Genomic DNA, 144179 nt, shown 5'->3' with positions numbered 1-144179 from the left:
GAAATTTGTCTTTGGGCTCTTAAAAAATCTTGAAAATGTACACTGTTTTCTTTCCATGTAAACCAGGTATGCAAATGATTAACAGACAGAATTGTTGGTAGTTTTTTAAGACTCTCAAATCCATAAGGAATATGTAGCTGATTTAAGCTTCATTGTATTAAATTGTAGAATACACCATAAGATACTGATAGCACAACTTGCATCAAACAAGTAAACATTTGTTATGGGGACAGTAAAATTTACTTTTCACAAAAGGAGCCTACAGTAATAATGCATTCAATTCTATTTCCCAGAATGCTTCTTAAGTATGTTAATAAAGTCTTTATTGTGTCTGCTTATAAAAGTCGCCACCATTTCCCATTAGAAAGTCTCTGTTTATTCATCAAACATTTACTGACAGTGACTGCTGGGAGCAGCCTCAGATTTCCACTCCATTACACATTTGTGGCATAAAGCACATTAATTATAGATATATTACAATATTCAACTCATTGAGGAAAAATTAGATGATCAAGGCTCATTTTCCTTGACAATAAGCAAGTTAATGAAAATACTAATTACCTGATGATGAAGTGGAGCCTTCAGGATTGAATGCTTAGCATCTGTAAAAGAGTTCTGTGAATCTAGCACAGAATATTAAAGCCAGAAGCAATGGGAGCCTATGAGATGGCCCTTGCAATTGTCCAGTGCCCTTTAATCAGAGGGAAAATGGTATTCAGAGGTGAGGCAGAGTTTTGTAAACCATTTGGAGGAAGTCATTGAAAAGCTTCACTCTTTATCTAAAATTTTTAAAGTTTCATTTTTTACCTAAAATTATTAATTAATATTATCTGGAACACAAATCAACTTCATTTTAAATAATTATACAAAGAATAGACTCTTGTCAGTAAGGACATTGCCATCTACTATTCATTTTTTAATGATACCATTATTAAAATATTTTTAGCCATTTTAAAATTGTAAGAGAGAAAACACTCATTTAAAAATTATCTTCTTTGAATTTCTAGAAGTTTAGACTGAATAAACTCCCAGCGTAGAAAGTGAATTCATACCAGATAAGAGTGTTATGGATTATTTAAAATAGGCCCTTTCCAAATGAGCATATGAAAAGATCCTTACTATCATATGTTACTAGGGAAATGTGAATTAAAACAATAATGTGATGCCACCACATAACTTTTAGAATGGCAAACTTTTTTTCTAAACTGACAATACCAATTACTGGCTAGAATGTGATACAACAAGAACTTTCATTCATTACTGATGGGGATCTGAAATGGCACAGTCACTTTGGAAGATAATCTGGCAGCTTCTTATAACATTAAACATAGCCTTAACATATAATCCAGCAATCATGCTCCTAGGTAAATACCCAACTGATTTGAAAACTTTTGTTTACATAGAAACCTACACACAAATGTTTATATTAGCTTTTTTATAATCACTCAAAACTGAAAGCAACAAGATGTCTTTCAATAGATGAATAAGTTAAAAAAAAACACCTGTGGTATATCCATATAATGGAATACTATTTGGCAAAAATAAAGTAATAAGCTATCAAACCACATAAAGGTATAGATGAATATTAAATGCATGTTACTAAGAAAACAAGCTAGTCTGAAAGAGCTACACACTATTTGGTTCCAATTATATGACATTCTAAAAAGGCAAAACTAAAGAGATAGCAAAGTCATCAGTGGTTGCCAGTGAATGGGAGACAGTGAGGATTGAATAGGTTAAGCTATTGAGCCAGCAAGGCAGTAAACGATTCTGTATGGTATTATAATGATTAATTCATAAGACTACGCATTTGTCAAAACCCACAGAACTTTTCAGCAGTAAGAGTGCCTTAATTGTGCAACTCTAAAAAGTCATTTAGGAGACTGGGGACTGGGGATGCCAGGATAAAATGCAGAATGTGATCAAAGAATCTAATTGTATACCAATGTATGAAATAACTGAGCTGAAGGTAATGGTAGACAGAAGCTACCAACTTAGTAACTTTGAAAATGATTAGTGTCCATAAGACTAAAGGCAAAAAACGCTATACATGACTACAGTACTCTGGTTAATAAAGTTGCTCCCCAAAAGAGGTAAATGATGGACAGTGGGAGCCAAATTCTCACTGTTGGAAGTTTACAGATAAGCAAGAAGAAGCTGAAATGATCCATATGGTAATGAATTAGAGTAGGTACATCAATTTAGAGTAGGTACATATGTTTAGCTTAAATATCAATACATATAGTTCCATATATATATACATATATAGAGAATACAAAATTATGTATATATATTACATATTTATAAAACCAAAACCACAATGATGAGGCTATGTGAAAGAGATCCAGGAGCCAATTGAAAGAGCTCCCAATGACCAAAAAGCTGGAACAATTTGAGCAAAATTAAGGTAGTATTAATTATAACCCAGAGTGTAAAATAATGATTTATGAGTCCACAATAAATACATAAACAAATAACCAATCTCCTAAGCAGAGATGTGGTGCTCAGTATTGCACCACTGTACTCCAACTTGGGCAACAGAGTGAGACATTGTCTCAAAAAAAAAAAAAAAAAAGAAGAAGAAGAAGAACAAAGCAAAACAAAAATCTCAAATAGCATATGGAGCTGCAGCTGCTCCACCCTCAAGGAAATGGCCTATAACTGCATGTAAAGATTTCTTTCTGAAGAGTATAGTGTAGAAAGAAGACCAAAGAGTAACTTTGCATTAAAGGAATCTGACAAATATTCCCTCAGCCAGATGACCCAGGTTAACATCAGTAGTAATAAGTCATACTGATAATATGAACCCTTGATCTATGATGACAGAGCTTCACCTCGAGCCTTCCTCTCTGTCACTTTACCTCTGTGGTCTTCATTCCAAAACCACATGACTGCAGTCTAATCATGAAAAATCCCAATTCAGGGACATTCTACCAAATATATGTCCAGTGGTCCTCAAAACTGTCAAGGTCATCAGAAACAAGGAAAATCTGAAAAACTTCCACACCAAAGAGGAGCCTAAGGAGAAATGACAAATAAATTTAATGTGGTATTCTGGAGGGAATCCTGGATCAGACAAATAACATTAGGTAAACACTAAGGAAATCAGAATAAAATGAGGACATTAGTTAATAATAATGTATCAATATTGGCTTATTGATTGCAACAAATGTACCATAATAATGTAGACTGTTGATAATGGGGGAGATGAGTGTGGGGTATAAGGTAACTCTATGTAGCATAGCTGCAATTTTTCTGTAGATCTAAAAGTGTTCTAAAATAAAAAACTTTTAAATATAAGCCCTTTCCATGTATGTCTAAATTATTTCTCCCATTTCTCAAACTAGCAGTCTAAATTAGAAAAAGCAAACTGCTGAGCATATCTTCTGATTTCATTCCAGCATCAATTTGTATTTCCCATGCTCTTTTGAATTCAACTAATAGCTCTGCAGAGCCTCTCCCTTTTCCTGTGCATTATCCATTGAATGAATTCCAAATCACTCTGCTGTGGAGTGGCCAATGACCCTATTTGATGGATGGTCATTTTACACACCTGTTTTGGGGTCTTTGATTAATGTGCTGGCATACATCTAATATAACTTCTCCTAATAGGGAAGTGAGGAAAACATACATTTGTACAAGCTGCAATCCAGTGTGCTCCTCATCCAAAAGGCTTAATTTAGAAATAGTTACTTAATAATTCAACATGGACAATTCCTTGATTCTCGTTGACTTTCAATTCAATCAGTAAAGCTGCCTCTTGAATTTTCCATTATTATGAAGACTGATGTATTTTATAAGAGCAAACAGCTGCTCTGGCAGATTAATGTTTCTTCTTGTCACCCTGCAGTGAAAGCTTACTCAGAATTCTTCTCTTGTGAAAAGCAGTTTGGATCCAAAGACTTTAATCGGCTGACCACCAATGATGTTAACACAGTCCTCTGCCCCTGGGTTGGTTTGTATAACTCTTGCCTAGCAAAGTGCAACAAGATCTCCAGGTAGATGGTTCTCCTGAATTAAAGACCACATACAGTGAGATGCCCAAGCACTTGGAATTGAGAGAACTGGGCTCTCTCATTTCAGAATTCTCATTTACTCTGGACTTGTCCAGAGTAAATGAGAACTGCAGAAAATTAACCTATGCAAGCTTCATTTTCTCTCCATTAAATGGGAACAATAACATTTGCCTGGATTTTCTCAAAGACATAAGCAAGGATCGTGGGTTTATTCAATAAATATTTCTGGAGTGCCTACTATGTTGAGGTCACTGTGGAAAACCCTGAGGATGTGATAGGCAAAGAAAAAAATTATCGATCTTGTGGAAGTTGCATCTAGTAGAAACAGACAGAGAGTAAAAAGTAAAATATATGGTACTTTGATGGTTATAAGTACAATTAAAAAATAGGTACAGAGATGGAACTCTTCAGGAGGAGGTAAGTCATTTTAAATATGGTGGTCAAAATAGGCATCACCGAGAAGTGACATTTGAGCAAAGGCCTGAAGGAGATGAGGGAGCCAGCCATGAGGCTGTCTGAAGAAAGGATATTTTGAGAAAATGAAACAGCAAGTGAAAAGGCCCTAGCACAGGAGTAGGCTCGGATGTTCAAGCAATGGCAAGAAGGCCTGTGTGACTGGAACAGAGGGAGCTGTGGGAAGAACAGGAAGAGATGAGGTTAGATAGACAATGGAGAAGACAGTCCAGTCATGTAGAGCCTTGTTCACCATTGTCAGGACTCTTGGATTTCTACCTGGGGTAAGATGGGGAGCCATTAAAGATGGGGAGCCATTTTGAGCAAGGCAGTGACATGATCAGTTTTATGCTTTAACAAGATCCCTGTAGGTGGGAAATAGATGAGGGGCAAAAGTAGAGAGAGGCGACCAGTGAGCTTGAAAAGCATCTAGATTCTAGCTATATTTGGAGGTATAGTCAATCAAATTTTCTGAGAGATTAGATGTAAGATATGAGAGAAAAAGATGCATCTCTTTCCAAAATTTTTGTTTTGAACAATTGAAAAGACAAAATTGCCTTAACTGGCACAGGTAATACAGTGTGAGAAATAATTCTTGGGGACAGGGAAGAGCAGATGCTCAGTTTGGGAAATACTATGGTTAATGTGCCTGTTACATATCCAGATGAAGATAAGCAGATAACTAAACATATGGGTCTAGAGTTTGAAGGAAAAGTCTAAATGGAAGAAATGTGTAAGTCATCAGTTGATAGATTTAAAGCAATGGGATGTATTGGTCACCAAGTGAGCCAGGATCATAAGAAAACAGAAGAGCTGCTCCAAGTATTCAGCTCTGAGAGATTCCAATGTTAAAAAGTCAAAAGAGGCCAGGTGCAGTGGCTCACGCCTGTAATCCCAGCATTTGGGGAGGCTGAGGCACGAGGATCACCTGAGGTCAGAAGTTCAAGACCAGCCTGGTCAACTTGGTGAAACCCTGTCTGTACTAAAAATACAAAAATTAGCTGGTCATGGTGGCATGGGCCTCTAGTCCTAGCTGCTCAGGAGGCTGAGGTAGGAGAATCGCTTGAACCAGGAGGCGGAGGTTGCAGTGAGCTGAGATTACACCACTGTACTCCAGCCTGGGCAACAGAGTGAGACTCCGTCTTAAAAAGAAGAAAGAAAAAAAAGTCAAAAGATAGAGAGGAACCAGCAGAGAACACTGATAAGTGGCAAGGGTTGAAAACAGAGCCAAAGGAAAGTGTGGTGGTAGCAACTCAGAATCCAAGAGAAGTGTTGTAAGGAGGAGGGAGTTATCAACCATATGAAAAGCTGTTGGTAGGTCTAAGGGCTGAGAACTGACCTTTGGATTTAGTATGTGGAGAAACTGTGACCTTGTTTGGAGGCAAGAAAGAATATAATTGCAATCGGTTCGAGAGTAAACGGAAGTTCAAGGTTTTGATGATTGTGCTACAGGTATGTAAAATTTTAACATTAAGGAAGTAGTAAGTAAAGGGTATATGGAAATTCTCTGTATATTTTACAACTTTTCTGTAAACCTCACATTGTTCTGGAATGAAAACGTACATAGGAAGAAAGCAGTTGCAGACAGTGCCGTAGGCAGCTTTTTTATGAAGTTTTCTTAAAGAGGTAAGAAAAAATGGATGGTAGCTTGAGAAACGGATCAAAAAAGGTTTTTATTTGTATATGGCTTAGTCTGTTTTCTTTGTCTTAAAGTAAGGACAACAGCATGTTTGTGTGCCAGTTGGAACCATCCAGTGGAAAGATAAAAACTGATGATGGGAAAAAAAGAGACAAATATCACTGAAGCAAGGTCCTTGAAGAGAGAGATATTACCTGGTGCCAGAGGGCAGATGGAAGAGAACAGATGCCAGATGCAAGTAGAGGTGCAAAGCCTGTCTGCTTGTCTCATGTTTCTCTCACAGATGAGAGCAGGGATGGCGGCAGAAATGCCAGAGAGTTCAAGTTTTAAAGAGAGGAAAAGAAGTAAAATAGTCACCTCTAGTGAATGGGAGAATTGGTGACAGCATTTGAGATACTAGAAGGTGATTAGCATGCATTTAGGAAAGAAACACTGGGACCTGGATGAGCAGGGGTGACCTGGTTGATGTTCCACTCTCCCCTTTTCTGATCATCCTCAATAGCAGTAATTTGAATTAAGAGACAGGCCATGCCAAGGAAAGTTCTTGAGGCAATGGCAAAGCCAACCTTGAAACATTATAAAAATCTTCACACACCTGATACTCAACAAGTGTCCTCTCAGCTAGGAGACAGAATTAAGATAATATTACATATTCCTCTGTTGGAACTGACCAAGTTACACCTCACAGACACTTGCATTTAATGATACACAATTTTAATTACATGGGTTTTTAAAGCAGTGACTTGATTCATAAATAGAAAATCCAAAAAGAGAGTCCAAAAAGAAATTACACAAATTCTATTTTCAACAAACCAAGTGCTGCCCTGTGATATTAAGTGTCCCTGCTAATTTCAGAGGAAAAATATGTTTCCCCAACTACCAGGCTTTATCTCAGAAGTAGGGTTGGAAAAGAGAAGCATCCCAGGAGAATTGTCTCTCTCTGCTCGGCAGTCCAGGGCAAGACTCCTAATTGAGTGACATTTCAACCAAGAGTCAGGGGAGATTGTTACCGCCTACCTAATAAAGCTCCTTGTTCTGCAAGCTGGTTCCCTGATCCTTGGGGGACAGAGGAGAAATATTTGTCTTAAGTTCCCTGAGCTAGTGGTTACATTTGTCTCCACAGAAGAGAACAGATAAATAATGAAGACTAAAACCTCACAAGATGAGACGGAGAACCTAAACAACTATTTTTGCAGGACATGGTGGCTCACATCTGTAATCTCAGCACTTCGGGAGGCCAAATCAAGAGGACTACTTGAGAATAGGACTTTGAGACCAATCTCAGCAACATAGCAAGACCCCATCTTTATAAAAAACTTAAAAATTAGCTGGGGCTTGTGGCAGGTACTGGAAGTCCCAGTTACTTGTGAGACGGGCAGGAGAATCCCTTGAGACCAGTAGCTCAAGGCGACAGTGAGCTGTGGTCCCACTGCTGCATTATAGCCTGGGTGACATAAAGAAACCATGTCTCTTTAAAAAAGTTATTTCATGTAGTTTGAAGTAAACACACCTATTTGTAGAGGAAAAAGGAAGTCTGAAGTTTTATGGAGTTCTCAGAGAAAATCAAATTTCCAGATAATCGCAAATTGTTCCTGTTGATGCCACTGAAGTAACACTTTTTCCTGAGAAATCCAGATCAAACTGGGTGAAGTTTCTACCCCAGAGATTCCACTATCTCCCATCCCCACTGACACATAACAGCCTCTGGGAGCTTAGGTTCTTTCTGTAGACAATGCAACATAAGTGTATTTCTCACAAGTGTAATTGTAATAAGGGAACCTTTTTTTCTGGTTGTTTAACTTCTAATTCCTATCAAATTCTATCAGGGCTGGCGGCTGGCCCTAGATATTTGTTAATGCCCTGGTTTTGATCTGAGCATTTTTCTGTAATTTTATCCCTTAAGCATGGCACATTGTGGTTAAGTTGAAAAAAAAAAATAATAATAAAGACCTTGGAACTATTAGAAAGATATGACAGAGTTGTAATCTCAAGTACCATCCCAACTGTTACAGGGAGCTATCTGGCCAGGAAGCCCTAATGCCCCCATTAATAAAGCTATTAATTTTGAAAAGCTTTGACAGCTATAACATCTTTTTTAAGAAAGTAAAAACACTTTTCCTTTATCTTCGAAATGCCTTCTTCTTTGTATGGAGCAGCTGCCTCAAGCCCCCTTCCACTGCCTGTTTTAATTTGTCTTTAATATCAGATGTGCCTTATCGATTTCTTCTGTATATATTTTCATTCTGAATAATTCAGAGGCAAGATTTTTTTTTCCCATTATGGTCAATAGCAGGAGCAAATTTTGAAGATAATCAATGGAGCCCTGACTGATGATTCCTGCTGTTGGTAACCCCAGAAGTGAGGAAGGGGGAACAGCAGGGGATAATACGATCCAACAGTCAATCACAGCTATCAGCAAAGGAGCCAACACGGGTTTGTGTGAGGAGTAGAGATCCATACTGCAGGCCCAAAAGGCTTGCTAATAGTGTGCTCTTTTTGCTTTTCAACATACGGCACTCCAGCTGTGCTGGGGAGACTTATGGTCCATTCTCATATACGTTTGTCTTTCTACTAATATTGTTTAAAAACCATGTTTTAAAGGGGTCATCTTTTATGTGAATATGTACATCTTCAATGCATCAATTCTTAATGATTTGTTCACATTTTAGCCAATCCCTTTTCAAAGTAGGGTAGAAAATTTGGAAAACTTCCAGGAAATCAGTACAGGGAATAAATAATTGTCACTTTTAAATTCGGATAATGTGGTTGAAATTAATTATCACAGGGCTGAGAGATATAATTCAGGTTTGCCTAGTTGCCTCTCACCTGCAGTAAGAACACATTTTCTCTGTCTGTTTTGACACTGGCCTTTGTCCAAGTCTTTGACACACTCAATTTACTACAAAATTGGCAACCGTCTGTCTGATAAAGGAATCCAAATGTAACAATAAATATTGGTCTCCATACACAATATGATTAATATAAGTCAGAGTAGATTTAATCAGTATCAAAGTATTTGGCTTCAACAATTTTACTGTTTTATATTTTTCATTTCTTTCTTAAGATATTTTTATAAAATTTTGATTTAACAAGATGTGCTAGAGGCAGCCGGGTTTTTGCATTCTCTTAGGGATGTGGGGATCAGACCCAAGCGAGGAAAAGAGAGGCTCGGGTTAACACAAGCAGTTCAATTTCAATTATGTGGAGTAAATGGTCTTTTTCAGGTCTGATGAGTTTTGAAAACTATTCAAAGGTCTGCTCTGATTTACATGCAGTTTGCCTTGATCTGTTAAAAGAGGGGCTTTCATACTACTCAATTCAAGTATTTGAATGTAATTATGAAATGTCTTATCATCATAAACAGATATTCTTAAGGTGATATTTAACAACCAACCCAGCAATCCCTGAAGAATTGTTGGACATAAAATAAAGGCTATAGAATTAATATCTTCTACAAAAGATACTTGGTTTTGCTTATCTCTAGAGGAGATCCATAAAATTGCAAAAACAACTGTAGTTAACTTCTAAATAGCTTATAGTTAAATAATAGCACAATGCATACAAAGCAAAAGAGGAAATTAGAAGTCCCAGTTTAGTTTACCATAGATAACTTATTTATAAATCTCTGTAATTTATTATTAATATCCTTATACAATAATCACTCATGCATATAAACACAGTTAACCTTAAAATTTTTTTCTGATTCCTGTTTCTTTACAAAAAAAGGTATTTTGGCTGTAGAACTCATTAGTTTTAAAGGTTTTTGAAGACATTTTAAAAGTATGCTGCCATTTAGTTTACGGGGAAAAAATAGTGATTCTTTGTTCATGACCTTGTTTTATTCATCAATAAATTTCATGGAGGAAAAAATTACTCGTATTAAAAAGCATTTTTTTGGTATTAATTTTGGAGTTAAAGCTGATGTCTCAGAAAGAGTAAAGAATACATTATTTGTAAAGTTAGGGTTTATTTTGTAAATATCACCTGTGCTTTCATACTGCAAATTATAGTATCAGTACTCATATGCTCTAATTGCTGTCTTTGAAACAGTTCATCTAACTTTTTCCTGGTCTTAAAAGGTAAAATATAATTTGGGGTGACAAACTCTTAGAGAATTAGGTGGCGGATCAAGCTGACATGTTGCCTTAAAATGAAGAATAGCATGAACAAAACTGATTTTTTTTTTTTTTTTTTTGGTAAATGGTTAGTAACAAATATAGCAACAAGAATTCGCCAGCATTGATTATTGGCTAAATGCTGATGTTAAGCTTAAACATGTCATCAATATAAAATTGGCAAGCAACCTTTTATAAAGCAACAACTAGAGATATTTAACAAAGCCAAAATTAGTAATATAATGCTTTCAGCTAGTTTTTCCTGGTCAGCCATAAATGTTTTACAGGCTAATATTAAAAGTTGATATCAATGTTGATATCAAACATATAGATCGGCCTTTTATGTTAAAAGGAAAAAGAATTGGTCTGAGTAAGATCTGGGTTCTAGTGCCATAGTAGGAGTGCTGCAAACTCATTGTATAATTTTAGTTGGGCTAATACATAATAACAACAATAATAGGATTCTTGTTTAAACTAGAGATCATCTCATTTAATCCTCACAAGAACGCTATGAAGTAGGTATCACTGTTATTTCCATTTTGCAGATGAGTAACTCAGGGCATATGGAGGTAAATAATTTTCCTGAAATCACACATTTAGTAAGTGGTAGAGTCGAGGGCACCAAAACTCAGATCTCACCAACTTAATGACCATGAACAGGCATTGTCTCTGCAAATATTGAAGGGGAAACCAAGTGGTCACTCTTTACTTTTAAAATCTCTCATTTCTCCATTTTTATATGTACTCTCAAGCAAAGGATTCCCTGAATTTTTTTTCCTTTCCTTTTTTTTTTTTTGAGAAAGAGACTTATGGTTTTACAAATGCTTCCTGTCAGTATGAGGAAGGAAAGAGTGAAGATCCTTCTTAAGAAAGTCACTGAAAGAAACGAGGAAGGGGCACCATGACCAGCTCACTGCTCTCCCCTCAAGAATCTCGGCAAAACAAGAAAATGAGCCTTGGCAGCAGCTGATGATAATGACCTTGCCTTAGCTCAAACATCCTACCCACTTTAAATGACCTTGCTAAGGAGATGCAGGGCTGTGACAAGAAAAGACAGCATAGGGCAAATGAATAGCTGGAGGACAGGCTTTCTTTTCTAGCATTGCCCTTGGGTCAAGCTAGCTCATAGCCCAGGCAGGCTTTTGGCATTGTGGGGCTCAATAAATGATAATACCCTACATAACACATTTCTGTTCAAAGCAACTTCACTTCAAGAGTTAACAAGGAATGCTCAAGAGACTTGATAACTTGATCTCAGGCAGAAATGTAAGGTCAGGAAATATATTTGGAGGGACAAGCATGGGTTTAGGTCAAACTTTTTTTTTTTTTTGCTACATCCTATATAGTCTTAGGTAATTTATGTAAGTTCTTTGAGCTCTGGTTTTCTCATCTAGAAATGAACAAAAAAATTTGCCTCATGGGTGCATCATTAAATGTATATCGACATGGGGTGGTCATGAGAAATCAGCAAAACAATGAGTATACAGTCCCTGTTACAAAGCAGGAGTTCAATCAGTTATCACTCTTTATAACTCATGATCAAAGGAAGATACCACCTTGAAAATTCACTCCAATGTTGAACATCCCTTACAGAGTGGGCAGCTAGTACCAAAGATCATGGATTGAGAAATGCCAGGAAAAGGGAAAGATGAGATCAAGATTCACATCAGATGCCTTAATTTTCTATCCATTTGTCCAAGCTAGTCCTGGAAGCTCAATCTAAACTGCACTAAAGGAGCATATGGTGGCATGGTCATGGGCCCTGTGTCCCTGTCTTAGGGGGCCCCATGGACCTATCTCTATATGCCCGATAGGATACATTTGTATCTGTATACTTCAGTTTGTAATCCTTTGGTAGCCTAGAAATATATTGAAGCATCATGGATAAAATTTCAACAAAGTAAATGACAGATTTTTATATGGGCATTCAAGAAAGAAAAATGTTTCTCTCATGCAGGCAGTAATTGTAGAACTTATGCTAATGGAAATCATTGTAACACTTTATTCATAAGGGTCATTTATAAATGATGTATGAATGTCCATAAATGTCTCTCTTATTTGCTATTAATAGTTAGGAATGCTATTATTTTTACATAAGCCAAGTGTGATTCCTTTCAAATGGAAACAACAATAGGTATAATGTGTTGGAATGAGTCTACAAATAAAATAAGCATATTTTTGCCTGGTTATTAACTACAATAAAGTATTTCCACATGGGTTATTTAAGGTTTTATTTAGATTTCATCTTTAATTTGGGAAAACCTCAGGGTGCTGTTTTCAATGAAATGTATCAATCATAACACTTGGAACCCAATTATTACACTTCAGCTGAATTACTTACTGTGATCTTACCAGTTAAAGTACACTTCAAAACCACAAGTGAGTTGTCATAAAAGGATTTTCTTTTTCTCAGACTCTCTTTTATTATTACTAATAATATTCATTAATCAAATTTGTTTAAGGGGAAGGCACCATCTCATGTTGACATTACCCAGCACAGTGAGGAGAATATAAAACCCACAGTTACTGGTCTTTTGGTTTGCCCTTTCCAGAGAAAGGTCAAACAGGAAAGCATCAAATCCTAACTTGCCCTTCTTCCCAACATAGAGGAAGGAAGGGCTGAGAGTAGAAGTGGATGTTCTTAAAAGATCTATTGGAAGTTGGCATATCTTGTAAAATGCTCAATTGATAGAATGTCACAAAATGGTTTGTTTCTGTTTAAAAATAAAAGGTAAACACTCTCCAGGGTGATTTATCTAAACATTGTTCAGTCAGTATTTTGCACAAAGAGTCATTCAGAGGTAACATGAGAGGCATTTATTTTGCTCTTCTAATTTAGTGTACCCAAAAAATGTGGAAGTGCAGGCTTGAGAGGGTCAGGGGCTACAGCAACCTGTCTTTGGAAATTGGTGGATGAGTCTCAAAGAGAGGGAAGAACACCTAAATCCTAGCCCAGGACTAAACTGTGCCATGCCACATGAAATGGGAGAATGGAGTGAAAGAAAAGGAGAAAGAGCATGCCTTTTTCTACTTGTCCTAGCTTCTTTGACAATTTATCCTGTCCTGTCCCTCTGTTCAAAAGGCTGGACCTCAAGTGGGTCCAGAGTAGAGGCTTCCCTGCCCTGAAGATCATCACTAAGCTGAAATTTCCTTAAGACTTTAATGTCTATTTTTTTTTATTGTACTTTAGGTTCTGGGGTACATGTGCAGGTCATGCAGTTGTTGCATAGGTGCATACATAACCCGGTGGTTCACTGCCTCCATTCCCTCTTCATCTATATCCAGCATTTCTCCCCACATTATCCCTCTCCTTCCCCCACTGTCCCTCCCCTAGCCAACCCCAACTGATCCCAGAGTGCGATGCTCCTCTCCCTAAGTCCACATGTTCTTATTGTTCAACACCTGACTATAAGTGAGAACATGCAGTGTTTGGTTTTCGGTTCTTGTATCAGTTTGCTGAGAATAATAATTTCCAGATTCATCCAAGTCCCTGAAGAGGATACAAACTCATTGTTTTTTATGGTTCTGTAGTATTCCGTGGTGTATATGTGCCACATTTTCTTTGTCCAGTCTATCATTGGTGGGCATTTGGGTTGATTCCAGGTCTTTGCTATTGTACACAGTGCCACAATGAACATACGTGTGTACGTGCATGTATCTTCGAAATAGAATGATTTATAATCATTTGTGTATATACCCAGTAATGGAACTGCTGGGTCAGGTGGAATTTCTATTTCTAGATCCTTGAAGAATCACCACACTGTCTTCCACAATGGTTGAACTAGTTTACACTCCCACCAACAGTGTAAAACTATTTCTATTTCTCCACATCCTCTCCGGCATCTGTTGTCTCCAGATTTTTAATGATCACCATTCGAACTGGCATGAGATTACACCTCAATGTGGTTTTGATTTGCATTTCTCTAATGACCAGTGATGATGAGCATTTTTTCACGTTTCTTGGCCTCATATACGTCTTCTTTTGAGAAGTGTCTGTAAATGTACAATGCCACATAAAAAGACACAGATGTTTATAGCGGCTTTATTCATAATCGCCAAAACATGTATGCAAACAGCCTTCAGTAGCTGAATGAATAAACTGTAGTACACCCAGGCAATGGAATATTATTCAGCAATAAAAAGAAATGAGCTATCAAACTATGAAGACATAGAGAAACTTTAAATGCATATTGCCAAGCGACAGAAACCAACCTGAAAAGGCTACACACTGTATGATTCCAACTACATCACATTGTGGAAAAGGCAAAACTGTAGAGATAGGAAAAAGATCAGTTATTGCCAAGGTTTAGGAAGGAGGAAGGCATAAATAGGTTGAGGCCAGAGGATTTTTAGAGCAGCAAAACTACCCTGTATAATAGCATAACGATAGGTGCATGTCATTACATGTTTGTCCAAACCCATAGAACGTACACCACCAAGAGAAAACCCTAGTGTAAACTATGGATTCCGGGTGATGATGATGTCAATACAGATTCATCACTTCTAACAAATGGACCACTCTGGTGAAGGATGTTGGTAATGGGAGAAGCTATGCATACGGAGGAAGGAGTATACTCAAAATCTCTGTACATTCCTCTCAATTTTGTTGTGCACCTAAAAATGCTGTTAAAAAAAAAAAAACAAAGTCTAAAACAGCTAGAAGAGAAGATTTTGAATGCTCCTTACACAATGAAATGATAAGTATGTGAGGTGATGGATATGCCAATAACCCAGATTGATCATTATACATTGTATGCTTATATCAAAATATCACATGAACCCCATAGATATAAATAAATAAATAATAAAGTCTATTTCAAAAAGTGTATAGTGCCTAAGAGGAAAAGCATGTTACTTTCTCCTGGGCAGCATACAGGATGGCAAGCAGCACTTTGTGAGAGCTCAGGGGGTGAATGGACACTGCTGTAGGAGGAAAAATCCCAGGCCCAGAGGCCGGCAGGTAGAAGACAATCTCAGTCAAATTCATATTTTTGCCCTGGGCCAGATGTGTCTAAAAGCTTCATGCTTTTGCACCACTCCTCCCCCAGGAGTAGCAACTGACAGAGGGATCACGTACTTGTTCCCCAGTCTCACCCCCTGGGTAAATGTCAGAAGATCCGCTGATGGACCTTTCAATTTCACTTCCGTCCTTTGCCTCCTGTGAATGATGGTTTGCAGGGAGGGAGGAATTTTAAAAACACATGAAACTTTCAATTCCTGTGAATAAAACAGGGAAGGCTTGTCAGCTCTGCCCAGGGCTGTCAGAGACATGGGGCAGAGAAGAAGAGCAAGATTCTGGTTTGAACTTTTTACCTTATTCCTGGATCAGAGGCTTCATTTCTCTGGCTATACCTTTGGAGTTTAATTACAGTAATACAAGGCCAGGGGAAAGGAAACTGTGCTGCCTACATGTCATTTTCTACCTTAAGGCACTATACACAGTGCCTGGCACATAGTGGGTTCACAGAAATACTGACTGATAGAGGATGGATGAATGAATGGATAAATGCATAGATGGGTGGATGAACTCAATGTATCTAGGCATTGTTTTATTTAATTCTCACAATCCTATAAGGCAAGTGCTATTGCAGCCATGTTTCCTCCCTGCCTTCAAGCCATCATGCACACAAGGCAAAGGATAAGAGAAAAAAAAAGATGAGAAAGTAGAAACTAATATGTATGAGTTAATATACATACCCAGTATTTTTACTTCAAAATCCATTTTTGTGAATGTGATGCCTACTGCACTGCTATTTCTCATACATGTCAGAAAACTCAGGAAACTGGAGTGAGTAAACCCTAATGGACCAGACTGTGAGCCTAGTAATATTGTAGATTGTGAAGATAGAAGGTAAGACAATGGTTTCACTCTCTGATCACCAAGAAGCCATACAGAACTCCCAGCAATAGAAAGAGTGGAGCATCTTGGCCAGTCCTCCACTCTGTGTCCTGGCTTTGATGTATGTGGTGTAACTAAGAACAGATTAAGGGAATATGATCCTTGTGTTGTGGATCATATGTTCAACATCTTTGGTTTGTTTTCCTTGTTCATGATGAAGTCTGTCATAAACTTACCCTCATTCAAGTCACTGTTTGTGGACAGTACACAATTCTCCCTTACCATAGAAGTTACTCAGATATTTAGAATTCTAGTATCTTTAGCTGGAGAGAAAACCTGTGGGAGGGAAGAGCTGACGGGAAATTAGAAATAGAATTGCTGAGAAGTTGGATAACTTAATCTGGAGAAAAAAATCTGAAAGTGAAAAACATAGCATATGGATCCTGTAGATTGAATTATAAGAAAGATATCGCCAAACATTTTCTCCATTTTTCTATCAGAATAAGAGCATGAAAGTAAACTGTAGTGAGAGGAATGCATGTAATTCCATACCTGTACCCTTTTGCCACCTGGAAAACTACTTTTGTGCCAAGTTCCTGGTTACTAGAATGATTTAAATCAAGCTGGTCTCTCCAATCAATATTTTTTCTAGAGGAAGTGTGGGATACAGTGGCAGGAACTCTGAAGTTCACCTGGGTCTGACACAGAGAAGAGGAATGCTAGCTAGCTGGCAGCCTTTAGCAGGATAAGAGCCAATGTTCAGAAAAGAAGGAAACACAACAGGGACGAACAAAGTCCACTGATACACAGTCATTGAGCAGAATGATAATAATGGATGTCATTTTATACACAGAAATCAGCTAAGGCCTCTAATTCCATTACCTCACTTAGTCTTTACAAGACTATTATTGGTAGGTACCATTTTTTATCTCCATTTTAACAATAGATAAAAGAAGTCTCAATCATGTTGAGCCTCATCTTTTTTCTTTCCTCCTCAATATCCAATAAAAAGTAAATTTTAAAAAAGTAGGCTCCAAAGGGTTAAGCAACTTACTCAAGCTTATACAGTAGGTGGCAAAGCTGTCATACAAACCCATACCATTATGATTCTAATCTCTAAACTTGGTTACTAATATATAAATCCAAGTAACTGACAACTCCATCACCTTATTTTCTCCTGATCTCCATTTATATTGAAAAGAGAAAAGCAAAGAATAAGGTAACAGAGATCTAACTGTAAAGCAAATTGAAACACATCTACATTATGCTCTCAGAGCAGTACCAAGTCAGCTGTACTATTACCTCTATTTCTCATTCATTCATTCATTCAGTCAATTATTCCGTAGAAATTTATTACAAATTTATGTTCAGGCTGAACAAAGATCTGAACAGACAAGCCTATTATGTCTGTTATATTATATGCAATATATGTACTATATGTGCCTATTTTACATTAATTATAAATGGGGAAATTATACAAAATATTTTGAAGACAATGGAAAACAACCAGAAATATATTTTGAGGAGTGGGGGAGTTCTGCTTTTTTCACAGGTTAAATCAATTAACCACTCCCTTAACATTACAGCTTGTTAAGGTTTTGCTGTAGTGTTTTATGCATACTTATATGATCTGCTAATAACAACTAAGGAAATGCCCAGCTAGTTATCAGGGAGCTCAACTACTTCTAAGCCTGTAATTATTAGAATTCAATAATAAACAAATCGATACCAAGATAGAAAAAAGAAAGGAAGGTCCAGAATGTTTCACCAGAAGACAGCTTTTCTTAGAATGATGGACAACCAGCTTTTATTTACTTTGTAGCTAATTTAATAAACACTTTTGAGGGTTGACGTTTGAGGAAATAGAATGGGCTACTAACCAACTACAATACTGCTTCCCCAAAGGGTCCACCCATCAGGCTAGAATACCGGAGCTCCTAAGAGGAGTCCAGGGAGGAATTACTGGAAATGGCAAAGTATATCAGACCTAACATTATCCCACAACATAACATGATGTATTAATATTCTGCCTGAATTCAAGATGTTTATTGAATTCTTAAATCTTAACTAGGTTACATTTGCATTATATAGCACAAAATAACCATTTTAAGTTATTTCTGTTCACATCTCAGACTATTTTGCCTGAAATATTTCTTCCCTGCCTGAGCTTATAGAGTGAACTGAGATGATACAAGTAACCAAAGTTAATCATAAAATATTTATGTGCATTAAATACTGCATCTATTCATAGTCAGATGCCAAAATAATTTTTTAAATGGGAGCATGTCTGACAATAATATCAAATTGAGATAAATTTGTGAATGATAGTTTGATTGTGTGGAATTTAATAACTAAGATTAGGTCCAGTGTTATATAAAAGAAACAAGAAAAACGTTCTGCCCCAAAAAATTTTTTAAGTGAGATTGACAATTTAAGTAAGTGTATACTAATTTCCTGCACCATAATACTTGCTCAGAGATCATATATACTGCAAGCTCAACTATCCAGAAAGATAGGACTAGGAAAGACTGCTGTACCATCAAATAAACATCAAAATTTTATCAAGTTAGGCAGACCTGGGCTCATATCCAGGTACCACCACATCAGAGCTATATTTCACATAAGTCACTTCACTCTCTTGAGTATGTTTTCAGCTGTACCTAATTTATAGGGCTTCTGTTCAGAATTAGTGTTAATAGAAGTGCCTTGAAAGTGCTGACACATAATAGCCTCTCCACGGAAAGTAATTAGCATAGTGTTATGAGCTAAATTGTGTTGCCCCAAAATTCCTATGTTGAAGACCTAACCCCCAGGACCTAAGAATGTAACTGTATTTGGAGATTGGGCCTTTAAAAAGGTAATTAAGTTATTAGATTATATGGGTGGGATCTAATTTAGTATGACTCATGTCATTATAGGAAGAGGAAATTCGGACATACATTTAGACACCACAGGGATACATATACAGAGGGACCACCCTGAAAAGAAGCAGCAAGAGGAAAACTATCTGCAAACCAAGGAGAGAGACTTCAATAGAAACCAAATCTGTGACACCTTGATCTTGACTTCTAGCCTCCATAGCTGTGAGAAAATAAATATTTGTTGTTTACGCCACCCGGACTAATGGTGTTTTGTTATGGCAGCCCTAGCAAACTAATATGTATAGTCATTGCCATCTTCTTCAAAGTAGCTTCGTGTGAGGGAAGGAAGTCTAGCAGTTGAGTGACACTTTGATTGAAGCAAATTTCTAGACTTTAAAGTTTTTGTGCATTTGACATTTATCCTCAAATCTAGTACAGGAGGCCTGGCACATAGTATACTCTCATTAAGTATTTGTTGAACATATTAATGAGTGAACACATGAATGAATAAATGAATATTAATTAGAGGATAAGACTTTAGTGCCAGGTATGCTGCCACAGACAGCTGACAGATTCACAGAACAATGGCTAAGTGCTTATTATATGCCAAGCACCATGCAGTAAACACGTAAAAACCTAATTCAAAAACATAACTCCTTAGGAATTTGAAGGTATTTTGAATAAGGAAAAATGGTCCATGTGACCCCTTCATTATCTTTGCAAACATGCTGTGTAATCACTGGTCTAGAGAGGCAGTGCTGTGTATGAGAAGGAGTACTAGGCTTAAAGCCAGAACACTTGCTTGCTTTCCTGTTCTCCCACATACCAGAGGTCATTTAGCCATGCTGAGCCTCAGTTTCCCCTTTCGTAAAACAGGACTATTGATGCCTGTCTCATCTCTGGCATAAAGCTGTGGCAAAGATAAACCAGAGGTATGTGTGTAAAAATGATCACAGAGTATTATGTAAATTAAAGACATCAAGTTTATAATGGTAGCCCTGAATCATTAAGTAAACACTAGATTATACTCTGCACATTAAGTTTTAATATGAAAGGAGGCACATAAAAGATTTTTAAAGTATCCCATTTAAATAGGTGATCTGCTTAAAAAGTTTGGACCAGTTAAAAGTTTTTCTGGAAAATGCACTTATCTGGAAGGGTTCATTCTGGATGATTCTGGATAAATGTGGTCACTCTTCCTTTTTTTAAGACGGTATTTATGGATGATAATTATTTGAAACCTTTTTGCTTTGGGCAGGTTTGACCCTCAGATTTATGATTTTTTTTTTTTTTTTTAAGTAGAGACAGGGTTTCACCATGTTGACCGGGATGGTCTCGATCTCTTGACCTCGTGATCCACCCGCCTCGGCCTCCCAAAGTGCTGGGATTACAGGCGTGAGCCACCGCACCCAGCCAGATTTGTGATTTTTTAATAAGTATTGTAGTAGTACCAAAGAACATGTTTCAGTGAAAATTAATATTTATTCTATTGGATGATAGTGATGTATGAATAAAGACATCAGTGCAAATAGCAATGTGTTTTTATTTGTCATAGCTGTTTATTTTTAATGTGTTTATATTTCACTTATCAATTATAAAAGTTGAATACAGAAAACATAAAACTTTATTCCATAGACATATCCACAATACATTTAGTTCTGAATTACACACAACCAATAAAAAGAAAAAGAAAGAATCAAGAAGGGGTGGGGGGGGAAGAAACAGTACAATATAGAGAAATAAACTTAATATGTATTAAACTCCTGATGTGTAACATAGAATTCAATTTTTTTAAATATTGGAAACCTTTAATTTTGTAATAATTTTTTAAAAATATTTAATAAATGTTTAGATTTCTAGTTAAATATTTACAACACAAATATTTTCAATATCTCCTTTTCTTTGTTTTCAGTAGAGAGAATACCTAGTTTCATGGTGTAAATATATAGTTTATCACATTTTTTAAAGAGATAATACCTTAATGTTAATACACTGATAGCATAATCACATGGTCTTTTATGAAACCATAAAAAATAACTTTAAAATCTAAGCTCCCTTTTCACAATCGAGGGCATAAGCAGTTTTCAAATATCTTAATAATAATACAGAGAATTAGATTACTTTTTCCAGGGTATTTTTGTCAAGTAAACCTGAAGTAAAATTTTACCCCATTAACTCAAATTGAGCTGGGAGTAATAACTGGTTTTGGTTCTAAACTTGTAATCCATGTATCATCACAGACTAAGCTTCTTCACTGATAAATGGAGGCAAAAATCCTTGACTTTTTTGCCTCCTAAAATTAATGTGTGAACACAGTCAGATGATTGGATATAATTGGTGGAGATACCTACATAAGAGTCATTGCATTCCGATTAAGGAAATAAAAAATAATTTACAAATGCAATGTACTATTAATATGATGTTTCTAAGTTGGCCCCAAAGCCCCAAAGCATCATTACATAGACCTGTCTTCAGACCAAGAAGATGACACACCATTTTGTAAATCTAATAAAATTTTGACCCAGCAAGAAAAGAAAACCTTATATGTATTTTCTAGGTGTCAAAAGTCTTCAGACTGTTTTATTCTATGAGAATTTTATTTCCTTTTGGAATAAGCTTTGTTCCTGTCCTTCTCAACATCAACATATTAGTGACATATTTCCTATGCCATTATAGAGACATTATAAATACAATTGCTATCTTACCAAAAGCTTATATTTTTCATGTTTATTATTTGAGTATCTTACATTATTTCCTGTTTAAATTTTTTCTAACTTATAAAAACATCCAATAACTTGAAACGCAATAACTTGAAAAAGATAATACAATGAACACATATACACCTTTTATTTAGATTCAATAATTGTTAATATTTTTCCATGTTTACGTTAGTTTTCTTTGTATATATATGTATAAATGCATTCTCAAATATACCACAATATTATACCCAATAAAATTGAAAAATTATGTAATTTTTATGAAAAAAAAATCCATAAATATAGAATATCCCACATTCTAGATCTAAGTACTTGTTTTCTCACTTTAACTTATACCTCCATCTTCTGTATTTTTCTAAACTGGAATTTAGGTTAGAGGTTTGATTAAACATACATTAAATTTTTGGCCAGAATACTTCATAAAAGTGATACTGGGTACTTCAAATATTATTATATCACAGCAAATAATGTCAGGCTGTTCATCTGGGTGCTATGCTAAGATTGACCATGTAGAAAAGGTGATGACCACCTGGCCTCTCCATTGTAAACATAAAATTTTCCAATTTCTGTTAGGCCATGAATATCCTGCTCCTCAACACTCTTTTACCCAATGGCTTAGTATCCACTGATCATATGCACCTGAATCAATTATTACATTAGGATCTTCAAAGTGAGAATTTTCTAACATTATCATTCTTCCTACATTTATGAGTTAACATTTTTCTCTAAAGAATTCTTTTTCTTAGCTTTTTTCCTCTTCTATAATTCAATATTCTTTTTATATTTTATTTTTTGTCTTGATACTTTGCCTAATGTAAATATTATTCCTATTTTGTAAATGTAGAAACTGAGCCACAAGGAAGTCCAGCAACTTACTCAGCGTAACGAGTAAGTGGCAGATATGAACATGGAACTTAGATCTCTGACTCTTATTCCTATACAGTGGCAAATGTATCACAGTTACCTCCATTGATATGCGGCCTCTCTTCAACCCCTCAATAACCAAACATTTTTTTCCTGAAGTACCTCAGCTGTGGAACTGTGAATAGACCTTTCCTTAGAAAATTCCAAGAACAGACACGTAAATGTCCCCAATATAGGCTATAGGGTTTGGGTTATTACAAATGAAAACTTAAAAATGGGAGAGATTCCAGACAAGAATTGGGATGATACTCACCACTTCACATTTCTGTAATGAAAAGTCACACTGAACCCCAAGGCACATAATTCTCAGATTCACCAGGGTTGAAATGAAGGAGAAAATGCTAAGGGCAACCAGAGAGAAAGGTCGGGTCACCCACAAAGGGAAGCCCATCAGACTCACAGCAGATCTCTTAGCAGAAACCCTACAAGCCAAAAGAGAGTGGGGGCCAATATTCAACATCCTTAAAGAAAAGAACTTTCAACCCAGAATTTCATATCCAACCAAACTGAGCTTCAGAAGTGAAGGAAAAATAAAATCCTTTGCGAACAAGCAAGTACTCAGAGATTTTGTCACCACCAGTCCTGCTTTACAAGAGCTCCTGAAAGAGGCACTACACATAGAAAGAAACAACCAGTACCAGCCATTCCAAAAACATACCGAATGCTAAAGATCATCAACAAAATGAAGAATCTGCATCAACTAACAGGCAAAATAGCCAGCTAGCATCAAAATGGCAGTATCAAATTCAAACATGACAATATGAACCCTAAATGTAAATGGGCTAAATGCATCAATCAAAAGACACAGACTGGCAAATTGGATAAAAAGCCAAAACCCATCAGTGTGCTGTATCCAGGAAACCCATCTCACATGCAAAGATACACAAAGGCTCAAAATAAAAGGATGGAGGAAGATTTATCAAGCAAATAGAGAGCAAAAAAAAAAGCAGGAGTTGCAATTCTCATCTCTGATAAAACAGACTTTAAAGCAACAAAGATCAAAAGAGACAAAGAAGGACATTACATAATGGTAAAAGGATCGATACAACAAGAAGAGCTAACGATTCTAAATATATATGGACCCAATACAGGAGCACCCAGATATATAAGGCAAGTTCTTAATGACTTACAAAGAGACTTAGACTCCCCCACAATAATAGTGGGAGACTTTAACACTCCACTGTCAATATTAGACAGACCAACCAGACAGAAAATTAACAAGGATATCCAGGACTTGAACTCAGACCTGAAACAAGAAAACCTCATAGACATTTACAGAACTCTCCACCCCAAATCCACAGAATATACATTCTTCTCAGCACCACATCACACCTACTCTAAAACTGACCACATAATTGGAAGTAAATCACTCCTCAGCAAATGCAAAACAACTGAAATCATAACAACCAGCCTGTCAGACCATAGTGCCATCAAGTTACAACTCAGAATTCAGAAACTAACTCAGAACCACACAGCTTCATGGAAACTGAACAACTGGCTCTTGAATGTTGACTGGATAAACAATGAAATAAAGACAGAAATAAGGAAGTTCTTCAAAACCAATGAGAACGAAGACACAACATACCAGAATCTCTGGGACACATTTAAAGCAGTCTCTAGAGGAAAATATATAGCAATAAGTGCCCACATGAGAAGAGTGGAGAGATCCAAAATTGACACCCTATTGTCAAAATTGAAAGAGCTAGAGGAGCAAGATCAAAAAAACTCAAAACCTAGCAGAAGACAAGAAATAACTAAGATCAGAGCAGAACTGAAGGACATAGAGACATAAAAAACCCTTCAAAAAATCAATAAATCCAAGAGCTGGTTTTTTGAAAAGATCAACAAAATAGACCACTAGCCAGATGATAAAAAAGAAAAGAGGGAATAACCAAATAGACACAATAAAAAACAATAAAGGGGAAATTACCACAGATTCCACAGAAATTCAAACCATCATCAGAGAATATTACAAACAACTCTATGCACATAAACTAGTAAACCTGGAAGAAATGGATAAATTCCTAGACATTTGTGTCCTCCCAAGCCTAAACCAGAAAGAAGCCGAAACTATGAATAGACCAATAACAAGGTCTGAAGTTAAGGCAGCAATTAAGAGCCTACCACGCAAAAAAAGCCCAGGTCCCGATGGGTTCACAGCCGAATTCTACCAGACACACAAAAAGGAATTGTTACCAATCCTTCCGAAACTATTCCAAATAATTCAAAAAGAGGGAATCCTTTCCAAATCATTTTATGAGACCAACTTCATCCTGATACCAAAACCTGGCAGAGACTCAAGAGGAAAAGAAAACTTCAGGCCAATATCCATGATGAACATAGACGCAAAAATCTTCAATAAAATATTGGCAAGCCGATTGCAACAGCACATTAAAAAGCTTATCCACCATTATCAAGTAGGATTTATCCCAGAGATGCAAGGCTGGTTCAATATACGCAAGTCTATAAACGTAATTCACCACATAAACAGAACCAAAAATAAACACCACATGATTATCTCAATTGACGCAGAGAAGGCCTTTGACAAAATTTAACAGCCCTTTATGCTAAAAACCCTCAATAAACTCGGTATTAATGGAATGTAGCTCAAAATAATAAAAGCTATTTATGACAAACCAACAGCCAATATACTGAATGGGCAAAAACTGGAAGCATTCCCTTTGAAATCTGGCACTAGACAAGGATGCCCTCTTTCACCACTCCTATTCAATATAGTACTGGAAGTTCTAGCCAGAGCAATCAGGCAAGAAAAAGAAATAAAGGGTTCAAATAGGAAAGGAGGAAGTCAAATTGTATCTATTTGCAGACGACATGATTGTTATCTATAAGACCCCATCATCTCAGCCCAAAAACTCCTGAAACTGATAAGCAACTTCAGCAAAGTCTCAGGATACAAAATCAATGTACAAAGATCACAAGCATTCCCATATACCAATAACAGGCTTAAAGAGAGCCAAGTCAAGAATTAACTGTCATTCACAATTGCTACAGAGAGAATAAAATACCTAGGAATACAACTAACAAGGAACATAAAGGACCTCTTCAAGGAGAACTAAAAACCAGTGCTCAACGAAATCAGAGAGGACACAAACAGATGGAGAAACATTCCATGTTCATGGTTAGGAAGAATCAATATCATGAAAATGGCCATACTGCCCAAAGTTATTTACAGACTCCACACTACCCCATCAAGCTACCAATGACCTTCTTCGCAGAACTGGAAAGAACCACCTTAAACTTCATATGGGAGCCCGCATAGCCAAGTCAATTCTAAGCAAAAAGAACACAGCAGGAGGCATCACACTACCGGACTTCAAACTATACTACAAGGCTACGGTAATCAAAACAGCATGGTGCTGGTACCAAAATAGAGATATAGACCAATGGAACAGAACAGAGGCATTGGAGGCAACACAGCATATCTACAACCATACAATCTTTGATAAACCTGACAAAAACAAGCAATGGGGAAAGGATTCTCTGTTTAATAAATGGTGTTGGGAAAACTGGCTAGCCATGTGCAGAAAGCAGAAACTGGACCCCTTCCTGACACCTTACACTAAAATTAACTCCAGATGGATTAAAGACTTAAACATAAGACCTAGCAACATAAAAACCCTAGAAGAAAATCTAGGCAAAACCATCCAGGACATAGGAGTAGGCAAGGACTTCATGACCAAAACACCAAAAGCATTGGCAACAAAAGCATAAATAGAGAAATGGGACCTAATCACACTCCACAGCTTCTGCATGCTGATAGGGTGAATCGGCAACCAACAGAATGGGAAAAAATTGCTGCAGTTTATGCATCTGACAAAGGGCTGATATCCAGAATTTATAAAGAACTAAAACAGATTTACAAGAAAAAAACAAACAAGCCCATTCAAAAATGGGCAAAGGATATGAACAGACACTTTACAAAAGAAGACATACATGAGGCCAACAAACATATGAAAAAATGCTCATCATCACTGGTCATTAGAGAAATGCAAATCTAAACTACATTGAGATACCATCTCAAGCCAGTTAGAATGGCGATCATTAAAAAATCTGGAGGCAACAGATGCTGGAGAGGATGTGGAGAAATAGGAACAGTTTTACACTGCTGGTGGAAGTGAAAATTAGTTCAACCATTGTGGAAGACAGTGTGGCGATTCCTCAAGGACCTAGACATAGAAATTCCATTAGACAGCACACACACACAAAAAGAAAAGTCACACTCAACATCTTGGAAACTTTTAGAGGAGGAAGAAATGGAATATAAACTTATCCAGTATTTGGACCAAACGCTTGAAAGCAGCAATTACACAATTTCCAGGTAATTCCATTATTGGCCTTCTCATTTTTTGACAGGGGAGAGGTGGCTTTTTTCAGCATGAAGCTAATTTTGTTCTATTATAATAAAATCTACAAACATTGGACATTTTACCACCTGGACAACCAGTACAGTCTCCATCTATATATTTTCCTTTGCTCCTATTTTTGCCTCTTTTTATTTCTTTATCTACAAAAGAGTTACTAATAACAGTATATGAGGTTATGTAAGACAAATAGCAAGTTTCCAAATAGCAGGCTTTTCCTACTCTTTACTTCATTTTTTTTTCCTTTTTTCTCCTTTTCCCTTTCTCACTCTACTTTGATATTCCTTCCTGAAAGGAAGAAAAATATTTGGCCACTTACTTAAAAAACTTATTTTTTATTAACAAGCATTTACTACTAAGTGCCTACAATTAGAGAGATATGGTACAAAGTCTTAGAAATACAAATAGTAGTGAAAAATTTTTTTAGAAAGTGGCAGAGAAAGTATCTGTTATAATGTCATGTTATGAAGGCAAAAATAAAAGTCCATGCACAGTGATTTGGGGAGCTCAGAGAAAGACCTATCCTCAGCAACGTGACTCAAAGGGTTTTCGAAGGTCTGTGCCTCCCATAAGGGATGAGCAGTTGCTTCATTTCATTCATTGTAACAGGAGGGAAAATAAGGCTCTCTGTTTATTTTAATTAAATAAGAATCTAAAGGAGAGACTATTATGAACATGAGCTAATCTCCAAGAGTGGGCCTGTAGGAAAAAAATGTTTCCTTGGTGATTTGTTGGAAAATGAGAGCAAAGACCTTGAGACCCTGAAAATAATATTCCTGCACAGAATTTGCAAAATCACAGCCCAGCACAGGCCACACACTCCTAGAATTATTCTTTCAGCTGTCAGCACCACAGTTACCTCCCATCCTTCAGGAGCAGAGACGTTTCAGCTTATTTTATTAGATGATCTCAGATCCATATCAAGCCATAATTAAACAACAGAGCCCAGGATGAGTGAGCTCCCCTTAGGAAAGAACCCCTCAAGACCCTAAGTCCAGCTGTAGAAAGCCATGTTCTAAAGTTCAGTTGAAGCTGCCTCCTGAGTGAACTTGCTGTGCAAACTTGAGCAAGTCACTTAACATCCCCATGTCTCAGTTTCCTCATTTGTACAATGGGGACCAGGCTGCTGACCTTCCTCGAAGGCCCACTTTGAGCAACAGTTCATTAGCAATTATAAAGTACTTTGAAAATGTAAATGCTGAATTATAATTTTAATCAACAAATCAACCTTGGTGCTTTCCACTCAATCACTCCCTCTTGGGTAAACGATCAAAACCAGTGGCTGACTCAGGAACTCTGAGCCTAGCATTCACCCCTTGCACAAAACATGGCTCCTCCAGAGACCCACTGGGAGCACATTACTTCCCCTGTCAGCACGCAGCAACTGCTTTTCAACCACTGATGGGAAACCTGGAACCCCTAATGTGAAGGGTATTCAAGCTCATACTTAAGTTATCTCAACCAGCCCAAGGAAATTCTGATGAAGAAAATAACAGGTTAATGCCCAGGGATCTGGGAACCACATTTCCTCAGGATTTATGAAAGTCTTCAGTTGGAAAATTATGTATATATTAATTGATTTTCTAACAAATATTTGCTGAACACCTAAAAAGTGCACACTGGAATAAAACTTTTTACAGCGCAGCCAGTAGGAATAATACTACAGCAGTAAGACCAAGGTTCTGTGGCCCAGTGATCCCTGCAAGAAGATTTAAACCACAGTTTCAAAGCTAGGCAGTCATGATACAGGCCATCCAATGCCTAACAAGGACTAGGTGGTAGAGAGGAGGGGCCACACAGACACAAAAGCACATAAGTCTTCGGTGGGTTACCCAGCTTTGCCTGGCCCTCAGATCTCTCAAAGCAGTTAATGTCAAACATATCTTTGTTAAAATGACTCTAAAACAGATAAAGCTGCCAATCAAAGCCTGGATTAGATTTTAATTGGACACTCCCCAGTTTAGAATAGTAAGTGTGCCAATTCCTTTAATACTAAAGACACTTAGAGCTGAAACCAAAGGTGCTTCCCTTATCACTTGTTAAGTTAGTTGGGTAATAAACCTAAGTGCAAAGAAAATATCACTAAAATTAATTAATAGTTTCAGACAGAGTAAAACATAGACTCTTAAAATGGTTGTATTTTCTTTCACACTTAATGTGAGCCATTTAAGAGCTAATACCCCTATCTTAGTGGTTAGACATTTCAACACCTATTACTCATAAATTTGGTATGATTGCACCTGTCAGAAACTTTCAAAATAAATTGACATGTGGAATAGGCACTGGGCTAGTAGTTGGTAGATTCAGAACTCTATTCAGTAGATAGAGTTAGAAAGCAAACCACTTTCTAACTCTATGATTTTGGGGGTGACTTAAATTCTTTTAGCTTGCATTTCTTCTTCTACAAAGTAATAATAGTAATAAATGTCCTTCTTACATCCAGGGTCATTGTGAAGCATTGATGGGATAATGTGTGTGAAAACATTCTGTGAGCAATAAAGCACTCTCAAAGGTTCAGGAATAATGGTGAAAATGACTTCTATCAAATCTTCATGGAATAGGTTAATTTGAAAGCTCCTCACTGAATGAATTTTTTAAAAAGGTATACAGATAGTAGTACAGTGCCTGTGGGTAGTAACAAATATGCATTGATTATCATGAAGAGAAAGATATGAGAAAGTATTTTCTTTAGATTCTGTTTTTGATTAAAAAGATATAACTGGCTTTAGTATGCTTTCACAGCTATCACATTTATGATCTTTGCAATTAACTTCTAAAATATTCATATTTAAATGGCAGGCTATAAAAATAATGGATTCAGAAAATTACCATATGTAGCAAGAGTAAATGAAAAAACAAAACATTCTCTCCATCTCCAAAATTTTCAGAAGTTACAGAATCATAGTTAATAAAATTCAGTGTTCTCTCAGACAGTATATATTCATGAATAGAATATTATTTTGAAGCTAATTTAACTCCCTCATATCACAAAAGCCTAATGAATACTGCTACTTAGTATTATTATACGCATGACAAAATATAATAAACTGATGTACAGGCAGGTGAAATGCAATATCGATTGCCAAAACAGTTGTGAAATAAGTGCAAATGTTAGCAATATTTTTGCAAGTATTAGTATAAACAAATTAATATAAAAACATTAAAACAACATTTGAATGAATTATAGATAAATTTTATAACATTGTAAGTTTAGTCCACATTGTACTTTCTCTGTAAAAAAGCTTTTTTCACACTTTTCTAAATACCTTTGAATATATTCACCTGCCACTTATTATTTATTTAGAATATAACAAATTTTTTTCTGTGCAAAGAGAAGAATTAGGATAATTTTTTATATTATTCTCTATAACCAGCCTTCATATATTTGAAGACAAGTTTGGAAGAAAATATGCACTCAAACCAGCTGTCCAAGACTGCTAATTTAGAAGACAGGGAAGATAAAAAGTCACCAATGAAGTGAAGGGAAAGACAGAATCAATATTCCTCTCTCTCTGTCTCCTGCCCCCTCCTTCTCCTTCTTCTCCTTTCCTCCTCTTCTTTCGTCCTCTTCTTGCCCTACCCATGCTCTGTCACCCATGCTCTATCTATCTTCAGGAGCTCATGCAAGAGAGAACCACTAAGGAGTCCACAGTCTTTTATCCTAATCTCAAAAACAGCATGCCATAACTCTTGCTGTAGTCTACTCATAAAAGCAAGGCACTAGGTCTTGCCCATACTCAAAGGGAGAATATTGCACAGGGTAAGAACACTAGGAGGCAGGAATCATTAGGGACCCTTTAGAGCCTGCCTACCATGAATAGCATTGCATATCAGACTTAGATTACTCAGGAAATGGAAAGCAATGCTAGGTATATTTGTGATTGGAATGAAACAAGATTAATATGACCAGCATTACTGACTCACTCATAAAATGCCTTTAATGAATCTTTTTTTTTAAATAATCCAATTTAGCCATTTTCAAAATTGTTTTGCATCAAACCCCCTAAACACTAGAGAGTACCTAAGATGTGCCAGGCACTGGGCCCAGTGCTGACAGAACAAAAAGAAACAGCCTCTGCCTTCAAGGGGCTTTTAGTTTTGAACTTTGCAAATTCCTTTTAAATTTTGTAGTTATTTGGGCTTTGCTTTGTTTAAACAAGGAACAGTTGCTCTATTAAATAAATATGGACTTAAATGTGACCTTAGAAAGAACTGCAAGGCACTCAATTATCAATGCTTCATGAAACATTAGACTTCCAAGATAAATAGATGAAGGCTGATTTCGGTTATACTAATAAGTAAAATAATTAGACTGCCTGTCCTAAGCCACAAGGTAATTATATATATATATATATATATATATATATATATATATATATATATATACACACACACATAAATGTATTTATTCATATATATAAGAATATACATATATATTCTATACATGTATATATAGAATATACATATAAAAATATTCACATATATGTAAGAATATGCATATTCTCATATATATAAGAATATTCTTATATATATTTGTATATATGAATACATATTCTTATATATATATTTGTATATATGAATACATATTCTTATATATATGTTTGTATATATGAATACATGTTCTTATATATATTTGTATGTATGAATATATATGAATAAATATTCTTTTATATATTTGTATATATGAATATATTATATAAATATTTGTATATATATGAATAAATATATATATGAAGAAAACAATCCATTGTACCTGAGTAAAATGTTTCCTAATCACTAGGTATTACCACATCTCTCTGAGTTTAACAAGCTAGCCAGTTTAGGATTATCATTAATTTTACAAATATGCTTATATGGTTCATTTTATCTCTTGATCTTCTTTATCCCTTACTACAAATTGCAAAAGTCTTCACACTCTACAACTCTGTTAACATTAACTCATTCAGCTTTTCTCTGCCCTTGTTGTTGCCTTAAAGCATTTAACTGTGACACCACATAATTGTTTTACACCTCCTTTTTGTCATTTCATAGGACCATGTTTTACCATAAATCTTTGAAACCAATTTCAAAAAGCCACATCAGATGTATTTTTGCTCTTTGGAATTCCTGTTATTTAACGGGCTTGCAATAAGTTCAGTTCAGCTTTGATTAATTTTCTCTTAGTTGACAACAACCTAAAGGACTATGTTTCCATTCTAAAGGACTTTGATCTTCATCTCATGCACCAAACAGAATCATGCCTATTCTTTTTTTTTTTTTTTTTTCTTTTGAGACGGAGTTTAGCTCTTGTTACCCAGGCTGGAGTGCAATGGCGCGATCTCGGCTCACTGCAACCTCCGCCTCCTGGGTTCAGGCAATACTCCTGCCTCAGCCTCCTGAGTAGCTGGGATTACAAGCATGCGCCACCATGCCCAGCTAATTTTTTGTATTTTTAGTAGAGACGGCGTTTCATTGTGTTGACCAGGATGGTCTCGATTTCTCGACCTCGTGATCCACCCGTCTCGGCCTCCCAAAGTGCTGGGATTACAGGCTTGAGCCACTGCGCCCGGCCGAATCATGGCTATTCTAATAGTTCACATTAGAATTTCTAATATCTCCAGTTTCTTTCATTTTCTAAAATCAGATAAAGGGATAGTCGGCAGATGACTAATAGTTAGGCAAAATACCTGAGTCCTAATGTAGAACTGATTCTTTACCTAAAGTAATTTCAGGAGAATTATTACATAATAATATGATATTCTGTAGTCTATTTACATGAAAGTGAATTCAGTTATGTTTCCCATAGTTTAGTATGACAAGCTGAAGATTATAACAAATAGTTAAAGAATACTAACCTATTCATACTGCTGTTGATTCAACTTTTCCGTATGCATTTGCCTTCCGTATGCAGATGCCATGCAGAATGCATTTATGGTGTCTGACACCACATCTGCTTAAGCCTTTGACACTGCAACTCTAATTCATATCAATAAGAAGGCACAATGAGCAATATGACTATCAGGGATCTGTAACTCTGAAAAACTTAGAGAAAAACATTTCTGAAGAAGGGATCATAAAATATAGTTACTCACACAATTGAGTTACATAAACATCACTGGATCTATGAGTTGATACCATAAAATCGAAATGTATGTAACGGTGAATGGTCATGGGAACATAAATTGCTGTCACTGACAATTAGGCAATCTGGGACCTGTAAGGAAACTAAATGTGTTCATGGCTTCTACTGCGGTTAGTAACACACAAGAAAGAGCAAAACAGAGCCTCCAGAGGGATTTTGCAAAAGGCTGTAGACAGACGTTCTGAACCTTGAAGTCCAACGAAAGTGTATTTAGGTCAAGTAAAAAGATTGAACAAGGAAAGAAAAAGCAGAAACAGAATTTGTTGTGTGTCCTCTAAAAGCAGTTTCCATAGGAAAGGGTCTTGACTCATACTTTGTGGAAAAAAATGAAATTAGCTCTGAACGTTAGTTAAGCTGATATCAGAAATCTGTATCTAATTGGAGTTACATAAGAAATATTGTAGTATTTGAGGGTTCTATAAATAGTCCATAGAAAATTGATTGTTTTTAAAATAGGATTCAAAGCAGTGTTATTTTCTTAAACAAAGCTTGTTTCATATCAGTCATTCAGTTGAAAAACTTTATAGAAAAGCCATTTGAATTATTTTACATAGTCTTCCTCTTGCTGACATACATATAAAGATATAGAAATAAATGTACTTAATAGAAACACAAGTCACATTGAAGTTATTGGAATTTACATATATATGGATAAATATATATAATCAAAATTATCTTTGATTCTTCAATGAAAATAAAAAAGACAAGAGAATACTCCTGTGTAAACTCAGCCTATATCTTAGAGGTAATCTTGCTAGTCCTGTATATATAGAAGGAAACCATTTGTAGTATAGCTGTCTTCAGATAGCAGACTTATTTAAATGATTCTGCTTACAGAGAATTTACCAATTTTCATCTCCTTACCCTTTATTCCAACTTATCACTCTCTTACTTCATCACTTTCCTAACCCCTGCCCTCCCCCCCACACACACACAGACACACACAGACAGACACACACACACAACACTTATTCTAGACTAGATTAATGTCATAGGCTATGCGTGGCTTCTAAAAATCCTTCAAGAACTACAGGATGATTGTATATCTAGAGTCTGCCTTACCGCCAACTCTCTCCACCTCTGTCATGAAGAGAATGAGAACATTACATCAGTTATCCTGACATAGGAAAGGATCCATGCAACTCCTCAGTAATAGACAAGAAGAGTCAACTCCTAACTGCCTCCTTTAAGAGATGGACCCAGCAAAGAGTGGTTTGCTTTTTGTTAGGTATTAACTCCATGAGATTGGACCTCCTACAAAAGGAAATCCACATACTAGTTTCAGATCTGAAAAGCACACCACCAAAGAGAAGCATCAGAATATCAAAAGGCCACTACTGTAGTACAAGTGGCCTATTGTGAGAATAATAAAAATGTTTACACATGTAAACTATATATCTACTGCCATGTTTTGAACCATAGAATTTAGGATGGCAAGGAATTATATACCATATCTTTAAAATATACAAATAATATAAAAATAATAATCAAGAAAGACTGTACATACCTCTTTGTTATGATGAGGATATCAACTTGATTTTCATTTGAAATTTTTTAAAAAGAGTGGCAACCAAAAATACATCATATTATATCAAACATGTTTTTCTTTTTCTTTTTGTTTTTTTCTGAGACAGAGTCTTGTTCTGTTGACCAGGCTGGAGTGCAGTGGTGTGCTCTCAGCTCACTGAAAACTCCACCTCCCAGGTTCAAGCGATTCTTCTGCCTCAGCCTCCCGAGTAACTATGATAACAGGTACATGCCACCATCCCCTGTTAATTTTTCTATTTCTAGTAGAAGATGGGGTTTCACTACTTTGGCCATGCTGGTCTTGAACTCCTGACCTCGTGATCCACCAGTCTGCCTCTCACAGTGTTGGGTTTACAGATGTGAGCTACCACACCCAGCCCAAACATGTTTAAAGCATGAAATTTTTGCAATTGAGACATAAAGCTAAGGACCACAAAACCTCAAACATTTAAAGAAAAATGAAAGGAAAAGAAAATAATGACTTCTACCAAACACCAAACTGAATCTTTTTATCCATTTTACTTTAATCCCCTTTTGTGGTCCTAGTTTACACATTCTGTCAACCTCCTTTACAAGTTACTTTCTTTCCTTTGATAATAAGAAGAAAGCCCAAAGACAAATCCAGAGGCAACTGGCTGCTGCATTGCCCGTCTAATGGCAGTAGTGTGAGCTAAGGATAAAAGATCTAAGTCTCCAGGACAAAGAGTTGTGCAGCTGCTCATTTTCCTGTTGACTTCTGTCTAAGATGTGAGATATTTATAAGATCGGGACCCACCTACAGAGGTATCAGATTCCTCTTGGTCTAACTGAGTCTTGAACAGACATTCATGGTGAATTTCTCCTGTCACTTAGCATATTAAAGAGATATTTTACTATAATTTTCACAATTGATCCATAAGCAAGTGGTTAAAGTTCTCTTAGTTAAAGGTACTTAGTTCTCTCAGCACTGTCAGGGATGGCTAAAGAGAATAAGTATGGCCTCTGCTTTCCATTTTTCATCATAGGACTGAACTAAAATATAAAAAACACAAGTTATGACAAACACATAATGCTTCCTTTAGGCAAGCATTGCAGCTTGGCATTGCACTAAGTGTTTCAATATTAATCTATTAAATTCTTCCACCATTCAGCAATAGAGAGTATATCACAGAGCGAAGCATGGAGGATTTTAGAATTGTTCAAAGGTACACAGCTAATAAATGTGGAGCCAGGGTTCAAACCTAGACATTCTGATTCCCTTGTCTATGCTCTTAAGCAGAATGTTATGCCGATGTTCAAAACAGTTGAGGGTTATATTAATTTACAACAAAAAGATAAATCAGGGCTGGAGAGGTTGCAATAAGCTCCATGGAGAAAGTCAAATGGTCTTGGAACTTGGCAATTGAAGAGACCATGGCCAGATAAATGGCAAGAAATTCTGGCAAGAAGAACAATAAGCATGGAGTGTCCGCAGCAAAGCAAGGAAGCCAATCCCACTACAGTGGACAGGAATGAGGAGAAATTAAATGAGCTCATTAGAATGGAGAAGATTGTGGAAATCCAGACAATTCATAGTGAAAATTGAATTTCTAAGAAGGTAAAGTTAAAATTGGGTTAATAGACACTACCTCAAAAATGTAATCTGTTACATTCCAACAGAAACAAAGTTTCTCATGACATGCAGAGATCTGTAAATGACTGTTTGACTTGTGGCAAAATTGAAAAGAGAATAATAGTGACTGCAGGGTCAAGATTAATGCATGTTTATTTTTAGGCAACGTGGGAGAATGACATCGGAAGAGCCAGAGTCTCACTACAGGCCACCAACAGTCCCTTTTAATGTGTATTCAGTCTATGTGACCTCTGTCCACTAGAGATATATCAAACTTGGATTTAAACTGAAATGTGATTAGAGCCGTGAAGCCTGCCTGGAGGAAAAGCAGGTTGGGAAACATTTTCTCAATGACACTTTCTCTTTGCAAAGTTTTTCTTAAAGGAAAAGGAATTGTGTCCTACTGGCAACAAGCAGAAAGAGAAGTGGGGAGGAAAAATGGAAAGACATCTAAATCATCTCTGGGGAAAAGGTGACACTAAACATGAACTGGCCATCAACATAGTGTAGCTGAAGAAGGCAAAGGATATCTAAATGTATTATCAGAAAAGTTAAGAAAGAGGGCCAAGTAGGCTAGCTTAAGAACATCCACAGAATATTGGAAGAACAGGGAGCAATTTCATAACCTCTTAATAGTTTCCAACTTCTTACAGTGCTCCAGAAAAGAAAAAATGTCCTTGATAAGAATGATCTATTGAGCAATTATCTCTTTCCATCCTTAGCTCTCTGAAACTGGACAACCGACAGGTCTGGTGAATTATAATTATGGAGTTCTCCAGGAGAGTTTCCTCTCAAGGATGTACAGTTTTCCAGTTAGTCACAAGGAAGCATCACAAGCAAAACGGGCTCTCTATCTAATAAGGCCTACCCTCTACACAGTTTCTGCAATTTTCACTTCTTATCTGTATCTTCCTTTGCCCTTTAATATGTGCGGCTCATGTAGGATTGTTTGCCCCACAGTCATACACAATACAATTATCATGCTAACCCCCTTCCCACAAACTCCCTGCTCCCTTTACACCTCTCCCATTGCTCTTCCACACTGGCCCTACGCTGGCCTGTTTGCTCCTTGAGTAAATCAGGTCCCTGCACACGCTGCTCATCCTCCCTCCCTCCTTCTTCCGCCATGCTCTCTTCCTGTCCACATCTGCCTCTTAGTAAACGCCCTGTGGAAGAGAGCTTTTTCCAGGCTCTCCTCCCCTGGTAGGTCTCTTTGTACCTCATATCCTGAGTTTCCTCTGACTCTTGTTTCACTTTACTTCTTGTGACTGCTCTGGTTACAGCTGACAAGCATGGAAGGAAGGATCTGAGGGAAAGTTGGGCTTTTGGTTCACAAAATCTTTAGATTTGATTTGGGTAGTCAGAAAATGCTAAAAGGTTTGTTTTGTTGGAACATCCTACAATCCCAAATGGGGTAAACTTGTCTTGTTTTTCATCTGCTGTCATGGTTAACTGGCAACTTCAAGGTACTGGGTGACTGTCTGGCATCTCAGGTGCACACATGAAGGCAATTTCAGAAAGAATGCCTGCAGATTACAGACCATTCAGCTGAGTTTTATCTTGGGCGTTCTAGCAGGGAATATGTACCAGCATCTTAGATCAATTCTAGCGCATTATTTTAAAAGTTTTGTTCCTGAGTTCCTTGGCAACTGATCATTCCAGTAGTTTCTGCCTTAGACAGTCACAGGAAAAACAGGTTTGGAGCTGAGTATTTTCAATCACCAGTGACTTGGTGACAGATACTAAATTCATTTCACTTAGGATAATAGGTTGAAATCAAATTGGGATCCCTGAAGAGAAAGACCAGTCCTTTATACAGTACGTTAAGGAAAACATTTCTTATTTCCATTACACAACCAGAAAAGGAGAGGCAGTGCAACAGCTGGAAGAGCACTGCAAATATCAGGGTTACCAAGAGTCACCCAGAAACCTTTAAAATAATTTCAAGTGGTGATAGAGCTAGTAACACACTGCACTTCTATTAATAGAGTAATCCTTAACCCTTGAACCTAACTTGTACTTGCACTAAGAAGTCAGAAGAACTGTTTTTACTTGATCTACCAAGGCAATTTCCTATAGTTCTATTGGAAATAGTGCTGATGATTTTCTCATTTAAGTTATCTACAAAGCACTAAAAAAGAAAACAAAATTGTGACTCTACTGGAAAAATTTTAGAAATTACTTACAGCTAAGAAATGGTTCAAGGTAACACTGCTCTGTGAGATTTAAATCTATCAAAGGTAAGTGAGGATACCAGAGCTACAATTTTTTCAACTCTCTGTAAGGTAACCAAAGCAATTCCAAGAAGTCTTATTTTATTAGAACTCTAATTTCTTAAGTATGACCTATCTAAGATCATAGTGAGCAGACAACTACCTTGGAAGTGGCGATAAGAGAAGATAAAATTCAAAAGTTTGAAAGTAAGTAAAGGATAAGCAAGATTCTTTGAATCATTAGCAGCACTCCACAGGCACAGAGAGATACAAAAACAGCTAAAAAGGCAAGGGCAAAATTAAACAGTAATGATGATTTATAGTAAGATACTCTGAGACATGATAGAAGTCTCAGTACACCAAAAGGAAAATCTTGTTTGCTCAAATTATTTGTTTCTTCTGTCTAATGAATGTAATTCTAATATACAAGTGATAACACTGGCATTTCTTTGAAATGTTGATTCAGTTTAATTATGAAAATCACCAAGGTATTTTCTAGCTGCTGCATCACTCCCTGTACTAAGATTAATCACATCAACATCATTCATTTAATCTTCAAAGAGGAAGCAGTTGTCCACAAAAGCCTTCAAATAGCTTCATTAGTGCAATTTTTCAGTCTCAAACACTTAGCTGGCAGCATATGATTGAGAGTAAGGTCATTATATTCATCTATTTCCTAATCTAATTTTTTTAATGTTTCTACATTTAATGTAGGAATGTGTAAGTGTGGAGTTTTTGCCTTCCCTTTGTTTGTAAAACAGCTCAAATCATGAAGACAATAATGATTTTGATTTTAAAAATATTTGGTCACTATGGCTTTAAGTCATGAAATATAATGTACAGGCCCATGGGCAGTTCATTTTTTCTTTTTCTTTTTTCAATGTGAAAAGGATTGGGTGTAGAAATGCTCTGTTTTCTTGTGTCTTGTAGACAAAGAAAAACTTATAGCATGAACGACGTCTCTGACTTAAGGAACTGGAATTACAACAGTCATTGCAAATAAAATTTCTTTGGTGTTTTAGAAGGCAAGATGAATTTTATGTTTAAAAACAGAAGCCTCACTGATGTTTCTCTACTAAGACCCATTCTTAGCATCCTTTTCTTTTTTAAGAGCACTGATATTCCCTTTCCTTATTGCAAACCAACAGGTATCAGAGTCCTACAAATAACACTGTATTTTTCATGCACCAATCAAATCATGGTTTTAATCATTAAATATTACTCTGTTGCAATTAGAAACATTCTCAGAGAGAGCAGAGCCTGGCACCAACAGGGTATGGTGATATAGTCATTTGTAATTACTGTACCTACTCTGAAGGGTTATAAAATGTGTCAGAAAGTAAAATTTGCTGAGCCCCATTACCAAGAAGCAAAACTTGCTAACTGGTGCTTTAAACTTTGCATCTTATAAAGGAATGATTTATTTGACTTTTGACTGGTCCACTTGCAGAAATCATTACATTGCAATATTCAGTGACTGTGCAAAGGGGAAAGAAAGGATAAATCATACAGAGACATTCTCAAGTTAATATCTGGCAAGCATATAATGCCATATTTGTAAGGCAAGATCTGCCTACGATGGCATAAATAATGGAGTGTATCTGTAGTTTAGGCAAAGGGATAAGGGCTTTTGATCATAAAAATAGTTCATAACCAATTGCAACAAGAAATGTGATTATACAAACTTTGTTTCTACAAATTAGATAAAGATAATTACGACATTTATACTATTAACCCCTTTTAAATTGTTTTAAAATAAAACTGTAATGGCTTTTTGTAAAGCCAAATTCTAATTGACCCAATCTAATTTTAAGATAAAATATAAAGGCAAGAATAACCCCAGCTTGAAAATACCAGTTTGCCATTTGTCCACCTACATGCAAAGTCACCAGGATAAAATGGAATTATATTAAAGAGGAGCAATAAACTGCATTATTTACATGTATTCAACATGATAATCAGAGAAAAAAGTGTGTTTTTTAATATTTGTACACATAAAGTTTTATTATCTAGTTTGCATAATACTGTGTTAGACACACTGGGAAATGCAAAGATAGAAAAGATAAACTATCTTCTCTTGAGAAGCCTTTACTATGGCAGAAAAGATAGGAGCACATGTCATTACAATAAGAGGAAATGTGAGATGAGTACTATATATATTTTTTGCCTTTAAAATATCATAAGTCTTATCTAAGAATTCACAAGTAGATTCTTTCTAGCCAGAACACCATGGAAGATTTCCTAGCATGATGACATCTGAGCTTCAAGGAATGGGTATTCTGTTCAAAGGTAAAGACTGGGGAGAGAAGATTAAATTTTATAGTTTAAAATATTTTATTTACCTTTCCCAACATTTATGCATTTGTATCTTCTGCAGGGAATGATAATATTTATTTTGTTTTCAGAAGTGTCAAGATCACTTTTTATTAAAATAAACAAATAAATCTAAACAAATAAATTCGAGAAAAATCAGTACTCATTCCAGTTGGCATTTTTGAAAATAAGTCTGAAATACTCATTTTAATGGTTAATGCGAAACATCAAATCCATATAATCCCTGAGCAAGTGTATTTAATCATATTCTAAAAAAGATATGTCTCCTTTTCAAATAACAAAACAAGTTTATTTCTATTTATGTAAATCTGGTTGGAAACAAAAATGATCATAATTTAGAGAAAATGTTTAAAACTCTGAAGCATGCAGTTTTGTGGTGCTTTTATTGTTTCTCTCTCTTTCTCTCTCTCTCTCTCTCTCTCTCTCTTTCTCTCTCTCTCTCTCTCTCTCTCTCTTTCTCTCTGTCTCTTTCCCTTTCTTTATATATATATTTCTTCCTTCAATATCTGCCTTGGGTTAGGGGTAGAAATTTGGGGGTAAAGGTGAATCCCATCAAAACATCCATAGTAATACAAGAATTCAAATATTATTTGTTAAAAGTAGAAAATTAAACAGTTATTAGAGCTTGCTGAATTCATCTAAGTCATATGCACTTCTAATATGCTTATGATAATTTCAATTATCATCTTAAAAGAACCCGTCTTGCAGTACCAGATAATATTGGGAAATCAACAAACGAAAATAGTCTTAGAAACAATGAATGTATATTCCTGTTTGCACGCATCATATAAAGAATAAATATAAGTACCTTGACAAAACATGATTTCAGGAAACAGAAATGATCTTATACAAACTAATGCCTAATCTTGGTCCTATTCTGAGCCTCTCAAATGTGTCTTGCTAATATAAGAATATGAAGTGGCTCTTTTAACTCTCTGAGTAACTGAGAAGCCTCCTTCACAGAACTCTAAGGAGCTTAGAATCACCTTTCTGACCATCTTTCCTGTCTTCTATATATCCTCATAAAATATTTACCGTTCTTCTGAATGACCACTCTGATTATCCTTAGACTCCTTTCAGATTCCCTGATGATGTCATGGAAATGTTAAACCCATTATGCTAAGTTAGGACCTCCATCTGCAGTGACCTCTTGGCACCTGCTTCGAGGACAGCATGATATTTTTACATAAAAGTTAGTCTTCATTCAAATCCTCAAGGTCTGATCCTGAAAAAACACTGACAGCTCAATCAACCCTAATAAATACTTAACTAGATCTATGAAAAATAATAATAATGCAGTTTCCAAAAAAATCCATTACACATTTACAATTGAGTCATAAAAATGTCTATTAAATGTACAATTATTTTACCACAGTTTTATTGGAAAATAACATTTATCCTAATTTACAGGTTTAACCCAAAGGTGGTACACGACATTCCTCTTCATTAAGCTATTAGGGGAGTGACAAGTGATGGTGACCAGCTCTAATTATCTTTAATGTAGTGTTTCAAATTGATCATGCATAATGCAATTACAAATCATAATTAAATTAATGTATATTGATTTAAGATTTTATAAGTTGTTAATAAGTACAGTACAGCACATCTAGTTCCACAAGCTAACATTAATATTTTTCAAACTGCCAAAGCACTTCCTCCGTTTTGCTCCAATTTTATTCTCAATTAAAAAGTTCACAAACTTGTACCTACTTTATGTGGGTAAGGGCTAACTTCAAAACTCTATAGGTAGTGTTGAGTATTTATAGATGCTTTCTCCAAGAAATGATGTCATACATATTTGTACATTAAGGATCATCTGAATTTAAAAATATGTCTATCTCACAAACACTTTGACCTGCTCCATCTACTAACTATACTGCCTGCTACACCTGCCTTCACAGCTTGCTAGTATTGTCTGTGGACATAATACTAATTTCTCAAGATGTGTTCTGATTAAATGACTGACTCAGGAAAACCAAAGGAAACCAATATTAATGTAAAAGTCCTTTCCTCGACATTACTGATGGTTGCAGAAGAATCTGGACGCCAAGGGGAAGCCCAAGTGAATGTTGTCCAGGCAACAAAGCCCGGAAAGTTGGACCTGTCCAAAGACTTCCCTTCTCTTCTCACCCCAACCACATTCAAGAATAAAATTCCTTCAGATCTCTACATTAGAAGGCAAAGTGGACAATCCACAAAATCCAAGAACATTTCCTTGCTCTTACTTCTCTCTAGAACTAAAAGGGGAAGTGGAAGGGGTGTGGAAAAGGGAACGGGATGGATTGACTCTGAAAGCCCCTTCACTGTTTTTGCAACAGAAACAAATATTAGACGAATGTGTCAATTCACTCTGAAAGGTTTTTTCCACATATTAAATAATTATTCCTTTATCTCCTCATATTTGAACTGTCTATCCAGTTGGATTCATGGCATGACCCACAGAAACATAACCCGGTCCTTCCACTGTCCCCAAGCCTTGGAACTGGGGTTAGGGTCATGTGAATTGTTGCTCTCAGATGGCTGAGCCTAAAATTGAGGATTCGTTTTCTTCCCCCAGTGCCTTTCTCCGAATGTGTTAAATGCTTTAAGGTACTATGAGAGAAAAACGAAAATTTGAAGTTATCAAATTTAGGAGGGCTGGCTTAAAAATGGAAGTGACATATTTATGAGAAAGGTACAGGAATGGTTATTATAGATATAGTTTCCCGAATCCCAGAATCCTCCCTGTAAGGACTGGTCACTAACACCTCCTAAGCTATGGGCGGGCACCCTCTAAGCAAGTTGAGGCAGGAAGTCTGCAAAGCCTCAGTCAGCCTCTGTAGTGCCAAGTGCGCTGCTCACTAGCGACCCCTCTAGGTCTTAGGGGGAAGCGAGCACCTGCAGAAGAGCACTCAGGACAACTGCCCGGGAAGAGAAGCCCTTCAGGCTGACTGTTCTATCAGGGAGCATCAAGAGCTCCGGGTGCAAAAGCTTCCCCGCCGCCAACCAGCCAGCCTTGCCCTGCGTTGATGCGTCTCCAGAGCCCGGCGCGGGGATCGAGCTACAAGTGGCCTAGACGGGAGGCTCAGCGATGCACGGGGAGAACACTCCCCTCGTCACAAGACTGGAAAAAAAAAAAAAAAAAAAAAAAAGCAAGGTGTCGGGGATCCTGAGCGTGAAGTGAATGGGAGAGAAAGGTCTGAGGAAAAACATGAGAACACGGAAACTCAACTGGAACCCGCGCGGGACTTCGAGGGGCAGAAAATCCAGCGCAGAGCTAGGGCGGAAGCTGCGGGGGGTCAGAGACCCTCCCTGTTTATTGATCACTTTTGGAATGAAATTTCTTGTATGTGGGGTCGGACCATCGCGAAGGTGTCAGATACAAACAAGCTACATCACCATTTTCTCCACATATCCCCTAGTTACTGAATAGTACACACACACACACACAAACACACACACAGCCCTGAGCAAGAAGGCGAAAGGGAATCCAACGCTTGAGCAGGTTGCCCCGCCTTTTTCCTCTCTCAGCCAAAATGTGCCCAATCTACACCCCCACCCCGCCACCCCAGCCACGCGGGCGGGACTGCATCCACAAGACGCACCTCTCGGATATTGCAGCCTCCGTCCAGTTGTTCCAGTTGTTCCAGCTCCCCGAGGCCCCAGTCCTCCCAGTCCCATCGCCAACTGGCAAAACCAGTTTTCCAGTCTGCCATTTAAAGACGTCTTTTTTTAAAATCCAAGTACTTTTGTCATAATATGTGGATAATGTCTCACTCTCTCCAATTCTACAATGGACCGGAATTGACTGTTTTGCCTTTCGCCAAAGATTTGGGAAAGATTCTTGAGTTGTGAAGAAGTCTTGGCACTAAAAAGATTCTTGAAGGAGAAGGGGTAGGAGAGAAGCAATTGAATATTTTCAGGCAATTTCCAAACAGGCTGCTAGACTGAAGAAAAAAGTTAATTCAATCAAATATAACACATTATTTTCCTTAACTAATAATACTCGGAGATGGTGATATGGATTTCATTAGACTTGAGTTACAGATTGATAGTGGACTCAACACTGCATGAATTCTGTGTGCACTGTTCCTGGGATTGGGATAATGAAAACTTACCCTCCAGGAATTAGAACATTTTCAGAAGAGTGGAGAATCCATTAATAGAAGAACTATTTAAAAAAAAAAAAAAAACCTCTGATTTTAATAAAGTCCTCCAATTGGGGCTAAAATTTTGGTGTTTGTTTGAGAAAAGTGGGTTTGGTGTATGTGTGTGTGTGTGTGTGTGTGTGTGTGTGTGTGTGTGTGTGTTTTCCTTTTGGCATCGGTATATGTGATTTGCAGTTCAGGTTGTTAAGCTTCCAAGCAGGAACCAGTTAAAAATGCATGGATTCTATTATATGTACAATTTAATCACGAGGTATTTAAAATAGACATTTCCATCTAAAATCCAATCCGAAATCAACACAGTTCCTCCAGGCATTAGATGATCATCTCGATTTTGCATTTGTAAACTGGGAGAAATAAATGTGACTTGTGGATACCAAGAGGTCAAGTACGGCTGCTCAAATATTTTTCTTACAAAATGACGGATTTATTAGACAAATAAGTAGCCCGGCTGATGCAAAACCCCCAGTGATTGAATTTTGACGTTAAGTCAACAACAACTCGAACTACATCAGTGCTTCAAGATTTAGTTATGATGGTAGAGATTACTGAACAAATAAGAGCCAGAAATGAATACAGATTTCTGAGGATCTGCCCCTGGCACCCTCTTCTTGACATTCTCCTCCATATGCTCCCCCTACTCATACTGTATTATAATTAAAGGACTTGGCTATGCCTTGCGATTGGAAGGGAACTTTAAAATAATTAGGCATATTTTCCTGTTTAAAAAAAAAAAAGAGCAGGCTCAGGGAGAAAACCAATTGAGTTTCATACTATATTTCTTCTTGGCCTGAAAGTCACCCACTACTAGAAGGGAGGTAGCATTCAGTGGGTGTTTCTCTTTCTTTCTCTTGCTCTCTCCCTTTTTCAGGTCTTAATTTCATTAAGAATTTTGATAACTTGCTCTTTCTCTACCCCAGCCCCCACCACGCCCACATCCCTCTTCCTCACTTTCCTATAAAACACCACTTTCTAAAATATTTGAGGACTTGGGCTTTAGTATCCCACAGAAGATCAGAATTTACTGCTAAATAATTAAATCGCCGGTAGATTTTAAGGAATATTTAGGTTTCACCACTCCTGGGTCAATGGCTGCCCTCCCGCCCGCTTTCCCCTTGTCCCTCCCAGGAGCTGCCCGCGGTGCTGAAAATCTTGCGAAAATCTTGTGAAAAGGGAGGGCACAACTCATGAAGGATTTGGAGGAATTACTTATCTTTGCTTTTCATGAAAGGAGGCTTAAATAATTAAGACTACATTTAAACATAAAGCAGTTCATTTCTCACCTTTTCATGGAGAAAGGGACTGATCTGCTCCTAGTGTGAAAATCTGCCGTTTATTTATTCTATGTATGACTTACTTATTGTAGTGGAATAGTGACTCAGTTTTCATGAGAGTCTTGTGAAGCCAGCCAAGAATCCATTTCTTACACCTTATTCTCTTATTATGCAATTTTTAGCTATCTTTTGGTTCCATCTAGTTTATGGAACTGCTTATTTTGCAGGGACAAATCTGTATTTGATTTTAAGGATTCATCTCATCAAGGGTTTGAAACAGTTTCTCTTTGTAGATAGAAATTTGTTATGTGGGTATACAGGCAAAAACCGCTAGAGGCAATAAACTGGTGCCAGATTTTTATCCTAAATTTTATTTAAATACGATAATAATTCCATTCTGTAAGATAAGTTGTCCATCCAGGCTTCTCTCCCACGTTGTCATATATCTCTCCCATGTATGCATGTACTGCTAATTAGTACAAATGCTTTACTTGTGCTGGGTTCTAAATCATCTATTGCATTAGTTGTTTTCCTGATAAACAAACCTGGAAATCCAAAATTACTAACCCTGTAATAGTAATAGAATTCACTAAGGAGAACGAAATGTTTCATAGTTATTTTGCCACTCCCCAGGATTAAACAATAAGTTGTGCAAATGAAGCTCTTCTATTAGTGAGAGGGATGTAGTTCTCTTTTCTTCTTCCTTTTAAAATACTGAGTAGTATCTTCAGTCTAACAATACATCTGTTTAGAGTTTTCTGGAACTTGTTTCTGAATTTATATTTCAATATGCTCTTTAGGATGCAAAATTCCTGTCAAATTAAAGAGTGCTCATGCCTTGCCCGCTTCTAGCAAATCACTTGCAGCACCTAATAAATCCAGCTGGGGTTCCTTCCATGGCCTGATGCTGCTGAAATCATTATTGTCCTGCCTTGTTTCATGTCAGAGGCCTCTTCGCCTCATCTGTCATGAAACCAATTTCACTTTATTTACATCCATTTGCTAGTTTAATTACTGTGCTGATGAATAGCCTGAAGGAATTAAGTTACGAGTCTTTGGAAACCCAAAGCGACAGATATATGGGCTACCTTTTAACTACAGGGAAAGAAATGAAGGCTAGTGGCATGCACCAAAATTTAAAGATAATAAGTGTTTCTCCCTACCTGCTACTGTTGAAATTCAGGATAACTCTTTATGCATTCATCGTCTCCTGGATGAAATACAATGCTTTAGAATCTGCATTTACAGATTGACTGCAGTTCTCTATAATACAATTTTCTATTTTTAAAGTGTCTCTTTTTGTTTTTACTAAAAGAATCACATAATTTACTGGCCAAACCAAATAATCTAAAGCAGTGGTGTTTTTAATGAAAAACACCTACCAACATTAGCCTGTCCCTGTAACTGAGCACTTACTTCTATGTAAAGACAGACAGGTGCCCGTATGAAAATAAAGAATATTTAAACCATCCACCTAATGCATAGTACAAAGTACTCCACTTTTATACTGTAAATATTATAATATATCTCACTATAGAATTTTTGTTTTTTATTGAGTACAACTTCACAATTATCTTTATTATGTAACTTGCACTTTCTAACACAATTATCTTCTTTAATGTGTTTTTGAATCATAAATAAAAAAATTCTGCTGTCTGTATTCTTTACATGTCCTGTATAATAGAGCACAATCAGTCTATGTTAATGACACAGTGCTTATGAAGTGGATTAATAATCTGTGTTCTCAATATATATAAGTAGTCAACATTTACACATATATTTTAAACCTAAGATCAATAAACTTTCAATAATTCCATTATCTTATAAATTAACTACTGCAGTGTAAGCCTACTAATTATGACATTATTAAAAAGTCATTTTCAAGGGTATTCTTTCTTAAATGCTATTACTAATTATAGATTTTTTAACTTAAAATTGATAATCCAGAAATTAAGTATTCTTGTGACCCATCATCACTTACTATAATTAAAACAATAAGTGAATATGCTTGAATTGATTTTTTTATTTTATATTTTCTCTATCCTCAGGTAGCATTGCACATCAAAAGAATCTAACTTTTAAATCTAAGTACCTTTAGGCTTTTCTTTCATTGCTCTGTTTCTGATATAGGTCTGATATTTTAAAATCTTTGTTTCCATTTGATTTCCCTAAAAAGAATTAGATTAAGACCCATGACAAATATGGTCATTATTTCAAGAAAGAATTTAAATATTTTTCTTACACACTTAGTATACTTATTTATGCCCTCTTCATGCTGAGTATATAATTACTTCCAAGATTGTGCAAACTTTCTAAACTAATTATTTAACTGAAAACTATTTTAAACATTCAAAGGCAAGATATATTACTAAACAATAAAGCAATGAAAAAAATGAACTTTTAAACGTTTTCTCATTTCCTCTCCTTTTAAAAGAATTAAGTTCTATTTGCTATCCTTTATATTTTGCAGTTTCATTTCTCATAAAGCCAGCTTAAAGGAAGAAACAAAAAGGTTAACGCATTACATTTACTCTCAGAAGAACTAAAAAAAGTGAAAACTCTACTGTCCGTGCAGATATATATTAATAAATTATATATTCATTACAAATCCCCCAGGCACCTCCCTCCATGACCTCCTTACATCCCCTAAACACACAATTTCCCTATTCTCCTCCCACTACTTTTAATAAAGCACATCTACAAAACAATGTGCATAACAAAAACAACTTTTGTGCCAACAGAGTCTTGCCTATAAAAGTTTTGCAATAAAGCAAACCCAAATGAGATCTTTCAGGTAAAATATTCATCTATTTCAGTAGAACCAAATGCTATGCTAATTATTTGGTAGACATTTATGAATACCCTTTAACTTGACAGAAAAGACAACTTTGTTGATGGACCCTTCTTTAGATATTTTTATTCATTTTTTATAAAAAGTGACAACATGGGCTGTTTAAACGCTTTTTCTTTCCCCTCCTCCTTCCCCATTTCTCTCATTCTTCCCCCTTCCCAAGACCCTCTCCTTCCTCTCCAGCTCTTTTTGATTAATAGATCCATGTGGCTAACGGCCTGACATATGGTGTGCGAAGCAGCTTGAGATAGTACCTTAGGCATCCCCTACGGCCATTAACATATTAGGGGCTTATGTGCAGTCAGACAGTCAGACTTCATCGAGAGCCAGCATTTTCAGAAAGGCTGCACCCCAGAGCTGTTTGATAGAGAGTTTCAATAATGCACCACTCTTCAATTTTAAGGGAGTTGCTTCTGGTGCTGAAACACTGGGACTGAACCAGAATGAAGTTTAGAAATAAGACTCAGTTACATTCAACAGCAACAGTAAAAAATGTGCTTACATCTGTTTGCATATGGATATGCATGTGGAGGCACAGCTTCAAGCTCACAAACACACACCAGCTCATGAGTATTATCAGTAAACAGGCAACGTCAGCTGCCTGGATTTATTTTGTTTAAAGATTTATTTTGCGTAAGTCTTCTTTATACCCAGAATACTAGCATTACAGTAACAGTTCAGTTACTGATAGAGAATATTTTAAAAACAAAAACAAAACACAGCATCATATTTATGAAAGACACTGCTCTGAATCAGGTAGTTTGATTTTTTTCTGTACTGGAAGAAATTAAGTGCATTTTTACATCTGTAGCCTCAAAGCAAGAAAAACAGGAAGAAAATAATGAAAATTTAACTTTAAAGAGTGTGATCTTGTTTTAAATGCATTTACAGATCAGATTCCTGAAGAGGTAACCGGTCTTACCCTACGAAATCTGAAAATTTACAAACAAAAGTCTTGACAACTCTGAAAGGTGGGAAAAACCTCTAGGAGAGGTGTGTGTGTGTGTGTGTGTGTGTGTGTGTATATATATAATTTGTATATATATATATATATATATATATATATATATACATATATAAATTTGGGGCAAGGGAAATGATATTCAAAATCAAAGCATATATCACACTCGAAGTTTATTTAATTCACTTTAAGCTGCAACTGAAGTTTGAAATTCGCTTTGCCCATGTTCTTCTCCTTCCAGCCTCCTGCTGATAAACCACTGCACCCCTTTTGAACTGTACTCTAGCTGTTTGCTTGGCAAATAAATGCTGTTCCACCCTATTAAACCTTTAAGGTAGTCTCGTCTTCAGATTTCCCAAATACAGAGCTAATAAGGACGTCCTTTGATGCTGTTTTACTTTCAAACTATGGCCCCGAGGCGTTAAAACGCGCAAAAGGTAACTGGAAAAGTAAATTGCCACGAGCAAGGCACACCCTCCCTTTCAAAACTGCTCCAACCCTCTGAGTGCACTTTGTGGAAGCCGAAAATCTCCCTGTTGCCGTGCATAACCACGTCCCATTGGCAGCTCCTGGGGTTCTGAACCCGTGCCACGTTACCAGGGGAGTGAGGGGAAAGGAGGCACTTTTAAGTTTAAAAGCTTCGGAATCCCTTGGGAGAAGGGAAAAACATAGGTAGGGATCGAAAAGCTTTATAAAAGTTGATTCTAGGCAAACCAATATCCGGTGAAGATTAGGAACGGGCAACTTGCTTAAGCAGCCAATAATAAAACTTTTGCATAAGGCATGGCAGTGTTGCGCGAGGGAGCCCGCTCCTAGGCGCTAAGGCTGCCGCTTTCAAGCCTCGGGTTCAGATTACACTTTGGAAAGAAGCCCCCGGCGTGCACCCCGGCGTCAAATACAATGGACTCCCTCTCCCCACAGCCAACACACACACACACACACACACACACACACACACACACACACGCGATACTTTAGTATAAGCAAAAGAAACAATGAAAACATATCTGTTTTATTTAAAACTGGGATGAAAGCGTCAGCGGCTCAAAGGCGTCACAGTCCGTCACATTTAGATAAATTTTCAGAAGAAACGCAAGCCCTCGGGAAATATCTCTGCCCAGAATCAAATGGATCCTACCTGCTTTGTTAAATGCCTGCATTTCCACTGCTAACTCATACAAGGCATTTTAAGATTGCGCAAAGCGCAGGACAGTTAAGCCCCCATGTCAGCCTCAGAGCTCCTTGTCACATTCAGCTTCCTTTTCTTTCTCTTTCTTTCAATACAACGCTTTGGTGAAGTCACATAAGTGATCAAAATTAACATAAATCATTATTAGTTATTAGGATTTGCTCTAAATTACACTGTGAATATCGCACCAGCCCCATCTGCCGCCCCTGCTCTCCCAGCAATAGATTGCAGATAAAATAAATGTCCTTACCCCATTAGAAGGTTCCTGTCTCTGTAGCCAAAAGCCAAACAAAAGCAATAAATACCGGGCTTTTTCTCTCCACTATTCAGCTGTGACTCTTTACATCAGCTCTTCTTCTAGAAAAGCTCAATAGCTGCCTGAAAATATTGCATTTTATATCACCAAAGGGCGATTAATATTGCATTAACTGTATTTAACATTTTTTAAGCGCGAGTAATCTACAATGAGTTAGTTTTCTATTAGTAAGTACAGGGGGCATCAGAACTACTGCAGACCACTTAAGATATGTACGAATGTATTATTTGTCTCACATGTAGTAGTTTATATATACACGTATATATAATGTTAGAGTGTGCCGCGATGTTTGAAGTGGAAGAGGTCGTGCTAATGGTCTACTTAAAGTATTCTGACACTGTCTGGAGACAACCAGGTCTCTGCCTTCATTAAATGTTTATTGTCAACACTTGGTGGGGGCGGGGAAAGGGAGAAACTGGTGTAAGTGAATTTCCACGGCTGGAAATTGTCAACACTTTGTTTTATCCTAATCTATGTCTACAAAAGTTTATATATATTTTACTGTACTGAGGCCAGGCGTCAGAGTTATCAAACAAACTTTTGTTTGTGATTCCTTTTACCTAACCAGTGCGAGGAGTCTCTTCCTCCACCACTCCTTTTGCCAACTTTCCTTCCACGTCTTTTTTCCCCCTCAATCAGAAAGCAGCTACCTTTCACTGAGGAGGCTTGGGGAGGGGACTGGGACGCGGGCGCTTCTCCCCAGCCCTTGGTTTGCGGGAGAAGGATGCTGGTCTCAAAACTAGGGCTATGCCGCCTACTCACCGATCCGAGATTTTCAGCTTCAACTTTGCGATTCAGGATTCCCCTGAACGAAAGCCTAGCAGCAAGCCTGCATTTCGCCTATAAAGGTATAAATCCTTGCCTAATAAATTCAAATCTGTAGCAGGGTTTTGGTAATATGCACCTTAGTAACAAAGCAAACGCCAAGCTCCTATTCCTCTGAATTCTTTTCGAAACGTGTACGGCAGTTGTTGAAAGTTTTGTGATGCTTAAGGAGATTGTTGACTTAGGCGGGGATAGGGCTTTTTAAACCGCTTTGAGACATTGGTCCATTCCCTTTTCTCTCTGAACGTCCTCAAGGGCAAATAAGAGTTGGAGAGGCTCTCCGGGAGCGCCTAATTTTGAGCCCAGTAACTTCAACCCAACTCTCCGAGGGGACTGCGCGCGCGCCAACACGCGCATGTGCGGCCTCTGCGCGCTCCCGGCGCGCTCCCGGAGCGCCCCATTCCTTCTCTTCTCCCCAACGTGCGCACCTGCTGGCCACCCTTGCGCACGCGCGCCGGATGTCCTGGCCTAGGGCAGTTAACCTTCTGGGGTTCCTCCCGGGACTAGCCGAATCCCGGCCAGGGCTCGCAGGCCGGGTACTGTCTTGCACTCCGAGCGGAGCTGCGACCTCTTGCAGTCCGAGCGGAGCTGCGACCTCTTGCAGTCCGAGAGGAGCTGCGACCTGGAAGCTTGTGGGCGGCTGCTTCTCCAGGCGGGCGGCGGAGGGGTGCAGACAGGATGCGCGGCAGTCCCCTCGCCGCCGCCCCAGGAGCCGCAGCTTGTGCTCTTGAAGGCGCTGGGACGCCTGGGTGGGTGGGTGGATGAACCAGAACCCTGCGTGAGTTGGGGGAGGGCGGGTCCCCTCCTGTATTCAAATTCAACTGAATCAGCTCTGCCTGTGGTTTGAAACTGCACACGCCGACCCACCGGCCCTGAAGTCTGAAAGTTACGCCCGGGAGACCTGCGAGCTGCACCTTGCAGCAGGAGAGGGAGCAGCCCCGCCAGGCGGCCTCCGAAATAACTCCCTGAGTCGGAGCAGCGCTGAGCGGCCGAAGTTTGCAGCCTCCGGATCCGTGCCCCGCCCTGCACATCCACTGTATTTCGGGGAGGGAATCGGGGGCTGCCGGTCCTCCTACAAAGCTGACATGACAACAATTACTAAAGTTTTTAATTAGCTTCTTGTTATCATTCATTTTATTAATTTCCAGAACTCTCCGGCCATAAATTATTCAAAGGGTAAGCCAACCGGAGTGGGGCGGCAGCGCGCCTTCCCCTCGCGCCAGGCTGGCTCTAGCAGCTCCGCGCACTCGGTGCTCTGTGAGCCAGCCCCGCGCCCAAAGCCGCTGTGGCACGAAGGTTTGATCAAACATTAAATAGCGTAATGTATGCGACAAGGCTTATCTGGCAAGTGGAAAAGAGGACCTCGTGAGAATTAGAATTCGGCTGCTATTTTTAAAATAATCAGTTAAGCTTGCAGTCTTTTCTGAACAGCCCGAAGGGATTGCGTGGCTGTCATCCTGGCGCTGAGGTGGCAATAACAGCGATGGCAGAACTCTACCAGTATTAATTGTCATCACCCGCTGGCCACAAAGGCCGTTCGAATGGGGTGGGAAACGCTAGTTTTAGCCAGGATCAGAAGCTCCAGTTCCAACTTCACGGACGAAAAACTGCGAAAGCCTATCAACGTGAAAGATGAGTAGGTGCCAGGCGTGATCAGGAGAGGCCGGGGCGGCGGGGTAGGGGCGGAGGGCAGGGCTCGCTGAGTTGAGTCCTGCGGGCTAGGGGCGCCGGGTTCTCTCACGTGCGCGGCCACGTGTAGGAACCAGACCGAAATAGTCTCAGTATCACAAGAAAGCAAAAATCAATACAAGCACGGCAGTGGGTGCCTAGTTTATTTATGAAAGTGTAATCGAAGTTGAGAGCAATTTCAGAACACGTATTAAACGAAAATTATTCAGAAGTTAGTTGATGGGTCTTGAGGACACCATTTTTTTTTTTTTTTTTTTTTTTTTAGACCTACAGAAGAAACAGGACCTGGAGCTAGAAATGGAAAAAAGGAAATTTGAGACAAACGAATGGTATAAATGTGGCAGATGGATTTAATGCTTACTTGTCTTTTGCTTTTTCTATTCCACCGCCGCCTGGATTTCCTGAGAAGCTGATACTCAAACGGAGCCCAATTTTCCCACTCTCTCAAATTTATTTTGAGATTATTCTTTAAAAGAATCCGAGACACACATTTTATCATTTCCACCCCAAAACTGGCGGAGAATCCGCTTAGAGTGAACTTCTGCTCTTCAGAACCAGAAAACTCTGAAAGGCCAAACCATCACTGCTTGACAAAGGATGCACCCTCTTCAATGATAGTTTGACTTCTTCAGGAAGTCATTTTTTGTTAGATTTTTTTTTTTTTCCCATGGATTGACAGTTGAAGGTGCCTTAGAACACTCTTATTACTTCTTCAGGCTACAGAAGTAGTGAATGTATATTCACTCACCAGAAAGCAAAGCATTTTTTCTTTTGCACAGTTTCCTACTACATAAAATAGAAAATTCATTTTCATGACCTGTTTTATTAACAATAATAGTCTCATTTTTACTTGGTAAAGGTTTTACTTAATTTAAAGCAAATCCTTGAATTCTTAATACCGACATTGATCGTTTTATTATATAATACTCATGTATTTGCCTGCAACATTTCTGCTTGAGGCAGGCTTAAAAAACAAAAACACCCTTTGTAAATCTTTTCATGTTCACTCCTGGTTTTCCAACAATGAAATCCAGTCATACTTTTCTATAAAATAACTGTTTTTTTTTTAACAAAAGCATTTTATTTAAAACTGATTATATTTTAAGTCAATAACAACAAAAACAAATCAACTTTTTATGGAAGAGTTTTTTAAAAAAATACCTCTACTGCTTTTTTTTTTAAACATTAACAACTGTTTAAAATCACAGCTTTTAAAGTGTACTACTCTTTTTTGAACATCAAGTGTTTTGCTTCACAGATGTGCCGGTGACATTAAAAAGATTTGGCTAAAATAAGAGGACTTCAGATAATACACTCCCAGCTCTTAAGAAACTTTGCACATTTGGCATCTGATCTAGTCTCAAGTCACCAAGAAATAGAGACTGGTCACTCTGGAGCAGTAGGTGGCACACTAAATGTTCTAAACGAACAGAAGCATTTGACAAGGTATCCAGACAATCAGTGGATGTTTTCAAAATATATTAACCTCCAAAGAAAAGCCATTTAGTTAACACGTTTCTAGGTGTTTTAGGCTAGAATATCACATCTAAACCTCTGAATGCCTCTGTCCCTGGGCCTAAATTTAAATGTTTTTTGGGTGCCTGGTTATTTGTTTTCACCACTCTGGATCAAGTGCTGTGGTTTAAGAGTCTCTGCAGTTAAAAAAAAAAAAAAAAAAAAAAAGTATAAACACAGGCAACTAATATAGAATTTATTTTATTCAGAGCACCACTTTTCACGAGTTATCTGAAAGTGAATTCTGAATCAGCAAAAAAATACATAATTCTCGATCTTTCCCCTCTTTTCATTCCCCTTCAACACCCTCCCCTCCCCCAAGTGTGTTTTCTTTTTTGTTTGTTTGGTTGGGGTTTTTTGGCTATATTGTCTCATTTGTTGAAAGACTCTACCAGGACCTGGCCCAGTATAAACACAAAAATGCACCCAAATCATAAAATTGCTCTTCTTTCAGTTATGTTTTATTTGTACGTGTACCGGGACACATCCCCCTGTTGTATTTTGGCGCACAGAATTGGTTCTGATAGAAGTACGGGAGGGGAAAGGTGAAAGAGAAAAGACATAATTAAGGAGAAAGCTCAGCAGACAAACATGGACAGGTAGATCAATCTGTGAGACATTTCAGGATGAACACTGGCAGTTTGTAACCACTGTGTGAGTGTGTGCATTAAATAAAATATTTACAATAATCTTCCTTTTTTCCTTTTCCTTTAAATACAAGAATATGACAAAAATGTGTTTTCAGTGGAAACAGGCAGTAGACTGTGAAATCGCACTATCCACAAAACGGTCTACCAGAAAGCTAGCCCAGTTTAGTGCTCAGTTTCAAATGCATAGAATGTTTGCTCTGCAAACAATGATATACAACATAATTAAATAAATAATGCCTAACCAGAGTGAGACCTAATTGTATTTCTTTCCAAGCCTTTCAGATCATGCATGATTTCAGTCTCGGCAGGTTTTTTTCTTTTCTCATTTGTTCTGCTTTCAGTGTTTTAGTTATGATTAAAGGATGGCAACAAACCATCTCCACAAGAGATCCAAAGAATATCTTGTACACAAAGCAGGCATTTTACCTAACCACCTGAAGTATCTTATTTTTTTAAATCCAACAGCAGCTTGTAAGGTACCTGATTATTACTATGAAATACTATAAAGGATTTTCTATTCGGGAGACTGACAGTGCAAATTAAAGTTCTTGCTACCCAACATTTATCCCCAGTAATAAATGACTCTTGAATAAGAACAATTAAAAGGAAACAGTTGTTCTGTTTTCCCCCAACAAGCAGAGAGCTCTTTGAAACAAATGGAGGTGAGGGCACTTTAAATCTCTCTTCCTCTTTTCTGGGATTAGGGTGATTTTTCTCACAAACAAGCCCTGCCCCAACAGAAAGCAGGAACTTCCCAACATTTCATTAATTTCATGGTCTCCAAGAGAGGAAAAAAGGGGACCTAGAAGAACAAAATGAGTCTTGTTCAGTGGAGAAAACAGGAGAAAGTATCTCTCCTAGTAACTTTCACCCCATCAGTCTATTTGAATCCACAGAGGGGAAAAAAGTTTAAACCTCTCTTAAAAAAAAAAAAAAAAAAAAAAAAAAAAAAAAAAAAAAAAATGAAAGGCCAAGTTAAAGTTCTATGCGTGGGAAAAAAACTTATTTTGAAATTGCCTAAAATTAGATCTTCGATATAAGAGGAAAAAAAAAAACCAAACTTGTTCTATGCGTGGGAAAAAACTTATTTTGAAATTGCCTAAAATTAGATCTTCGATATAAGAAAGAGAGAGAGAGAAAAAAAACTTGTTAAAATTGTTTCATTTTCCTAGAATAAGTTATCTTGAAGCCCGGGAATTCTGCTTTTTAGTTAGCTCAAAGACTATGCCCCTCTTTCCAAAGACCTCCACCCCACCAGGACCAGGCCACCAGTGTATTAGGCAGGGCCACGGGAAAACTTGGATTCCACCTAAGCAAGCACCCAGCCTCCCCCTGACACCGTCTTTTCAGCTGTGCTCCCACTCACTTCCCCGCGTTCGAGAGCAGCCATTGGCATCTCATTGGAACTGGAATGAAGGAAACAGAGGATATGGATAGGGTGGAGGTGAGATTTAGAGGAAAAATTAAACACGCAGAGAGAATAACTAGCTTTGCTATCCAGAACTTCAACTTCCGGTTTGTTTGGTTTTCGTTTTTTGACTCAGTTCTTGTGTGTAGGGTTGGGGAGGTGGTAATAACGGTGGTGCTCTTTTTTCTCTTCCATTGGGGGAAATGAAGCTGCACAATATGGCTCCCCGGAGTTAAATTTCTAAAGCATTTTCCTTTGCTTTTGTTCTGTTTTGTTTTAGTTTGCCTTTATTTGTCTAGTTTTTGGTGGTTGGTAGATTTGTTTTGTACATAGTTCCTTGGTCCCCAGGAGATTTAGGTAAGTGTCTCTGGTCAAAAACAGTCCATTTTCCTACCCTTCCCGCATCTCCCCCCACCCAAACCCCAGAACCATCCTGCTCCTTAAAAACCCTGCTCAGGTCTCCGCTTTCCTTCCCCCCACTCCCCTCTCTCCCTAATGCTCCCCACTTCTCCCCCACCCTCTATTCCATTCCCTACACCCAGCACCCCAGTCCTTAAGGCTGGGGGAACCCGCGGGCAGAGAAAGCAGAGAGGGGGCAGAGGAAAGAGCGAAAGGAGGGACTCCCCAAACCCAGGCAGGATAACGGACACAAATCCGAGGGGAGGCAGGCAGAGGAAAGCCCCCCAAAAATGCCCCTGGGCTCCCCACTCTGCCCCGCCCGACATCTCCCAGCCCCCTCAGTAAGTGGCAGAGAATTTCATCCGCTTCTGCTTCTGTCTCTGGTTGCAAAACCACACCCGCACCACGTTCTTTTTGAGGTCCAGTTTCTCTGCGATGGCAGCGATCTTCTCGGACGAGGGCCGCGGCTGCACTGCGAAGTAGGCCTCAAGGGAGCGCTTCTCAGGCGCCGCGATGGAAGTCCTCTTGCGCTTCTTCTCGCCGCCGTTGAAGAGCTCAGGCTTGTTCATTTTCTCACGCTGAGCGCCCTCGGCCTCCTCGAGCCACGCCTGCAGGATGGGCTTGAGCGCGATCATGTTGTTGTGCGAGAGCGTGAGCGACTCGAACCTGCAGATGGTGCTCTGGCTGAGCGAGCCCACGCCCGGGATCTTGAGGTTGGCCAGCGCCGAGCCCACGTCGGCCTGCGTCACACCCAGCTTGATGCGCCGCTGCTTGAAGCGCTCTGCGAACGCCTCGAGCTCGCGCGGGTCCGTGTCCGAGTCGCAGATGGACGCCAGGCCCGCCGCGCCCACCACAGCCGCTGCCGCCGACGCCGCCGCCACCTGCCCGGCCGCTGCTGCCGCTGCTGCCGCTGCCGCACCATGGTGTGCAGCCGCTGCCACCAGCCCGGGGTGCGGCAGCCCAGACGGCATGTTCATGGCGGCCGCCGCCGCGGGGTGCGACAGGTGGCCCAGGCCGTGCATATGCGGGTGTGGGTGTGCGGAGCCGCCCAAGAGCCCGCCGCCCGGGCCACCGCCGCCGCCCCCAGGGCCGCCGCCACCGCCACCGCCCCCGGGGCCACCGCCGCCCGGGCCGCCGCCACCGCCCGGGCCGCCACCGCCCCCCGGGCCGTCGTGGGCGCCGCCGCTGCCGCCCGCCGCACCCGCACCGCCCGCGCCGGCCATGAGCGCTAGCGATGGCGAGGAGATGTGGTCCAGCAGGTCGCCAGGCTCGAGCGCCTGGTGGTGGTGGTGGTGGTGGTGGTGGTGCGCCAGCGGCACGGTGGACGTGGACGTGCACGGCACGCTGTTCATCGTGTGGTACGTGGCGTCCGGCTTGAAAGGATGGCTCTTGCCCTGGGACACGGCGATGTCCACTGCCGCCAGCGCCTCGGCCCGCGCCAGCAGTGTCTCGTCCAGGCTGGCGAAGAGGTTGCTCTGCAGCTGCAGGCGACACAAACCAAACCAAAAAAAACCACAAAACCAAAAGAGCAAAACAAAACAACACAAGACACACACAAGCCGGAAAAGCACAACATGCGAAGGGCAAACACAAAGCAACCAAAATAACGACGGGGTTGGGGCAGTGGCGAGCGGGAAAGACAGAGAGGAGGGCACAGTGGCAACCAGGCCGGGGGACAGAAGAGAAGGGACAGGAGAATGGCGAGGGGACAGAAGTACGGAGAAAGGGGGACACGGGAACACATTCCGGGAACGGGCGTGGGAGACGAAAAAGGAGGGGAAAAGAAGAAGAAATGGAAATGTAACTCGCAGCTGGGGACCCGTGTCACACACCCGAACACGCACAGAGACCGCCTTTCCGAGGCGTGAAATTAACAGAGAAAGTGGAGGGAAGTCGAGAGTCCTGGCCCCAGCGCTCCCCACTCTGATCGCAGGCGCCCGACGCGGAGGCAGAGGCTGACAGGAACACGACCGTAAGCGCCGCCAGACAAAACGTGCCTCGCCGCGGGACTGCTCTACACCCCCTGCCCGCAGTTCCCCGCGCCGGGACCCGCACACACCAGCCCCGGACATGCAGCGTCTGGGAGACGGGGAGGGGCGGGCTCGCGGGCCGGGGCCGCGGCGTGGGGCGCTTACCGGCGGCGTGGGCAGGCAGGCCCGCCGGATGGCCTCGGAGCTGGAGTGCAGCGACGGGTACTTGTGCTCAGGGAGGGTGGGATGCATGGCAAAGTGAGGCTGCTTGCTGTTCATGGACATCATCGTGGCGGTTTGGCATGTATATCCACAAACACTCCGAAAGTCCGCGGGAAAGTGCGCACGCCGGCTCCCCCGGCCTCCCTTCGGAGGCTGCAGCCGCGGCGGTCGCTGCGGCTGGCGGCGGCCGCGCCGCGGGCTGCTGCTGCTGCTGCTGCTGCTCCTGCTGCCGCCGGGCGCTCCCTCTGACCGCGCAGAGCGCCGCGCGCCGGCCTCGCAGTCCCGCTTCTCCGAGAGATCTAGCCCCGCGCGCCGACGGGATGCACTCCTCTTACACCTGAGCCCCACTTCTCGCGGCCGTCCCAGGGAGCTCTCGCGAGAGCTCGCGGCCCCGCCGCGCTGACAGGCAGCAGCTGTCTCCGTCTGTCTGGCGCGCGCTCTCCCTTTCGGCGGCGCCGTGCGTCTGCGCGCGCGCGCGCGCTCGTCCGGTCGCTACCGGCGCGTGGGAGCCGCTCTTATAGTGACCACCAGCAAGGACAGCGCAGGTGATGCACCTGTAGCTGCTTGGACATGCGCACTGCGCGCCTCACCTTTCCCACCGAGGTCTGGAAAGATCAGAAGGGCCAGCTATTGTCTAAGGGTGGGCACCTTTTAGAAGAAGAAAGAGGAGATGCGCACTCGCCCCTCTGTTTTTTTTTTTTTTTCTTCCTCCTGATCGCAAGCCCTGAATATATGCGCATTACTTAGGCACTCCTCCTCTCTAGGATGCCTAACAAGCTGTTATATAATGTATACAGCTGGGCATTTGTATGTTAAATTATGCCCGCGCATTCCTCTGTATACAGTATAAATAACAACACAGAAATGCAGAAGGTGCTGTCTTTTGCTGCAAGACCCTGTTTCTTTCAAGGTTTATAAATAGGTTCCTGGAGAATAATCGCGGTGACAGACATTTGTTTGAAGCAGTCAGACGCTATTGATTTCCATATAATTTAATTTCCTCCGCATACTTTTTGTTGTTGTTGTTGTGAATATAACTGTGTCAGGCACCGCCAGTGACAGCCACTTAGGAGCCACAAGGAGCGTGTGCTTTCTACTAGGGAAAAGCTGTTGAAATGAAATTGTGCATTTCTCTTATTGTTTGTCTCCTTCAACCATGTACAAACCCACGTTTCAAACGAGCTCCGGGTGATCTGAGGCTTCTAGTAATCAAAAGGAAAAAATAGTTAACAGGGTGTAGTTGGGATCCTTTCTCCCCTCAGAGAATACACACACACACACACACACACACACACACTTTATGCTGGGAACTCCAGGAAAAGAAAACTGCTTCAGAGAAAAGGGATTAAGATGTTGAAAAGATAACTTTCTTTTCTCTTCCATCGTTTTGGCTTTTTGCCTTTTATCTCTGCTTGCTTATGTATATTATTTTTCAATAGGACACAGATCAAGTTAACTTATAGGAAAACTCGATTCAAGAATATTAATTCAAGCCAATTTGAAAAATGGGTACAAGTTCTGGTCCAACATTAAATTTTTTTAAAAATTATTGTGAAATTAAGATCTAAAAAGAACAAATCAATTAGCCGACCTGTTATATGTCCCTAATGTGGCAGGCGGATCAAGAGCCTCCCAGGGGAGCCACAGTTCAGGTGCCGAAGTCCCCAACGATGCAGCGTTTGCTCGCGGTGATAACCTAACCGCCCAGATGTCATCACATCTGCAGCAAGAGAGCTGGAAAGCAACAAGGGGCTGCTTTTGGAAAACAGAGATCAGATAAAAATCTTTCTGGTCTCTCTCACACCAAGGAGGTCTGTGTTTCCACCAAATAGCAGATCTCATTTCTATAAACCTAAATTTGCGTTCCTGTGGATTTTATCTTTCCTCTGCACAAACGCATGTGTATATAGCATACGCACTCACCTACTGAGATTCCAAGAAGAGCCCACAGGCGTCACCATGGCTTTTTCTTTCTTTCTTTTCATCTTTTCCCCACCCCCTCCCTTCGTTCTAGCTCCAGAGGGAAGTGAGAAGGATGTTCACTTGCTGGTGAGAGAAGGAGCCGGCTCCATCCATTATGCGGTCCTCTGGGAGCGCTAAATGCAACTTTATCTCAACAGGGAGTGGACCGTGAGCAGGACGTCGCTAGAGGGAAAGAGTGAGTCCTACAGTAGTCATCACACCGGGCTTAACCTAACCCTTCCTGACACCCCCGGTGGCCGCTCCCTGCACTCTCCCTTGAGGGGAAAGGAAAGACCCCCAAAGAGAGTGAGAGCCTGAAGCCTGCTCCTCCCTCCTAAAAAAGCATTGATCTTTAGTGACCCTGAAGGGTTCAGGGCTGGCAGAAAGGCACACAGTACAGGTTTGTGGCCGGGTGGGACCTCTGAGCATCAGGTGAGCTCCAGAGTACCCACAAGTCACCTTCGTTCACCCTCCAACCCTGGGAGGCTTCCAATAAACCCAGCAGAGAGATGTCAGCTTAGCCTAAAATTAGGAGTTAGTCCCAGGAAGATTCCCTTCCCTGTTTACCTCTCCTGCAACAGGAATACCCCACCTTGGGGTGTGGCCAGATCTTTGCTCAAGATATTGGGCATTTTGATGGGACCAGAAATATGAGGGCTGTGGGTACAATCAGTCCTCCCGTCCCCTCCCACCATGGATGGGAAGCCCATCTCGGACACATACATTTTCACTATGGCACTTAGCACAGAGTTTGTCACACAGGAAAAGTGCCCCACCAAACAACACATGTGTGTAGGTGGAAGAGGCCAGTTTGGGGTGGTGTGGGGCAGAGGTGGTGGCCCAGGGGTTGTTCAACCAACCAGGGCTGGTTGGAGATGGCAGGAAGATCCCCGGGGGGTGGTCTAAATTCTCCTTTAAAAGGAGGGGTGTGTTTTCCCTAGGCAGAGATGTACACTTTGATTTCAGCCTGATCTTTTTCAGGAGCCAATTATTTCACTCCTCCCTCATTAACTTGCTACCCTATCTTCTTCCCTCAAATGCTTGCTGAGCAGTAGTCTGGCCCAGTACAAGACACTGGAGATAAAATGAGGTATACAATATGAGTATCTACCCTGCAGGAGGTGACAGTGTATGTGTGGGGGGCAGCCACGGATAAAAGGCATCTATGGCACAGGTATAACAGGTGTGATGAGAGGGACTTGTACAGAAATATGGGGTGGGTGATGTTAGGACAGTTATCAAACCTCCTCCCTGTTGCTCTTCAGCCCCAGGCTAAAGAATGGGGTGTGCTGGCACATCTGCAGGCAGTTCCCTGGACCGTATCAAGCCTCTCCCTACTTTCCTCCTGATGGGTAAAAGGAAAGGGTGGCAGGCTTGGGCTCAGCTCACCCATATGTCACTGTTTTGTTTTCCTGGTTTGGCAACTGCTGTAACTAGTTGGCCCCTGCCTGTGCTAATGATACCCACATGGGGTCTGAGTCTTGGCAGAGATTCCTGGGCATTTTTTTTTTCCTTCTTATTTAATGACCAACACAGATCCCCTCCTCCTCCTCCTCATCTCATAGATTTGCATTTTATCAAGAGAGGGATAATGAATGCACAGCTATTGATTTCCAAGGAGTTTCAGCCCCCAGGGACAGGGAGTCTATCATCTGGATCAGAGACACATTTCTTTCCCTCATTAATTAATTTTCTCCTCCTCCTTTGGCAGGCCTCACTTCTCATTTCCTTTGGCAGCGCCCTTTTCCGGAGCTAAGGACCAGACCTTCCTTGGTTGGCGTGAGGACTGGCGGGAGAGGTTTTGTGCGAGAATCCGCAGTGTCTGTGGTGAACACTCCTCACCTTTGACGGGTTCCGCCACTCTGCCACCCTCCAGTTCGGGAGAGCGCGCCTGACAGCTGCTGCCCACCTGGGCGCTGACTTCCTCCTTCCAACCGGGTGCGGAGAAAGTTAGTATATGACTCCACAGCCACTACTCGCCCCCACTTCCTCACTTGCGAGGGTTGAACCCGAGTTGTCTGTCGGGGCTTAGGGACTCAGGATCAGCCCTGAGGGATGTCGACAGAGGTGCGTGGAGGCTGTGGGTACACAGTGGAGGGCTGCATCGGGCCCCTCGTTCCTTCTGGAACCCGGGGTTCTGGCCCCACCTGCAGGCCCGGCCACCTCGGGTCCTGTGGCGGAAGCCTGAGTTGGGTTCCTCGCAGATTCGGGGCTCCTCATTGGTGTAGGCAGCTGCCTAGTCTGAAAGGAGGCACTTTTCACCGCACAACTAGCGCCGTGCATGCAGGAGAAGCCCCCAGGGCCCAGGGTCGGCCGGCTTTAGAAGCCTCTTAAGTTGTTTTAAGCACCGGTGAAGGGGCAGACCCTGGGGAACAGGCTCAGGATAAGGGCTCCTGGTCTCGAAACCGGGGCTTCTCTTGGGCTGTCCCGGTGCCCTTGGCTTTAACACTGAAGGGTGGAAAGGAGGAAGGAATGGAGAAGGGACGGTGGAACTTTTCCTTCCCTTCTGGGCCGCTTTCCCAGGTTCTTGCTGGAGCTGCTTTGATCCCAGTCTCGTATTGCTACTCGGGCATCTTGGTCCCGTACCTCCCGGGCGATGTCTACTGGGCTTCTCGCCGGCCTCACTGAGGGCCATCGGACTTCCTCCCGTCCCCAGGCAGTGGCCCTGCTCTCCGAGGCCAGCGGGACCCAGCCCAACGCTGAGGTCGGAGTTCCCCCGGCCACGCTCCGGGTCGCTTAGGTTCGGAGATTTCCCGGAGGCCGTCGTCCTCCCTTTCTACTCGGCACTGCCGCGGAGCTCCCTCGGCCACTAGCCTCCCCAGGTCCCCGAGGCCGGGGGTGGTTGGCTGTACCGGGGACCGTCGTCATCTCTGTTTCCAAAGCTCCCAGCTGGGCATTCAGACTGGGCTCCAGCTGGGACTGGCAGAGAAGATTCTCAAGGAAACCAGTGGGAAATAAACTGTTTGCTTTCTTCTGGCTAATTTAAATGCAGCTTCCCTTAGGGACAGTTTCCTGAACGTTAACCACCCCACCCTGAGATGTCTGTCCTCATTGACCTAGCGACCCAGATGATGTGTCCCAGGAAAGTTCAGTGCTGACCATTGTCACTCTTGGCGTTACATCTCTAGATACAGACTTATGTATATATCTCCACCCTAATCTCTCCGTGGACATGAAACCCACCTACCTTGTGAAAGTCCTACGGGTAACACATGACTACCACGTCTCTGTCCCAACAGGAGCTGGGCCTCCCCTGCCTGCTAGTTGCCAGAACCAGCTTCGCAGCCCAAGTGAACAATGTCTGATGTCTGAACATGGCCACGCACCCCTGTGATTTAGGTCCCAGGAGGAGAAGAGGCGTCCCTGCCCCGCCTTGGCCCTGGCCCATTCAAAGCTGGAAGGAGGCGCTGCTCAGAGAAGGGGCTTCCAGGTCCTGGGTTAGAACAACAAACAAACGAAACTCCACAACAGACACATCTGCCCATGACCCCACGCAAGGACATAGGAAGTTCTGTCGCCTTCCCGCTCCACGGATAGCCGCCTGCCAGCTGCTGCCACCAGAACCCACGCAAGCCCCGGGTGGAGAGAGCTCAATGGGCAGCAGACTCCCCCCTCCCGCCGCCCCCACAAGCGCGGCTCGGAGGACCGGGAAGCTGGTGCCAGTCGCTCTCCGCAGGCTCCGCTGTGCCTCCAGGAGCAGAATTCCCCAAAGGGTCTGGAAGCCGTAGAGGAAACCGCGGGGACGCGAGTCCAAACCCGAGAGTGCGGAGCTGGGTCCCGTTGCCCGGCTCCAACGCTCGCTGGCGCCGCCGCCAGCCGCCCCTCCTTCCCGCCGCCCGCACAAATCAAAGCCCCTTGCGAGGGACTGGGAAATAGTTGCCTTGTCATGTAACACATTGCCCTGATTTATTATAAAATTTTAACGAAATCATGCATATTTTAACAGCCTTTAATCACTGCATGAAAATTTAATTCATGGACTATAGCGCGTTTAAATAAATGAAGTGTTAATTCATTAGGATTAATTAATTTGTTAAAGGATTGTGTGCAAGGTTAAGGTGGAAAGAAAATTCTTTGTTGGTTTCGCGTCTTAATCGCCAGGTTTCACAAGTAGTAATAAAATGAAAGGGAACCGCAGAGCGAGCGGGCCGTTCGGGTGGGGCTAGGGCCGGACCAGCCGGGAGGGCCCTGGAGAACGCGGAAAACTCGGGCTGGAAGGGCGAGGGCGCGTCTGTCCTCCGAAGACTGGGGAGTGGGGGTCCGGTGGGGGCTGGAGGGGAAGGGAAGAGCGGGCACCGGAGGCGAGAATCCGAAAAGGCCAAGTTCGCTGGAATCCCGGGGAGAGAAGAGGGCTCAGATCCGAGGCTGGCAGGCCGGACTCCACCTCCCCACTCCGAGCACAAAGACTACCGGGTGGGTTAGGCGAGGTCGCCTCTTCCTGCCCTCAAAAGGACGGGTCTCCTCTTAATGGACAGATGATGGGCCAGCCCACCAACGTCTAAGCCTTCCAGCGCCCAGGGAGCCTCTGTCTCGCCAGCAGGCCGTCGGCTCAGGAGGCTGGGGCAAGCCCAAGAACCTCAGGGGACTCCGAGAGGAGGCGGAGCAAAGACAAACCTATAAACCCAGGCTGAAGCAATCCGGGAAACCTTCTTTCAAACAGGAGTCCTGAAGTTTAGGAATGGTTTCTTCAGCACCTCTTCAGAGACAGCGGCTAAATGGACGTCCCCTCCAGCACTTCCCCACACGCAGGAGAATTGTCCTCTTTCGCGCAGAACTCTTATTCACCCTTCAAGATCCAGTACAAGTAACACCTCTAGAAGACGCCAGACTTACCCACGGCTCCACACTATCCCCAGCAAGGGTGTTTTTCTACTCACAAATGTCAGAATCAAAATGCATTAGAATTGCATCTTCCCCCCCTCCCAGTAAGTCTCAGTAAGTATCTAAGTCAAATTCCTCGGGAAATTTTGGGAAATGGGTCTTTATATCCCAAATTACAAATGTCGCATAAGCCCTACACTTCTACACACCAATAGACGAACACTAACATTTATTAGAGAGGGTCTGCTTCTTATTAAGACACAGCACTTAGAATCTATGACAATGAAATGAAAAAGACACAGCAGACTTAAGAATCCACCTTGTTTCAGAAGTGGAGCTGTAACTGAAGGCATTAGTCTAGACTGCCTCAGTCATATAAAACTGAAGATTGCCCTAACTTGCACTCAAGGTGGGTTCTGTAAAGAAATCTGCATCTTCACAGATGCTTCCCAGCTGAGTGGGGTTCCGAGAATTAGGCAATAAATGTTCACTGCACACTCTTGAGATCATTGCTTAAAAGGTTTTCTCTCTGCCAAGTATTTTTAAAAGGATCAGGTTACATCGTGATAGGCAAAAGCTGTGTTGTACAAAAGCTGTTTTGTAGGACCCCCACAAATAGGAATGAAAGACCTTCTTATGAGGCTTTGGGAAACCTTCTAATCTAACAAAGCACATCCCATAAACAGTTAATCTGTTTGATTTTCTCTACAAATATCCTACAAAGGTACAAAGAGGTGGGGAAATCTAGTGTATTTCACTTTGAATCACTGAAAACCACTCATGTAGAAACAACAAGTTCGTGAAACATAATGGATTCAAGACCAAGTTCGTCTCTTTTTCAGTAGTTTTTTTCAAACCAACATAGAGGTCCAAGAGATGACTGTGAAACAAAGCAGACTTGAAATTAAGGGACTGTAAATCTTACTGTACCATTTTCTTTTTTTGTGTCAGCTGACTCCATAAAACAGGAAAGACGTCATTTCTGGATAGAATGATTTTAAAAATTAAGAAATGAATATTAAGCCATGACCCTCCCCCCAAAAGACTCGATAGCATCCTGTCACATTCCTATAGCCAAAGCATTTTAGATAAGCAGACAAAAGATGTTTTTCTAAAAACATTAACTGTCTGCTTCCTTATCATAAGTACATCTTTTTCTATCATAGCCTTAGTGAAACTAACCAAGACAGGAAGGTTAACGTAATCTAAATGTCAGAGTCAATGTGGCACACACAGCTCCCATCATTGAGTTTCTGTTTAGTAGTCAGACTCAGGAACTAAATGCTACTGTAAAAAAAAAAAAATGCTGAGCCCAAGAGGTCAAGCTCCAGTGAGCCGTGTTCGCACCCTACACTCCAGCCTAAGCAAGACCAAGACCCTCTCTCAAATGTAAAAATAAAAAATTAACAGCTAATACTTCCAAAATATTAAAAATAATTTGTGGCCAATTTCAAATTTGTTCATCCTTTGGTCTACAAATGTGAATTCTTTATAACACAAGGGAGAGGAAGGGCAGCTCTAGAGCCACAGACCCAGCTCCAAGATATGATTCCACCCATTCCAGTGGTGTGATCGCTCTTCCTAGATTTGCTCTTCTATAAACTGAGGACAATAATGTTTGGCTTGCAAAGTTTTAAGTAGGGATTAGATGAAATAGAGCTTAGTTTAGCAAGATACTTAATTTCAGTACAAGATAGGGATTTTTTTTTTTTTTTGCTTGGAGTGTGCATACCTAATAGATATATTTAAACATCTATGAAACCACCACATTTACTATGACGTCACATGGTAAAGTGGTAGAGTACAAATGAGAACGTGTGATTAAAATCAAATCGTACAAAGATTAACGTCCCTTTAAATAAAGAACACACGTATAACTAATGTATGCAATACTATTTTAGGGAGAATGGGGAGATGTTTCTGAATATAAGCAGTGGGGAAATACCTTGGTCCAACATAGATGCTCTCACCCAGGTTAGTCATTAGTAAATCAGGTTACACACTCCAGATATCCATGTCACAATGTCAGTGTGTATTTGGACTAAATACCCCTTGTCTTCATCCATTTATGCTGCTATAACAAAATGCTTTAGACTGAGTAATTTTTAAACAATACAGTTATATTTCTCACAGTTCTGAGAGGTCCAGGATCAAGGCACTAGCAGATTCTGGTGAGGTCTATCTGCTTTAAAGATGGTACCTTCTAGCTGAGTCCTCCTTCCATAGAAGCAGGAAAACTACCCCATGCTTTTTTTATTTTTATTTTTATTTTTTTTGAGACAGAGTCTCACTTTGTTGCCCAGGCTGGAGTGCAGTGGTACAATCTCGGCTAACCACAACTTCTGCCTCCCAGGTTCAAGCGATTCTCCTGCTTCAGCCTCCCCAGTAGCTGGGACTACAGGCACCCACCACCATGCCCAGTAAATTTTTTTGTATTTTTAATAGAAACGGGTTTCACCGTATTAGCCAGGATGGTCTCGATCTGCTGACTTCATGATCCGCCCATCTCGGCCTCCCAAAGTACTGGAATTACAGGTGTGAGTCATCATACATGGCCCCCAGGTCTTTTTTATAAGGACATTAATCCCATTTAGAAAGCAAAGCTTTCATGACCTAATCACCTACCAAACGCCCCACTTCTTAGTGTTATTAGCTTGGGTGTTACAACATATGAATTTGGAGGAACATATAGATTTAGACCATAACACGACTAAATTTAACCTGTGACAGAAAAATCTTAATTTCAACATTTGAGTTTCTAATGTGTAGTCATATTATCAAAGACATTTAAAGTGCCAATGGCTCTGAATGCATCCATTAGCTTTAACGTATCAGAAAAATAAAATAATGAATAATTATTGGAATATATGTATCATAAAGCAAAACTCTGCTTTAAATTAGGTCTTTCTGGCGATTACTTCTGTAAGTGAAGGGCATGATTCTCCAAATCACAAATGATTTTTTATACATTTATGGTTTCATTGAATCCTCAGTCTATTAAAAAAAGGGTCAGCAAATACTTCTGTAAAAGAGCAGATAGTAAATATTTCAGGTGTTGCAGATAATAAGTAAACAAATGAGTTTAACTGTGTTCCAATAAGACTTTATTTAGAAGCACTGAAATGTGACTTTCATTTTCCTGTGTTATGCAAAAATCTATGGATTTTTAAGAACAATCTACAAATGTAAATACCATTTTTTGCTCACAGGACTTACAAAAGATATTTTTAAAGAGATTAAAATGCATAACATTTAATTTTATATAATTGGCCAGGTGTGGTTCAGCACTTCTGGAGGCTGAGACAGGAAGATCACTTGGGCCCAGGAGTTCAGGACCAGCCTGGGCAACATAGTGAGACGGTACCTCTGCAAAAACTAAAAAATTAGTTTGACATGGTGGTGCATGCCTGTAGTCCCAGATCTTTGGCAGGGTAAGTGGGAAGAATGGCTTGAGCCCAGCCCACCTGGGCCATAACTGCAGTGGGCCATAACTGCACCACTGAACTCCAGCCTGAGAAACAGCTGCAGGCCAGATTTGGTCCATGGATCACAGTGTGTCAACGTCTGCAGTATAACATCAGTTTTAAAAGGGTAGTTTTTCCGAGTCTTTGTAGGCTAATTCAAGATACAAGACAAAGAATCATCATCAACATCAAGGAATACAGTGCTTATGACATCCTTTATTCAATTCACATAGAAAAGCATGCAGTATTAAGGTAAAACAGTATAATATTAATGTAAAATGTTCAGTGCACATTAAACAGCATATAAACCCATTTTTAAAGGCCTATATAGGCATACCAAATATGTTTAGAACAATACACTGTTTCAGAGCCTAAATTAAAAATTGTGCTTACTTCTTACCTATTCTCATCCCAACGCTCTTCACAGAAAAAAGTTTTGTCCTACATAAAAAATATTCTATTAGCCAAACTGAAACCTCATTTTCTTAAATATGGAAAACATAGCAAAAATGCTACCATGCATACAGTTTCCACAAGGAACAGTAACATGCAAACAAGAAACATATTACTCAAAAGAAAACTCCCCTGGAATGCAAGTGGATCAAGAACTTGGCGATGAGCTCTTTCAAACCTGTACATCTGGAGCAATGAAGCTATGTTTTACGTTCCTGTAAACCCAAGTGCTTCAGGCCTTCTTTCCAAAGGATGCTCAATTTCTGATTTTACACACACACACACACACACACACACACACACACACACGAGAAAACATAAGCTAACATAAAACAAATGTTTTCATATAGAAAATGTATTCTTTCATACTAGCAGAACATCTTCACAAACTGGACAAAACACAATGCTAAAAAATGCAAACATATACATAAAACCTAAGAAAAAGCAAATTGATAGTAGACTAACGTTAGAGTGCTATTTCTTTGTCATGGCCCTGCAAAGAAATTAGGCCATCACTAAACATAAATAAAAAGGGACAGGTAAAATAATTTCCACCCTAGGAAAAGTTTTAAAGAAACTCAAGTTTCTTATTGAGCAGTGTATAGACAACACTAAAAGTTTTATTTAAGAAATCTAAGTTCTGAAGACAAGTGGTGTTTATCAACAGTCCACTGTATCAAACAGTTAAATAACAGTTAAAAAAAAAAAACATTTTTTTTAATGTACACCCAACTGAGATACATATCAAATTCAGAAGAAAAAGAAAAAAACAAAACACAAAAACAACCACCTTTCTAACTTCCCTGGTCACAAAGATCCCCAAATAAAAAATGAAAAGACCAAAGTCTTTTCAAAATGAAAAGCATTCTGCGTACAGGCTAATCCACCTGACTTGATACTTGACTAAAGATTATTAATTCAAATTTGTATAGAACTTTTACAAGGATAAAAAGTAATTTTAACAACTTTTCTCTCAGGACAGAACTACAAATGACACCTTTCTAATGAGTCAACTTTTAGTTGCTTTTGATGGGCTGGCATTGGAAAGGCTGCTCTGGATTTTTCTTTTTGTTGATTGATTCACATTTTTATTCCTCTTTTCAGGCACAAAGGAAGTAGACCAAGGAGACTGAAGGTGGTTATGAAGACTGTGCATCTCTGAGGACATCTTAAATAAAGATGACCCAAACCTTTGATCTTCAAATAGTCGATGTGAACTGCTTAATAAAATGCCTTGGGAAAACTCTGTCTGAAACAAACAGCTTGGGGGTTTGAGTTCATTAGTTCCTGGACTAGAACCAGAATGGAGTGAAAAATCATCATTCATTTCTTGGTCAGATGGAGAAAGGAGAAAAAAAGAAGTGGGTTTCCATTCGTTTCCATTTTCTAACTGATCATTAGTTAGAGAACCTTTGGAAAGGTTTAGCTTAGTTTTTTCTTCCAACTTATCGGGTTCCTCAAGAAATTCACTGCCTTGAGATGACTTTGATAACCCATCCAAATCTAGTGACTTAAAACCGTTATTACAAGGGCTCTTGCTATTGTCTGACTCTGACATCATTGAATCCAACTCAGAGATTTTGTCAAGGTAAGCAGCATCCATCGATGCCTCACTGGATGTTCTTGTTCGGTTCATTTCAAAAGAGCGAATAGAATTCAACCTCTTAGATATACATGAGCCTGATTTCTCACTCAATTTTGAAGATATTTCTCCAACAGAATTTGCTATTGTGTTCCCCTCTGAACTTTCAAAATCTAAGCTTTGAGCAAAGCTTGTAGAACAACAGTCCCAAAATCCTGTCTTTGGGGAAGTAAAACATTCTGATTTCTTTTCATTTTCACTTCTACTTATATCATCTTCTGAAGAATCTTTATTAGAAACACTGGAAGAATCACAAAAGTCATCAAATACCAATTTTCTCAGATGGTTTGAGTGCTTTTTGGAACCTCCTACTTGGACCACAGAGCTCTCTCTACTTTCTGGAGTACTGAGATGAAGGCAACTAAGGGACAAAGGAGTACAAGGAGCTGGAAGATCATAAAGTTCTTCACCTTTGTAGGGTACACAGTCGCTTGGTTTATTCCCCCATTCTCTTTCCAAATAAGTATCCATACTTGTATCGGTCACATCTAACATTATTTCTACCTGTTTTTGGTATAGGTCTTTGTTCTTAGAACAGTTAAGTTCTGCTTTGCTGGTATTTTCCTGCCTCGCAGAACTGTCACAGAGTCTGCTGCTGGAAGGCTTTGGTAGGTGAGAACTGGAGGTGGATGAGCTGGGCTGCTTTCTGGCACTATCTCCCTGATTCTTTGATGCCACATCCTCCTCACTGCCTTTGCTCCCCTTGCCATCTGCAGAAAGTGCTCTCTGGCAAATGGAATTCATAGCTTCCTTCTCTTCACTTGAATTTTTTAGCCGTGCAACTTGAGATTCTAGTTCCTCTATATACTTATCACTTCGTTCCAGGGCTTTCTTGAGGCGATTGGTTTCACGCTCATACTGTTCTACTTTGGACTGAAGAGCAGCAACTGCAAACCTTCCAAATCTATACAGAATGAAAAGAGAGTTAATCCTATACGTCAAGCTTTTTTTTTTCTTTTCAAGGTTTGAGAGTGAAAACTGTCCCAGGCTATTCTAATTTCACACAACAGTGACATTTCAGACCACTTAATGAGCAGGGCAAATGCCAGATGTGTATTTTCAAAAAAAGGTTTTCCCACTTACATAATAATAAACATACGACAGTAACAGCAAAACCTAATGGGATATTTTTGTGGTTGAATCAGACTAGTGGTAGCAGAGAGGCAGAAACGCACTGATGATTTCCCCTCAAAGACTGGCTCTATCAATTCAGCTCATATATGCATGAAGAGTTACCCCCTAAAACAATGGCAAAGATTTATGATAACATTTGAACAGTGGTCTACATCTTGAAATATTTACATTCAATCATTTTCCTATCATACAGCAGTGTTTTACAATACATTTCTTATACAATGTCACCTTGTCAAACATAAAATGCCAATTTGAAATTCAGAAATCTTAGCAGTCCCAGGAGGGGTGGTTTTAAATACTTATTTGGGTCCTTTCAATTATAGCCACCCTTGATCTGAAGCTTTTCTGTGGCCTTTCAGAGCACTGGCCTTTAATTCATGTCAGCACTACTTATTTTTGGCATTTTACAACTGTGTGGGACATCAATCTCATTTCTTTCAACTTTGAAATACAAAGTCAGTGCTTATGATTCCAATATACTATGCAAAAAAAAAATTGTACATTTTCTGAAAGAGAACATGTTGGAGAGTGACTGAAAAATAATTCCTTTATTCATAAAAAACGACTCCTTTTACCTGGGATTATCTTGCTTTTATTTCCATCAGGAATGTGTGCTGGGTTAAGCTCAGGAAACAATTTTTGAATACCTATTGTAGGTTAGGTGGTATTTTGGGGGCTGGAAACACAAAGATAAAAACACTGTCCAGCTCCAAGGGACATAAAACATCTACTTTAAATTCAATCACATCACTAAAAAAAAATCTATCTTTCAGGAAACTTCTTATAAGCCAATAAATAACATAAGCCTTGTTATAATCCCATGAAAAATACCTTATCTCCTTCAAAATTATTTTCAAAAGCCTATTCTTACATCTTTTTGATGATTTATGTATTGTCCCATTTCTAAGAATTAAGGGATTGTCTGCTTGGAGGAAGATATGAGAAGATGATTTTTATCTTTTTCTTCTCTTTTTTCCCCTAATTTAAAAAATAATTACAATTAAGAACATAATGTAGTATTAAAAAAAAAAACTACCAAAAAAGCAGAAGCGAATAGCAATTGCCCCTTAGAATCAACCACAACGTTTTAGACTCCCACTTAATGCCCATCACCTCCCAAACCACTAGCCTAATTCACTCCCCATCCCAACCCCTACATAATCTCTGCACTCTTGTCACTGAAGGAAAAGGCAGAGGCAAAGACAAATATAGAATCATAAAATCTCAAGATTAGAAAGAGCTTTAAAAGACATGATTGCTGAATATTGATCTACTCACTGCAATTAACTGAACCCCTGGAGAAAGTACACTCCCTTCAACTTCTAAAAAAACAAAGCAAAAACCACAGGTATAACAAAAACAAAACCATCTATAATAACAAGCCTCCTGTTTTAAAGAAGTTTACTTTATATTTGGTTAAATGAAAGATGGGAGTTTTTCTTCTTTGTTAAAAATGCTTTGGCTTATAAATGTAGTACTTCACAGAGTTGTAGTTCCTTAAGAGAATTTTTCAAAAGCGGACAAAGACCTTTCAGTACACTAAGTTAAAATGTTTGTGAGTTCTTGATTGTAACTACTCTGTCATAATCAAACAACCGTTAAATGGAAAAAGTGTGTAGCATGTTTATTTAATGCAAATAAGCAAAAGTGACAGCCTTATTACATTTGCTCACCAAGATAATTTTTTCAAGCAAAATTTTTATAATAAAGGTATCTCCTCAGATAAAAACGAATCAAATGACTTAAAATCAAATCATGCTACTAAATAGTAAGTCAGTTGCTACCAAAGGACATCTTTGGGAACTCAGAGGCCTATACACAGAAAAACTAACAAAAAATAAAGAATGCTTCCCAAAATATTAGCAGCTTCTTGTTCCAGGGCTTTAGCTTGGAATTTCAAATACAATATCATCTTAAGACACTGTATTTGCCTCTGTATTGTTTTTTTAGAAATCATGTTTTTAAAAGATGTAACATATGGTTTGAAGTCAGTGAGAGCCATAAACATAATGTTTGTGTTATTTCAGAGAGAAATAACAAAGGCCAGCAGCAGATCACAGATGAGAGGAACAAGCAAGGAGCAGTCACTGATGGAGTTAGGCTGTTTTCTAAAAGCCACTGCCCCCAATTTCTGTAAGTTTCATTTCAATACTCAATAAATCTATAATACTTTCAGTGATCAGACCCTTCTCCCAGGGTAATAAGGGACCTGTGCTGGTGGGCAGACTGACAGAAATATATACAAAAAGCTATGCAACTAATCAATTAATCAATTCATGTAATTTGTTTGCTTTCTTTCTCCCACATTAGAATAGAAGCTCAAGGAGAGCAGGGAGTCTGACTATCTTATATTCACTGCTAGATTCCTAGAACAACTGATGGTATACAGCACTTGTCTGCTGTATATTTACTGAATAAAAGTCATTCTCTTACCCTTACATTAAGACAGGGTTAATACCACAGGATAAGCTAAAGGTCCTTAGCCTTCTTTTACATGTTAAGTATTATGACAGTCACTGTATTACTAAACTAAACATGTTTAGTTTACTGCATTTGACTAGTTCTTTTTTTCACTGACACCCAAGAAAGCAACAGAGACTGACATATATACAGTATAGCCTTTTTTCTACAGGCTTGGCATTCTATACTGCTCCACCCCAAAAAACTTCACCTTAGTAAGACTGCAAATAGATGAAACTTTTGACATAGGTGTTAGGAGACTTTTAGTTTATCCAAGATAACTATATTAAAATTGGCAAAGGGCAATTTATCTTATTATACAGAAATAACAATAAGGGATAAGTATCTGATGCTACAGTTCCATAGAAGACAAGGATATGGGTAAGGGCTTATTTATCTTTGGGTTTTAATACTTTCATATTCATACTCTTCCAGATATTTCGAGTATATAATATTAAATGAAGCAATGCCAAGGCAAGCCGGAGGGATTTCTAATATCATTTACCATACTTCCTTTTCCTGAGCAAATTTCAAAATGGAGTATTTTTATAAACATTCCATTAGAGACCAAAAGGCTTTGATTTTCAAAGTAGCAGTGATGGCCAAAGGCTTCATTATGCCAGAGAAAACACTAGAGCAGTTTGGGAGCTACAACTGATATCGGAAGTATATTCTGCCAGAATCTAACAGGAGCTTAAAGAATTTTTTTTTCAGCTTGCAATATTAACTGATAAATACATTCTGGATGAAAGAAAAGGATGAGAGTTCCCCTTGTCCAAATAGCTAAAGGAAACAAGATCATTTCTGTCCCTAGAAGAGAAATGGAAGTCCTATTGGTATGACCTTTGGGGCAGTATAACTAAATAAAGAGCATCTTTAACAACAGAAAGTTCCTAAGACCATATTTTCTTATAGTCTATCACACAGAAAAACAGGATGTGTTTGAAGGGGATTTGAAGAAAACAAACATGGTAAAAGAATACCACACCTGAGTACTAAAAAACTGATAAGTGCTAGTGCTACGCTACTATTAACTAGTTATGAACCTTGAGCAAATTCACTTTGCCCTTCTGGTTCTCAATGGCAATTCCAACAAAATGGGTAAATGTAGCAAGCCCAGTGGGTGGCCAAGACTGCCGAAATTCAGAAATGCCTTCTTGAGGAACAAGGGGGCCACTCGGGAAGTCAGTCCAGTTGCCTCCTATTCAAACTTTGACTTTATATCCTTTCCTTATTTGGTAGCTGAGGTAATAATGAAACAAAGTGAAAGCAATCTTTGGACATGGACCAGCTTTTGTGGTCTGACAGGTTTTCAGTGTTGATATCCTTGCTTTATATAGTTTGAATATGCGCACATTTCAGTTACCATGGTTTAGTTAAATAACACCAGTATCCAACAACATGGTTCAAATTTCAGTTACCACACCATATTAATGAGTAACTGCATAAAGTAAAACCTTCACTTTTAGCTTTTCGGTTTGCAAAACGCTATATAAATAATAGACAAGCTTCATGATCAGTGACCCATCAAGTCACTTCTTTCAAGGTCAGTGATTAGTCACTGCATCTACCTGTTTTACAGTTAACACACAGATAGCGAACTATACAGTTGGGCTTCCTCCTTGTCTTCCAGTTAAAAACCCACATGACATTTTACAAAAACAGATAATAAAAAGAACTGGTCAACAAAGATGAAGGTGTAGCAAAGAAATAAACAATGATAACACTGGAAGTGAAATTGGAATCAAATGTAAATGTAGTTATGGAAGAAATCACCGACTGTGGGACTATGACAACAATGTCAGTCCATTCAAGAGATTCTAGATATGCCAGAAGTACCTTGTAGAGGCAAATTTACTAATCGGGATGAGAAACGTTGTAGTGAAAAGCATGAAGATGTTGAGAGAAAATGATGGGCTGACAAAACACTTCACTCTAAAGCAATGTGGAGCTCTCTCAAAACATTGAGAGCAAAGGATAGAATGCTGGAAGTTGATACAAACTTAGAATTGTGAAAATTCATCAAGATATCAGAAATCATGCTAGCTTCCTATCATAAATTATATCAGAAGGGAAGCATTATTCAAATTATTCTCCAGAAGTTTTTCACAAAACAACTAATTCTCAATGGTTCTCATGTGTCAAGCTGTACTACATATATAATAACGTACTAAGTAGTAGTTTTACTGTTTTTGCCTGTCCATATACATATATAATCAACACTAGGAGTTAAATACTTTTATCGAAATTGCTAAAGGTCATAGAACAACTGCGATTTTTCTCATTATTTACTAAGATTGCTTTGGGCCATAGTTTATGCCTGTAATCCCAGTGCTTCGGGAGGTGAGGCGGGAGGATGGCTTGAGTGCAGGAGTTCAAGACCAGTCTGGGCAACATGATGAGATCATGTATCTACAGAAAAACAAAAATTAGGCACAGAAACATGTGCCTGTCATCCAAGCTACTCAGGAGGCTGAAACCAGAGGACTGCTTGAGCCTGGGAAATCAAGGTTGCAGTGGGTATCATAAAGTAATGGTTGATACGGGAGAAAACCAAATAAATGTATGTGAGTTTCAAATATTTTTCCTTAAAGAACTATCACTTAATCTGAGAAAGAATGATCCATATTGTGGAGTTGCATGCCTACATAGCTGTAGTAGCTTCTCATTTCCTGAATTTCAGAAATATTAGGAAAGTATCTTTTTTATTTTAAACACACAGAAAGGTAAGCTTTCAGAGAAAAGAGCCTCCCATTAGCCCCTTCCTTTCTTAATTTTATCTCCCAAAGCACAGTTTCAGATTCTTGTTTCCTAACTCCTCTTTTTGATTACACTTAAGAGAGTGGCTTTAACAGGAGCTCTTTAGAAATCTGAATTTTGACAGAATTGGGAAGTAAAATGAAAGGTCCGGGTACCAGTATCTATCTCGTGTATATGTGTGCAGAGTTGGTGAGTGGGACACATTTTAGGAAAAGCGCACAGGGAGGACCAGAACTGTAGGAAACTCAAAACTCTATTTGGTGGTGGGGGAAAAGGTTCAAAGTCTCTGGCATTCCTTTTCTCTCACCTGCTTCCTATGTGTCATTTGTGCATTGCCCAACCTTGTATACGCCTTGAGAGGGTAGAGGGGAACCATTCTGTCTTTAAACTACTAGGGAAGCTTTGAGAAGCAACCCATACATTTATATTGTGGTTGAATTGTACAATTTGCCATTGTTTCCTCAAGAGAGGTTTCTTTTTTTTTTTTGAGGCAGCGTCTTACTCTGTTGCCCAGGCTGGAGTGCAGTGTTGCCCAGGCTGGAGTGCAGTGGTGCCATCTTGGCTTATTGCAACCTCCGCCTCTGGGGTTCAAGCAATTCTCTTGCCTCAGCCTCCCAAGTAGCTGGGATTACAGGCACTCACCACCACACCTCGCTAATTTTTGTATTTCTTAGTAGAGATGGGGTTTCACCATTTTGGTCAGGTTGGTCTTGAACTTCTAACCTTGTGATCCGCCCGCCTTAGCCTTCCAAAGTGCTGGGATTACAGGCTTGAGCCACTGCGCCCTGCCTTTGTTTTTTAATTTATTTATTTTTGAGATGGAGTTTCACTCTTGTTTCCCAGACTGGAGTGCAATGGCACAATCTCAGCTCACCACAACCTCCGCCTCCCAGGTTCAAGTGATTCTCTTGCCTCAGCTTCTCAAGTAGCTGGGATTACAGGCATGTGCCACCACTTTTGGCTAATTTTGTATTTTCAGTAGAGAAGGAATTTCTTTATGTCGGTCAGGCTGGTCTCAAACTCCCTACCTGAGGTGATCTGCCCATCTTGGCCTCCCAAAGTGCTGGAATTACAGGCATGAGCCACTGCACCTGGCCTGAGTTTTCTCTTTTTAAAATTAAACTCTCAGTCACAAAAATGCTACATTCCTAGAAATCTGTTAATCATAAAAGTACTATCTATGGCCAGTCCTAGTCACACATGTTGGTTCCACAAAAATGTTAAATGAGGTATACTGAAAGAAAACATTAAAAAGAAAGAAAACAGAAAAGAGGAAAGTGAACTTTTGGCTGGAATTTACCAAAAGTAAGTGTAATAAATACATCTTTAATTGTATACTAGTACAATTACAACTGACAACTATTGACAATGATGACAAAAAGAAAAGCAGCTGCCACAATTCATTAAGTGTTTTCCTGATATCAAGCACAGCACTATATGCTTGACATATATTATCCCATTTAATCCTCATTTCAACTTTATGAAGCAAGATCCGTTATTCTTATCTTAAAAATGAGAAATGAGAAGGTTAAAAAGGGTGTAGCAGCAGGAATAGGATTTAAATCCAAGTCTTTCTGACCACATACACCATGTTTGAAACCATATTAAATACCTGAACATAAGGTCCCTTCTTAAATAATATCAGCACCTATTTACATTTTGTATCGAAATATAGACTAGATTTTTGCTGGGCACAAAGTATGTATACACAGTCAATGAACTAGCATTCTTATGCTGTTTATTGGTACATACATTTGCTAATAGAAACACAGAGTGGAAATACAAAAATTGTAGGAAGACATACCGTATGTATGCAAAAATTCAGTAAACATTTATCAAACAACAACTATATTTTAGGAATAAGTCCAATAATATTTTGAAATTTTAAAAGATGATTTATTAATGTGGCCTTGCATGAAAGTACAGTATTGACAGACCATCCTGATAAATGCCAATGCAAATATTTAACCAGAGATATAAAGACTAAGTTTGAAACAGAGCTGAAAACATAATGCTTAAATGTGCTATATACAGAAAGTGTATATGATCAACTTGTCTAGCTCATGCACAATCGGTGAGTATCTTCAAATAATCTTAGGGTTTAAACACCACATAGGTTCTTTATCTCAGGGTATAATTAATTAAAAAAATACAAGCTATGTTATGTTGCATCTTTTATCACAAAACAGAAAGTGTTCCAATATTTGCAAGAATAAAAAAGCCGGTATTTCCCCTTAAACACAACCTTGATAAAAACAGGGGAATAAGACAAAGAATTAGGCCCTTGCAGTAATTATTTCTTCATCTTCTAAAAGTAGGATTTAAAAATCAAGGTAGAGTTTCCTTTGCAAGTTTACAGATGAAGAGCAGGGTTAATAACTAATAGCTCATATTATTAACACTATTTTATTTTATTTACTTATTTTTGATCAGGGTCTCATCCTGTCACCCAGACTAAAGGATTGGCATACAGTGACATGATCACAGCTCACTGCAGAACAAAATTTTAAAGGAAATCCTTTGTGTGTTTATTTTATTAAACCAACTATGCATTTGTAGTGAATAACTGTGGTGCTGAAAATTCTAGCTGAGATGCCTAGAAATAATTAATAAAAATGACCTGAGCGTTGAGCAGCATATGTGAACTGAAGAGGAATAGCCCCTTTTGTGGTAAGCCTCTAATAAGGGCTAATCCACATGGTATTGGGTCAGCAGGTGCATAAGGAGAAATACAGAACTAAACTGTGTTCCATGCTGGCCAATTTCACCCTACCTGCTTCTATGGCAATTGGGACTTGGTCTCTGTTCTCCTGTCTAGAAACTGCAACTAGTGAGTTGCATTTCCAAGGCTTCTTTTCCTTCTCTCCATTTCCAAGGCTTCTTTTCCTTCTCTCCATTTCCAAGGCTTCTTTTCATTCTCTCTAGGCAGCACACTGGGCAAAGCTGCTCAAAACAGGATGCCTAACTCTAAGTACTACTTTCTCTGCATTGCTTGTGAAGACAGACTACTCTTTTTTACTGTGGAATAAATTCCATTCTATTTGACAAATATATTTCATTTTGATTTCATGCAGAAATGCCCTCATTTTCTCCCCCAGACCCTCTAAGCCAACAAAGATCAGCCTTGAAATTTGCATGATATTAATAGGGATTCTAATCTGTCACAGAAAGGAGAGAACATTAAGACATGCTATTTCATACCTTTTTCTATTTCTAAGAGAAATAAAGGACTTAGATCTTTTCCCAAAATAAAATACCCTTAAAAACAACAACAAAATCTCAATACTGTAAAAGAGTCCAACTACTGTTGAGTGATAAAAAAATATACTTAAAAATCTCTGGATTAGTATCTACCTGTCTGTACATTTTTCACCTTAACTAAATTCTCTTTCATTCTCTCTCAGCATGAAACAGAATCTGAAAGAAAATGAAACAAAACAAAAACTGATCTAGATACCCTGTAATTATTATTCAGATGACAGTTACTGAGGACTAATGTGTGCTCAGGGGCTATGAAGAAGGAAAACAAAGGAATAGAAGTGATCATTCCTCTTCTCAAACGGTTCATAATCTCTCTGACAACCTTATTGTTTAGTCATTAGCATGCACTGCCGCCTCCCCAAGTACCTTATCAATACAATAAAGACAAGCTGACAGAAAACTGCAGTATCTGTCTATCCCCAATTAGCTGAATATCCAGAGAAGGGTCCCTCAGGCAGCCAAGGGGCCATAGCACAACTGGCTGTCACAGTCTGGCCCCAGGGTATCATCAGGTTCCCCTGACAGTCTACAAGTTCCCCTTCCGGGAAAACCAAAGGGCAGATCAGAATCAGTCATTGGATCAGGCTAGGGTCAAATACTAGGAATCACCACATTTGTCAGAGAAGACTCATGAGAAACAAAAAAGGCCAGAATAAGTCAAGAAGGGACAACAGCAAGAGCCAGCCAGACCAGCGGTGTTGATAAGGAAGCAGCAGGTTACAGCATTACTAGTATCTTGAGACATAGTTTAGAAAGAGCAGACCTGTGAACTGGAACTGGGGCACAGCTTAGAGTCAGCATGGAGACAGGTAAAGGAAGGAAAATCTGGTCCAAGTAAATAGATGCAGACAAGAATCTCAAGAATGTAGCCAGGCAAGCCCCTACTATCTATCACCTCCTGTTTCTCTTTCTAACTCCAAATCTCTGGTATAACTTAAAGAGAAGCTTCAGGAAATCTAATCTGGAGAAAGTTTCAGAAGTCTCTGATTTCCTGCTCTTATATCCTTTGTACTTTAAGCTTCAAGTACAATATTGGAGTATAAGGACTCCTTCCTTCTGTAAGACCCCATAAAAGGAAGATACACACACATGTATACATATTTTGTACAAATAAACAAATATGCATTTAAAAAATATGTCTTGGTGCCAAGGAGCTGCCAGATTTACTGGGTACAATAGTCATGGAACTGATCAATATACAACATGACCATTAAAACCACAGAGTAGAAGAGTAATCAAAAGAGCAAAAAGAAAATGCTACCTCTGTCTGAGAAAATTATGGAGGGCCTCACATATAAAGCAACAACCAGACTAGATCTCAAAGGACAAACAGTGATTAACCGAGAAGAATAAAAACAAGAGGGGTTAATGTGGAGAACCAGCGAAGACACAATATGATGAATGTGGGCCCAATGAAAAGTTCAGCTGAGCCAGAGCAGAGCACAGACAAGAGGGGCTAGAAAAGAGGCAAGGAGATTAAGCCAAAGTCAAATAGTAAAGACCCTTTTATACTAGACTAAGAACACTGGGATTTAATATACAGACTATGAAGAATCACCAAAGGTTATTAAAGGAGATCATCGAATTTATATTTCAGAATTCAGGAAACAATAAAGCCAACGCTTGTGAGCTCAGCATAGAAAAGAAAGGTAAGCAGTAGGAAGGTTGTTACAACAGGCTAAGCAAGAAATAAAATGGATCTAAGATAGTGAAAATGAGAAGATGGATTATAGAGGCATTTAAAAAAGGCAGGCTACAGAGAACATACTAAACACCAGGTGTGATATGAGAAGGGGTGGAGAAGAACAGAAGAGTGAGGTTTTAATCTCAGGCAACTAGGTAAGTACAAAAGTCATTAAGAGGGACAGAAACAGCAAAAAGACTCAGCTGTCTATGAACAAAGAAGTGGGCCTTACCAGACAAGCTGGCACCTTGAGCTTGGACTTTTAAGCCTCCAGAACTGTGAGAAATAAATTTATTTGCTTTTAATAAAATACCAATCAGCTTATGGTATTTTGTTATAGCAGCCCAAAAGGGACTAATATAAATAGGTATTGTCTTAAGTAACCATGATACCTAAACAAAATTAAGAGTAATTCCTTGGTATCACTTCATTTAATACTTGCTTCATGTTCAAATTTACCCAGCTGCCTCAAAAATGTCTTTCAACAATCAGCTGGTTATTCATCAGTATCCTAACAAGTCCACATTGCATTTGGTTATTATGTTTCTAGTTCTCTTTTACTGAAAAGCAGCACCCTCCCTCAATGACTTAATGCAGAAACCTAGTCATTTTTCCTATTGAGTATCCCACATTCTGGATTTATCTGTGTGTTTCCTCAGTCATAGGAGTCATGTTTTTTCATTCATTTACATAACAAATATGTATTAGGAGCAGCATAGGAGCCAGAATCTTTTTTTTTTTTTTAAGACGGAGTTTCGCTCTTGTTTTCCAGGCTGGAGTGCAATGGCGCGATCTCGGCTCACTGCAACCTCTGCCTCCTGGGTTCAGGCAATTCTCCTGCCTCAGCCTCCTGAGTAGCTGGGATTACAGGCACGTGCCACCATGCCCAGCTAATTTTTTGTATCTTTAGTAGAGATGGGGTTTCACCATGCTGACCAGGATGATCTCGATCTCTTGACCTCGTGATCCACCGCCTTGGCCTCCCAAAGTGCTGGGATTACAGGCTTGAGCCACCGCGCCCGGCCAGGAGCCAGAATCTTATAAAATGAAGTGGTTGAAAAAGCATACTATAGCACTGGCTTAAACAGAACAAAGTCATAAAACAATTGCCCAAAATATTAATTATTAGCAGTTGTGATGCACTAAGGGGAAGTACAGGTAATAAGAAATTATAGCAAGGGAACCCAACCTCCTTTGGGGTAAGCGAGAGTATTTATTTTGTTCAAAGCATCTAGCACAATGTTAAGTAAGAAAAAAAAATCATTATTTCTGGGTTGGCAAATGAGTAAGTCTTCTTCACATGTTGCTTTTGTAAACTTAATGGTAGATCACCACCCCTTGGGCTCTGAAGATCAAATCTGAATCTCTTAGGAGTCCATGTTAAGGGAAACTGAAGGGGCAAACAGGTACCTTCTCTAGTTGAAATAAATAATTTAGAAGCATAAGAAGAACTCAGGAAGTGGCCACAGAGATAAGGTAAAAAAAAAAAAAAAAAGACTGCATTTTCTGGACCATGAGTTTGGATATTAGGACAATGAATTTTTGGCAAGGAACAGAACATGCTTAGTAGGCTATCTGCCACATTGCTCAAGAGGGCTTTTAAGTTGAGAATGAAGAAGGAAAAACGTCCAGGTACACTATAGCAGAGAAGACAAATGATAAGTAGCACCTTCATTTTAAAAGATTATAGCAATAATTTTTCAAAGATTGTAAACTATATTACTTTTTATACCATACTATGTTCTTGAAATCAATGTAAATGTTTGAATCTCCTTTGTTAGCATCAAACTTTAGGTGAGTTTTTGGGAACTAGCATGATATCCGTTGGAGTATTTTAGAAATAAATATATTTTGTGATGGACTGAGCCATGTCCTCACCCTCCCCTCCAAATTCTATGTTGAAGCCCTGACCCCTAATATAACTGTATTTGGAGATAAGATCTTTAGGAGGCAATTAAGGCTAAATTATCTTACCTGGCTCATTTTGTTATGACAATCTGAGCTAATACACCTTCCTAAGATTTTTCCCTCTCTGATGTCTAGAGAGGGAAAAATCTTAGGAAGGTGTATTAAAGCTCTCTCTTCCATATGATTTGCAGAATATGTTTGCTCAACTTGCAGGATACATTAAAGAATACAACCAATCGTATAAAAAAAGTATACCCTGACACCTAACCAAGTAGAAAAGAGAAAAATAATTGGTCAAGGCATTTCCTAAATCAAAGAAATAAAATGGAATGGGTGGTTTTATTTGTGAACTCTTGAAATGTCTTATTGTTTTCCATACAAATAGGAGCTCTCCTCAAGTGAACCAGATCTGGGTATTTTCAGCTGTGGTCAGCTGCTCTCTGAATCCCACTAGGGTTTGGTGATGTAGAGTAAACAAGGCTATAAATCAAATGCAATGCATTTAATACCTCAATGCATTGCAAATTGATCTGGAATACGGTTTTCAGCTCAAATCGCTTTTCAAGTGAACTGTTCCCTTCCCCTAAAGGGAAGCAATGGAAGTTAAAGATGGAAAAATCCTCATGTTATACTGGATTCAGATGTGCAGCTACTTTTTCGAGCGCAGACAGAGGCCAAGTCTCCTCAGGTGAGATTCTTCAGTTCTTTATCCAGTTTGAGCCATGGATATTTAAAAATACACAGCCTTGTGGCTGGCATTAAATGTGAAATCTGGTGGGCAAGTTTTCAAGAAATAAGAGCTACAAACAAAATAGCTTTCGTTCCATTCAGCATGCTGTGGGAAACGCCTAATGGACAAGCATTACTATGACTAGCAAGGCAAGCTGCCAATAAATGATAGGCATAGAGATTCAAACCACTACATAAAAGCAACACTTCCTAAGCTTATTTCACTAATTTGTCAAAGTAGGACATTATCTGAAGTGAAAAAAAAAATGGGGTTGGAGAGCACAGGGAAATAAACTATTTAAACGTTAAAGCTATGCTGCTTTCTCATTGGTTAGTTATCTCTGCCTCCAGTAATTATGGTTAGTTTCTGCCATTTCCTGATACCACATCTGGTTTTAACAAGGGCAACATTTCCTCCTTTTCAAATGACAAGAAGAGAGCTATTTCTGGTATAAATTTCCATTGTTTGCTTATTTCTGCACTGTCTTTTTCCATTAGAAAGAAATGAAGTCCAGTGGTTGGAAGGGAAGAAAGTGTACAGTTCTCATATGCCATCCCTCAGAGAGGGTGCTGGACATTGGGATCCATATTGTTTTCTCATTTGTCATCGTTTTTTTTTTTTTTTTTTTAGAAAAAGAAGAACCTTAAGTGCTGTCCGTGATCTTTTCTCCATTTGCAACCCTTAAATACCAACTGTTTCTTCAAATTTTAAACAAACTGTTAAGCATTCCAATACTTGTAAATTATTATCTTCCAAAATAGAATAGAAACTATTCCTTAAGTGAAGAATAAATTAACTTATTTGTACAGTTTTAAATCAGTAAAAAAAATTCAATCAACAATGTCCTAAATGCTATTTCAGACAGGCTTTTTAGTGTAATAGTTAACAGCACAGACTGGGGCTGGGCTCTCTCAAGGTCAAATGCTATTTCTTTTGTTTGTTTGTTTGTTTGTGTTGAGACCGAGTCTCCCTCTGTTACCCAGGCTGGAGTGCAGTGGCCTGATCTCTGGCTCACTGCAACCTCTGCCTCCTGGGCTCAAGTGATTCTCCTGCCTCAGCCTCCTGAGTAGCCAAGATTATGGGCACCTGCCACCACGTCTTGCTAAATTGTGTATTTTTAGTAGACACAGGGTTTCATCATGCTGCCCAGGGTGGTCTCAAACTCCTGACCTCAGGCAATCTGCCCAACGCAGCCTCCAAAAGTGCTGGGATTACAGGCATGAGCCACGTCGCCTGGCCAGTCAAATGCTATTTCTAACACTTCCACTCATGCAGATTTAGATAAATTAATCTATTTATGCCTCCATTTTCTCATCTGAAAATAGAAAATAATAATAGTTCTTCATTACAGGTTGTTGTACCTTGCAAAGAGAAGAAACTATATGAACATTAACTATTACTAAGACTATCTAAGAAAATGGCTAAAGGGCATTACCTTAATCTCACTATTATTTGTTAGTTATATTAAACAGTTATATGTAAAACCAAATCAATGTTCACTTATGTTATGTCACATAAAACAATTATTCATCAGATAAGAAAAAAGGAAAGGCATAAAATTCTTTAAAACTAGCCTTCACCGAAACTAAAATTTTATCAATAACACGAAATATAAACCTGACTTTTAGAACAAGACATTCTACCTAAATCTACATGATTAAATGAAGAGTCAAACTAAAAACAAACCCTCACACCAGCCTAGTCTAAAATACTGACATAATCTGAAACATTGCTCTGTGAGCAAAATACATACTTTTGAGGTGATCTATTATCAACTTCAGCCTTCAGTCTTAAATTCTCTCTCACCAGGCCACCATTTTCCAATTTCAATTTTTTATTTACCTAAAAGAACAAGTTGAAAATAAGTAAGCACAAGCTAAAACAAAAGGGCCTTGTAAAAATTACAACATGAGCCAACTTTTTTTCAGACTGATGATATCAGAAAACTGAATAGTAGAACATGGCCTTCAGAAACTTAAAATCACTACTGGGAATGACTTCTGAAACTGTGAATACGACTGAGCATTTTAAATCCATATTCCCCAAGCATTCTGCAGATCTCCTATCCAGGGAAATAAACGAAGCTATGTTAGTTAGCTTAGAGTCATTAAGGGACCATACTAATGGCAAATATGTGTGTTTTTTTTTTTCTTTTTCACATAACTGAATACTCTAGGCAAGGTAACATTATATCACATGCAGTATCGGCAAATGAATGCTGAAGAGAATTCTTGAGCTATGAGATTAATTTCTGGGTTGCTGTTAAAAATATTTTTTCTAGTGATAACAAAAGTAATACGATTTAGCCACTTGATTTTTTTCTTCAAAAGGGTTTTCCAGTGTCTTGACTTACAACAAGGGCCCTCAAAATTGGATCTATCTATCTACCTACCTACCTACCTACCTACCTGCCTACCTATGTATTTTTTTTTTTAGACAGTCTCTTTCAGTCACCCAGGCTGGAGTGCAGGGGTATGATCCTGGCTCACTGCAACCTCCACCTCCTGTTCAGGTGATTCTATTGTCTCAGCCTCCTGAGTAGCTGGGACTACAGGCATGTGCCACCACGCCTGGCTAATTTTTATATTTTTAGTAGAGACGGAGTTTTGCCATAGTGGCCAGGTTTGTCTTGAACTCCTGACCTCAAATGATCCACCTGCCTTGGCCTCTCAAAGTGTTGGGATTACAGGTATGAGCCAGTGTGCCCGGCATAGATCAATATTTTCTAATAAAGTCCATGAAATCTTCCTTGATTAAAATAAATAAATAAAACTTCCAAATACAATTTTCTTTCTTGAATTATATAATACTTAAAAATTGCCTAACAGGACACCAATTGCTAGAAAATCTTGAGGCTCAACAATGATTCTGGACATACTGAACACTAGTGTGTTCAAATTTTAGAGTCTTCCTAGAAGCTACTTCCTTTAAATTCCCTAGTCATTGGGAATTTAAATTCCCAATACATTGCTTTTATGTATTGTATTACAAAGAAAAATAACACTTCCTGGACTAGAAACCAACCTCACTAACTTGGGCAAGGGAAATTCTGTCACTAGAACATTTACATTCAAAGTAAATGTGTCGCAAGAATAACTGGCACCAAAACAAGGTTTAAACCAAGAAGGTTAAACACATATTTCAAAAATTTGGTCATTACTTTGACAAATTTCCAGAACTTCTGACTGTATTATTTACCTACCCACATAAGCTGCACCACAAGGATCACAGGAGAAATAAGGTAGAGAACATTATTTTGGCAAAATTCTATTAGACTCATCCAGCTTCCCTGTAGGGTCTAAGCACCTGCTTATCTTCATGGATGCACACCAACCAGGACTGTGAAGAGTTAATTCTTTAAGTAATTGATAAACACCATTACTGCTTCTCTGAAGATATAAGGAAAGCCATTTACTTCCTCATATACGCAGACAATGAATTAAGCTCTCAAGCATAGCACCATAAGGGGAGGCACTTAGTGAATGCTTTTTGATGATGATGACAAGCTTAAATTAGAAACTCATTTGACTTCCTTTCCCCTTCCCTGGCCCCCACCACTACCATATGGCTATGTTTCAAAGGCTCTCAACAGTCCTGTGACTCCCTAATACTTCTCATTATAGGCTTCCTAGTTCCTCAAATATCAAAGGTATTTTTAAGTTCAAGAGGGTGGAAGTTAGGAAGGGCAGAGGTCTGCCTACCTGTTGCACCTAAAAGAGTAATGAATACTTCAGCTAATACTTCTGCATTTTTAACACTGATTGGGTAATGACACTAGCCTTGTGATGGTTCAAAACTCACCCATTCCAGGTAACATCAGAAAAAAAGTCCACTTCATTCATGCTAAGCAGTCCTTTACTCAGAATCTTTGGTACTCCTGTATTTGGTTTATAGTATGTTACTATTTTGCACTTCACACTTTAGTTTTGGCTCTGCAGTCCATGTTTTTTCATTCACTTACGATCCCAGTTTATAGCCTATTACCTACTAGCATCGCTAGGCATAAAAAATGGGCTTATTCAATAAGCTTTATGTATTCTTCTTTAATAAACATCCCTCATATCATGCTTATAAGCTTCATATTCTAAGAAGTATTTACTGCCAAACTTTAAACAAAGTTTAACAACTATAAAGTAGACCATATGGTGCTTAACAATGGCTCAAGAAGAACTATGGAAATTAAAGAAAACAAGGCAAATTCATAAATACTGTAATTTCCCAGTTGACATTCCTTTTAGTATCCTTTTGTCTTCTAACAAATCAACATACTAATCATGGCCATTAATAATCAAAGAAACTACATATTTCCCCTTCCTAACAAACTCAGGGTAATTATGTCTGTAGTTTCTTTTTTCTCTGAAAGCACTAGGTTCTCTTCTTCCCCTCACCCTAGCCTTTTCAGAGCAAAAGAACATTTACTTTATATGTGGAAGATAGCTTACATCTAAGTTGCAGGTATTTCTCTACTACTTTACCTGAGGACCTGAGAGCCAATATACAGGGGAACTTCTTTAAAATATCACATGGAGCTCATTAATAATTTGGGGAGGAAAGATTTAGTAATTTCACACAGAAATAGTATTTTAAGGAAATGCAAATAGTTGAGCATGTGATTGCAGAACTGAGTACTACAAAACCATCTCCATTCAGCACAAGACGACTCCACTGTGGATCAGCCCGAACTGAAGTTAAAGGCTGGCCACTTGGGTCAGACATCACTGCAGCAGTTGACTATAACATCTAGCTGATGGCATGGATCTTGCTAATGGCATGGATCTTGTCTCCCTTTCTAGACTGAAAAATCCTAGAAGTTTGCCTTTTCACCATGCTCTATCTTGTTCAAATAATTGAAAAAAATGAACTAGTTTCATAAACCACAATATTCTTTTGCATGAAATAGTCCTGGAATTAGTCACTAAGCCTTTGTTTGTCTATCTACAATCTTAAAAATAAGAGTGGTAGCAATAGAAAAGATAAGGTCAAAACTTTTCCTTTTATACGTGGGAAAATGGGTATGTGCTTGTTTATACCTACAAAGAAGTCACTGACATAAGCTTTAAAAAAACTAAGGTAAACCACAAAGAGGAGGAAACAGAAACACATCCTTTAAATTGATATTACTCTTCTAAAAGATGCAATCTTATACAGAAGCACTACAGTCTCCAATTATAGTTAACAAATGGAACCACCTGATATTTCTTGGCAGTTAATAATATTTAAATGAGAAAAAATCTTCTTATTGCATATAAATGCTCATACAGAAATTTTGTTCTTTCCTCACAAATCATCTGATGATGAGTCAAGATCATATGGCTCTTTATACTTTTGAAGATACTTAAAACAACTTTAAAAACAACCATAATAGATTTTCAAAAACCACAACTTACCTCCTTTAGCTTATCCACATCATCTTTCACTTTTTCATAGATTTCATTAGCTGTTCTGAGTTTTTTCTTCCACTCTGCTACAGTTTCTGGGGTACTTTTACTTGGATTATCTGTGACTAGATGTTTGTTTTCATTTTGGTTGCCCTGCACCAAGGTTAAAGGATCCAGAATAGTTTTGATCTGTGACTCCAAGCTGAGATTTTTACTCTTAAGCTCTTCTACTTCTTTCTGTAAACAATCTATTTCATCCTGAAAAAGCATTGCATAGTCATGAGGCAGGCATAGGCACTAAACACATACATAGATATGCTAAACTGAAGCCAACACGGTTTGAATTTTGTACTTAAAATTCTGTAGATACACAGACTCTTTACACATCAAAAGAGTTTTGTAGGGAGAAAGTCACATACAGTTTAAATTCTCAAAATGTGGCCTGACTGATAAAAATTGGGATTTATGCTGCTTTCATTTTAATTCAATGATAGTTTTGATTTTTAAAAATGCCAAATCTTTGATTCTATTTAAGATATCATCCAGAAAATAAGAAAAGCCACGTGAATTCCAACAGGAAAGTAGATTCCACTTCAAAAAAAAATTTTTTTAATTTTAATAGAAACGGGGTTTTAACATGTCAGTAAGGCTGGTCTCAAACTCCTGACCTCAGGTGATCCACCCGCCTTGGCTTAACTAAAAAATAGAAAAAAATTAGCTGGGCCTGGTGGTGCATGCCTGTAATCCCAGCTACCTGGGAGGATGAGACAGGAGAATTGCATGAACCCAGGAGGCAGAGGTTGCAGTGAGCCCAGATCGTGCCATTGCACTCCTGCTTGGGTAACAAGAACAAAACTCTCTCTCAAAAAAATAAAAAAATTAAAAAAAAAAAAAAAGCCCTTGAGGCATATTAAACTGCTTTACTCAGGGGAATTAAAAAGTACATTGAGTGGAGCAGGGTAAAAATAAAACGTACAGCTGGTGTCCCACCCCATCCCCACCTCCACAGAGGATTGGTTCTAGGACCCTTAGGGATACCAAAATCCATGGATGCTCAAGTTCCTGATGGAAAATGGGTAGTGCTGTATTTGCATATAATCTATGTACATCCTTCCATACACTTTAAATCATCTCTAGATAATTTTTAATAATAAATAGTTGGTAAACTGCATTGTTTACATATATATATATATATATATATATAAACTAAGATTGCAAAGTTTTGTTAAAAAAGCATATGTATATACGTATATACATATGCTACATATATATATATATATATATATGTATATACAAATGCTTTGTTTCAAAAGTTTTCAATCTTAGTTGGTTGAATCCACAGATGTTAAACCCTTGGACATGGAGGGCTGAGTATACAGTTATCAAGATGATTGTGTCTGTAATCCTAGCACTTTGGGAGGCTGAGGTGGGTGATCACCTGAGGTCAGGAGTTCAAGACCAGCCTGACCAACATGGTAAAACCCCATATCTACTAAAAATACAAAAAATTAGCTGGATGTCATAGCAGGCGCCTGTAGTCCCAGCTACTTGGAGGTTGGGGCTGAAGAACTGCCTGAACCCAGGAGGCGGAGGTTGCAGTAAGCTGAGATCACACCATTTGCACTCCAGCCTGGGTGACAGAGTGAGGGTGTCTCAAAAAGAAAAAGAAAGATGGTTAAGGTTTTGTTTGATATTTATATTTTCACTTCCGTATCTGAAATATGAGTGAAACCATCTATCATTTCAGAATAATACCTGTAGTTAATTTTTGACTTTTCACTTTTCTGGATTCTAGTTCTTCAATTACTACTGACTATTGCAAGTATTAGCTTTCCCACTCTGGAACTATTTATTATCTTAAAACCAGTCGCTAAACATTTGGGTTAGAACTCCTTATTATAATGTCATTTATTCATCTATAATAAATATGTCACCTTAAACTGAGGTTATTAAAACTTCTGTTAGAAAATAAACTCCCAAGTAGCTCAAGTGATCTCCCAAAGGATTAATTTGTTTACTAAGTATGATAAATATTCATTATATAAAAATACATTTTAGCATTAAATGTCACACAGACAGTACTACTTACTGTTTTAAATTGCAATACATTTCAAGTTATATAGTATTTTTATAAAACAAACAAATTCATATATGTGGGGAACACATAAATGACAAAACACATATTCAATCATGTATTTATGCCCCACTGCATTCCAGAAATTTCTGAGGCAGTTGAAGTAGCTTCCATGTATACAGTTTAACTGAAAGATATTTTGAGTCAAAAGAGGGAATCGATAATATCTTCCTCTTTAGTCAATGTAAAAAGACAACTGGGCTTAATGTATACGATTCAAAAGTGTATGTATTCTATTAGCATGAATTTATTTGTAAAAGTAGCGTCACTATCTCCAATCAGCCTGTTAATTCATCTTTAGACAATAACTAGCAAATAACATGTTTCACACTAAAATCTCTGTTCTGGCAGTTGACATAAGGTATAGTATTTACTAGAATTGATCAGGCTTATTAATCATCAGTAAATTAATAGGCAAAAGCAAATGATGACTGTAGAGGTCAGATGGGCTTTCACAAAATTTCCTTTTCTACCAACTTTTTGAGGAAGCAAACATAAAATGACATGTCTGTAGAGGTACAAATTTTAACTTAAAAAAGAAAAGAAAAAGAAATGCTGTCATCTGTTCCTTTTTTCCGGAATCCCATTCCTCCTTTCCTTGGTACTGAAAGGAAAAAAATAAAGCAAAAAACTCTATTTAAAATAGAAAAGGGAAAAAAAAGAATTTATCAAATAAGTGTTTTTGTTTTTGTTTTTGTTTTTAAAGAGGTACTTAAAGTTTCATTGGATATTTAGTCTAAGAAGTCTGGGGACTAAGGTAGGTCAATTTTTACCTTGAATTCATTGCTGACATAATTTTAAACTTTTAATTAAAGTTTACCTCATATTCTTTGTGTAGTAATTCAAATCTAGTTTTCCGAAGATGCTTCCTGACTGTATGGCTTAGCATAGGTTCACTTTCACTTGTTCCTCCTATAGGAAAAAAAAAAATCCTAATTTTTCATCCTGATTCAGGCCAAATGAAAATGAACCTTTTCCTTATTGTTTTATATAGTTTTCCAGCTTAGTATCTACCCTTTCCCTTATATACACACTTGGGGCTAACATCTAGGCCTTTTCTCTACCTAATCCTGAGAAAAAAATAAATATCAAGTAACACCATAAGAAATACCTTCGGTAATACATCATATTGTGTTAACATATCTATATATCTTATCACAGCAAACTCAGTGGAGGAAAGGGCTATATAATATCATATTTGGACTACTTCAAATTATGAAAAACATACTATATTTAAATAATAATAAAATCAATTATTACATTTACATTTAACTAACATATTATAAAAATATATTCCTGCTATATACGCACGTAGTTAGATTAATGTATCTTTTCATGGATTCTAACAACCTAGTTACCATGGATTATAAGTGTATCATGACTTGTTACAAATGCACTCACAATGAATTCTTCCCAAGAGCTCTTCACTGATGCTGTGGTTACCTTCTTTGTACTTCTTAGCATTATAATAATAGCAAAGGTATTTTACAGATTTTTTTTTTCAGAATGTTCTATCCAAATGCAAAAATTGATGAAATATTTCCCTTGAGAGAATTTATGAAATATCACTTACGTATGAATAATAAAGGTAGGATATGGGATAAGAAGAAAAACAGGGGTAAAACATTCAAATCATCAAAGCTCATATTCTGCAAGAAAAGAATTGACTCCTTGGTGAAATTCAGGTTAAAAAAAAAAACAAAAAAACAGAGGTTAACCCTACAGCATGTAACAAAGCAGAGAATTAGTCCTCTACCAGATTTCACCCAGGTACCAAAGCCAACTCTGATTCCTCCTTCAGGTCTCTTATTTCCTAAGTCCTACTAGTTATTCTTTTGCTCTGTAGCATATATATTCCTTTCTATTTCCCTTGTAAAAATCTTTTAAATCCATTTTCCCTAACTTGGTACTATTACAATGGCTTCTTAAGTTTTCTGAAAGATATTTTCTATATTTGGCTAATTATAGATTCACTTTCAATTTTTCCTATAGCAAAAACAAGTAGAAATCATTTCAATTTTTGCAATCTAAAATAAATAACTTATATGAGTAGAATAAAAACCAAACTCAAAAAAGACTCTTTAAAGTTTTCTTTTTCAAGGATCCTCCAGTTCAAGTTTTATTCCTCCTCTGCCCCACTGATATTAGTGTGACACTGGATTTGTTTTATACCCTTAATCCAGACTTATATTTCCTATCACACCTAGGCAAAAGCCTCCTACCAGACCTACTCACAACCTGTCTAATCCTATAGTCCAACATTATTTATTATCACGAGTAATATTCGTAAAGCACATTTTGATTCGTACCACTCCTTTGCTCAAAACCATCATGCCCACTGCACCCTTCTTCTCAATCCTAGAGCAAGTCCGTGATTTAGCTGTCATTAAAGGCTCTCTGCATTAAAGTCTCAATTTACCTGTTGTCTTATTTCAATAGTCGGACCCAAAGTAGACTTTTGATCATTTCTAAAAGCATGCTCTGTGTTTTCCTATATCTAAACTTTAGTTCATGCTATTCGCCCTGCAGGAAATGCCCTCCTTAATTTTCACCAGTTGAAATGTCATCCATCCTTAAATTTAAATGTCCAGCTTAAAGGCCACCTACTTTATGAAGCCCTTCTCAATGTTCTTAGCTGAAGTTTCTTGCCTGGACTCTCTGGGCTTTTGGGGGAGGCCTTCCACTTGCTGTTTTTCTTCTGGTTCAGTTGCTATGAGAATGTAAGTTCCATGAGGCTCTCAGAGTTATTCCTCTTAGCACCTCTCAGTGCCTTGTGCCCCAGCTGCTCCACATATACATTACACAAATTACTCATCCACTCAGCATTATGTTGGCCAAATAATATCACTGAAAATAGTCTATTTAAGTCTTCCCCAAAATATACACTATTTCAAGATTGTTTCAAACCTATTCCTCTATGTATAAAAACAGGCCCTTACCTATAATTTCTTTGCAAGGATTTTCAGGAGTGATGGGGACTCTGCAAGCTGGACATTGGCTATTATTCTTCAACCACAAATCAATACATATCGAACAAAATACATGGTTGTTGATGCATATGACAGGCTGACGGACCTTTGAAAAAAGAAACAACACTTTTAGTACAAAACAACAGTCATAACTAGAAGACTAAAAACTGCTCTAAACTTAAGTAGGTGTTTAAGAAGGGTTGTCTAGGGCCATTAAAAACACTGCTTCCTTTCACCACCTTTCTTTTTACACATGTTTAACACAGATTCTACCTGAGATACTGGGTCATGGAGACTGAAGCTTTTAACATATAAAATGCTTTATTTTGTACCTAACCACAGAACTCATATCAAAAAGAAAACATTTTTGTTCCACTAAGGCGGGGGAAATTTCACTCAAACTCTTCTACTTTAGCATTATGGTACAGCAGGATTAGGTTTTTGAAAATATCATTTAGGACAATCATCCATCTGATGCCTGAATCCTTTTCTCAATTCATTCCTATGTTACAGAGTAACAGCAACTAACCATTAAGTATTGACATTTTACTAGAAACTCTCAAAAACCAAACAGTAATGAAAGCTAAAACAACCCAAAGGCCTGAGCTCCACTCTCAAGTGGTTTATAATCTAAACAACAAACAATGCAGACAGAAACACTGAGAAGCACCAAATACACAAATCCTTGACTCCATTTAAACAAGCACAAATAATAATACTTACATTTATAGTCATATTTTACAAAGGGCTTTCACATGCATCTTTCACCACCCCAACCCTTTCCATCTCTCTTCAAAAATACAACTCATTGTGAGGTGAACAGGGTAAATATACTTTACAAATAAAAAAACAAGGGCATGAAGAAATTAGGTAGCTTGCTCAGGGTTAATGGGGTGTTTTAACTGTAGTAGTTTTATCAGGAGGAAAACTGAAAAAGAGAAGCTGCTTTGGTTTTCTCCTCAGCCTTTATATTACCTGATATTACATATGTGTTTACATATTTATTGTCTGTCTCCCTTATCAGAATGGGAACTCAAGAGAGCAAGAACTTATTTACTCTCTTTCATAACTAAATCTTTAGTGCCTAGAAGACAGTTTGGTACTTAGCAGGTAATCAACAAAGATTTGTTGAATGATTAACTGCTACTAAGATAGTATTAAGATTCAACTAGCTGTGAAAGTTGTCAGAAGAAAATAATGATTTAATATTTTTTCAAATAGCAATTTGAAAAACAAATTTAACAATACAAACAAAAACGGCACAGAAAAAATGTAGTATTTTACTTGATTTACATGTTATCTTCACTGTGGGACTCAAAACATTTCATAGCCTTTTTAAATATTTCCCTGTTCTAATAATAATTACAGTGAAGAACCCTTGTAAACTAGGAACTGGAAGCCTAGAAGGTCAATGAAAAGCAGAGTAAGTAGAAGGAGAATGAAGAGACAGAACTGCGACAAATCATTTTTTCTTGGAGAAAGTCTTTGTGCTGCTCTATGTCTGCCTTAAAAGGATACTATTGAGTATTCATTAATTTGAAAGGGGTCCCTGCTCTCAAAGAAATAACAGATGCGTGGCTATTCATGACAGGCAGGTAATCATTTTAGTCTCATTACAAAGAGCTCTCTGGTCTCAGTCTGGCTTTCCAAACATTTTGGTTCTTCCTTAATTATGAACACTAACCCACGAAAATTAAACAAAGATAACATGGAATAGATTTAAACTTCCTCTTGGAGAAACTTAATTCTCATCATTCATTTCAACTGGTTTGACAAGATTCATTAAAAAAAAAAATCATGAATCAAAGTGTTTCAAACTCTTCTTCCAAAGTGCTCTTAAGGGCAGTCAGTACTGAATGCTTATCTATAAAGGATTCCTGGTCAGAGTTTCAAGTGGCAGACAAACCTGAACTTTCTTTGCAGGTTCTATCTTTTTTGTCTCAAAAATTCATGTAATTTGCAAGCCCAGACCCATAATATATTCATATATGTTTTAATATATGTCATGAAATCTTTAAGAACACAAAAATCCCAAACCAAGAAGATACTGCTTTATCTATTCTGTAACTCTGACCCCCCCCACACACATGTATACACACACACAATCATATTCCTGCAATATTTCTAAAAGTACTATGTATGCCAAAATTAGGAAGCTCAGGTAAAAAGGGAAGTTATCTACTTGGACTGGTATCTACTTTTACAGATCATATACTAAAGTGGAAAAGACAAGAGAAGCAGATTTCACACAAGGTAAAAATCAAGAATTCTGTTTCAGCCCTGTAAATTTGTGATGCTAAGCTCATTTTTAAGTGGACAAGTTCAGCAAGGCAGGTTTTGAGTCACTGGCACCAAAGATATGAGCATGTAAAGCCAAAGGACCAGAGGAGATCCCCTGAATTAACAAAACAGCTGGTAAAAAGAAGGCATTCCAGCAAGCAAAGGAAGAGGAAGAGCAACCAGCAGAGGAAATTGACAAGAAGGCGGCCTGTGATACAGAAAAGAAGAATATGTTATCACAGAAGTCAAGGCAAGAAAGTTTTTCAAGAGAGAGACAGTGGCCAGATGAGTAAAATATTGATGAGAGACTGAGTTTGATGTGTACTGAGATGTGACTATGGGATTTAACTACTTGGAAGTCACAGTGATCAGTTACTAACAAGCACTGTTTCTGCGAATGGTGGGGATGGAAACCTGACTGGAGGTTGAGAAACAATGAAAGATGAAGAAGTGAAGATAGAAAATACACACAATTCTTTCATGTTTTGCTGTAAAGGAGAGGGCATAAAAATGGAACCATGGTTAGGAATGCCAATGGGAATGATAAAGAGAGGGTATTAGTGATGGAGGAGGAGTGGTAGGGCTATTACAGCAATAGGCAGCAAAGTCCCTAAGAAGTCAAGAAGGGAAAGGGATCCAAAACACAAACGGAGATTTTGGCTTATATGGGAGTGAGGGTTTGTCTTCTTTTGCAACAGAAGGGAAAGTAGAAGATGTGTGAAGAAATACAAAGGGATTGGAAGATCTGTTGATGGAAAGATGAGAAAATATATGTTTCAACTTTCTCAGCTGCTTATCTTTTGTCATTAAATATAAGGCGATGTTATCAGCTGAAAATGAGAAGGCAGGTGGGTTACAGATTTGAGAAAACAGGAGGATAGAATAAAGCAGTAATTTTGAAAAGTGAGAAAGCAAATTTATTAGGGATATGTAGTAGGATCGCTATACATTGTTGAGTTCCTTTTCCAGGTCTGTGGTTTCTAATGCAAAGTAAGATGAATTAACATAGGTGTGTATTTTTCCTATCAATATTTAGCTGTGCTGATTCAGGCAGGAAGTAGATGAGTAGTTTGGTTTACCCACTGTTGGGGTTTTGCCAACGAGGGAGAGACAGCAAGTGATGATAACAAATGACCACGAATAATAAAGCAAACAAGTACCTAAGTGGTAATGATGACAGTGAAAAAGTGATAGAGTCAACAATAATGTCTCGATAAGGCTGAAGTAATGGTGGAAAGTAAGTATGATGGAAACATGATCAGAAAGTGGGATGCTTACAGTCTAGATATTAAAGGTGGTGTAACTGCTTTTTCTAACATTTTGTCCTGGGCCATCTTATTGGATATGTTCTATTTTCTCTCATAATCTCATGTGTCACATGTCATTAACATCTATTCTATGTTGACAACTCCCAAGTCTCCCTCTGTAACTGGACCTCAGTAAGGAGCAGAGCTTAGGCTCTGACAGACAAACCTAAGGCCAATTCCAGTTCTGCCATTTATTGAGCAGTCTGACCTTGGGTAAGTCCTTTAGCTACTGTGGGCATCAGTTTCTGCCTCTGAAAACTGTGGTTTACCCTAGTAACCTTTTTATTCAGGTGTTGTTTAGCATACTATAACGGATGTTAGCATGGACACTTCCACATAGCTATACCTCAAAAAACAAAAAGTAACAATATTACTATATTCAAGTGCCCAGGAGCCAACTACATATAAGGATCCTGTAGCTGACTCAACCATAACATGTCCAAAACCAGACCTGGCCTCCTCTACACACTTGGCACACCCTCTCACCTAAGTTAATGAGATCACTACTTCTCCACTTGAGCTACAACAAAGCTGTCTCTAAATCACTGTTTTTTTGTTTTTGTTTTTGTTTTTTTTTTGAGAAAGAGTCTTGCTCTGTCACCCAGGCTGGAGTGCAATGGCACAGTCTCAGCTCACTGCAGCCTCTGCCTCCTGGGTTCAATCAATTTTCCCACCTCAGCCTGCTGAGTAGCTGAGACTACAGGCGCATGCCACCATGCCTGGCCAATTATTGTATTAGTAGAAACAGGGGTTTCACCATGTTGGCCAGGATGGTCTGGATCTCCCGCCCTTGTGATCTGCCCACCTCAGCCTCCCAAAGTGCTGGGATTACAGGTGTGAGTCACCGTGCCCGGCTTTTGAATCACTCTTTTTACTTATCCTTACCATCCACATTGTCATCAGATGCTGGTATTATAAAGTCTAAGAAGCAACAGATTTCATGATTTACCATTTTTATTTTTATGTATCACTAAAAAAAATGAAAGACTCTCAATTACAATTGTTAACATACAACCAGATTTCAGAGATGTTACATAATTTGAAAAAAAATGTACACCTCAGAATAGCCAAAACATGACAAATCTTCATCCAAATGTTCTTTTACCTGTCATCTATCCTTTCCTTTGCATCTTTACCCCAATGAGTTTAAGGTTCTCATTCTTTTACGTTTGATCTAGTGCAATGACTACCTCCCTAGCTTCCAAATGTTCATTTCAGTATACCTTTCACAAGGATGCCAGAGCTACCTTCCTAAAATATGAAAGAGCAGCTTTCACTCCTCTCCTACAAAACAGCAATGAGTTTTTTCCTGCTGATAGTTGTAGGTATAACCTTCAAAAAACATAATCTAGTTCTTAAACAGCCATTTCCTTTGACCTACCATTTCAATACACAATGCACACTTCAACCTCATAAATCTACTTTTGTTCACCAATAAGAATATGAACACTGGGGACTCCCTGTTTATGGGGCTCCCTACTTAATGGAGCTCCCATTTCTTAGCTTGATGTACCCTCCTGGTCTCTCCATCCTCCTCAGACAATAATTAAAAAAAAAAAAATCCTTCCCTCCTTTTAAGATGCAAATAAAATGCTGCCTCCTCTGCAAGGCCTTCACGCATCTTTTTCAGCACTAACCTAGCAGTCTCTATTTATTTAATGTTCACCTCTTTCTTCATTGTACTGTACTTAGAAACCATTTACTTCCTGTCTGCCTTATTAGATTTCAGGCTCACTGGCAGCAGGGTGAGTCCTACTCATCTCTAACAGCAACTATAAGATTAACAAAAGTGAATTTTGATGTACTATAATGAAAGGCTGCAATAATAATCCTAAAGGTGCAAAAGGTCAATGTCTACTGTCAAACTGTGAAAAAGCAGAAGATTAACCTCCCCATTTAATATGCCAAAATGATACGGAACCACCACTACAGGCAGACTGCTTGGGTCTGTGTGCTAACAGCCATTAACAATGTGATCCACAGGAAAATTGTCTTCACTTTTGGACTCCCAGGTATTATCACCACTTTTGTGTTGGACACTTTCTGAAACAGTTGACTAATTCATTTCTTTGGAAATGAATATTGGAATGAGTGTTTATCAGATGATGGCTTCTAGACAATGGAATAATTTATTTTAGGAGGACAGAAATTTCTAAAGAACTACTAAAACAAGTTACTTGTTATATATTTGACTATAACCAGTGATAGCAAAATACAAAGAATCTAGCGCCCATCCTCTTCTACCCAGATCATGCTCTATACAATACCAAAACACACACGACTTTAATAAGATCTTCCCAAGACAAAAAAAAAAAGTCATCATTTGCCACATTATTAGAATTTCTATCCAATTTACTCTCAAATGAGACCTGAAGAAATAAAACAGTACTCATGAAATAAAAATACAAGACAAAAAGAGCAATGGTAAGTAACAAACAATTCCAAACTCAACTGGAGTAAGCATATTAAAGTGGTATCCTAGGCAGTGATCCCCAACTATTTTGGCACTAGGCACTGGTTTCGTGTAAGACAATTTTTTCCAGATTGGGGGGTTTCACCTCAGAACATCAGGCACTAGAATCTCATAAGGAGCACACAATCTAGATTCCTTGCATACGCAGTTCACAATAGGGTTTGTGCTCCTATAAAAATCTAAAGTTGCCTCTGATCTGATAGGAGGTGGAGCTCAGATGGTACTGCTGCCTCACTCCCTGCTCACCTCCTGACAGGCCACTGACTGACCAGTACCAGACAGGGACTGGAGACTCCTATCCTGGGGTGTATCCCCCAGGTGTAAAAAATGGGCCCTTCTTACGGGAATGGGCCTGACGGGGCAGTCCTTAACACCTTACAATCTGTTACTCTACTCTGATATTTAATTTCTTTTCAAGATGCTTCAGGCTCATGAGACTCCATGCTACCACCAAATACCCTTTCTTAAAAAGGCAAGCATATTCGGGCAGAGCCATGCCTAAAGCTGTTGTTCATTAATATCCATATCGTCCTAGACTCACCTACTAAGAGTTATATACTGGCTTCAAATAGGGTTTCTCAACTTTGCCATTACTAACATTTTGGACTGAAGAAATTGGGGGGGGGGGCTTTCCCTGAATATTATATGATGTTTAGCCAGCAGCATCCCTGGGCTCTACCCACCAGATGCCAGTAGCATGCCCTTGAAAACAATAAGAAATGTCTCCGGACACTGCCCAATGTCTCTGGGGGGACAAAACCTACCTCCATTTAATTGAGAACCACTAATGTGAGATATTCCCAGGAATCTTACTAATAAGCTAGCGGGGCTGTAGTAACAAATCCATTTTCAGTTGTGGAAACTGAGCGTCTAAGAAATAATGATATGGGTTAAAAATGATAGAGCTAGGATTTGTACTGAATTTGATTCAACTGCAAAATCAGGTATTCTTTCAATTTAGAAACAGTTATTTCTTCCTTGGAGCAGCGTTAGTAAACAATAATCAGGGAGTAATACAGGATGATGTGCCTGGAGGAACTGAGATCCTGGACACTGATGGAGGTGATGGGAGCGAAGAGGGTACTGATTAACTTTACCAACTGGTCTTGCAATTATACCTATTATTAAATCAACTTCCATGCCCTTTTGGCATCCTCCCCCCACTAGAAACAAGAGCTAACTCTGCTTCTAGAAATAATACTATTACTTTTTGCACCTTATGGGTTTATCTAGTGAAGAGCTTGAAAGACTATGAAAACGAATTAGTCTTCAGTGTAAAAATGACTACGGTAGGGGATTTGGAAACTTTTAAAAATAAAATTCCTAGATGGCTCTTGGTTAAGAAATCCCAGACTCTGGGCCAGAATTTAGGCCCTATAAATACACACACACACACACACACACACACACACACACACACACACTCCCTATGACATAAGTCACTTAATGCCTATAGAACTGGGTCCCCATTCCTGTCCAGGTAAAAGGAGAAAAGGAGAAATGATACGTCTTTTCTCTCCTACCTCATCCCTACCAGAAATACTTTAGGATGAACTAGAAATACTTTAGGATGAACTAGAATTGTTATTTGTCAAGTAAGAATGTCAGCTATTACTTGCAAACCCTGATAATTACTAGGATATATCTATAATTTTTTAATTAATTTATTATATTCTATGTAAAAATCAGTATTGTTATATTTTTCCAAAAGTGACTGAATCCTTCAAACTTATTTTAAGCTGGAAAAGAGAGGAAAATGTAGAACTTGCAGTCCAGTCCATATGGCTTTTCTCCAAAGTAAACTGCTTATAATAATGATGTGGAAGGCTGGTTCTTAAATCCACTCCTGGGAACTGAGAGGCAAACAGGACTCAAACATGAGCTCCAAGTACTGATATGGATGACTCGCTGGTCAATCAACAGCTCCAAGTGATTAACCAAGTGATTAACCAATTTTGTCATCATAGAGTGAGGACTCTTAAGTTGCATAAGGCTTTGTCCTTAGCCCTATCTTTTCAATATTTTAAATAAACAATAAGGGTGAGAAGCAGAGAGGCATCCCTGAAAGAAGGGATCCTTTTGATAGCATTCCTATGGGAAACAGGATACTTCAAGACACAGGAACTACTGTATTATAAGGAAGCTGATTTCATTTCTGGTTATTTCAGCCAGAAAGCTTGCTCTTAATATTAAGTAGAAACCTTAATTTTATGGAGCCACACAAAGCTTGATTCCCTTCCAAATGAAAACTATTTTAATTATTTAAAGATTCTCTATCATATCCATGCATTCCAGCACTATTCCAGTCCACCTATATTCCAATCCCAATATCATTCTCTTCCAAATGCTTTCAAAATACTCTGGTTTATTGTTTATCTTAAAATGTAGTACCCAAAACTGGACTCACAGTCAAATGAGAAATAACTGAATATGATATATTAATGCTGAAAACCATTAGTTGCTTTGCACTTCTCTTGAGAATCTCCTTCACCATTTCATAAAACCAACTTTGGGCCACATTTGGCTTTCACTTGTGGCAAAACACATACACAGCCAATAAAAAATATTACATGCCATAATTTGGTTTCACAGCTTGAGTCCTAATTCAAAAGATAAACCCCGGAATTATCTAGAGGTAAACTGGTTTGTAACAGCCTGGTAGCACTACCAAATGTCACTTAACAAATACCCTGGGATAGATCATTACCACATTTCTGCTTGCTGGCCCACTAATCTAAGAAATAGAACAAAAAATGCAAGAAGAAAAGGCAAGAAAATATGTTATACATAAATCATCCCATGGGATTGTACCTAACTTCCTCAGGCCATATAGAGCTCTTACTTACAATATTGGCAAAGTTGCTAAAAACATTACTGGGTAGAGAGAAATTCACCTTTCACACTGAAGTAGAGACAGTTCTAAATTTTCCCATTTTAAGTGCAAAGACAAAACATTAACAGGTGAATACTTAGGCTCTCTCTGCTTTCTCTCCATCCCCATTGTCAACTATCTCTTCAAATTTAATATCCTGTCCCACCCCTCCCCCTTCATGGTATCCACTTTTTTTTTTCTTTTTAAAGTTACCCTCCAGGAATAATGGCCCTTAATTCTGTTGAATAATCAAAAGAGAAGATGCTAACTGTGAGATCTAGGGACATATGGTGACAGTAGCACAAGAACAATTTTCTTTAAAAAGAGCTAGGCATGAAGGAGGACCTTAGGGCCATTCTCAGAAATGGCCAGAGATGCTCTATGTCAGGGAAGCGGAAGTGAACCTGGGGACACAACATTTTTAGCACCTCCCAATATAATATGTGTGGGAGGGAGAGAAGCACAATCATACTGAATTTGCTTTCACTATACAAAAGGCAAGAGTCATGGAACCAGCTGAAAATTCTGGATGTACTCTGACAATTTCCAGAACACACAGGTCTCATTTAGTTGGGAATGCAAATCTTCATTTAGAAGAACAATTACTGGGCTGGGCACAACACGGTGGCTCATGCCTGTAATCCTAGCATTTTGGGAAGCCAAGGCAGGAGGATCACAAGGTCCAGCATTCAAGACCAGCCTGGCCAAGATGGTGAGACTCCATCTCTACTAAAAATACAAAAATTAGTTGGGTGTGGTGGCAGGCGCCTGTAATCCCAGCTATTTGGGAGGCTGAGGCAGAGAACTATTTGCACCCAGGAGGCAGAGGCTGCAGTGAGCCGAGATTGAGCCACTGCACTCCAGCCTGGGTGACAGGGAGACTCGTCTCAAAAAAAAAAAAAAAAAGAACAATTACTGGAAAAGGCTGATTTCCTCAATTTGAGAGCTGGCCTCAATGTCTATAGTAAAGGCTAACAGTTATTGTGCCAAACTTTATGCTAAACTTTTTGCACATGCTTTGTTTAATCTTCTGAAAACTGAAAGGATGGGAAGTTGATGCTATTACCATATTTCTACTGTTACAGATAAGGAAACCGAGGCTCAAAGGAGTGAAGTAACTTGTAAAAGGTTATATGACTGGTAAGTGGTAGAACCTAGATTAAAACCCAGCTAGTCTGAAGGCAGAACTCAGGCCTTCAGTCACCATACCTATCTGCTTCCACAGTACCTGGAAAGGAGAGGGGGAAGGCCTGTTCAAAAATCCTTAATCTTTTTATTTTATTTTATTTTTTTCGAGACAGAGTTTCGCTCCTGCTGCCCAGGATGGAGTGCAATGGGGCAATCTCGGCTGGCTGCAACCCCTTCCTCCTGCGTTCAAGTGATTCTCCTGCCTCACCCTCCCAAGTAGCTGGGATTACAGACATGCACCACCACACCCAGCTAATTTTGTATTTTTAGTAGAGAAGGGTTTTCTTCATGTTTATCAGGTTGGTGGTCTGGAACTCTCGACCTCAGGTGATCCGCCTGCCTTGGCCTCCCAAAGTGCTGGGATTCTCTTTTTAACTTTATTGTCTGATTTTTATTTTACAATAAAGTTAACCAATACGGGAAAATAAAAAACTAACTAAAAGTGCCTACTACTATGGATGAGGCTATGTGAGTGTTTTAGGAAATAATCCGAAGACAAATGATGATAGAGGTTCAACCATGAAGACTTTAAGCCTTAGTATTCTGAAGACACAAATGATAATGTAGAGGTTCAACCACAAAGACTCTAAGCTTGCCAAGCTTATCTCAAAGCATTAGTGTGAAGACTAAAAATAATATATGCATACAAAAGCACTCTGTAATCTGCAAATCACCATATTCCATGAGATATCACTTTCGTTATATACAAAAAAAGTATATTTTGTTAAATACAAAAAAGTATAGGTTTGGTAAATCATACGGACACATTGTCAACACAATTGCAAAAGACAGCCTATTAACTAATGGAAATTACGTATAATGTGTACAAAATTCTTCCCAAGAATATTTTCATCAGCCGTTAAAACTTGTGTTGGAGGAACTTAACTCAGAATTCAATACATATTTCCAGGAACTTCATGTTAGGAGCCAAATGTAGACTGTGGCAAATAGAAACATCACTTCTTCCCTTCCCCTAGCCATGCAGGCAGGCAGTAAATAGTAGGAAATACCAGCTCAAACACCACCCTCGAGGAGGTGATCCTAGATCTCTCCAGTCAGAATTGATCAAGCCATCCCCTATATATGATCTCTCAGCACATTTGCTATCTCATTGGCATTTCATTCTGACTGCTATCAAGAATTATCAGTTGCTTCCAATCCTGACTTTCTTCTACGTTGTGAACCCAGTAAATTCACACAGAACTTCAAACACCTAACGCAGATCGTTTTGGCTGGCACTCAAAGGCTTGCTCTGGAAGCTTGTATAAGTTTCAGACTGCACTGGGGGCGTGGGGGGAGAGGGCTAAACACACACGCAGAGACACACCACAGACGTAAAAATAATTCAGGGTGGAAAAAATTTGCTGATTGTATCTTTCCTCCTCGATCTCTGCGGTAAAGAAATGCTCTTTAAAACACCGAAAGGGAGGCAAAAATGGAAATGAAAGACAGGAATACATTAGAAAGTTCCAAACTCCGTTTCTAATTCAGAACCACTTTCCCCACCTTGTTTTACAAACACATTAGGCACCTCTTACATCACAAAGAGAGAGTATTCTATCTCCTGACTGACCTATTCTTTGAGTTAAAGGCCACGCCTCTAATTCTGAATACCCTCCAGGAACACTTACTATTTACTTTTCAAATTAGGAACTCAAAGCAAAGGCTGTCCTCCAGGATAGGATAAGAAAAGGCCCTTAAGGGGTCTTGGAAATGGAAAAGACTCAATACACAGCACTGTAGGCCCCAGAAGATGAACACTAGTAATACAGACGACTAAGGAGCCCGGGGTGAGGCTCCCAGGAAATGTGTTTTAATGGGCTTCACTACACGCCACGCGAGGCTGCACAGGGAAGTGAAATATTGCTGAAATGCATTTTTGATGGGGCCTCCTTCGAGGCCAGCGCCCTGCCCGTGAGACTGCGGGCGGCGGCAGGGTCGGTTCGCCGCCCTCCCTCCAACCACCAGCCGCTGTCACCCTCCTCCGAAAGGCGCCTAGATGAAACCATTAATTACTGCGCGCTGCCCCAGTCTCCCAGGACGCGGCCTCCCATCAAGAACGCGTGTTAGCGTTTTCTCCCACCTCGGCGTCTCACGCCCCTTCCCCGTCCCCGTAGGAGCCCGCCCTCGGCCCGGGAGAGCGACTTCATATCCCGTTTTATCGCTGTGCCCGCCATCACCCATTACCTTCCCCAAGCAAATGTGGCACGTGATGGGCAGAGTGAGCGACAATGTAACATTCTGCACGGTCTGAGCCATGGCAGCGTTCAGAATCCCGCCAACACGGAAGTCCCGCCGACCTACCGCGACTCCTCGCCAAAACTGGGCACACGCGGGCCGGCTACGGCGGCCCGGCAGGGCCATTTAACCCTCCCCCGAGAGAAAACGAAAACGCGCTTTCGAAACGCGCGATCTCCAAGACATTTCCCTTTCATTTAAAAAAAAGAAAGAAAGAAAATCACTGGTTAGGGAGCTGAAAGATTCCTGCGAATGGGTAGGAAGGTAGTTTACTACAAGCATCGAGGATCCTGGAAAATCTAAAGGAAAGCGTAATAGTGGAGGGAGGAGAGGAAAATACGGAAAGACGATTTTTTAAAATCCCCAAATTGTTTTCGGGGATTTGATGGGGTGAAGGATGGAGAGTTTTTCGCCTAATTATTAAACCCCACACAGTCCGTCAACACAGCGCAATCAAAACATAAAGAGAATAAACATTATCTACACATTTTAATTTTTTCGAAACAGCTTTCCACCTCTGTCAGTTTTCTTTCCACTCAATATAATGTGCTTCCAGAGGGCACAATAATTCACTTAAGAAAACAGTGACTGTCGGCTGGGCACGTTGGCTCACCCCTGTATTCCCAGCACTTTGGAATGCCGAGGCGGGCAGATCACGAGGTCAGGAGTTCGAGACCAGCCTGGCCAATATGGTGAAACCCTGTCTCTACTAACAAATACAAAAATTAAACTGGGTGTGGTGGTGTGCACCTGTAGTCTCAGCCATTCAGGAGGCTGAGGTGGGAGAATCGCTTGAACCCAGGAGGCGGAGGTTGCAGTGAACCAAGATCCTGCTACTGCACTCCAGCCTGGGTGACAGCGCGAGACTATGTCTCAAAAAAAAAGAAAAAAAAAAAAAGAAAGAAAGAAGAAAACAGTGATTGTCTCCTTATCTGTGTCCAAGATGATCTGGATATATTTAATTGCAGCTTTCCCTGAAAATACGCTTTCACTGTGGGCTTTTCTGGGTAATGTCTTCATTTCAGGTGCATGGTTGGACATGAAGTGTACCACTGTGTTGTTGAACCCTAAGGGAGAATTTGTGAGATTATAAATTAGCGCTTCCTACCAACAAAAAAGAAAAAAATCCTAAAAGTTCCTAAATTCATCTTAAACACAGTATAACAGATTTGGAATTTATCTGCAACTTACTTTAAGAAGAAAGAGCTGATGTGATAAATTATGCTAACAAATAGAACCTGTGAGTTGAGAGATTTAAAAACAAGACCACTGGGAAACTTTTACTAATCTTTCTGAAAAAGTGGTGATATGACTTCAAGAAGCAACCTGATGGTTAAGAGAAACGGGTTCTGGACTTGGGCCGCTCCAGCAGAAATCCCCCCGACCCCCCACAACTTCTACCTAAATGGTAGCTCCATGGCCTCAGGCATTTTTTGTTTTGTTTTGTTTTTTGAGACAGAGTCTAGTTCTGTCACCCAGATTGGAGTGTAGCGGTGCCAGCACAGCCACCTCCCAGGCTCAAGTGATCCCATTGGCCTGCCTCGGCCAGCCTCATGAGTAGCTGGATTACAGGCAAGTGCCAGGATGCCTGGCTAATTTTTGTATTTTTAGTAGAGACAGGGTTATACATTGTTGGCCAGGCTGGTCTCCAACTCCTGACCTCAAGTGATCTGCCTGCCTCGAGGGTAGGGGAGTGGTTTTCCCATGTTGCCCAGGCTGGTCTCAAACTCCTAGGCTCAATGGATCACCCTCCTCGGCCTACCAAAGTGCTGGGATTCTAGGCATGAGCACTATTCTACCCTCTACTTCTATGAGATCAACTGTGTTAGACTGTACGTGTGAGATCATGTGGTAATTGTCTTTCTGTGTCTGGCTTATTTCACTCAACACAACGTCCTCCAAGTTTATCCATGTTGTTGCAAAAATGACAGGATTTTATTATTTTTTATGACTCAATAGTGTTCTATTGTAAAGACATTTCTTTTCAAAACCACATTTTTCATTACATAATGGGGAAAGGCCATTCCTTGCAATCATCTTGTTGATGGGTGCCAATACCTAGTCACAAAGATAATTTTAAAAATCATATTCTGCATTTTAAGTAAATTTTACAAATGTAGACTATGTCTAATTTGTCTTTCCACATTTCATACCATTGTCACAGCTTCTCAGTGTTTTAGTGTGCTGTCCATACAGCTACTTCTGTGCTGATCACATTGTATTATAGTTGGTTATGTGTTTGTCCTCACAACAGACTGTTTCTTGAGGTCAGGGATAGCAACCAATTTATCTAATGTCTGTAAAAGGTTATTGTTCCACAAATAGTAATATTCTCATTTGCTACAGCCTACCTTTATAATAAACCCAGGCTGTTTTATTTTTATTTTATCTTTACTTGTTTTTCATCTCAAAATGGAAGATTCTATTGCTTTTTTGAGAATCATAAAAATAACACATGCTCATTTTAAGACAAAATAAGCCATTAAAAAGTATAGGTGAAGGGGAGAAAGGAAGCAAAACACACTGCCATGTGTGTACCTATGCAACTGTCTTGCATGTTCTGCACATGTACCCCAAAACCTAAAATGCAATAAAAAAGTTTTTTAAAAGTATATAAAATAATAAGCAAAAGTTACTCTGATTTCTGCCTCCCCTCTGTATCCAGTGTGGAAATAGCTATTAACCTTTTAGAACATATCCTTACAAACATGCTAATTCATCTATTTACTGTATACATAAGCACAAACAAGTTCAATAGCATAACATACCTGCTTTATTCACTTAATGTATTATGGATTAATACACACGTACACTCACACATGGACACACATATCCAAATAATATTGTTAGCAATATAGATTGATTAGGACTCTTCCTTGGTCCAGATTGATGCCAGTCTAGATCCTAGGCTTTGCTTTTAATGATGCAAGTGGCTTAAGGTCAGGAATGATCTCTTCTCTGCTCTGTGAAGGACATTTCCCATTTTTTGACAAATATGTTGTAAACAGATGTCATTTGGCCCAAACCATTAAATGATCCTGCCATTACCCTAATAGGAAAACAAAAATTATGTGGTTCACTGCTGCTTAATTTTGATCATCACATCTTAGTAGTTTTATGAGAAGCCCTGTGATCTGAAAAGTTCTATTACATTTGACACTTGGAATGCGTGTTATGCAGGCCTTTCTTTTCACAGATGAGGAAATCAAGGCCTACATAAGGTAAACCATCAGGTAATAGTAGAATTGGAGCCAAATCCTAGAACACACTTGCTAGACTTTCTGAGAATGTTAGTCCAATGCCTTTGTGTAAGTGCAAGATGTATTATTATTAATAAAGTAGCTCAGTAATAAAAAGTCAGTCATAATTGAATTTCTTTGCTAAGAAAACCATCAAATAGCTATGGAACACCTTTTACCCCATGTTTAAATCAGATTCATTTTGATGATAAATTATTTAAAAGCAAGTTTAAAAAAAATAAAATCTTAAGTGCTATTAAAAATTGATTAGGAATGCATTATTCTTTCATTGACCCAGTTCAGATTTTTTTTTAATTTTTTTGGTCAAAGCTAATAAATTTGAGTAGATGTTTCAGACAGACCTTTTGTAATCATTTGGTCATCAGTCAATTAATCACAACTTCATAAATATTGATTTCTGCTTACATTTATTTCTCATTCCTGAAAGACTTTTTTTATTTGTTTTAAATTTGTACACCCCCATCTGTATTGTGCTTAACACTGAGGAAACTCATAAAGATGACATTAAAAATTAATCAGAGGTGTTGGCCCAGTGGCATGGATGTTAGGTATGGTACTGTCCTCTCACAGGCTGGGAATTCTGAACTAAGGTATCTCAAGATGGTGGCATGAAAGATACGTGTTACTGCAGCAAAGAAATTTGAGTTTCTCTTAAACAATGGGTTTCAGTTTCAGTTTTGATTTTTTAGAATAGATTGACACATATGGTCTGCTTTCACTGTAAAACTCCTAGAAGTTAGCAGTCATTCATTTAATGTATGTTTATTAAAAGCATCAAGGCAAAACTAACTCAGAGCTCCATCTCACGGAGCTTACATTTAGTGAGAGAAGTTATGTGGCACTGTTTTGGAACTAACTCTAGCCTTTTTAGCAGCCATTGAGGTTTTTTTTTTTTTTTTTTTTTTTTTTTAGTCAGAGTCTTGCTCTGTCACCCAGGTTTGGAATGCAATGGTGGGAGGATCTTGGCTCACTGTAACCTCCACCTCCCGGGTTCAAGCAATTCTCCTGCCTCAGCGTCCAGAGTAGCTGGGATTACAGGCACCTGCCCCCGTGCCCAGCTACTTTTTGTATTTTTAGTAGAGATGGGGTTTTATCATATTGGCCAAGCTGGTCTTGAACTCCTGATCCCATGATCCGCCTGCCTAGGCCTCCCAAAGTGCTGGGATTACAGGCCTGAGCCACTGCGCACTGCCACAGTTGAGATTTTAATACTGAACCCACACATCAAGTTTGTATGTAATCACAGTATAGTGATTTCAGAATAAGTAAATAAATAAAATTAGTTATTTATTTGTTCAGTACACCAATATTTTGAACTGCTTTCATGTGCTGGACACTGGTGTAAGAATAGTATACAACTGTGAATCAAACAAATAAGATCCTTGCCTTCATTTATTCATTTAACAAATATTTTATTTACTACCAATGATTTGCCAGCCACTGTACTATTAATGAACTACTTTATAAATGGAACAAATGAGCCCAACTCCTCTATTCAATCATAAAATGCCTATTTGTATAGTAATTTCTCTCTGGATGTTCTTCTTTCTTTCTTGTTTAGCCCCTGGCCATTGTGACACAGCAAGTTATAATTTTAAATATTTTTAAATGTTATAAATTGAGTGATTGTTTTAAATTAGGTCATTTAAAAAAGAATATTTTAGTTCTACCTAAGGCTAAGGGGTGCTTCACAAATGTTTGTTGAATGCCAGCGAATAAATGAAGGAACGGTCACTTCTAGGAATTGTAACAGAAACCACCAAGGCGGAGAGGTTGTGAGACAATGCAGCAGAACAGGGAACCCAGCTCTGAGATATAACTCCTTTTTTTCTCTTAATTGCCCATCAGAGCACATTCATTTTCTTCCTACCTTATTTTAGATGTGAACAGAAATTGCAAGGTGACACTCCTCTATAGGACCCCAAAGTCAGGCCCCTTTTAATAAAACTAATGTTTTCATTCTATTTACTGAGGCTCTACAAATAATCGCATTCTGTCTGAGAGTACTTCTCCCTCAGTGGCATCCTAAGCTTAGCCATGGGGTCCTCAGCAGCTGGCTGGAGTCCTGTCAAGTTGCTTCTTTTGGAAATTGTCTGGGGTAAATACTAAGGTTCCTGATCTCACAGCCAAGGAAATTGAGGTTGCAGAAACACACACACACACAGAGACAGAGACTGGAGCACGAGCTTAACAGGCAAAAGGATAGAACAGTTTTCTGTCACAGAGAGGGGTCCCCAATGGGTTGCCAAGCTGTAGTAAAATTGTTAGGGTTTTTATAAAAGGGCTAGTTGGTGGGGGAGGGGGGGCGTGTTATCTCCCTAAGGCCCAAAGATTTAGTTGGGGCCAGGTGTGCTATCAGGATAAAGAAGAGATTTCTATCAGCTCTCACCCCATTCACCCATTCTTTTTTTTTTTTTTTTTTTTTTTTTGAGATGGAGTCTCACTCTGTTGCCCAGGCTAGAGTGCAGTAGCATGATCTCGGCTCACTGCAACCTCAGCCTCCAGGGTTCAAGCTATTTTTCTGCCTCAGCCTCCTGAGTAGCTGGGACCACAGGTGCATGCCACCATGCCCGGTTAATTTTTTGTATTTTTAGTAGAGATGGGGTTTCACTGAATTAGCCAGGATGGTCTCAATCTCCTGGCCTTGTGATCCACCTGCCTTGACCTCCCAAAGTGCTGGGATTACAGGCGTGAGCCACCACACCCGGTCCGGTTCCTTGATTATGCAGGCAGACTCTTAGTCTGTGCTGCTTTGCTTTGCTTTGTTTATTTGAGTGGGGGAGTTTCTGTGTCTGTTCCCAAACATCTTCCTGCAAGTGCAGACATCCCCCCTCTCCCCACCCCACCCCCACACCACCTACCCCCAGTCCACTTTTGGCTTCCCTATTTTAGTGTGGCTAAAGGAAAGGAATGTGCTTATTAAGGCCCAATGCTTTTAGTGGGGCCCATCCTATGAGTGTGAAGTTTGGTTACTAAGCAGGAAACTCCCCCAGTCTTTCTGTGCCCAAGCTGTTTATCTGTGTGTTTACAGCCTGATCTTTCAGCCTGTTTTTCTTAAAAGAAATGTGATTTATTTGAACTGCATGAGATTAGAAAGGGAGCTATTTCTTAGCTGCTTTCTGTTAGAAGGAAAATTTTCTGCCGGGAGGTCTCTTTACCCTATCTACCTAATCATTTCTTTCTGTCCCTTGTAACATATTTTGCCCCTCAGGAATGGAATCCCTAACTGCTATTGGGGGAATTGGGTGACGACTTCTGGCTCCTTCCTGCTGGACAGGGGCGTGGTATGGAAACAGCAGCCATGGCTTCTCCTGGGGTTGATTTAAGGGTCCCCCGTAGAAGAGTTGTTTTGTTTTGGGTCCCATTTGCAGCACTATTTGAAGCTTGGTGGTTTCTAGGTGAGAAGAGATAAACTTTGCAAGGAGGTTTAGAATATAGGGTTTAAATGTGAGTATTAAGACTAGCGTTATTAGCGGAGGCTCTATAGGCCATAATCATAACAACAGAGTTTGTTTGATACCTGTGAGCTGTTTAGATGGGTTGTGCTGTTTGTGGTAAGTGGGTGTATGGGGCTTGTCTTTGTTAAGCTTTCTTGGTTTTACTTTCTCCAACAAAGGAAACTTTGGGTTTATAGGTTACTGGTCAGGATTTATACGGTAATTGCCCAGAACTAGAACATTGTTCTGGATTTTTACATTACCCATCCCCTTCTGTTTCCTTTGAGCCACAGCTGAAGATTGGTGGTTGGCTTACAGGAATAATTATCATTAGTTTAAAATGTAGGCAAGAATTTGAAAACAACAATGAAACTAGAAGTCAGTGGCAGATGTATAAGTTTAAAAAAATAATTTCTCTCTCTCCAGTCCTCATTTTTGTTAAAAACAACTTATGATACCACTGAGCTGTTTGCAGAATAAACTTTAGTCTTATACTTGGCCTGATTATTTGCATAAAGTACAGCGAGAAATAAAGAATACAGGCCTTTTTGATTGGCTTTGATGGAACTCTGTTCCACAGGAATCTTAAATAGGATTTTTTAAAAGCAAGAAGCCTCGCCATGAGTTTGTACCTTTAAATACATGTGAGTTGAGTAAACTTCTCTTTTCTTGAGGTTCCAGAAGCACGGAGTTTTTAGGCCTGTTAAAAAGTGATCTTCTTTACTTATCACAAGTCAGGAACCCCGTACAGAGACTTTGTAGACAGGTATGAGGCCAGTTTTTTTAAGGGGCTTTCATTGGCTTTGGAAGTCAAGCTTGCTTCCTTAAAGGGAAACACACCCTTCCAGTTAAAGCATTGGTGAAACAACCAGTTTTTCAAATGGTGTTTTGTTGCAAAAGACAGTGGATTGTTGTTGCACTGATGCAAGCAACTATATTGTTGTAATTTAAGAATACTTATAACTAGTTTCCAGATTTTAAAGCAATTAGGCAGAGAGAAACAAAAATGTTTTAAATCTTGTTCACAGGACTTGTTTAGTTATTGAAAGCTTTTGAGACAGTTTCCTTGATTTTGAAAAGCAAAATAAGGATTAGCAGTGTTCCAAGTATAAATTAAGAATATTGCTTTAGTTTTCTATTAGTTTAGTCCTTTTTGTTAACTCTTGTTCTGCTTGATATTCATAAACATTTTAGCTTTTTATGAGTTCTGTACATTTTTCTGTTATTAGAAACCTGCATTTAAGACCACCTGTTAAAGTTTCACAGTTTGATTATAAACTGTTTTTTGAAGAGAATAAAACAAGGCAATGGTCTGTAAATGACAAAAATGTTCAGTTAGGATATGGTCAGAAAGACAATTGACAAAGAAATCTGGTTATTTTTATGGTTGACAGTATCCCCATATAACGACCTTAATTGTGACTGATAGCACATATTTAGATATTAGACATCCCATACAGTTTTGGAGCACATGTTAATATTATTACCTAAAATATAACCTGATGAGTATTAGACATTATTTCATTAATTCCATGTGCCTGAACATGTTAAATAATTCTGTTTGCCTTTCTTCCAGATGCTCCCAGGGCCTTCTGTAGCACCCAAAACCTAAGGGTTAGGAAAGACAGCCTTGAGGCTAAAGTTTGATTTTGGGAAACCTGTTAAATATGTTTAGAATTTAAAACACTTGATACTATGAAATAGAATTTTAGATTATCATAAGTATAAGGCCGGTTGCCTCTCTGGGAGCTCAGACATGCCCATCCCTCTCCACAACCACCTCTGCACTCTGCACTAAACTCTGCACTCAGCACTAAACTCTGCACTCAGCACTAAACTCTGCACTCAGCATCTAGCTCCACCACACCCACCTCTGCACTCTGCACTGAACTCTGCACTCGGCACTAAACTCTGCACTCAGCACTAAACTCTGCACTCAGCATCTAGCTCCACCACACCCACCTCTGCACTCTGCACTGAACTCTGCACTCGGCACTAAACTCTGCACTCAGCACTAAACTCTGCACTCAGCATCTAGCTCCACCACACCCACCTCTGCACTCTGCACTAAACTCTGCACTCGGCACCAACACCCACCTCTGCACTCTGCACCAAAATCTGCACTCAGCACCTAGCCAGCTGTTGGAAAACCCGCCAAAATTTAAAAGAAGTCCTGCCAAAACCTGCCCAATAGCACAGCCTGCTCACCAGAAATCCCGCCTACCTACCAATAGCAGCTTGCCCCATTCTTGTCCTGTTTCTCCACAGCCAATCAGAACACCTTCCCTCCCTATAAAACCCCAAGCCTGAGAGGAGTCAGGCACAACTTCCCTGGCCCCTTTCCCCTAGACCATGGAAGCTTTCTGACCGTGGTCAGAAAGACAATTGACAAAGAAATCTGGTTATTTTTATGGTTGACAGTATCCCCATATAACGACCTTAATTGTGACTGATAGCACATATTTAGATATTAGACCATGGAAGCTGTCTGGGAGTTAAATAAATTGGCAATAAGCCTCACAAGACAATAACCCTTACAATAAGTTGTTTCACCAAAATGATAGTCAAAAATTTGAAACAGCAAAAACCATTCATCAGTCTTTTCCATTACATGGAAATTCTGTTCAAGAGAGAAAGTTAAATTTTACCCTTGCATCAGTTTGCTATTAATGTTAACCTTAATTTTTAATATAACCTTATAGACAATCTTATTTAATCTTAACCAGTTCGATTATGAAGTGAGATTTTCACAAACCTTTTATAACTCTCTGCAAATTTTGCTAAAGAGCAGATTGGCATCTTAAGAAAACCTTGTTGTGCTTTTATTTAAGTGTTTAATTTACAGACTAAAACAAATACCCTTTTGAATTTAGTTAACATGTTCACACTAAAAGCTTCTTTTGCAATATTAATTTTTACAATCTTTTCACACTTTGCGTAAACCCTTCACTTTATTTATTTTAATTTAAGACAATCCTTTATTTCTAGGGAAAATGTACCTTTCCATGCCTTTTTATACTCTTTAAATAAAAACACGCCTTTATTGGTTTCTATACTCTTTGCATGTAGATTTATATTCAGAGGTTTTAATTACATGTCATAAGGTAACTCTTAGCAATTTTCAAATTTAATGTAAAAACCGATAGGTTGTTTTAATTATGTGCTAGATGTAGATAAAGTTTGACTTCTTTTAGCATCATTAGGGGCATGGTTGCTTCCATATGTTCCCAGGCCTTACCAACTGTGAAGCAGGCAAGTTGACAGGTTTTAAAGGCTAAAGAAGCAGTTTACAACCTAAAAACATTTAGCAAGCCTGTAGTATCTGACATACATAATTTAGACCCCATTTTTACATCTTGAAAACATTTGTATTTTACCAAAAATTCCTAAGACTCTTTATTTTTAAAGATTAAAGTTACGTGAACCAAAAGGTAACACAGCTTTTACTTTTCCCTTAAAAATATCTGATTTAAGCACTTATTGTTCTTGGTCCAATTAATTAGAGCTGTTTTTGATAGACATTACAAATATAACACATATATGACCACACAAACAGAAGAATATCTGGGAATCTGAATTTTTCATTAAGATTTTTCATTTGCTAATTTCTCAATTGGATTATTGGCCTTCTGGTGAGACCCTTTACGAAAAGGGCTAGGAATACATTTTCCAGGGCCTAGTAAACAAGCATAGCCAGAAGATAAAGACAGATTTTGACAGGTACTTATTCATCTCTAATTCCAGGGGTTCCATGAAGAAACCAGATTTTTTTCAAAATGGGATTTGTAGTGCCTTTCCCGCTTTCCCAAGAAGTCCCAGGCCACCAGAAGTCATTCTAGGGTCTTTGATGCATGCACCAAGAGTGGCAAGAAACAGTGAAAAAAGTAATTCAGTTGACTAAGAAAAAACCGCTTCCAGAAAAACAAGATTTGTAAAGAGAAAAACATAAAGGCCTTTTTAATATACCCATTAAAAAGAAAAACCTTATCGAGGACTCCCATACCCTTGCTATCTGCCTAAGTGATTCCTCCTTAACTCCTGTTTCGTAACCCCCAATGTGAAAGTATCTGAAGATAGTATTTACATAGTAGTTAAAGATAAACAAGCTCATAAGGGTGAGGACCTCATCTTATAGGACTGTGGCCTTTTAAGAAGAGGAAGAGAGACCAGAGAGCTCTCTTATTCCATGTCAGGACATACAAGAAAAGCAGAAAATGGCTGTCTACAAGCCAAGGAGAGAGCCCTCAGCAAAATCCAACCACATTTTGTCACTGTGAAAAGACTACCAGGCTCCAGTACTGGGAGAAAGTAAATTTCTGTTGATTAAGCCATTGAGTCTATGGTATTTTGTTATGGCAGACTGAACTAAGATCCTTTTTTCCTTATTTATGTGTTTTTCTTATTTATACTTTTTTATTTATGATTTTTGTTTATGTTTTCTGATTTTCTTAAACTTAAAAATTACTTTCATAACCACAAAAGTTTAACAGTGAAAAAAAACCTTAAAAGCGCCATCATCGGCCGGGCGCTGTGGCTTACGCCTGTAATCCAAGCACTTTGGGAGGCCAAGGAGGGTGGATCATGAGGTCAAGAGATCGAGACCATCCTGGTCAACATGGTGAAACCCCATCTCTACTAAAAATACAAAAAATTAGCTGGGCATGGTGGCACGTGCCTGTAATCCCAGCTACTCAGGAGGCTGAGGCAGGAGAATTGCCTGAACCCAGGAGGTGGAGGTTGCGGTGAGCCGAGATCGCGCCATTGCACTCCAACCTGGGTAACAAGAGCAAAACTCCATCTCAAAAAAAAAAAAAAAGCACCATCATTATACTATATGTTTTACTGAATATGCTACCTAGATTAGATTTATAATGAGCAAAATTCAAGGAAAATCCACATGAAAACAAAAATTAAATTCAATTTTATGGAAATGTATTGAGGGCCTGCTGGGTCCAGCCAAAGCCCTAACAAGTGCTATACTTAAGGGCACCACACAAACCTCACACTCTCTTTCAACAGTTATAACACACACCATTGCTGTACTTTATGAATTTAAATGGTGATTTGCAGAATTGTTTTTGGTCTCCCTAGAGTGTTTCTTGGGATTAATGTAGCTGTGAAAAAATTATACTAGTGGTCACCAAAATCTGCTTCTCCTCCCCTTCCTAGAAGACAATTATATTTATAATCCTATTGAAGTTGGCTTGATCGTGTTGCTTTCTTTGGCCAATGAAATATGAGAAGTAGCATAGATAGGCGTCTTCCACACTCAGACTTTACAAGTATGTGCTTACTTCCTCACTCCCCTTTTCTTTTTGCTGTGAGTATTGCAAGTGTGTCAGAAGAGGCTCCTCTGTGAGCCTGCCTCCTACAGTGAAGACAGCATAAAGAATAATTTCAAGCCATGTGCAATAGACTTGAAACTTAAGTTAGAAATAAGTCTTTATTTTTATAAGTCACTGAGATTTTGGAGTGGTTTTTATGGATAGCTGCAAATGCTAGCTCATCCTTCCAATACAACAGCCCTGCCCTCTAAGTTCTCATGTTGTGTGAGTCTGTATATGTGTCTGTGTCTATGTATACAGCACACGCTAGCCCTTTCTTGGAAGAATATGTGCTGAACATGAATAAACCACATAGATTTTCTTTCAGTGGGATCTTGTTGCCTCACTTGTCGGGAGAACTGTCAACAGACTCTCTTCAGCCTTCATCCCTTTCAGGGTTTGCCTCAACTACAGAGAAGGTCAATCAAAGTCATATTCTTCTTGGGGTGGCTCACACCTGGTGACTAATGGAGGCAGGGATATAAAGGCTTGGCTACTTGGGGACAATGGAGGACAATTCTAATGGATGATTTCAGCTCTAGAGCTCCCTTTGGGATCTGATGAAGTGTTGATGGGTCTGCATCCCAGCTTGACTTCTTCCTGTGCCCTATCCTACTTCCCTCTCCTACTCTTTTACTGGTATGGGTCACAAGGTCACTTCCTGACACACCTCCTGCATGTTCAATTCTGTCTCAGAATCAGCTTCCCAGAGAACCCAACCTGCAACAATTTACCTTGATCTTGGTTTCTGGTACATAGGATATACATGTGTGTGTACATGCATGTGCTCATGTGTGCATTAATGGACATGTATGTTTAAGTATTTGTGCATCTGATCCTAGCTTCATGGATATTCCCATAATTAGTCTATAAAGAAACAAATGGGTTTAAGAAACAACAATAGGAAAGGAAGGGAGGGAAGAAGGGAGGCAGAGAAGAAGAGAGGAGGGAAGGAGAGAGCAAGAAAGAAAGAGAGAGAGAATGAGAGAGTGAATGAGAGAGAATTGAGAGGCATTTCCAGCCCAAAGTTCTTTTCTTTGCCCTTATCCCAAATTGTACATGGATGTATTTGACACTGGGCTTTTAGCTTCCATTTCTCCTAATTTTCACTGGAATATCCTACTTATCTTTATGCTTTCTCTCTCTGACCCCATATTAGGACAACCTAAACACATTTTACTGTGAAGTTATTGACTACACATTCGATTCTCAGTAGTCTCAGCATTAACTGCCCTGGGAACCAAGGAGGTAGAAGGTTACCTTGGCACCACACCTTACCTGCCTGCATGACATAGGGCAAGTCACTGCACCTATGTGGATCTCAGTACTCTCAGCTGCATGTCAAGGAGATTGGGCAAAATAACCTCCAAAGGTTCTTTTGGGTCTTAAAAGAAGGCTAAAACATTGAATCTAATTGCTAAATCTAATTATAGTGTAAAAACAGCTACTAAATACAGAAGTTCCTTATATAGTTCTGAGGAGGGTATAAGTGGCTGAGGAATAAGAGGCCAGAGAGACACCCAAGAGCTTTGGGACATGGATAGAAACATCAGAGGAACACTGTAAATGGTGCCATCATTCTTCACAGTTGGCATTATGTTGGTAAATTCAGCTTCCTTCAGGTTTGACTCTCAGCCTTGAAAGTACAGAAACTGCAATATATCAGTTCAGTTAATACTTATCAGGTTCACCTTAATCAAACTGCTCAGCACAGATACATAAAGAAGAATGCAAATATATTTTTTACAAAGAGGAAAACCCCTTTCTGATGACTTGGCATCTTTCATTTGGCAGCCATTACTTTAAAGCAAAGGAAAATGGAGAGTCTGGAGGTATGCTGTTTCTGGGGCTGCAGAGAATTTTAAAGAGATAACACCTAGGGGACTTCTCCTCTCTGATCTTTGCAGTCACTAGCTGTCTCTGCTGGAATGGGTTGGGCACACACCTACTAGCTTTTGTGCCTCAGGGTCTTCCCACTTCCCTCCTTTGGTTACCTGTTTGTTGTTGATATAGGTCATTATTACTGATTAGCTGCAGCCCCTCTGCTCCTGTGGGCCTCAGAGACTATCTTTTTCTAGAAAATATGTTAGATGCACAAGTTTATCTTTCAGAGGGAGACCTGGTTTTCATGTTGAAAGTCATTGAGGAAAAATCCTTATCAACTACAGGTGTATAAGAAGGATCTTTCAGAAGTCAAAAGGCTGAGCCACGTTTTGGTTTTTGGTTTTTATTTTTTAAACTCTTCAGGCTACTTTCTTTTAAGTGAAAGAAAATGCCAACACAGTGTTACAGTATTATAGTATATTTTGACGATTTACATTTAACAAACATATTTCTTTAACACAAAAATATAATGTAATAAAGTTAGTTCACATTGTCCAAGATAATTATAGTATTTGTTGTAGAATATCAAGTCCTGGGGTACTACAAGAAGTGCTGTCTTGGAAAGTTTTTGGTTTTTTCAATCCATGGGTCACATTTCCATCAGTGGATCATGAAATCAGTTAGTGGGTGAACAACAGAGCAAACAAAAATAGGTTCAGGTGTAAAGAAAACTCCTTTACCCTCTCTCCCCCAAGCCAGGGTTGGTGGGTTGAAAATATTTATGTGAGATTTGTGTTTTCTCCCCACTCCCACCAGCATGCAGAACCTTAGTAATTCATACTGACTCTATCCATCTTTCCCATCCCCTCAACTTCACCTGATTGCAACCTCTACTTTAAGAAACTTTCCACAGAAGAGAATGGAATACAAATACACAGTGCATTGCATTTGGTAATGGTAAGTATTGTTTTGTGCTTGTTGTGATGTACAATAAGTTTCAGAGCTGGTATTGTAGCATACAAGTTTAGGCTGAATGATGGATGTTTCTTTTTCATATTGTCAGCATGTCCCTATGATGAAGTATTTACATTCTTTCTGAGATGATGTTGAACATCAAAACTTGGTTCACCTGATAAATGTAAGACCTGGGCCAAATAAGCCTTCTAGTATTCCCCTACCCATCCACCCTAAGCAAGGTGTTTTACCACCCCAGTGGTGCCTTAATTAACACTTTTTTCCCTCCTTGCCTTATCCCTCCACCAAAACATAAAGTTAAACATTATATATTTTCAAGCAATAGTGTCAACTTCATTGCTCTGGCTTTGCAAAAACTGAATGCAAGCAAAAGAAAAAAGTATTAATTTTGTTGTAATTTCTTTCTCAGACACATAATTCTAGCAGGGCTTGACATGGTTTGGCTGTGTCCCCACCCAAATCTCATTGTGAATTGTAGCTCCCATAATTCCCACATGTTGTGTGAGGGACATGGTAGGAGAGAGAGGCAGCTATCCCCAAACTGTTCTTGCTATAGTGAATATGTCTCATGAGATATGATGGTTTTATAGGGAAAAACCCCTTTCACTTGGTTCTCATTCTCTCTCGACTGCCACCATGTAAGGCATGTCTTTTGCCATTCTCCCTGATTATGAAGCCTCCTCAGCCATGTGGAACTGTGTCAATTAAACCTCTTTTTGTTTCTTTTTTTGTTTGTTTGTTTAAAACAGTCTCCCTTTGTCACCCAGGCTGGACTACAATGGCACAATCTCAGCTCACTGCAACTTCCACCTCCTGGGCTCAAGCAATTCTCCTGCCTCAGCCTCCTGAGTAGCTGGGATTACAGGCACAGGAGACTATGCCCAGATAATCTTTGTATTTTTAGTAGAGGTGGAGTTTCACTATGTTGGCCAGGCTGGTCTGAAATTCCTGATCTCAAGTGATCCTCCCAAAGTGCTGGGATTATAGGCATGAGCCACTGTGCCCAGCATACCTATTTTTCTTTATAAATGACCCAGTCTTGGGTGTGTCTTTATCAGCAGCCTTAAAATAAACTAATACAGTGCTGCAAAAGGTAACCCAATAAGAATAGTGGTTAAGCCCAGCAGACATTCTGCATAGTGTGTACTACTTCTTAGCAACAACCCTCATAGATAGGCTGTCATTCTCTCTATTTTACAGTTTAGAGAATTGAAGTTCAGAGAGGTAACAAAACTTGATAGCTATTAAATGCCATTGATGGATTTTCTGATTTGTGTTCCAGTGGCTGGTCATTTACAAATCATTTGATAAGGATGCACTATGTCCTAGAAACCATGCATTAGGAAACCTGAAGGATATTAAATTAAGACATAGTGTCTGCCCTCAAAGAGCTTGAGTCACTCTGTGGCTATGGATACATTTCATACTTAATCAAATGTAGCAAGAAATATAGCCATAACAGTCATCACTTAGGGAATATTCACTTTGGCCCAGGCATGAGGTCTGCATAGCGCTGTGGGGATCCTGAGGAGAACATCTCCTTTAAGGGTAGGGATCAGATAAGTTTTTCTATCTTTAGTAAATGGCGGTTAGAATATTCGGCAGCAACCAAAGACAGAAAGGTCCTCAGGACAGAGCAGACTGCCTGTGCAGAGAAATTGGCTGGGTAAGAGAGTGTTTTCTGTCATGTGGATGGAAGCAAGGAAAAGAGAGGAAGATTCCAGGATTTCTAGCTTGGACAACAAAGTGTGGGTTAAGACATAAGCAATCAGTGAATTTTGTAAGTTTACTCAAGATTCAGTATTGTGGAATGATCTCACTTATCTGTGGAATATAAAAAAGTCAAACTCTGGGTCAGGTACAGTGGCTCACACCTGTAATCCCAGGACTTTGGGAGGCTGACAGGAAGATCGCTTGAGCCAAGGAGTTTGAAGCTGCAATGAGCAATGATGCTCACTGCACGCCAGTCTGGGTGACAAAGCAGTATTCATCTCTTCAAACAAACAGACAGACAAATGAACCACTAAGTTTTAGGAAAAACTGATTAATTTAAAGATTAGGTTTTCTGTTTGTTTGTTTGTTTGTTTTAGGAGTTTATTTTGAAAAACGTCAAAAATTGTACCTCAGTATTCAACTATTTCAGTGAATGGGACTCATCTTTTCATTTAAAGCCTATACCTAAAATTTAATGAAATAGGAGAACTCAGTTTTAGAGTGTTTATGCAGATATGGGAAACCAATGAAGAAGATGGATAATAAATAGGTAATTACCAGAAGATACGAATGACAACAGGAAATCATGAATTTTGAAGTCATTCATGTTTGAATAGCTCTGTCTTTTTTTTTATCTTAATCATTATTTGGATGGTTCTGCAGGGAATAAAACATCATTGTTTTAAAATAAACTTTTAGAAGTATAAAGGCAACGAGTATTTAGGATTCAAAGGCACAAGTATCTAGGATTCAAATTATATGCTGAATAAAATATTTTTAAATTTTAAACTGCCTACAGCCCCTTTTTTAACTGATAAAAATGTTTTAGAATATGTTGTGCTTTTTTAGGAAAAAATGGAAGTGTTTTTCCATTTTTTTCATTCTAGAACAGGAATGCAAAGCAGGAGAGAAATTTACGCACTCTGTATTTACATCACACTCATGCTGTATGTGCATACCTGTACCCACACTTCCCCTAACACCTGCCTTCATATACAAACATCAGTTATCCAGAATTCAATCAACACTACACAATTATAATTGGAATTCTTAATAATTCCACAATCCTGAATGATCTTGAAATACCTTTTGAGATTTGCAAAGGTATATTAAATTATGTCAAGGTCAATATTATTGATAATTATATTTTATTGTATTATTTAAATATTGATTACCTTTCTGTTATACATTGTTGTTTTCATTTGACCTATTTAACTATATTTTGATTTGCTATGTGTGATTATTTGTGAAAAAGAAATTTAATGTGCACATTTGATTTTATAACTGGTCACTAGTAGTGGGTATAATGTTGTATTTAATAAAATATCCCTTTGATATGAAAGGACTGCTACCTAGATGTCCTACTACTGCTTGTTATGTATGTTTGCTTTGAAGTTAAATTTTTGAGGTTGTTGTCAGGCAAGTGATGTTTCTCTGGTTTAAGAAAAAAAATTGACATATGATGTTAGTGAATGGCATCTGTGAGCTCTTTTTGTTTAGTTGTTTCAAGTTTTAATATTTATTCCTAATGCTTTATTTAGGATAGACATCTCTGAGTAATCTACATTTGCCAGATGTGCTTTCTAGTTCTTTCTAGACTTTCAATCCATAGTAACCAAGATTGGGTGTTTATGTTAGAAAAACCCATACTTTTGGAGTCCTCTCTTCAGCTAGTTCCAATTTGAAGAAATAAGAAAATGATTTTCAGAATAGTAAAAATAGCCAGTTTGCTGGATTCCAATTACTAGATTACAGTAATCAGTCATTCTAAAGAGCTGTTAGTTATTCTGTTCATTTAATTCACAATACAACCCTATGCAATTGTCACTATTTTACTTTTGAGAAAACTGAGACTCATTTGTTCAAAAAATATGTATTCAATGTGTATTACACACCAATCACTGATCTAGGTTTGGGTAAAGAGCAATGAAAAAAATAGACACAAAGTCCCCACCTTCCTGGACTTTATATTTTAGGGATGACTCAGAAAGGTTTCAAGACTTTGCCTAGGATAGTGGAGATATTATGTCATGAGGCATAGTGCATATGTTCCTAACCAGTACTCTTTGATAGTATTTTTTCAGTCACATAAGTTTTCAAGGGAACTATCTGTAGTACCTTTTGAAATTTCCACCAAAATATCATAGAATCTCTTTCGTTCCACAAGTATTTGGATGTCTTACTAAAAATGGCTTAATGGCAATAGCATAAGACTGAGAGTTGGGCATTGCGGCCCTGACGCTAATACTTAGGAGCAAGTCCCCACGCTTCTCTGACATTAATGATACCAGCTGAGATGACATTGAACTAATCTAACTTTATGATGGGTTTATATACCTAATAATTTTAGTTGCAATATATAAAAATGTGTGTATTCCCAAAGCATGTGCCAGATGCTGAGTTTGGGGAACATAAGCCTCATGTGAGACTTTGGAGTTTTCAAAGCACTTTCAACACATTATTTGACATTATAATGACCCAGCAAGTGGATTGGAAAGATGCTCTTATTCCAGCTTTACATTTGTGAAAACCGAGGTTAAGTGCTTGCCCTGGGTGCAGAACTAATAAACATTAGGGTAAAAACTCAAATTCCTCTCCTTTCACAAATTCTGGCCTAGCTATCTCTGTTTGGAAGACAAGATTGAGCTTATCTTGAAAATAATTGTGTATTAAACTTTTGCTATACTCAAGACAGTACGAACAAAGATAAGTCAAATGTGGATCCTACCTGCCCTATGGCATTTGTGCCGAGCAGTGGGAGACAACACATACTCTAATAAACCCTAAAAGGAAGTAAGTTGATAAAAGTCAAGAGAGATTCAAATATGTGACAATAAGAATTGATAAGTGGGAAGGATTATTTTAAGTGTGGATAAAAGGTAGACTTCATTCAAAACACCTTTTTAGCTGGTCATATATAGATGTATGCAGTAGGAATAAGGGTATTCTAGGTGGAAGGGATAGCATAAGCTAAGTTTTGGAGAAGTAAAGCTTTTAGAAACAGTCTGTGGTTTAGCTTGGTTAACCATAAACTGAGGAAAGAACTGAGGTAAAGACTCCAATGACATAGGCTGAGGCCACTTTTGAAGGTTCCCAGGACTTTGAACTTCACTTTATAAGTTCTTGAGAGCGAATAGAAATTTCTGAGCAAGGGAGTGTATGCATCTGAAAAATAAACCTACCAACACTGTATAAAATGAATTGGATTGTGGAATAAAAAGGCAAATTCAGGGAAGCAACAAGAAGATGGTGCTATAGGAGCAACTCAGGATTGCAGCTCCCAGTGAAAGCACAGAGGGTGAATGGACGCCACATTTCCAGATGGATCTTTATTGCCCACAGACCAGGAGATTCCCAGATGTAGGAACCCCATGGGCCGCCAGTGCAGCAGTTTTGGCTGGTGCCACAGTGCAGTGGCACTTCATACAAAATACACTTCTCTAGTTGCCCTGTTAAACTGGCAATCTGAGATTTGGGAAGGCAGATTAACACATTCATCTGATTAAATGGTACTTAAACAGTAAGCCAGGCCAGGAGATTCCTGGGCAACAATGTTATTTCAGCTGGAACAGTGGGTCACCGCATGGGAAATTACACAAATCCTGGTGCCCTTTCAGGAGGCGACTGGAACACCTGAGAGAGAGTCAACCATTCAACTTAGAAAAAAAAGGTCTCTGAGGCAGGGAGCCAGGTGATCAGGCTCGGCGGGTCTCACTCCCACAAAAACAAACAAAACAGCAATTGGAAACACTCAGGGTTGAGAATTTCATGGCAAGCACAGCTGAACCCAGGATGGTGCAGCTAGGTGGGGGAGGGGCGTCCTCCATTACTGAGGCACTCCACACCTACGGAGGTACTCTGCCATTGCTGACGCAGTCTGCCATTGCTGAGGCAACCCTCCATAACAGAGAGAGTCCACCATTACAGAGGTGGGCCACCATCGCCATGGCAGTTCTAACCACACCCTTATAAAGAGGGCTGCAGGGAATTACACACAGCAGCAGGGCAGAGCCCAGGGCAGCAGCACAGAGCCCACAGCAGCTCAGCATAGACTCTTCAGGCAGGTAGTGACTAGACTTCCTCCTTGATGGGCAAGACAGTGCAATGGATACTCATAAATAAAGCCCTAACTCCCCGGGACAGAGCACCAGAGGAAAAAAAAGGGGCTTTATGAGTTCTGCTGCATCAGACATAAACGTACCTGCCTAGCAGCCCTGAATGAACAACGGAGCTCACAGCTCAGCACTTGAGCTCCTATACAGTACAGACTGTTTCCTCAAGCAGCTCAATGATCCCTGCATATCCAAAGAGTCACCTCACAAAGGACTGATCAGACTGACATTTGGCGGGCATCATTCTGGGACAAAGATAGCAGAAGAAGAAAGTGGTAGCAACCCTCACTGTTCTGCAGCTGCTACAGGTGTTCCCCAGGCAAGCAGGGCCTGGAGTGGACCTCAGCAGTCCCACAGCAGAGGGGCTAGACTGTTAGAAGGAAAACTAAGAAACAGAAATACTTCATCATCAACAATCTGAACGTCCACTCAGAGACCCAATTGGAAAGTCAGCAACTACTCAGACGACAGGTGGATAAATCTACAAAGATGGGAAGAAACCAGTGCAAAAAGGAGGAAAACACCTAAAACCGGAACACCTCACCTCCTACAAGGGACCACAACCCCTCACCAGCAAGGGAACAAAGCTGGACGGAGAATGAGTATGATGAAATGACAGAATCGGACTTCAGAAGGTGGGTAATGAGAAACTTCCATGAGCTAAAACAACACGTTCTAACTGAATGCAAAGAAATTAAGAACCTTGAAAAAAGATTTGAGGAAATGATAACAAGAATGGACAACTAGAGAGGAATGTGAATGAATTGATGGAGCTGGAAAACACAACACGAGAACTTCGCAAAGCATACACAAGTCTCAACAGCCGAATTAACCAAGCAGAAGAAAGGATATCAGAGGTCGCAGATCAACTCAATGAAATAAAATGAGAAGCCAAGATTAGAGAAGAAAGTGCAAAAAGGAATGAACAAAGTCTCCAAGAAATGTGGAACTATGTGAAGAGACCTAACCTACGATTGATAGGTGTACCTGAATGTGACAAAGAGAATGAATCCGAGCTGGAAAATACTCCTCAGGATATTATCCAGGAAAATTTCCCCAACCTAGCAAGGCAGGCCAACATTCAAGTTCAGGAAATACAGAGAACATCACAAAGATATTTGCAAGAAGAGCAACCCCAAGGCACATAATCGTCAGATTCACCAGGGTTGAAATGAAGGAGAAAATGCTAAGGGCAGCCAGAGAGAAAAGTCGGGTCACCCACAAAGGGAAGCCCATCAGACTCACAGCAGATCTCTTGGCGGAAACCCTACCCAGAAGAGAGTGGGGGCCAATATTCAACGTCCTTAAAGAAAAGAACTTTCAACCCAGAATTTCATATCCAGCCAAACTGAGCTTCAGAAGTGAAGGAAAAATAAAATCCTTTGTGAACAAGCAAGTACTCAGAGATTTTGTCACCACCAGGCCTGCTTTACAAGAGCTCCTGATAGAGGCACTACACATAGAAAGGAACAACCAGTACCAGCCATTCCAAAAACATACCAAATGCTAAAGAGCATCAACAAAATGAAGAATCTGCATCAACTAATGGGCAAAACAACCAGCTAGCATCAAAATGGCAGTATCAAATTCACACATAACAATATGAACTCTAAATGTAAATGGGCTAAATGCACCAATCAAAAGACACAGACTGGCAAATTGGATAAAAAGCCAAAACCCATCGGTGTGCTGTATCCAGGAAACCCATCTCATAGGCAAGGATACGAAAAGGCTCAAAATAAAAAGATGAAGGAAGATTTACCAAGCAAAGGGACACGAAAAAAAAAAAAAAAAAAAAAGCAGGAGTTGAAATTCTCATATCTGATAAAATAGACTTTAATGCAACAAAGATCAAAAGAGACAAAGAAGGACATTACATAATGGTAAAAGGATCGATACAACAAGAAGAGCTAATGATCCTAAATATATATGGACCCAATACAGGAGCACCCAGATATATAAGGCAAGTTCTTAAGGACTTACAAAGAGACTTAGACTCCCACACAATATTAGTGGGAGACTTTAACACTCCACTGTCAATATTAGACAGATCAACCAGACAGAAAATTAACAAGGATATCCAGGACTTGAACTCAGACCTGGAACAAACAAACCTGATAGACATTTACAGAACTCTCCACCCCAAATCCACAGAATATACATTCTTCTCAGCACCACATCACACCTACTCTAAAATTGACCACATAATTGGAAGTAAAGCACTGCTCAGCAAATGGAAAACAACTGGCATCATAACAACCAGCCTGTCAGACCATAGTGCCGTCAAATTACAACTCAGAATTCAGAAACTAACTCAGAACCACACAGCTTCATGGAAAATGAGCAACTGTCTCTTGGAATGTTGACTGGATAAACAATGAAATGAAGGCAGAAATAAAGAAGTTCTTCGAAACCAATGAGAAGGAAGACACAACATACCAGAATCTCTGGGACACATTTAAAGCAGTTTCTAGAGGAAAATATATAACAATAAGTGCCCACATGAGAAGAGTGGAGAGATCCAAAATTGACACTCTATTGTCAAAATTGAAAGAGCTAGAGGAGCAAGATCAAAAAAACTCAAAACCTAGCAGAAGACAAGAAATAACTAAAATCAGAGCAGACGTGAAGGAGACAGAGACACGAAAAACCCTTCAAAAAAAAATCAATAAATCCAAGAGCTGGTTTTTGGAAAAGATCAACAAAATAGACAGACCATTAGCCAGACTGATAAAAAAAAGAGGGAATAATCAAATAGATGCAATAAAAAATGATAAAGAGGAAATCACCACAGATTCCACAGACATTCAAACCATCATCAGAGAATATTACAATTAAGTCTATGCACATAAACTAGTAAACCTGGAAGAAATGGATAAATTCCTGGACACTTGTGTCCTCCCAAGCCTAAACCAGGAGGAAGCCAAAGCTATGAATAGACCAATAACAAGGTCTGAAGTTGAGGCAGCAATTAAGAGCCTACCACACACAAAAAAGCCCAGGTCCAGGTGGGTTCACAGCCGAATTCTACCAGACACACAAAGAGGAACTGTTTCCATTCCTTCTGAATCAATTCCAAATAATTCAAAAAGAGGGAATCCTTCCCAAATCATTTTATGAGACCAACATCATCCTAATACCAAAACCTGGCAGAGACTCAACAAGATAAGAAAACTTCAGGCCAATATCCATGATGAACATAGACGCAAAAACACTTCAATAAAATACTGGCAAGCCGATTGCAACAGCAAATCAAAAAACTTATCCATCATGATCAAGTAGGATTCATCCCAGGGATGCAAGACTGGTTCAACATTCACAAGTCTATCAGCGTAATTCACCACATAAACAGAAACAAAAACAAAAACCGCATTATTATCTCAATTGATGCAGAGAAGGCCTTTGACAAAATTCAACAGCCCTTTATGCTAAAAACCCTCAATAAACTCAGTATTGATGGAACATATCTCAAATAATAAAAGCTATTTATGAATGGGCAAAAACTGGAAGCATTCCCTTTGAAATCTGGCACTAGACAAGGATGCCCTCTCTCACCACTCCTATTCAATACAGTACTGGAAGTTCTAGCCGAGCAATCAGGCAAGAAAAAGAAATAAATGATATTCAAATAGGAAAGGAGGAAGCCAAATTTTCTCTATTTGCAGATGACATGATAGTATATCTAGAAGACCCCATCGCCTAAGCCCAAAAACTCCTGAAACTGATAAGCAATGTCAGCAAAGTCTCAGGTTACAAAATCAATGTGCAAAATTCACAAGCATTCCTATACACCAATAGCAGACTTAAAGAGAGCCAAATCAAGAATGAACTGCCATTCACAATTGCTACAAAGAGAATAAAATACCTAGGAATACAACTTACAAGGAACATAAAGGACCTCTTCAAGGAGAACTACAAACCACTGCTCAATTAAATAAGAGAGGACACAAACAGATGAAGAAACATTTCATGTTCATGGTTAGGAAGAATCAATATCATGAAAATGGCCATACTGCCCAAAGTAATTTACAGATTCAATGCTATCCCCATCAAGCTACCAATAACCTTCTTCACAGGACAGGAAAGAACCACCTTAAACTTCATATGGTACCAAAAGAGAGCCCGCATAGCCAAGTCAATTCTAAGCAAAAAGAACACAACAGGAGGCATCACACTACTGGACTTCAAACTATACTACAAAGCTACAGTAATCAAAACAGCATGGTACTGGTGCCAAAACTGAGATATAGACCAACGGAACAGAACAGAGTCCTCAGAGACAACACAACATATCTACAACCATACAATCTTGGATAAACCTGACAAAAACAAGCCATGGGGAAAGGATTCCCTGTTTAATAAATGGTGGTGGGAAAACTGGCTAGCTATGTGCAGAAAGAAGAAACTGGACACCCCTTTCTGACAACTTACACCAAAATTAACTCCAGATGGATTAAAGACTTAAACATAAGACCTGGTGCCATGAAAACCCTAGAAGAAAATCTAGGCAAAACCATTGAGGACATAGAAGTAGGCAAGGACTTCATGAACAAAACACCAAAAGCATTGGCAACAAAAGCATAAATAGACAAATGAGACCTAATCAAGCTCCACAGCTTCTGCATGGCAAAAGAAACAGTCATTAGAGTGAATTGACAACCAACAGAATGGGAAAAAATCTTTTCAGTTTACCCATCTGACAAAGGGCTGATATCCAGAATTTACAAAGAACTCAAACAGATTTACAGGAAAAAAACAAGCCCATTCAAAAATGGGCAAAGTATATGAACAGACACTTTACAAAAGAAGACATATGTGAGGCCAACAAACATACGAAACAATGGTCATCATCACTGGTCACTAGAGAAATGCAAATCAGAACCACATTGAGATACCATCTCACGCCAATTAGAATGGTGATCATTAAAAAATCTGGAGACAACAGATGCTGGAGAGGATGTGGAGAAATAGGAACACTTTTACACTGCTGGTCGGAGTGTTAATCAGTTCAACCATTGTGGAAGACAGTGTGGTGATTCCTCAAGGACCTAGAAATATAAATTCCATTTGACCCAGCAATCCCATTACTGGGTATATATCCAAAGGACTATAAATTGTTCTACTATAAGGACACATGCACACAAATGTTCATTGCAGCACTGTTTACAATAGCAAAATCCTGGAACCAACCCAAATGCCCATCAATGATAGACTGGACTGGGAAAATATGGCACATATACACCATGGAATATTATGCAGCAATCAGAAATGATGAGTTTGTGTACTTTGTAGGGACATGGATGAATCTGGAGAACATCATTCTCAGCAAACTGAGACAAGAACAGGAAATGAAATACCACATGTTCTCACTCATAGGTGGGTGATGAACAATGAGAACACATGGACACAAGGAGGGGAGCACTACCCACTGGGGTCTATTGAGGGGAATAGGGGAGGGACAGTGAGGGGCGGGAGCTGGGGAGGGATAGCATGGGGAGAAATGCCAGATGTGGGTGAAGGGGAGGAATGCAGCAAATCACACTGCCACGTGTGTACCTATGCAACTATCTTGTATGTTCTGCACATGTACCCCCAAACCTAAAATGCAATAAAAAAATAATATTTTAAATAAAAAAAAAAGCTACAGGTTAATACCTCCAAGGCTGCCAAAGGAGGTGCCATAAAGGGTATGGAGATTAAATGAAAAAGTGATTATTATTTAGCATTTATTAATCTTAGGTGGTATGCTAAATTCTAAAGAACATAGCATAGACAGAAGCAGATTGCCTCTAAAGTCTTGTGGTTTCCTCAACAAAAATGGAAGAGGATCTTACAACATTATCTCTAAATGATATATGAAGTAGAAACAGTTTGAATCCATGGACAATGGGCAAAATAATACCAAAATAAAAGCCAAAAGAAAAAAAAAGACATTGTTCCTTAGATACATAGCTACATTGTTTATTTAAAAGTCATTTTGCTAAGCAGAAATTACAATATCAGTATGTATTACTCTTTGTAACTATCCTACCCATCTAAATACTGACTTCATATTGAAAAATTTCTGAAATTTTCATTCTGAAAAATTTCTGAAATTTTCATTCTGAAAAATTTCCCCCATCAAAAGTATCTTGGAACATGAAGGTCTACAAAGTACTTCATATATAATGTATTCACCGAGTAACAAATAGCAGTTGCATTACTCTCACTAAAAAAAAAAAAAAAAAAAAGGTAAATTCTATGTGATGCATGTAATAAAGTTAATTGAATGTAATAAGAAGTAGGAGTGTTGATAAGCAGGGAATAAGAGAGATGAATATAGGTTAGAATATTGAATATTGAAATAATATGGTCTAGGCTTAGAAGAATGGTCAGATTCAGTGAGAGGAGGTTTTGGTGGATGAGGATGAGGATGCAGATGAGTGAGATTATAACACTCATTTACATCAGGGCTACAGTCATTTCCTTTGAACAGAAAAGTGACTAAACAGGAGTGCTCGCTGTGCTCCTGTGTGTTCAGAAAGAACTAGAATCAACCAAGGATGCAGAAATAGAGGCCAGACACACCTTCTGGGCTGTGTGACCTAATCTGAGGGCAAGTTTAGGCAAAGAGGAATACCTGTCACTACTCTGGGGTTGACTAAAATACGGCTTAATGCTAAGGAGAATAGCAGACTTTGTGATACTCTCAATAGCATTTCAACATAAACAATAATCATTAGATTTACAGACAGCAGATGGAAGAAATCAGACCAGGTGGTTGGACAAAGCACAGAAGCTCAGGCTGAAGCAATGTAGCTCTGCTGCAAACATCTGGGAAACACCTACAACTGACAGCACCCACTGGCATGCTGCTATTAAGGACAGGCATGCTCAGTACCTGGAGAGGCCATGTTGAAGTTTGCAAGGCTAAGTACTGGGGCATCAGGATTTGCAGGCCAGGTCTGAGGTAGACATAGGAAAGCAGACCTGTTTCTGCTAATTAATTTATTGCAATACTTTTTTACAGCAAGGGGAAAATATCAGCATGTTATCTTCCTTGTTCTCAAAAGGAGATTACGAAGCTCCATTTTGAATGTCTTGGATTTTTTTTTTTTTTTTGAGATGGAATCTCACTCTGTTGCCCAGTCTGGAGTGCAGTGGCACCATCTCGGCTCACTGCAACCTCCGCCTCCCAGGTTCAAGCTATTCTCCTGCCTCCGCCTCCTAAGTAGCTGGGATTACAGGCGCGCAGCACCACGCCTGGCTAATTTTTGTATTTTTAGTTGGAGATGGGGTTATATCATGTTGGTCAGGTTGGTCTCCATCTCCTGACCTCGTGGTCTGCCCACCTTGGCTTCCCAAAGTGCTGGGATTACAGGTGTGAGCCATCACACTGGGCTGAATTTCTTAGATTTCATATCCTATTGGTATGTATACAGCAACCCTCATATAATTGACAGACTTTATGAGTGTGTTTGTGTTCGTAAAAACTGCCAAAGTGTTGTTCAAATTGGTTTATCTTTTTCCATTTTCACCAACAATGTATGAGAATTCCAGTTGCTCCACATCCTCACCAACTAGTGGTACAGTCAGGTTTTTATAAGTTTAGCCATTATAATAGGTGTGTAGTGACATCTACTATCCTATTAATTTGCATTTCCTGAAACAATCTTTTTATGTGTTTATTACCTATTCATGTGTCTTCTTTGATGAAGTGACTGCTCAAATCGTTTACCCATTTTTAAAATTAGATGTTTGTCTTCATTTTTAGTTGTAAGAGTTTGTTATGTATTCTTGATACATGTCCTTTATCAGAGATGTGTTTTGCAAATATTTTTCCCAGTTTGTGGCTTGTCTTTTTATTTTCTTAACCATCTGCTTTGTAGAGGAAAAGTATTTAATTTTGATGAAGTTGTTTCTTTCTCCTTCCCACTCTCTTTGACTCCTTCAAGTCTAGAAGTGAGGCAGAGTCTTGTACCCTACCTTGGCCGATGTGTGAGCAGGACCATGTCAAACTGTGCGCTAATTTAGTTCTGGCATTCCCCTTTTCTATATGTTTTTGATTCCCTGGTTTCTGCAGGAAGGAATAAAGCATACAGTGAAGGGGCATCAGGTAAGATGTCACTTTATGGCAACAATCATCAAGCCTTAAGTTCACCCCAGACTGGCACTCAACCCACTCCAAAGGATTCTTTTTTTTTTTTTTTTTTTTTTTGAGATGGAGTCCCACGGTATTGCCCAGGGTGAAATACAGTGGCATAAACTTGGCTCACTGCAACCTCCACTTCTTGGGTTCAAACAGTTCTCCTGCTTCACCTTTCAGAGTAGCTGGGATTGCAGGCATGTGCCACCATAACACCCGGCTGTGTGTGTGTATGTGTGTTTGTATGTTTAGTGGAAATGGGGTTTTACCACGTTAGCCAGGCTGGTCTCAGACTCCTGACCTCTAGTGATTCACCGCCTTGGCCTCCCAAAATGCTGAGATTACAGGCGTGAGCCACAGCACCCGGCCTGAATTTTGAGAGAGCTTCTCTTCTATTCAATGGAAGGAGATTATTTGACAAGAAATTGCATCATTTTGCAATGGTTGCAAAATGTGAGTTATGAAGCAAGCCAGGGAAGATTTGAGTCTGAGTTGTGTGACTTGTGGCAGATTTCTTCAAAAAAATTCTCTAGTGATTTTAAAGTATTGAATACTGCTGATCTATTTGCCTCATAACATAAAAGCTTCAAGTTAAAGGAAAAAATTTTCTTTTTGACTAATCATTATTTAGAGAAAAAGTCAAGGTAAGCCTTAATTTCCAGAAAGAGGTCTAAAATATCCTTTAAATAATAGTTTGTGTTTCTTTTAAAACTGTTTCTAAAAATGTGTTTCTACATGAGAATCATAGAAATCTGAGTAAAAAGAGATATTAGACTCCAATCCCCCACTTACAGAATCGAATTTTCAGGCTGCTGGTCTCCACGTGATTCTTATGTACACTCAAATTTGAGAATCATGGACAGAAATGTTTTTTCTTGTATGTGTGTTTAGTTATATAATGTGGATGCTGGCCTCTGTGCCAGGGCAACAGGGTCATTGGAAGGCAAAGTGTATGTTCTGTCTCATGCCTTTTACAATAAAAATTACATAATTCTAAAGAAAGTATAAGAAAAACAGAAAGAGATTCCCACATATGGCTCTGGGAAAGAAGGAGCTAACTTGCAGGATGCTAACTAGCTGGGTCAGATTATTACCTGCTTTAGGCAGGAATGCACCTAAGTCTATTGGCTGCAGGCAACAGAGTCCCTAAGGGGCATGGGGCAGAGGTATCTGTGGTTGGGAGGTATTATTTACTGCCTATTCTGCAGAGAAAAGTGAGTGTCATTTTATTGAAGTTAGAGGAGTGAAGGAGAATGGCAGAAGTCATTTCCTAGAGGTTTGGCCCATGGTTGCAGAGATATAATACATGTGAAAGAATGGCTTTTAAATTATTTTCTAACAAGATAAAAACTTTCCTGTATTTAGTTATGGTAAACACCATGTTATTACAATGCTAAGAAATGGTATGTACTAGTCCATTTTCATGCTGCTAATAAAGACATACCTGAGACTGGGAAGAAAAAGAGATTTAATTGGACTTACAGTTCCACAGGGCTGGGGAGGCCTCAGAATCACGGTGGGATGCGAAAGGCACTTCTTACATGGCAGCGGCAAGAGAAAATGAGGAAGAAACAAAAGTGGAAACCCCTGATATACCCATCATATCTTGTGAGACTTATTGGGTATCAAGAGAATAGCACGGGAAAATCTGGCCCCCATGATTCAATTGCCTTTCCCTGGGCTCTCCCACAACACATGGGAATTCTGGGAGATACAATTCAAGTTGAGATTTGGGTGAGGACATAGCCAAACCATATCATGGTATTTGTCATGAAATGCAAAAACAAAACAAAACAAAACAAAAAAACTGAAGGCAAGTAAGACATGCCTTTCATCCATCATGTAAGACCATTCAAAGCCAAAAAAACTTTCTAGCCGTATTGGATATACACTGTCCTTTCCCACCTCCTTACCATTTTTCATGTATTTCCCCCTAATTCTTATCAACATTCTGCTTTCCTTTCAAGGATAGATTTTAAATACCAAGCATTGTTTAACTGAACCCCACCCACAAACCCCATCCTCTAGCTTGAAGGTTCTCCATGTCTTGCTACTGTCTACTTTCAACCCTTCCTTTCTGTTTCCTTCCTGCAGGGACTCATTGCTTTGCACAAGTATGTCTTCTCACTGTCTTTGCAATACCAGGCACAATCTAACAGCTGTTTCATTGTAATTATCATTTGTTCCATTGTCTAAAATGTTTTCCTCTTTTCTACTATTTTAATATGACCTATATTTCAAGATCAGAACAAATTTCACGTCCTTCTCAAGTCCTTTCCTGGTATGAAAGTCTCTTATTATTTCAGTCCGTTCAGGTACTCTGAGCCTATAACTCTTCTTTAGCATTTTTGTTATTTGTATGATGTATTATCTTCTTAATGAATTTTATCTTTCCAATTAAAGCATAAGGCTTTTTTCTTTTTTCTTTTTTTTTGTAGGCTGCATGTCTTCAACTTCTTCATATTCTTCTGTAAGTCTATAATAGTCTGGCAATTCTAATGTTTCATCATGAAATTCAATATATAAAGAAAAGATTCTAGTGGCTGGAGTAATACACAGAGTTATATTCTTATGTACAGCTTAAATCAATATCTGGGTCATACTTGCACTTCCAAAATGTCTCACCAGATGGTGAACATCTAGATGGCAAGATGTCTCATATTCATAGTTGACAGTAAATTAATATTTGTTGAATTAATGATTATGAAGAACTTTTCTGTAACATTGAAAATCATGATATACTTCTGCTCCAACTTCATAGCATTGTCTCCTTTTATTTTTGGATGTGCTTTTAAAAATTGTAATATCTATAGAGCTGCTTAGAACCAGATATAGTACCTTACATATACCCTATTATTTCATACCTCTATATCTTTGCAGTTCCTTCTACTTGGAATGCTCTTTCCATCTTTCTTTACTTGGGCAACTTTAACTCATTCTTCAAGCCCCAGTTCAGAGTTATCTCTTCTAGAAAATCCTACCAGAACCCTTAGAAGTTGTTGTCACTCCTCTATATTTCCAGAGCATCCTCTACACACTTGTATTTTAGCACTTATTATAGAGTGCTGAAATGTTCTGTTCACATATCTGTCTCCCTTATTAAACTATACACGCCTCCAGGTTAACTCTGTGACATGGTCTGACTGCTGTTTCTCAGTATAACCCTCACTTATCCCCTATCTTGTGCAGAGTCTTGTATATTATCACAGGCATTCAATAAATGCAGTTCTCAACCAGGAGTGCTTTAGTTTGCCAGGGTTCATTTGGCAGTGCTTGCAGATATTTTTTGTTGTCACAACTGAGTGGGGGTGGGAGTTGCTACTGGCATCTGGTGAGTAGAGGTCAGGGGTGCTGCTAAATACCTTACCATGCACAGGACAGCCTCCACTCACCCTGCAACTAATAATTATACGTTCCAAATATCAATAGTGCTGAAGCTAAGAAATGTTGGCTTAAACTGTGAAGTGAAAAAGCATTGTTTGCTAGAAGCAATGATTTGGAAATGTTAGAGGACATGCTCTCATCTCTACATTATTTGCTTTTCAGGAAGACTTTTAGATATGCATTAACAGTTGGGAATGAACATATAATAACAGCAACTTCTGAAACGCTAGTGAAATGACTTGGTTTCTAAGTGTGATCAATGTTGGATATTACAAGTTAAAAGCTTTTGTTCATGCAGGGTTCTGTAGTTTTACTAAAACCTCTCTACACAACTCTAGGAGTTAGATTCAGATGAATTTAAAAAGATCAAATCTTTGTATGTGAAAAATGAGTCCCACAGGGATTTAGAATAGCTTCTCCTGGTCATTTATGAACTGAACTTTCTGAATTTTATGTAGTAAATGTAGCCGTACTCCCACATAAAACTGCAGGGGGAACCGTACTTATGCAGGAGAGTCTCTGGTATGTAACTGCACGCAAACACAGCTTTCAAATGACTTCAACTCACCTACTTAGACCAAAGAGGCTGTCAGTTAATTTAACAAACTATCCCTGTTCCCTGATCTTTGAGCCATAAAAATTGTTCATCTGCTCAGTCACAGGCCATTTAATTTTGGATGCATCGTTGCCAGTTGGTTACAGTAATTAGCATTCCCTATATTGTGGCAGCTTCCCTGAAGCTATGCTAAGTAGGGTTGCACTTTTGTATGGAAACATAAGCTGGGTTGTGCAAATGAGCCCGGCCACCCATCTTAGAGACAGAAGCCCTAACTACCATCTTCTTGGCTCAGGGTGCCTTCCAGGCCCACCTGCAGATCTTATTTACTGATTATTAATGACGAGAACTGTAGGCAGCTGTGAAAGGCACAGCATGGCAACTCCAAACTGCAACTCAAAACTATCCTCGGTGGGACTGTAATTTTCTTGAATGACACCTGACTTCATTTTAATTTCTTTCTTTAATCCAAATGCACTTGTGCTGGAGAAATGCAATAGAAATTCAATGAGCTCCGTGTTTAATAGGCAGACTTGCAACATTTGTTGGTGCATCTGTTAGTTTCCTGGCAGAAGAGGGGCATTTGGAGAGGAAATACACGTTTGTGTTTGCTCCAGAGTTGGCACACAACCTATAAGGCGATGATTCAGCAGGGCCCCTGGAGAGGTACGAAAGAACAAGGTTACCCGGTGGTTCACTAGTTGCCAGTCTATGGAGATCCTGTAATATATGGCTTCAAAACTCATATTTGATTGAATAAATGTTAATCTTCACACATCATCAGTGTTCATGGTTAGGAGATCAGATTTTAATCTCAATTTGGAGGGACACGGTTTTCTGCATAAATGTCTGAAAATGAATTGGTCTCATTAGGAATGAAAACTGGATTTAGTTTTGTGAAATGCCCACATCTGCATTTTAGTTTGTACATCTGCAGAGTTTTGGTTTCCTGGGAAACCACCATGCAAGAGTTTGTAAGAAGAGCTCACCACACATTGCTATGTATCCAGGATGATTTTATTCCTTTTTCTAATATACTAGAAAGTAATATATCACCAGTGGAATTCATTTTTGCATAATTTTCAGATTAATAGGAAAAACACCTTGAATGTAATTAAAAATAGGTTATGTTGTTTTCTTCTATTTGACTGATGCTAATGCAAATATGGGGCTTTAGCTCACATTGGTTGTCTTCTTGTCTTTTATTGCAAGGCTGAATTGTTCAAATAAATAAAAGCATCTTAAGTTGAAAGTTTGGGGGTAAGGAACTTATATATTTTATGATGGATTAGGCATTTTGCTGTCCTATTTAATCATCATATTCTGTAAGCCTGGTGAACTCTGTTAATTAAAAAATGATCTACATAGTCTAGGAATAATTAATCTTTATTTGCATACATTTTGAGGTAAAATAAATATTACAAACAGAGGAAAGAACCACTTTCAGCACTTAGTGATGGTACATGCAGTGTGGGCAATTATGACTGATCAAATGAAAACAAGGAACAAGCTGATTAGTATTATTGTTTTACTTTCCAATTCTTAATAGGAATCTACAGAGGATCATTTTCATAAATATGAACACAAGAATGAAAACTCAGTAAGACCAATGGATTTGGAGAAGAAAAAAATGGATCCAAGTCCAGTAATTTCTTATTTCATTTGTTACAAAAATAAAAAGAGAGGGGGAGGAAAGAAAGGAAAGACAAGAAATGCCCAACACAATAGTCACAGGAGGAGGAGCAAAGAGGAAAAGGACTTCAGGACCCCATTTTTGAAATTCCTTTAGACCACATCACAAGAACTACAGCGGGAAAAAAAAAGTGGAACAACTTCTCATTGTCCACAATGTATTTTTGTTAGAGAGGGTATCTTTTAGTATCATAACAGGATAGAAAAGCTAAGGTCTGCTTCCAATTGCCTGCTACTACTATTCATTTTTTTTAAGAAAACAAAAATAGTCTTGCTTTTGATAGGGGAGGAGGAAAGAATGTAAATACTTGTCTAAGAGTATTGTGTGAATGGCCTTTGGGAAGCTTTATTGACAAGCTCAACCTCAATTATAAATGAAGGAAAAGGCAAAGTGTTTGTAAAGGCAGTCTTTTTATTGGGGTCTCCCAGCAGGTTATTCTGTTCAATGTCCAGAATGAATCAAGAAAGTGAGGAATTCAGAGGCTCTAAAATTCTGTGCTTCGTTTTTATCAT

General features: G+C 39.0%; 2 protein-coding genes across 3 annotated transcripts; both read right to left on the bottom strand.

Annotated features, from left to right (window-relative positions):
* Positions 1-54277: 54277 nt before the first annotated feature.
* Positions 54278-60447, bottom strand: POU4F1 (POU class 4 homeobox 1). Its single transcript, XM_035295619.3, has 2 exons — positions 60090-60447; positions 54278-59435 (listed from the first exon to the last, which is right to left on the bottom strand). The coding sequence occupies exons 1-2, from the start codon at positions 60210-60212 to the stop codon at positions 58293-58295; spliced, it is 1266 nt and encodes a 421-aa protein (XP_035151510.1). The 5' UTR covers positions 60213-60447; the 3' UTR covers positions 54278-58292.
* Positions 60448-70589: 10142 nt separating this feature from the next.
* On the bottom strand, positions 70590-109403 carry OBI1 (ORC ubiquitin ligase 1). 2 transcript variants are annotated; one of them, XM_035295608.3, is made up of 6 exons: positions 109331-109403; positions 96877-97012; positions 94758-94849; positions 91813-92061; positions 88179-88267; positions 70590-73392 (listed from the first exon to the last, which is right to left on the bottom strand). In XM_035295608.3, the coding sequence occupies exons 1-6, from the start codon at positions 109388-109390 to the stop codon at positions 71856-71858; spliced, it is 2163 nt and encodes a 720-aa protein (XP_035151499.1). In that variant the 5' UTR covers positions 109391-109403; the 3' UTR covers positions 70590-71855. The 2 variants fall into 2 exon arrangements, with proteins under 2 accessions (XP_035151499.1, XP_002742648.1); XM_002742602.5 differs by having other exon boundaries at positions 109214-109365.
* Positions 109404-144179: the final 34776 nt, after the last annotated feature.

This window comes from Callithrix jacchus, chromosome 1 (assembly GCF_049354715.1).
Source record: "Callithrix jacchus isolate 240 chromosome 1, calJac240_pri, whole genome shotgun sequence".
Classification (NCBI taxonomy): Eukaryota; Metazoa; Chordata; class Mammalia; order Primates; family Cebidae; genus Callithrix; species Callithrix jacchus.
The sequence above is the reverse complement of the archived record's forward strand: the minus strand, read 5'-3'. Positions and strand labels throughout refer to the sequence as shown.

Coding starts and splice junctions, on each gene's coding strand:
- POU4F1 (XM_035295619.3), bottom strand. CDS start 60,212: ATGATGTCCATGAACAGCAAGCAGCCTCACTTTGCCATGCATCCCACC. Junction 59,436..60,089: donor CCTGCCTGCCCACGCCGCCG/GTAAGCGCCCCA, acceptor TGTCGCCTGCAG/CTGCAGAGCAACCTCTTCGC.
- OBI1 (XM_002742602.5), bottom strand. CDS start 109,285: ATGGCTCAGACCGTGCAGAATGTTACATTGTCGCTCACTCTGCCCATC. Junction 92,062..94,757: donor TACTACACAAAGAATATGAG/GTAAACTTTAAT, acceptor ATGCTTTTTCAG/GATGAAATAGATTGTTTACA. Junction 73,393..88,178: donor GATAATAGATCACCTCAAAA/GTATGTATTTTG, acceptor CATTCTGTATAG/ATTTGGAAGGTTTGCAGTTG.